Raw genomic sequence first — 144,179 nt, forward strand, 5'->3', positions numbered from 1 at the left:
TCTGGGTGTTTATCCCCTCACGCTCCCTCCCTCCGGGCGTTTATCCCCTCACGCTCACTCCCTCCGGGCGTTTAATCCCTCACGCTCCCTCCCTCCGGGCGTTTATCCCCTCACGCTCCCTCCCTCCGGGCGTTTATCCGCTCACGCTCCCTCCCTCCGGGCGTTTATCCCCTCACGCTCCCTCCCTCCGGGCGTTTATCCCCTCACGCTCCCTCCCTCCGGGCGTTTATCCCCTCACGCTCCCTCCCTCCGGGCGTTTATCCCCTCACGCTCCCTCCCTCCGGGCGTTTATCCCCTCACGCTCCCTCCCTCCGGGTGTTTATCACCTCACGCTCACTCCCTCCGGGTGTTTATTCCCTCACCCTCCCTCTGGGCGTTTATTCCCTCACGCTCCCGCCTCCGGGCGTTTATCCCCTCACGCTCCCTCCCTCCGGATGTTTATTCCCTCACGCTCACTCCCTCCGTGTGTTTATTCCCTCACGCTCCCTTCCTCCGGGTGTTTACTCCCTCACACTCCCTCCCTCCGGACGTTTATTCCCTCACGCTCACTCCCTCCGGGCGTTTACTCCCTCACGCTCCCTCCCTCCGGGCGTTTATTCCCTCACCCTCCCTCCAGGTGTTTATCCCCTCACGCTCACTCCCTCCGGGTGTTTATCCCCTCACGCTCACTCCCTCCGGGTGTTTATTCCCTCACGCTCACTCCCTCTGGGCGTTTATCCCCTCACGCTCCCTCCCTCTGGGCGTTTATCCCCTCACGCTCCCTCCCTCCGGGCGTTTATCCCCTAATGCTCACTCCCTCCGGGCGTTTATTCCCTCACGCTCCCTCCCTCCGGGTGTTTATTCCCTCACCCTCCCTCCCTCCGGGTGTTTATCCCCTCACGCTCCCTCCCTCCGGGCGTTTATTCCCTCACACTCCCTCCCTCCGGGTGTTTATCCCCTCACGCTCACTCCCTCCGGGTGTTTACTCCCTCACACTCCCTCCCGCCGGGTGTTTATTCCCTCACACTCCCTCCCTCCGGGTGTTTACTCCCTCAGACTCCCTCCCTCCGGGTGTTTACTCACTCACTCTCCCTCCCTCCGGGTGTTGACTCACTCACTCTCCCTACCTCCGGGTGTTTAATCCCTTACCCTCCCTCCCTCCGGGTGTTTACTCCCTCACGCTCCCTCCCTCCGGGTGTTTATCCCCTCACACTCCCTCCCTCCGGGTGTTTACTCCCTCACACTCCCTCCCTCCGGGTGTTTACTCCCTCACACTCACTCCCTCCGGGTGTTTATCCCCTCACCCTCCCTCCCTCCGGGTGTTTATTCCCTCACCCTCCCTCCCTCCGGGTGTTTACTCCTTCACACTCCCTCCCTCCGGGTGTTTACTCCCTCACACTCACTCCCTCCGGGTGTTTACTCCCTCACACTCCCTCCCTCCGGGTGTTTACTCCATCACACTCCCTCCCTCCGGGTGTTTATTCCCTCACGCTCCATCCCTCCGGGTGTTTACTCCCTCACACTCCCTCCCTCCGGGTGTTTACTCCATCACACTCACTCCCTCCGGGTGTTTATTCCCTCACGCTCCATCCCTCCGGGTGTTTACTCCCTCACCCTCCCTCCCTCCGGGTGTTTACTCCCTCACACTCCCTCCCTCCGGGTGTTTACTCCCTCACCCTCCCTCCCTCCGGGTGTTTACTCCCTCACACTCCCTCCCTCCCTCCGGGTGTTAACTCCCTCACACTCCCTCCCTCCCTCCGGGTGTTAACTCCCTCACACTCCCTCCCTCCGGGTGTTTACTCCCTCACCCTCCCTCCCTCCGGGTGTTTACTCCCTCACACTCCCTCCCTCCCTCCGGGTGTTTACTCCCTCACACTCCCTCCCTCCGGGTGTTTACTCCCTCACGCTCCCTCCCTCCGGGTGTTTACTCCCTCACGCTCCCTCCCTCCGGGTGTTTACTCCCTCACGCTCCCTCCCTCCGGGTGTTTACTCCCTCACGCTCCCTCCCTCCGGGTGTTTACTCCCTCACGCTCCCTCCCTCCGGGTGTTTACTCCCTCACGCTCCCTCCCTCCGGGTGTTTACTCCCTCACCCTCCCTCCCTCCGGGTGTTTACTCCCTCACACTCACTCCCTCCGGGTGTTTACTCCCTCACCCTCCCTCCCTCCGGGTGTTTACTCCCTCACCCTCCCTCCCTCCGGGTGTTTACTCCCTCACCCTCCCTCCCTCCGGGTGTTTACTCCCTCACACTCACTCCCTCCGGGTGTTTACTCCCTCACCCTCCCTCCCTCCGGGTGTTTACTCCATCACACTCCCTCCCTCACTCCACTCACCCGCTCCGGGCGGTTTGAATCTCGAACCTTCTCCTCTCGCCGCTCGAGCCTCTTCTTTCCGGATTGGCGCCCGACGACGTCACGCGCTGCTCCCGTGACGCTGCCACGCGCTCCGACCGGCCGCCGTGATTCGTCCGCACGGTGCCGCCGCCATCTTGGTGCAGGAGGAGCCTGCGGCAACCGCCGTCTGAGCAGCAGGAGGTGAGGCAAGCCCCGCCGCCATCTTAGTGCAGGAGGAGCCGGTCGCGACCGCCGCCTGAGCAGCGGGAGGTGAGGCCGGGTCCGCCGCCACCTTCATGCAGGAGCAGGGGCCGGGTCCGCCACCACCTTGGTGCAGGAGAAGCCTGTTGCAACCGTCGTCTCAGTAAAAGGAGAAGAAGGAGGCCCGCCGCCATCTTGGTGCAGGAAGAGCCTGTGAGAACCGCCGTCTCAGCTGCAGCAGGAGAGGCAAGGCCAGCCGCCATCTTGGTGCAGGAGTAGGGCCAGGGCCCGCCGCCATCTTGGTGCAGGAGAAGCCAGTTGCAAGTTTGTTGCAGGAGGAGAAGCAGGTCCAGGGAACATGGCTCACACTGTCACTCAGTAACCCCTCTCCCCCAGCGCCCTGTGTTACTGACTGTATCTCTACTGATGTTAATCCCTCTCCCTCACACTGTCACTCAGTAACCCCTCTCCCCCAGCGCCCTGTGTTACTGACTGTATCTCTACTGATGTTAATCCCTCTCCCTCACACTGTCACTCAGTAACCCCTCTCCCCCCAGCGCCCTGTGTTACTGACTGTATCTCCACTGATGTTAATCCCTCTCCCTCACACTGTCACTCAGTAACCCCTCTCCCCCCAGCGCCCTGTGTTACTGACTGTATCTCGACTGATGTTAATCCCTCTCCCTCACACTGTCACTCAGTAACCCCTCTCCCCCAGCGCCCTGTGTTACTGACTGTATCTCTACTGATGTTAATCCCTCTCCCTCACACTGTCACTCAGTAACCCCTCTCCCCCAGCGCCCTGTGTTACTGACTGTATCTCTACTGATGTTAATCCCTCTCCCTCACACTCTCACTCAGTAACCCCTCTCCCCCCAGCGCCCTGTTACTGACTGTATCTCTACTGATGTTAATCCCTCTCCCTCACACTGTCACTCAGTAACCCCTCTCCCCCAGCGCCCTGTGTTACTGACTGTATCTCGACTGATGTTAATCCCTCTCCCTCACACTGTCACTCAGTAACCCCTCTCCCCCCAGCGCCCTGTGTTACTGACTGTATCTCTACTGATGTTAATCCCTCTCCCTCACACTGTCACTCAGTAACCCCTCTCCCCCCAGCGCCCTGTGTTACTGACTGTATCTCTACTGATGTTAATCCCTCTCCCTCACACTGTCACTCAGTAACCCCTCTCCCCCAGCGCCCTGTGTTACTGACTGTATCTCTACTGATGTTAATCCCTCTCCCTCACACTGTCACTCAGTAACCCCTCTCCCCCAGCGCCCTGTGTTACTGACTGTATCTCTACTGATTTTAATCCCTCTCCCTCACACTGTCACTCAGTAACCCCTCTCCCCCCAGCGCCCTGTGTTACTGACTGTATCTCTACTGATGTTAATCCCTCTCCCTCACCCTGTCACTCAGTAACCCCTCTCCCCCCAGCGCCCTGTGTTACTGACTGTATCTCTACTGATTTTAATCCCTCTCCCTCACACTGTCACTCAGTAACCCCTCTCCCCCCAGCGCCCTGTGTTACTGACTGTATCTCGACTGATGTTAATCCCTCTCCCTCACACTGTCACTCAGTAACCCCTCTCCCCCCTGCGCCCTGTGTTACTGACTGTATCTCTACTGATGTTAATCCCTCTCCCTCACACTGTCACTCAGTAACCCCTCTCCCCCCAGTGCCCTGTGTTACTGACTGTATCTCTGCTGATGTTAATCCCTCTCCCTCACACTGTCACTCAGTAACCCCTCTCCTCCCAGCGCCCTGTGTTACTGACTGTATCTCAACTGATGTTAATCCCTCTCCCTCACACTGTCACTCAGTAACCCCTCTCCCCCCAGCGCCCTGTGTTACTGACTGTATCTCAACTGATGTTAATCCCTCTCCCTCACACTGTCACTCAGTAACCCCGCTCCCCCCAGCGCCCTGTTTTACTGACTGTATCTCCACTGATGTTAATCCCTCTCCCTCACACTGTCACTCAGTAACCCCTCTCCCCCCAGCGCCCTGTGTTACTGACTGTATCTCTACTGATGTTAATCCCTCTCCCTCACACTGTCACTCAGTAACCCCTCTCCCCCAGCGCCCTGTGTTACTGACTGTATCTCTACTGATGTTAATCCCTCTCCCTCACACTGTCACTCAGTAACCCCTCTCCCCCAGCGCCCTGTGTTACTGACTGTATCTCTACTGATGTTAATCCCTCTCCCTCACACTGTCACTCAGTAACCCCTCTCCCCCCAGCGCCCTGTGTTACTGACTGTATCTCTACTGATTTTAATCCCTCTCCCTCACACTGTCACTCAGTAACCCCTCTCCCCCCAGCGCCCTGTGTTACTGACTGTATCTCTACTGATGTTAATCCCTCTCCCTCACACTGTCACTCAGTAACCCCTCTCCCCCCAGCGCCCTGTGTTACTGACTGTATCTCTACTCATTTTAATCCCTCTCCCTCACACTCTCACTCAGTAACCCCTCTCCCCCCTGCGCCCTGTGTTACTGACTGTATCTCTACTGATGTTAATCCCTCTCCCTCACACTGTCACTCAGTAACCCCTCTCCCCCCAGCGCCCTGTGTTACTGACTGTATCTCTGCTGATGTTAATCCCTCTCCCTCACACTGTCACTCAGTAACCCCTCTCCCACCAGCGCCCTGTGTTACTGACTGTATCTCAACTGATGTTAATCCCTCTCCCTCACACTGTCACTCAGTAACCCCTCTCCCCCCAGCGCCCTGTTTTACTGACTGTATCTCCACTGATGTTAATCCCTCTCCCTCACACTGTCACTCAGTAACCCCTCTCCCCCCAGCGCCCTGTGTTACTGACTGTATCTCTACTGATTTTAATCCCTCTCCCTCACACTGTCACTCAGTAACCCCTCTCCCCCCAGCGCCCTGTGTTACTGACTGTATCTCGACTGATGTTAATCCCTCTCCCTCACACTGTCACTCAGTAACCCCTCTCCCCCCTGCGCCCTGTGTTACTGACTGTATCTCAACTGATGTTAATCCCTCTCCCTCACACTGTCACTCAGTAACCCCTCTCCCCCCAGTGCCCTGTGTTACTGACTGTATCTCTGCTGATGTTAATCCCTCTCCCTCACACTGTGACTCAGTAACCCCTCTCCTCCCAGCGCCCTGTGTTACTGACTGTATCTCAACTGATGTTAATCCCTCTCCCTCACACTGTCACTCAGTAACCCCTCTCCCCCCAGCGCCCTGTGTTACTGACTGTATCTCAACTGATGTTAATCCCTCTCCCTCACACTGTCACTCAGTAACCCCGCTCCCCCCAGCGCCCTGTTTTACTGACTGTATCTCCACTGATGTTAATCCCTCTCCCTCACACTGTCACTCAGTAACCCCTCTCCCCCCAGCGCCCTGTGTTACTGACTGTATCTCTACTGATGTTAATCCATCTCCCTCACACTGTCACTCAGTAACCCCTCTCCCCCCAGCGCCCTGTGTTACTGACTGTATCTCTGCTGATGTTAATCCCTCTCCCTCACACTGTCACTCAGTAACCCCTCTCCCACCAGCGCCCTGTGTTACTGACTGTATCTCAACTGATGTTAATCCCTCTCCCTCACACTGTCACTCAGTAACCCCTCTCCCCCCAGCGCCCTGTTTTACTGACTGTATCTCCACTGATGTTAATCCCTCTCCCTCACACTGTCACTCAGTAACCCCTCTCCCCCCAGCGCCCTGTGTTACTGACTGTATCTCTACTGATTTTAATCCCTCTCCCTCACACTGTCACTCAGTAACCCCTCTCCCCCCAGCGCCCTGTGTTACTGACTGTATCTCGACTGATGTTAATCCCTCTCCCTCACACTGTCACTCAGTAACCCCTCTCCCCCCTGCGCCCTGTGTTACTGACTGTATCTCAACTGATGTTAATCCCTCTCCCTCACACTGTCACTCAGTAACCCCTCTCCCCCCAGTGCCCTGTGTTACTGACTGTATCTCTGCTGATGTTAATCCCTCTCCCTCACACTGTGACTCAGTAACCCCTCTCCTCCCAGCGCCCTGTGTTACTGACTGTATCTCAACTGATGTTAATCCCTCTCCCTCACACTGTCACTCAGTAACCCCTCTCCCCCCAGCGCCCTGTGTTACTGACTGTATCTCAACTGATGTTAATCCCTCTCCCTCACACTGTCACTCAGTAACCCCGCTCCCCCCAGCGCCCTGTTTTACTGACTGTATCTCCACTGATGTTAATCCCTCTCCCTCACACTGTCACTCAGTAACCCCTCTCCCCCCAGCGCCCTGTGTTACTGACTGTATCTCTACTGATGTTAATCCATCTCCCTCACACTGTCACTCAGTAACCCCTCTCCCCCAGCGCCCTGTGTTACTGACTGTATCTCTACTGATGTTAATCCCTCTCCCTCACACTGTCACTCAGTAACCCCTCTCCCCCCAGCGCCCTGTGTTACTGACTGTATCTCTACTGATTTTAATCCCTCTCCCTCACACTGTCACTCAGTAACCCCTCTCCCCCCAGCGCCCTGTGTTACTGACTGTATCTCTACTGATGTTAATCCCTCTCCCTCACACTGTCACTCGGTAACCCCTCTCCCCCCAGCGCCCTGTGTTACTGACTGTATCTCTACTGATTTTAATCTCTCTCCCTCACACTGTCACTCAGTAACCCCTCTCCCCCCAGCGCCCTGTGTTACTGACTGTATCTCTGCTGATGTTAATCCCTCTCCCTCACACTGTCACTCAGTAACCCCTCTCCCCCCAGTGCCCTGTGTTACTGACTGTATCTCTGCTGATGTTAATCCCTCTCCCTCACACTGTCACTCAGTAACCCCTCTCCTCCCAGCGCCCTGTGTTACTGACTGTATCTCTGCTGATGTTAATCCCTCTCCCTCACACTGTCACTCAGTAACCCCTCTCCCCCCAGCGCCCTGTTTTACTGACTGTATCTCCACTGATGTTAATCCCTCTCCCTCACACTGTCACTCAGTAACCCCTCTCCCCCCAGCGCCCTGTGTTACTGACTGTATCTCTACTGATGTTAATCCATCTCCCTCACACTGTCACTCAGTAACCCCTCTCCCCCAGCGCCCTGTGTTAGTGACTGTATCTCTACTGATGTTAATCCCTCTCCCTCACACTGTCACTCAGTAACCCCTCTCCCCCCAGTGCCCTGTGTTACTGACTGTATCTCTACTGATGTTAATCCCTCTCCCTCACACTGTCACTCAGTAACCCCTCTCCCCCCAGTGCCCTGTGTTACTGACTGTATCTCTACTGATGTTAATCCCTCTCCCTCACACTGTCACTCAGTAACCCCTCTCCCCCAGCGCCCTGTGTTACTGACTGTATCTCTACTGATGTTAATCCCTCTCCCTCACACTGTCACTCAGTAACCCCTCTCCCCCAGCACCCTGTGTTACTGACTGTATCTCTACTGATGTTAATCCCTCTCCCTCACACTGTCATTCAGTAACCCCTCTCCACCCAGCGCCCTGTGTTACTGACTGTATCTCTACTGATGTTAATCCCTCTCCCTCACACTGTCACTCAGTAACCCCTCTCCCCCCAGTGCCCTGTGTTACTGACTGTATCTCTACTGATGTTAATCCCTCTCCCTCACACTGTCACTCAGTAACCCCTCTCCCCCAGCACCCTGTGTTACTGACTGTATCTCTACTGATGTTAATCCCTCTCCCTCACACTGTCATTCAGTAACCCCTCTCCACCCAGCGCCCTGTGTTACTGACTGTATCTCTCCTGATGTTAATCCCTCTCCCTCACACTGTGACTCAGTCACCCCTCTCCACCCAGCGCCCTGTGTTACTGACTGTATCTCTACTGATGTTAATCCCTCTCCCTCACACTGTCACTCAGTAACCCCTCTCCCCCCAGTGCCCTGTGTTACTGACTGTATCTCTGCTGATGTTAATCCCTCTCCCTCACACTGTCACTCAGTAACCCCTCTCCTCCCAGCGCCCTGTGTTACTGACTGTATCTCAACTGATGTTAATCCCTCTCCCTCACACTGTCACTCAGTAACCCCTCTCCCCCCAGCGCCCTGTGTTACTGACTGTATCTCAACTGATGTTAATCCCTCTCCCTCACACTGTCACTCAGTAACCCCGCTCCCCCCAGCGCCCTGTTTTACTGACTGTATCTCCACTGATGTTAATCCCTCTCCCTCACACTGTCACTCAGTAACCCCTCTCCCCCCAGCGCCCTGTGTTACTGACTGTATCTCTACTGATGTTAATCCCTCTCCCTCACACTGTCACTCAGTAACCCCTCTCCCCCCAGCGCCCTGTGTTACTGACTGTATCTCTACTGATTTTAATCCCTCTCCCTCACACTGTCACTCAGTAACCCCTCTCCCCCCAGCGCCCTGTGTTACTGACTGTATCTCTACTGATGTTAATCCCTCTCCCTCACACTGTCACTCAGTAACCCCTCTCCCCCCAGCGCCCTGTGTTACTGACTGTATCTCTACTGATTTTAATCCCTCTCCCTCACACTGTCACTCAGTAACCCCTCTCCCCCCAGCGCCCTGTGTTACTGACTGTATCTCTACTGATGTTAATCCCTCTCCCTCACACTGTCACTCAGTAACCCCTCTCCCCCCTGCGCCCTGTGTTACTGACTGTATCTCTACTGATGTTAATCCCTCTCCCTCACACTGTCACTCAGTAACCCCTCTCCCCCCAGCGCCCTGTGTTACTGACTGTATCTCTGCTGATGTTAATCCCTCTCCCTCACACTGTCACTCAGTAACCCCTCTCCCCCCAGCGCCCTGTGTTAATGACTGTATCTCAACTGATGTTAATCCCTCTCCCTCACACTGTCACTCAGTAACCCCTCTCCCCCCAGCGCCCTGTTTTACTGACTGTATCTCCACTGATGTTAATCCCTCTCCCTCACACTGTCACTCAGTAACCCCTCTCCCCCCAGCGCCCTGTGTTACTGACTGTATCTCTACTGATTTTAATCCCTCTCCCTCACACTGTCACTCAGTAACCCCTCTCCCCCCAGCGCCCTGTGTTACTGACTGTATCTCGACTGATGTTAATCCCTCTCCCTCACACTGTCACTCAGTCACCCCTCTCCCCCCTGCGCCCTGTGTTACTGACTGTATCTCAACTGATGTTAATCCCTCTCCCTCACACTGTCACTCAGTAACCCCTCTCCCCCCAGTGCCCTGTGTTACTGACTGTATCTCTGCTGATGTTAATCCCTCTCCCTCACACTGTCACTCAGTAACCCCTCTCCTACCAGCGCCCTGTGTTACTGACTGTATCTCAACTGATGTTAATCCCTCTCCCTCACACTGTCACTCAGTAACCCCTCTCCCCCCAGCGCCCTGAGTTACTGACTGTATCTCAACTGATGTTAATCCCTCTCCCTCACACTGTCACTCAGTAACCCCGCTCCCCCCAGCGCCCTGTTTTACTGACTGTATCTTTACTGATGTTAATCCCTCTCCCTCACACTGTCACTCAGTAACCCCTCTCCCCCAGCGCCCTGTGTTACTGACTGTATCTCTACTGATGTTAATCCCTCTCCCTCACACTGTCACTCAGTAACCCCTCTCCCCCCAGCGCCCTGTGTTACTGACTGTATCTCTACTGATGTTAATCCATCTCCCTCACACTGTCACTCAGTAACCCCTCTCCCCCAGCGCCCTGTGTTACTGACTGTATCTCTACTGATGTTAATCCCTCTCCCTCACACTGTCACTCAGTAACCCCTCTCCCCCCAGCGCCCTGTGTTACTGACTGTATCTCTACTGATTTTAATCCCTCTCCCTCACACTGTCACTCAGTAACCCCTCTCCCCCCAGCGCCCTGTGTTACTGACTGTATCGCTACTGATGTTAATCCCTCTCCCTCACACTGTCACTCAGTAACCCCTCTCCCCCCAGCGCCCTGTGTTACTGACTGTATCTCTACTGATGTTAATCCCTCTCCCTCACACTGTCACTCAGTAACCCCTTTCCCCCAGCGCCCTGTGTTACTGACTGTATCTCTACTGATGTTAATCCCTCTCCCTCACACTGTCACTCAGTAACCCCTCTCCCCCAGCGCCCTGTGTTACTGACTGTATCTCTACTGATGTTAATCCCTCTCCCTCACACTGTCACTCAGTAACCCCTCTCCCCCCAGCGCCCTGTGTTACTGACTGTATCTCTACTGATGTTAATCCCTCTCCCTCACACTGTCACTCAGTAACCCCTCTCCCCCCTGCGCCCTGTGTTACTGACTGTATCTCTACTGATGTTAATCCCTCTCCCTCACACTGTCACTCAGTAACCCCTCTCCCCCCAGCGCCCTGTGTTACTGACTGTATCTCTGCTGATGTTAATCCCTCTCCCTCACACTGTCACTCAGTAACCCCTCTCCCCCCAGCGCCCTGTGTTACTGACTGTATCTCAACTGATGTTAATCCCTCTCCCTCACACTGTCACTCAGTAACCCCTCTCCCCCCAGCGCCCTGTTTTACTGACTGTATCTCCACTGATGTTAATCCCTCTCCCTCACACTGTCACTCAGTAACCCCTCTCCCCCCAGCGCCCTGTGTTACTGACTGTATCTCTACTGATTTTAATCCCTCTCCCTCACACTGTCACTCAGTAACCCCTCTCCCCCCAGCGCCCTGTGTTACTGACTGTATCTCGACTGATGTTAATCCCTCTCCCTCACACTGTCACTCAGTAACCCCTCTCCCCCCTGCGCCCTGTGTTACTGACTGTAACTCAACTGATGTTAATCCCTCTCCCTCACACTGTCACTCAGTAACCCCTCTCCCCCCAGTGCCCTGTGTTACTGACTGTATCTCTGCTGATGTTAATCCCTCTCCCTCACACTGTCACTCAGTAACCCCTCTCCTCCCAGCGCCCTGTGTTACTGACTGTATCTCAACTGATGTTAATCCCTCTCCCTCACACTGTCACTCAGTAACCCCTCTCCCCCCAGCGCCCTGTGTTACTGACTGTATCTCAACTGATGTTAATCCCTCTCCCTCACACTGTCACTCAGTAACCCCTCTCCCCCCAGCGCCCTGTGTTACTGACTGTATCTCTACTGATGTTAATCCCTCTCCCTCACACTGTCACTCAGTAACCCCTCTCCCCCAGCGCCCTGTGTTACTGACTGTATCTCTACTGATGTTAATCCCTCTCCCTCACACTGTCACTCAGTAACCCCTCTCCCCCAGCGCCCTGTGTTACTGACTGTATCTCTACTGATGTTAATCCCTCTCCCTCACACTGTCACTCAGTAACCCCTCTCCCCCCAGCGCCCTGTGTTACTGACTGTATCTCTACTGCTTTTAATCCCTCTCCCTCACACTGTCACTCAGTAACCCCTCTCCCCCCAGCGCCCTGTGTTACTGACTGTATCTCTACTGATGTTAATCCCTCTCCCTCACACTGTCACTCAGTAACCCCTCTCCCCCCAGCGCCCTGTGTTACTGACTGTATCTCTACTGATTTTAATCCCTCTCCCTCACACTGTCACTCAGTAACCCCTCTCCCCCCAGCGCCCTGTGTTACTGACTGTATCTCTACTGATGTTAATCCCTCTCCCTCACACTGTCACTCAGTAACCCCTCTCCCCCCAGCGCCCTGTTTTACTGACTGTATCTCTACTGATGTTATTCCCTCTCCCTCACACTGTCACTCAGTAACCCCTCTCCCCCCAGCGCCCTGTGTTACTGACTGTATCTCTACTGATTTTAATCCCTCTCCCTCACACTGTCACTCAGTAACCCCTCTCCCCCCAGCGCCCTGTGTTACTGACTGTATCTCGACTGATGTTAATCCCTCTCCCTCACACTGTCACTCAGTAACCCCTCTCCCCCCTGTGCCCTGTGTTACTGACTGTATCTCAACTGATGTTAATCCCTCTCCCTCACACTGTCACTCAGTAACCCCGCTCCCCCCAGCGCCCTGTTTTACTGACTGTATCTCCACTGATGTTAATCCCTCTCCCTCACACTGTCACTCAGTAACCCCTCTCCCCCCAGCGCCCTGTGTTACTGACTGTATCTCTACTGATGTTAATCCATCTCCCTCACACTGTCACTCAGTAACCCCTCTCCCCCAGCGCCCTGTGTTACTGACTGTATCTCTACTGATGTTAATCCCTCTCCCTCACACTGTCACTCAGTAACCCCTCTCCCCCCAGCGCCCTGTGTTACTGACTGTATCTCTACTGATTTTAATCCCTCTCCCTCACACTGTCACTCAGTAACCCCTCTCCCCCCAGCGCCCTGTGTTACTGACTGTATCTCTACTGATGTTAATCCCTCTCCCTCACACTGTCACTTGGTAACCCCTCTCCCCCCAGCGCCCTGTGTTACTGACTGTATCTCTACTGATTTTAATCTCTCTCCCTCACACTGTCACTCAGTAACCCCTCTCCCCCCAGCGCCCTGTGTTACTGACTGTATCTCTGCTGATGTTAATCCCTCTCCCTCACACTGTCACTCAGTAACCCCTCTCCCCCCAGTGCCCTGTGTTACTGACTGTATCTCTGCTGATGTTAATCCCTCTCCCTCACACTGTCACTCAGTAACCCCTCTCCTCCCAGCGCCCTGTGTTACTGACTGTATCTCTACTGATGTTAATCCCTCTCCCTCACACTGTCACTCAGTAACCCCTCTCCCCCCAGCGCCCTGTTTTACTGACTGTATCTCCACTGATGTTAATCCCTCTCCCTCACACTGTCACTCAGTAACCCCTCTCCCCCCAGCGCCCTGTGTTACTGACTGTATCTCTACTGATGTTAATCCATCTCCCTCACACTGTCACTCAGTAACCCCTCTCCCCCAGCGCCCTGTGTTAGTGACTGTATCTCTACTGATGTTAATCCCTCTCCCTCACACTGTCACTCAGTAACCCCTCTCCCCCCAGTGCCCTGTGTTACTGACTGTATCTCTACTGATGTTAATCCCTCTCCCTCACACTGTCACTCAGTAACCCCTCTCCCCCAGCACCCTGTGTTACTGACTGTATCTCTACTGATGTTAATCCCTCTCCCTCACACTGTCATTCAGTAACCCCTCTCCACCCAGCGCCCTGTGTTACTGACTGTATCTCTACTGATGTTAATCCCTCTCCCTCACACTGTCACTCAGTAACCCCTCTCCCCCCAGTGCCCTGTGTTACTGACTGTATCTCTACTGATGTTAATCCCTCTCCCTCACACTGTCACTCAGTAACCCCTCTCCCCCAGCACCCTGTGTTACTGACTGTATCTCTACTGATGTTAATCCCTCTCCCTCACACTGTCATTCAGTAACCCCTCTCCACCCAGCGCCCTGTGTTACTGACTGTATCTCTCCTGATGTTAATCCCTCTCCCTCACACTGTGACTCAGTCACCCCTCTCCACCCAGCGCCCTGTGTTACTGACTGTATCTCTACTGATGTTAATCCCTCTCCCTCACACTGTCACTCAGTAACCCCTCTCCCCCCAGTGCCCTGTGTTACTGACTGTATCTCTGCTGATGTTAATCCCTCTCCCTCACACTGTCACTCAGTAACCCCTCTCCTCCCAGCGCCCTGTGTTACTGACTGTATCTCAACTGATGTTAATCCCTCTCCCTCACACTGTCACTCAGTAACCCCTCTCCCCCCAGCGCCCTGTGTTACTGACTGTATCTCAACTGATGTTAATCCCTCTCCCTCACACTGTCACTCAGTAACCCCGCTCCCCCCAGCGCCCTGTTTTACTGACTGTATCTCCACTGATGTTAATCCCTCTCCCTCACACTGTCACTCAGTAACCCCTCTCCCCCCAGCGCCCTGTGTTACTGACTGTATCTCTACTGATGTTAATCCCTCTCCCTCACACTGTCACTCAGTAACCCCTCTCCCCCAGCGCCCTGTGTTACTGACTGTATCTCTACTGATGTTAATCCCTCTCCCTCACACTGTCACTCAGTAACCCCTCTCCCCCAGCGCCCTGTGTTACTGACTGTATCTCTACTGATGTTAATCCCTCTCCCTCACACTGTCACTCAGTAACCCCTCTCCCCCCAGCGCCCTGTGTTACTGACTGTATCTCTACTGATTTTAATCCCTCTCCCTCACACTGTCACTCAGTAACCCCTCTCCCCCCAGCGCCCTGTGTTACTGACTGTATCTCTACTGATGTTAATCCCTCTCCCTCACACTGTCACTCAGTAACCCCTCTCCCCCCAGCGCCCTGTGTTACTGACTGTATCTCTACTGATTTTAATCCCTCTCCCTCACACTGTCACTCAGTAACCCCTCTCCCCCCAGCGCCCTGTGTTACTGACTGTATCTCTACTGATGTTAATCCCTCTCCCTCACACTGTCACTCAGTAACCCCTCTCCCCCCTGCGCCCTGTGTTACTGACTGTATCTCTACTGATGTTAATCCCTCTCCCTCACACTGTCACTCAGTAACCCCTCTCCCCCCTGTGCCCTGTGTTACTGACTGTATCTCTGCTGATGTTAATCCCTCTCCCTCACACTGTCACTCAGTAACCCCTCTCCCCCCAGCGCCCTGTGTTACTGACTGTATCTCAACTGATGTTAATCCCTCTCCCTCACACTGTCACTCAGTAACCCCTCTCCCCCCAGCGCCCTGTTTTACTGACTGTATCCCCACTGATGTTAATCCCTCTCCCTCACACTGTCACTCAGTAACCCCTCTCCCCCCAGCGCCCTGTGTTACTGACTGTATCTCTACTGATTTTAATCCCTCTCCCTCACACTGTCACTCAGTAACCCCTCTCCCCCCAGCGCCCTGTGTTACTGACTGTATCTCGACTGATGTTAATCCCTCTCCCTCACACTGTCACTCAGTAACCCCTCTCCCCCCTGCGCCCTGTGTTACTGACTGTATCTCAACTGATGTTAATCCCTCTCCCTCACACTGTCACTCAGTAACCCCTCTCCCCCCAGTGCCCTGTGTTACTGACTGTATCTCTGCTGATGTTAATCCCTCTCCCTCACACTGTCACTCAGTAACCCCTCTCCTCCCAGCGCCCTGTGTTACTGACTGTATCTCAACTGATGTTAATCCCTCTCCCTCACACTGTCACTCAGTAACCCCTCTCCCCCCAGCGCCCTGAGTTACTGACTGTATCTCAACTGATGTTAATCCCTCTCCCTCACACTGTCACTCAGTAACCCCGCTCCCCCCAGCGCCCTGTTTTACTGACTGTATCTCCACTGATGTTAATCCCTCTCCCTCACACTGTCACTCAGGAACCCCTCTCCCCCCAGCGCCCTGTGTTACTGACTGTATCTTTACTGATGTTAATCCCTCTCCCTCACACTGTCACTCAGTAACCCCTCTCCCCCAGCGCCCTGTGTTACTGACTGTATCTCTACTGATGTTAATCCCTCTCCCTCACACTGTCACTCAGTAACCCCTCTCCCCCCAGCGCCCTGTGTTACTGACTGTATCTCTACTGATGTTAATCCATCTCCCTCACACTGTCACTCAGTAACCCCTCTCCCCCAGCGCCCTGTGTTACTGACTGTATCTCTACTGATGTTAATCCCTCTCCCTCACACTGTCACTCAGTAACCCCTCTCCCCCCAGCGCCCTGTGTTACTGACTGTATCTCTGCTGATGTTAATCCCTCTCCCTCACACTGTCACTCAGTAACCCCTCTCCCCCCAGCGCCCTGTGTTACTGACTGTATCTCAACTGATGTTAATCCCTCTCCCTCACACTGTCACTCAGTAACCCCTCTCCCCCCAGCGCCCTGTTTTACTGACTGTATCTCCACTGATGTTATTCCCTCTCCCTCACACTGTCACTCAGTAACCCCTCTCCCCCCAGCGCCCTGTGTTACTGACTGTATCTCTACTGATTTTAATCCCTCTCCCTCACACTGTCACTCAGTAACCCCTCTCCCCCCAGCGCCCTGTGTTACTGACTGTATCTCGACTGATGTTAATCCCTCTCCCTCACACTGTCACTCAGTAACCCCTCTCCCCCCTGTGCCCTGTGTTACTGACTGTATCTCAACTGATGTTAATCCCTCTCCCTCACACTGTCACTCAGTAACCCCTCTCCCCCCAGTGCCCTGTGTTACTGACTGTATCTCTGCTGATGTTAATCCCTCTCCCTCACACTGTCACTCAGTAACCCCTCTCCTCCCAGCGCCCTGTGTTACTGACTGTATCTCAACTGATGTTAATCCCTCTCCCTCACACTGTCACTCAGTAACCCCTCTCCCCCCAGCGCCCTGAGTTACTGACTGTATCTCAACTGATGTTAATCCCTGTCCCTCACACTGTCACTCAGTAACCCCGCTCCCCCCAGCGCCCTGTTTTACTGACTGTATCTCCACTGATGTTAATCCCTCTCCCTCACACTGTCACTCAGGAACCCCTCTCCCCCCAGCGCCCTGTGTTACTGACTGTATCTCTACTGATGTTATTCCCTCTCCCTCACACTGTCACTCAGTAACCCCTCTCCCCCAGCGCCCTGTGTTACTGACTGTATCTCTACTGATGTTAATCCCTCTCCCTCACACTGTCACTCAGTAACCCCTCTCCCCCCAGCGCCCTGTGTTACTGACTGTATCTCTACTGATGTTAATCCATCTCCCTCACACTGTCACTCAGTAACCCCTCTCCCCCAGCGCCCTGTGTTACTGACTGTATCTCTGCTGATGTTAATCCCTCTCCCTCACACTGTCACTCAGTAACCCCTCTCCCCCCAGCGCCCTGTGTTACTGACTGTATCTCTACTGATTTTAATCCCTCTCCCTCACACTGTCACTCAGTAACCCCTCTCCCCCCAGCGCCCTGTGTTACTGACTGTATCTCTACTGATGTTAATCCCTCTCCCTCACACTGTCACTCAGTAACCCCTCTCCCCCCAGCGCCCTGTGTTACTGACTGTATCTCTACTGATGTTAATCCCTCTCCCTCACACTGTCACTCAGTAACCCCTCTCCCCCAGCGCCCTGTGTTACTGACTGTATCTCTACTGATGTTAATCCCTCTCCCTCACACTGTCACTCAGTAACCCCTCTCCCCCAGCGCCCTGTGTTACTGACTGTATCTCTACTGATGTTAATCCCTCTCCCTCACACTGTCACTCAGTAACCCCTCTCCCCCCAGCGCCCTGTGTTACTGACTGTATCTCTACTGATGTTAATCCCTCTCCCTCACACTGTCACTCAGTAACCCCTCTCCCCCCTGCGCCCTGTGTTACTGACTGTATCTCTACTGATGTTAATCCCTCTCCCTCACACTGTCACTCAGTAACCCCTCTCCCCCCAGCGCCCTGTGTTACTGACTGTATCTCTGCTGATGTTAATCCCTCTCCCTCACACTGTCACTCAGTAACCCCTCTCCCCCCAGCGCCCTGTGTTACTGACTGTATCTCAACTGATGTTAATCCCTCTCCCTCACACTGTCACTCAGTAACCCCTCTCCCCCCAGCGCCCTGTTTTACTGACTGTATCTCCACTGATGTTAATCCCTCTCCCTCACACTGTCACTCAGTAACCCCTCTCCCCCCAGCGCCCTGTGTTACTGACTGTATCTCTACTGATTTTAATCCCTCTCCCTCACACTGTCACTCAGTAACCCCTCTCCCCCCAGCGCCCTGTGTTACTGACTGTATCTCGACTGATGTTAATCCCTCTCCCTCACACTGTCACTCAGTAACCCCTCTCCCCCCTGCGCCCTGTGTTACTGACTGTATCTCAACTGATGTTAATCCCTCTCCCTCACACTGTCACTCAGTAACCCCTCTCCCCCCAGTGCCCTGTGTTACTGACTGTATCTCTGCTGATGTTAATCCCTCTCCCTCACACTGTCACTCAGTAACCCCTCTCCTCCCAGCGCCCTGTGTTACTGACTGTATCTCAACTGATGTTAATCCCTCTCCCTCACACTGTCACTCAGTAACCCCTCTCCCCCCAGCGCCCTGTGTTACTGACTGTATCTCAACTGATGTTAATCCCTCTCCCTCACACTGTCACTCAGTAACCCCGCTCCCCCCAGCGCCCTGTTTTACTGACTGTATCTCCACTGATGTTAATCCCTCTCCCTCACACTGTCACTCAGTAACCCCTCACCCCCCAGCGCCCTGTGTTACTGACTGTATCTCTACTGATGTTAATCCATCTCCCTCACACTGTCACTCAGTAACCCCTCTCCCCCAGCGCCCTGTGTTACTGACTGTATCTCTACTGATGTTAATCCCTCTCCCTCACACTGTCACTCAGTAACCCCTCTCCCCCCAGCGCCCTGTGTTACTGACTGTATCTCTACTGATTTTAATCCCTCTCCCTCACACTGTCACTCAGTAACCCCTCTCCCCCCAGCGCCCTGTGTTACTGACTGTATCTCTACTGATGTTAATCCCTCTCCCTCACACTGTCACTCGGTAACCCCTCTCCCCCCAGCGCCCTGTGTTACTGACTGTATCTCTACTGATTTTAATCTCTCTCCCTCACACTGTCACTCAGTAACCCCTCTCCCCCCAGCGCCCTGTGTTACTGACTGTATCTCTGCTGATGTTAATCCCTCTCCCTCACACTGTCACTCAGTAACCCCTCTCCCCCCAGTGCCCTGTGTTACTGACTGTATCTCTACTGATGTTAATCCCTCTCCCTCACACTGTCACTCAGTAACCCCTCTCCCCCAGCACCCTGTGTTACTGACTGTATCTCTACTGATGTTAATCCCTCTCCCTCACACTGTCATTCAGTAACCCCTCTCCCCCCAGCGCCCTGTGTTACTGACTGTATCTCTACTGATTTTAATCCCTCTCCCTCACACTGTCACTCAGTAACCCCTCTCCCCCCAGCGCCCTGTGTTACTGACTGTATCTCGACTGATGTTAATCCCTCTCCCTCACACTGTCACTCAGTAACCCCTCTCCCCCCTGCGCCCTGTGTTACTGACTGTATCTCAACTGATGTTAATCCCTCTCCCTCACACTGTCACTCAGTAACCCCTCTCCCCCCAGTGCCCTGTGTTACTGACTGTATCTCTGCTGATGTTAATCCCTCTCCCTCACACTGTCACTCAGTAACCCCTCTCCTCCCAGCGCCCTGTGTTACTGACTGTATCTCAACTGATGTTAATCCCTCTCCCTCACACTGTCACTCAGTAACCCCTCTCCCCCCAGCGCCCTGTGTTACTGACTGTATCTCAACTGATGTTAATCCCTCTCCCTCACACTGTCACTCAGTAACCCCGCTCCCCCCAGCGCCCTGTTTTACTGACTGTATCTCCACTGATGTTAATCCCTCTCCCTCACACTGTCACTCAGTAACCCCTCTCCCCCCAGCGCCCTGTGTTACTGACTGTATCTCTACTGATGTTAATCCATCTCCCTCACACTGTCACTCAGTAACCCCTCTCCCCCAGCGCCCTGTGTTACTGACTGTATCTCTACTGATGTTAATCCCTCTCCCTCACACTGTCACTCAGTAACCCCTCTCCCCCAGCGCCCTGTGTTACTGACTGTATCTCGACTGATGTTAATCCCTCTCCCTCACACTGTCACTCAGTAACCCCTCTCCCCCCAGCGCCCTGTGTTACTGACTGTATCTCTACTGATGTTAATCCCTCTCCCTCACACTGTCACTCAGTAACCCCTCTCCCCCAGCGCCCTGTGTTACTGACTGTATCTCTACTGATGTTAATCCATCTCCCTCACACTGTCACTCAGTAACCCCTCTCCCCCAGCGCCCTGTGTTACTGACTGTATCTCTACTGATTTTAATCCCTCTCCCTCACACTGTCACTCAGTAACCCCTCTCCCCCCAGCGCCCTGTGTTACTGACTGTATCTCTACTGATGTTAATCCCTCTCCCTCACACTGTCGCTCGGTAACCCCTCTCCCCCCAGCGCCCTGTGTTACTGACTGTATCTCTACTGATTTTAATCTCTCTCCCTCACACTGTCACTCAGTAACCCCTCTCCCCCCAGCGCCCTGTGTTACTGACTGTATCTCTGCTGATGTTAATCCCTCTCCCTCACACTGTCACTCAGTAACCCCTCTCCCCCCAGTGCCCTGTGTTACTGACTGTATCTCTGCTGATGTTAATCCCTCTCCCTCACACTGTCACTCAGTAACCCCTCTCCTCCCAGCGCCCTGTGTTACTGACTGTATCTCTACTGATGTTAATCCCTCTCCCTCACACTGTCACTCAGTAACCCCTCTCCCCCCAGCGCCCTGTTTTACTGACTGTATCTCCACTGATGTTAATCCCTCTCCCTCACACTGTCACTCAGTAACCCCTCTCCCCCCAGCGCCCTGTGTTACTGACTGTATCTCTACTGATGTTAATCCATCTCCCTCACACTGTCACTCAGTAACCCCTCTCCCCCAGCGCCCTGTGTTAGTGACTGTATCTCTACTGATGTTAATCCCTCTCCCTCACACTGTCACTCAGTAACCCCTCTCCCCCCAGTGCCCTGTGTTACTGACTGTATCTCTACTGATGTTAATCCCTCTCCCTCACACTGTCACTCAGTAACCCCTCTCCCCCAGCACCCTGTGTTACTGACTGTATCTCTACTGATGTTAATCCCTCTCCCTCACACTGTCATTCAGTAACCCCTCTCCACCCAGCGCCCTGTGTTACTGACTGTATCTCTACTGATGTTAATCCCTCTCCCTCACACTGTCACTCAGTAACCCCTCTCCCCCCAGTGCCCTGTGTTACTGACTGTATCTCTACTGATGTTAATCCCTCTCCCTCACACTGTCACTCAGTAACCCCTCTCCCCCAGCACCCTGTGTTACTGACTGTATCTCTACTGATGTTAATCCCTCTCCCTCACACTGTCATTCAGTAACCCCTCTCCACCCAGCGCCCTGTGTTACTGACTGTATCTCTCCTGATGTTAATCCCTCTCCCTCACACTGTGACTCAGTCACCCCTCTCCACCCAGCGCCCTGTGTTACTGACTGTATCTCTACTGATGTTAATCCCTCTCCCTCACACTGTCACTCAGTAACCCCTCTCCCCCCAGTGCCCTGTGTTACTGACTGTATCTCTGCTGATGTTAATCCCTCTCCCTCACACTGTCACTCAGTAACCCCTCTCCCCCCAGCGCCCTGTGTTACTGACTGTATCTCTCCTGATGTTAATCCCTCTCCCTCACACTGTCACTCAGTAACCCCTCTCCTCCCAGCGCCCTGTGTTACTGACTGTATCTCAACTGATGTTAATCCCTCTCCCTCACACTGTCACTCAGTAACCCCTCTCCCCCCAGCGCCCTGTGTTACTGACTGTATCTCAACTGATGTTAATCCCTCTCCCTCACACTGTCACTCAGTAACCCCGCTCCCCCCAGCGCCCTGTTTTACTGACTGTATCTCCACTGATGTTAATCCCTCTCCCTCACACTGTCACTCAGTAACCCCTCTCCCCCCAGCGCCCTGTGTTACTGACTGTATCTCTACTGATGTTAATCCCTCTCCCTCACACTGTCACTCAGTAACCCCTCTCCCCCAGCGCCCTGTGTTACTGACTGTATCTCTACTGATGTTAATCCCTCTCCCTCACACTGTCACTCAGTAACCCCTCTCCCCCAGCGCCCTGTGTTACTGACTGTATCTCTACTGATGTTAATCCCTCTCCCTCACACTGTCACTCAGTAACCCCTCTCCCCCCAGCGCCCTGTGTTACTGACTGTATCTCTACTGATTTTAATCCCTCTCCCTCACACTGTCACTCAGTAACCCCTCTCCCCCCAGCGCCCTGTGTTACTGACTGTATCTCTACTGATGTTAATCCCTCTCCCTCACACTGTCACTCAGTAACCCCTCTCCCCCCAGCGCCCTGTGTTACTGACTGTATCTCTACTGATTTTAATCCCTCTCCCTCACACTGTCACTCAGTAACCGCTCTCCCCCCAGCGCCCTGTGTTACTGACTGTATCTCTACTGATGTTAATCCCTCTCCCTCACACTGTCACTCAGTAACCCCTCTCCCCCCTGCGCCCTGTGTTACTGACTGTATCTCTACTGATGTTAATCCCTCTCCCTCACACTGTCACTCAGTAACCCCTCTCCCCCCAGCGCCCTGTGTTACTGACTGTATCTCTGCTGATGTTAATCCCTCTCCCTCACACTGTCACTCAGTAACCCCTCTCCCCCCAGCGCCCTGTGTTACTGACTGTATCTCAACTGATGTTAATCCCTCTCCCTCACACTGTCACTCAGTAACCCCTCTCCCCCCAGCGCCCTGTTTTACTGACTGTATCTCCACTGATGTTAATCCCTCTCCCTCACACTGTCACTCAGTCACCCGTCTCCCCCCAGCGCCCTGTGTTACTGACTGTATCTCCACTGATTTTAATCCCTCTCCCTCACACTGTCACTCAGTAACCCCTCTCCCCCCAGCGCCCTGTGTTACTGACTGTATCTCGACTGATGTTAATCCCTCTCCCTCACACTGTCACTCAGTAACCCCTCTCCCCCCTGCGCCCTGTGTTACTGACTGTATCTCAACTGATGTTAATCCCTCTCCCTCACACTGTCACTCAGTAACCCCTCTCCCCCCAGTGCCCTGTGTTACTGACTGTATCTCTGCTGATGTTAATCCCTCTCCCTCACACTGTCACTCAGTAACCCCTCTCCTCCCAGCGCCCTGTGTTACTGACTGTATCTCAACTGATGTTAATCCCTCTCCCTCACACTGTCACTCAGTAACCCCTCTCCCCCCAGCGCCCTGTGTTACTGACTGTATCTCAACTGATGTTAATCCCTCTCCCTCACACTGTCATTCAGTAACCCCGCTCCCCCCAGCGCCCTGTTTTACTGACTGTATCTCCACTGATGTTAATCCCTCTCCCTCACACTGTCACTCAGTAACCCCTCTCCCCCCAGCGCCCTGTGTTACTGACTGTATCTCTACTGATGTTAATCCATCTCCCTCACACTGTCACTCAGTAACCCCTCTCCCCCAGCGCCCTGTGTTACTGACTGTATCTCTACTGATGTTAATCCCTCTCCCTCACACTGTCACTCAGTAACCCCTCTCCCCCCAGCGCCCTGTGTTACTGACTGTATCTCTACTGATTTTAATCCCTCTCCCTCATACTGTCACTCAGTAACCCCTCTCCCCCCAGCGCCCTGTGTTACTGACTGTATCTCTACTGATGTTAATACCTCTCCCTCACACTGTCACTCGGTAACCCCTCTCCCCCCAGCGCCCTGTGTTACTGACTGTATCTCTACTGATTTTAATCTCTCTCCCTCACACTGTCACTCAGTAACCCCTCTCCCCCCAGCGCCCTGTGTTACTGACTGTATCTCTACTGATGTTAATCCCTCTCCCTCACACTGTCACTCAATAACCCCTCTCCCCCCAGCGCCCTGTGTTACTGACTGTATCTCTGCTGATGTTAATCCCTCTCCCTCACACTGTCACTCAGTAACCCCTCTCCCCCCAGTGCCCTGTGTTACTGACTGTATCTCTGCTGATGTTAATCCCTCTCCCTCACACTGTCACTCAGTAACCCCTCTCCTCCCAGCGCCCTGTGTTACTGACTGTATCTCTACTGATGTTAATCCCTCTCCCTCACACTGTCACTCAGTAACCCCTCTCCCCCCAGCGCCCTGTTTTACTGACTGTATCTCCACTGATGTTAATCCCTCTCCCTCACACTGTCACTCAGTAACCCCTCTCCCCCCAGCGCCCTGTGTTACTGACTGTATCTCTACTGATGTTAATCCATCTCCCTCACACTGTCACTCAGTAACCCCTCTCCCCCAGCGCCCTGTGTTAGTGACTGTATCTCTACTGATGTTAATCCCTCTCCCTCACACTGTCACTCAGTAACCCCTCTCCCCCCAGTGCCCTGTGTTACTGACTGTATCTCTACTGATGTTAATCCCTCTCCCTCACACTGTCACTCAGTAACCCCTCTCCCCCAGCACCCTGTGTTACTGACTGTATCTCTACTGATGTTAATCCCTCTCCCTCACACTGTCACTCAGTTACCCCTCTCCCCCCAGCGCCCTGTGTTACTCACTGTATCTCTACTGATGTTAATCCCTATCCCTCACACTGTCACTCAGTAACCCCTCTCCTCCCAGCGCCCTGTGTTACTGACTGTATCTCAACTGATGTTAATCCCTCTCCCTCACACTGTCACTCAGTAACCCCTCTCCCCCCAGCGCCCTGTGTTACTGACTGTATCTCTACTGATGTTAATCCCTCTCCCTCACACTGTGACTCAGTCACCCCTCTCCACCCAGTGCCCTGTGTTACTGACTGTATCTCTCCTGATGTTAATCCCTCTCCCTCACACTGTGACTCAGTCACCCCTCTCCACCCAGCGCCCTGTGTTACTGACTGTATCTCTCCTGATGTTAATCCCTCTCCCTCACACTGTGACTCAGTCACCCCTCTCCACCCAGCGCCCTGTGTTACTGACTGTATCTCTACTGATGTTAATCCCTCTCCCTCACACTGTCACTCAGTAACCCCTCTCCCCCCAGTGCCCTGTGTTACTGACTGTATCTCTCCTGATGTTAATCCCTCTCCCTCACACTGTCACTCAGTGACCCCTCTCCCCCAGCGCCCTGTGTTACTGACTGTATCTCTACTGATGTTAATCCCTCTCCCTCACACTGTCACTCAGTAACCCCTCTCCCCCCAGTGCCCTATGTTACTGACGGTATCTCTACTGATGTTAATCCCTCTCCCTCACACTGTCACTCAGTAACCCCTCTCCCCCCAGCGCCCTGTTTTACTGACTGTATCTCCACTGATGTTAATCCCTCTCCCTCACACTGTCACTCAGTAACCCCTCTCCCCCAGCGCCCTGTGTTACTGACTGTATCTCTCCTGATGTTAATCCCTCTACCTCACACTGTCACTCAGTAACCCCTCTCCCCCCAGCGCCCTGTGTTACTGACTGTATCTCTACTGATGTTAATCCCTCTCCCTCACACTGTCACTCAGTAACCCCTCTTCCCCAGCGCCCTGTTTTACTGACTGTATCTCCACTGATGTTAATCCCTCTCCCTCACACTGTCACTCAGTAACCCCTCTCCCCCCAGCGCTCTCTGTTCCTGACTGTATCTCTACTGATGTTAATCCCTCTCCCTCACACTGTCACTCGGTAACCCCTCTCCTCCCAGCGCCCTGTGTTACTGACTGTATCTCTCCTGATGTTAATCCCTCTCCCTCACACTGTCACTCAGTAACCCCTCTCCCCCAGCGCCCTGTGTTACTGACTGTATCTCTACTGATGTTAATCCCTCTCCCTCACACTGTCACTCAGTAACCCCTCTCCCCCAGCGCCCTGTGTTACTGACTGTATCTCTACTGATGTTAATCCCTCTCCCTCACACTGTGACTCAGTAACCCCTCTCCCCCCAGCGCTCTCTGTTCCTGACTGTATCTCTACTGATGTTAATCCCTCTCCCTCACACTGTCACTCGGTAACCCCTCTCCCCCAGCGCCCTGTGTTGCTGACTGTATCTCTACTGATGTTAATCCCTCTCCCTCACACTGTCACTCAGTAACCCCTCTCCCCCAGCGCCCTGTGTTACTGACTGTATCTCTACTGATGTTAATCCCTCTCCCTCACACTGTCACTCAGTAACCCCTCTCCCCCCAGCACCCTGTGTTACTGACTGTATCTCTACTGATGTTAATCCCTCTCCCTCACACTCACTCAGTAACCCCTCTCCCCCCAGCGCCCTGTGTTACTGACTGTATCTCGACTGATGTTAATCCCTCTCCCTCACACTGTCACTCAGTAACCCCTCTCCCCCAGCGCCCTGTGTTACTGACTGTATCTCTACTGATGTTAATCCCTCTCCCTCACACTGTCACTCAGTAACCCCTCTCCCCCAGCGCCCTGTGTTACTGACTGTATCTCTACTGATGTTAATCCCTCTCCCTCACACTGTCACTCAGTAACCCCTCTCCCCCAGCGCCCTGTGTTACTGACTGTATCTCTACTGATGTTAATCCCTCTCCCTCACACTGTAACTCAGTAACCTCTCTCCCCCCAGCGCCCTGTGTTACTGACTGTATCTCCACTGATGTTAATCCCTCTCCCTCACACTGTCTCTCAGTAACCCCTCTCCCCCCAGCGCCCTGTGTTACTGACGGTATCTCGACTGATTTTAATCCCTCTCCCTCACACTATCACTCAGTAACCCCTCTCCCCCCAGCGCCCTGTGTTACTGACTGTATCTCCACTGATGTTAATCCCTCTCCCTCACACTGTCACTCAGTAACCCCTCTCCCCCAGCGCCCTGTGTTACTGACAGTATCTCTACTGTTGTTAATCCCTCTCCCTCACACTGTCACTCAGTAACCCCTCTCCCCCAGCGCCCTGTTTTACTGACTGTATCTCTACTGATGTTAATCCCTCTCCCTCACACTGTCACTCAGTGACCCCTCTCCCCCAGCACCCTGTGTTACTGACTGTATCTCTACTGATGTTAATCCCTCTCCCTCACACTGTCTCTCAGGAACCCCTCTCCCCCCAGCGCCCTGTGTTACTGACGGTATCTCTACTGATGTTAATCCCTCTCCCTCACACAGTCACTCAGTAACCCCTCTCCCCCAGCACCCTGTGTTACTGACTGTATCTCTACTGATGTTAATCCCTCTCCCTCACACTGTCACTCAGTAACCCCTCTCCCCCAGCGCCCTGTGTTACTGACTGTATCTCTCCTGATGTTAATCCCTCTCCCTCACACTGTCACTCAGTAACCCCTCTCCCCCAGCGCCCTGTGTTACTGACTGTATCTCCACTGATGTTAATCCCTCTCCCTCACACTGTCACTCAGTAACCCCTCTCCCCCCAGCGCCCTGTGTTACTGACTGTATCTCTACTGTTGTTAATCCCTCTCCCTCACACTGTCACTCAGTAACCCCTCTCCCCCCAGCGCCCTGTGTTACTGACTGTATCTCTACTGATGTTAATCCCTCTCCCTCACACTGTCACTCAGTAACCCCTCTCCCCCAGCGCCCTGTGTCACTGACTGTATCTCCACTAATGTTAATCCCTCTCCCTCACACTGTCATTCAGTAACCCCTCTCCACCCAGCGCCCTGTGTTACTGACTGTATCTCTACTGATGTTAATCCCTCTCCCTCACACTGTCACTCAGTAACCCCTCTCCCCCAGCGCCCTGTGTCACTGACTGTATCTCCACTGATGTTAATCCCTCTCCCTCACACTGTCACTCAGTAACCCCTCTCCCCCCAGCGCCCTGTGTTACTGACTGTATCTCTACTGATGTTAATCCCTCTCCCTCACACTGTCACTCAGTAACCCCTCTCCCCCCAGTGCCCTGTGTTACTGACTGTATCTCTGCTGATGTTAATCCCTCTCCCTCACACTGTCACTCAGTAACCCCTCTCCCCCCAGCGCCCTGTGTTACTGACTGTATCTCAACTGATGTTGATCCCTCTCCCTCACACTGTCACTCAGTAACCCCTCTCCCCCAGCACCCTGTGTTACTGACTGTATCTCTACTGATGTTAATCCCTCTCCCTCACACTGTCACTCAGTAACCCCTCTCCCCCCAGCGCCCTGTGTTACTGACTGTATCTCGACTGATGTTAATCCCTCTCCCTCACACTGTCACTCAGTAACCCCTCTCCCCCCAGCGCCCTGTGTTACTGACTGTATCTCTACTGATGTTAATCCCTCTCCCTCACACTGTCACTCAGTAACCCCTCTCCCCCCAGCGCCCTGTGTTACTGACTGTATCTCTACTGATGTTAATCCCTCTCCCTCACACTGTCACTCAGTGACCCCTCTCCCCCAGCACCCTGTGTTACTGACTGTACCTCTCCTGATGTTAATCTCTCTCCCTCACACTGTCACTCAGTAATCCCTCTCCCCCAGCGCCCTGTGTTACTGATTGTATCTCTACTGATGTTAATCCCTCTCCCTCACACTGTCACTCAGTAACCCCTCTCCCCCAGCGCCCTGTGTTACTGACTGTATCTCTACTGATGTTAATCCCTCTCCCTCACACTGTCACTCAGTAACCCCTCTCCCCCAGCGCCCTGTGTTACTGACTGTATCTCTACTGATGTTAATCCCTCTCCCTCACACTGTAACTCAGTAACCCCTCTCCCCCCAGCGCCCTGTGTTACTGACTGTATCTCCACTGATGTTAATCCCTCTCCCTCACACTGTCTCTCAGTAACCCCTCTCCCCCCAGCGCCCTGTGTTACTGACGGTATCTCGACTGATTTTAATCCCTCTCCCTCACACTATCACTCAGTAACCCCTCTCCCCCCAGCGCCCTGTGTTACTGACTGTATCTCCACTGATGTTAATCCCTCTCCCTCACACTGTCTCTCAGTAACCCCTCTCCCCCCAGCGCCCTGTGTTACTGACGGTATCTCTACTGATGTTAATCCCTCTCCCTCACACTGTCACTCAGTAACCCCTCTCCCCCCAGCGCCCTGTGTTACTGACGGTATCTCGACTGATTTTAATCCCTCTCCCTCACACTGTCACTCAGTAACCCCTCTCCCCCCAGCGCCCTGTGTTACTGACTGTATCTCCACTGATGTTAATCCCTCTCCCTCACACTGTCACTCAGTAACCCCTCTCCCCCCAGCGCCTTGTGTTACTGACTGTATCTCCACTGATGTTAATCCCTCTCCCTCACACAGTCACTCAGTAACCCCTCTCCCCCCAGCACCCTGTGTTACTGACTGTATCTCCACTGATGTTAATCCCTCTCCCTCACACTGTCACTCAGTAACCCCTCTCCCCCCAGCGCCCTGTGTTACTGACTGTATCTCTACTGTTGTTAATCCCTCTCCCTCACACTGTCACTCAGTAACCCCTCTCCCCCAGCGCCCTGTGTTACTGACTGTATCTCTACTGATGTTAATCCCTCTCCCTCACACTGTCACTCAGTAACCCCTCTCCCCCAGCGCCCTGTGTCACTGACTGTATCTCCACTGATGTTAATCCCTCTCCCTCACACTGTCACTCAGTAACCCCTCTCCCCCCAGTGCCCTGTGTTACTGACTGTATCTCTGCTGATGTTAATCCCTCTCCCTCACACTGTCACTCAGTAACCCCTCTCCCCCCAGCGCCCTGTGTTACTGACTGTATCTCAACTGATGTTAATCCCTCTCCCTCACACTGTCACTCAGTAACCCCTCTCCCCCAGCACCCTGTGTTACTGACTGTATCTATACTGATGTTAATCCCTCTCCCTCACACTGTCACTCAGTAACCCCTCTCCCCCCAGCGCCCTGTGTTACTGACTGTATCTCGACTGATGTTAATCCCTCTCCCTCACACTGTCACTCAGTAACCCCTCTCCCCCCAGCGCCCTGTGTTACTGACTGTATCTCTACTGATGTTAATCCCTCTCCCTCACACTGTCACTCAGTAACCCCTCTCCCCCCAGCGCCCTGTGTTACTGACTGTATCTCTACTGATGTTAATCCCTCTCCCTCACACTGTCACTCAGTGACCCCTCTCCCCCAGCACCCTGTGTTACTGACTGTACCTCTACTGATGTTAATCTCTCTCCCTCACACTGTCACTCAGTAATCCCTCTCCCCCAGCGCCCTGTGTTACTGATTGTATCTCTACTGATGTTAATCCCTCTCCCTCACACTGTCACTCAGTAACCCCTCTCCCCCAGCGCCCTGTGTTACTGACTGTATCTCTACTGATGTTAACCCCTCTCCCCCCAGCGCCCTGTGTTACTGACTGTATCTCTACTAATTTTGATCCCTCTCCCTCACACTGTCACTCAGTAACCCCTCTCCCCCAGCACACTGTGTTACTGACTGTATCTCTACTGATGTTAATCCCTCTCCCTCACACTGTCACTCAGTAACCCCTCTCCTCCCAGCGCCCTGTGTTACTGACTGTATCTCAACTGATGTTAATCCCTCTCCCTCACACTGTCACTCAGTAACCCTGCTCCCCCCAGCGCCCTGTTTTACTGACTGTATCTCCACTGATGTTCATCCCTCTCCCTCACACTGTCACTCAGTAACCCCTCTCCCCCCAGCGCCCTGTGTTACTGACTGTATCTCTACTAATTTTGATCCCTCTCCCTCACACTGTCACTCAGTGACCCCTCTCCCCCAGCACCCTGTGTTACTGACTGTATCTCTACTGATGTTAATCCCTCTCCCTCACACTGTCACTCAGTAACCCCTCTCCTCCCAGCGCCCTGTGTTACTGACTGTATCTCAACTGATGTTAATCCCTCTCCCTCACACTGTCACTCAGTAACCCTGCTCCCCCCAGCGCCCTGTTTTACTGACTGTATCTCCACTGATGTTCATCCCTCTCCCTCACACTGTCACTCAGTAACCCCTCTCCCCCCAGCGCCCTGTGTTTCTGACTGTATCTCCACTGATGTTAATCCCTCTCCCTCACACTGTCACTCAGTAACCCCTCTCCCCCAGCGCCCTGTGTTACTGACTGTATCTCTGCTGATGTTAATCCCTCTCCCTCACACTGTCACTCAGTAACCCCTCTCCCCCAGCGCCCTGTGTTACTGACTGTATCTCTACTGATGTTAATCCCTCTCCCTCACACTGTCACTCAGTAACCCCTCTCCCCCCAGCGCCCTGTGTTACTGACTGTATCTCTACTGATGTTAATCCCTCTCCCTCACACTGTCACTCAGTAACCCCTCTCCCCCCAGCGCCCTGTTACTGACTGTATCTCTACTGATGTTAATCCCTCTCCCTCACACTGTCACTCAGTAACCCCTCTCCCCCCAGCGCCCTGTGTTACTGACTGTATCTCTACTGATGTTAATCCCTCTCCCTCACACTGTCACTCAGTAACCCCTCTCCCCCCAGCGCCCTGTGTTACTGTCTGTATCTCTACTGATGTTAATCCCTCTCCCTCACACTGTCACTCAGTAACCCCTCTCCCCCAGCGCCCTGTGTTACTGACTGTATCTCTACTGATGTTAACCCCTCTCCCCCCAGCGCCCTGTGTTACTGACTGTATCTCTACTGATTTTAATCCCTCTCCCTCACACTGTCACTCAGTGACCCCTCTCCCCCAGCACCCTGTGTTACTGACTGTATCTCTACTGATGTTAATCCCTCTCCCTCACACTGTCACTCAGTAACCCCTCTCCCCCAGCGCCCTGTGTTACTGACTGTATCTCTACTGATGTTAATCCCTCTCCCTCACACTGTCACTCAGTAACCCCTCTCCCCCCAGCGCCCTGTGTTACTGACTGTATCTCTACTGATGTTAATCCCTCTCCCTCACACTGTCACTCAGTAACCCCTCTCCCCCAGCGCCCTGTGTCACTGACTGTATCTCTACTGATGTTAATCCCTCTCCCTCACACTGTCACTCAGTAACCCCTCTCCCCCAGCGCCCTGTGTTACTGACTGTATCTCTACTGATGTTAATCCCTCTCCCTCACACTGTCACTCAGTAACCCCTCTCCTCCCAGCGCCCTGTGTTACTGATTGTATCTCTGCTGATGTTCATATCCCTCTCCCTCACACTGTCACTCAGTAACCCCTCTCCCCCAGCGCCCTGTGTTACTGACTGTATCTCTGCTGATGTTAATATCCCTCTCCCTCACACTGTCACTCAGTAACCCCTCTCCCCCAGCGCCCTGTGTTACTGACTGTATCTCTGCTGATGTTAATATCCCTCTCCCTCACACTGTCACTCAGTAACCCCTCTCCCCCCAGTGCCCTGTGTTACTGACTGTATCTCTGCTGATGTTAATCCCTTTCCCTCACACTGTCACTCAGTAACCCCTCTCCTCCCAGCGCCCTGTGTTACTGACTGTATCTCTCCTGATGTTAATCCCTCTCCCTCACACTGTCACTCAGTAACCCCTCTCCCCCAGCGCCCTGTGTTACTGACTGTATCTCTCCTGATGTTAATCCCTCTCCCTCACACTGTCACTCAGTAACCCCTCTCCCCCCAGCGCCCTGTGTTACTGACTGTATCTCTACTGATGTTAATCCCTCTCCCTCACATTGTCACTCAGTAACCCCTCTCCCCCCAGCGCCCTGTGTTACTGACTGTATCTCTACTGATGTTAATCCCTCTCCCTCACACTGTCACTCAGTAACCCCTCTCCCCCAGTGCCCTGTGTTACTGACTGTATCTCTACTGATGTTAATCCCTCTCCCTCACACTGTCACTCAGTAACCCCTCTCCCCCAGCGCCCTGTGTTACTGACTGTATCTCTCCTGATGATAATGTATTGCAGTAAAAGGAAGAGATACAAACAAGCAGCAGAATATAATTTAATCACAATCCTTGCATGTCATAGACGGCCCCTCGATGCTCATGTCCATCTTCGAAAGGGTCCTGAGGATCAGACTCTGCTCTACATTCGACTGTACAGGCATCGTTCTACTTAATTATATCGATAGATCTGTTACATTATTTTTACTCTTTTGTGCTTAATACAAAGTTAAAAGCAAACGTTATGCATTTCAGCACAATTCAGCATCACTTTGTCGCTGACAGACTTTTTTCCCCAGGAGACTCCTGTGGATTAATGTCTAATTTTGCTCTCTCAGTAACTCTCCTTATCTCTCCCACACAACACCCCACTTTCTTCACTTTGTCCGACAGAGAAAATCCATCTCTCGGATGGGACGTTAAACCGAGACCCCCATGGGCCCTCTCGGTGAACGATCCCACTATTTCCCACATTACTGCAGTGACTGCACCTCAAACGTACTTCATTGGCCGTGAAACGCTTTGGGACGTCCCGAGGTGGTGAAAGGTGCTGTAGAAATGCGAGTTCCTTCTGTATTTTAAGTTGAACGTCTATCCCTCAATGTATGACCACCAGAAAGTATGAAACGGTAAAACAGAAACAGCCCTGTGCGCTGCTGCTCGTGAGATTTCTTTCCCCCGGTTCCCCGTGCGTCTGAAGGTGGTTCAGCACTCGCAGCCAGCGGGCTGGGGGGCGGGGAGGAGCTGAAGCCACGCGGACCGAAGATATCTCTCCCTCCGCCCACCCCCGCCGGGTCGATCTCCCATCCAGACGAAGGGAGCTGATATCGGCCCTCGGCTCCCTTGCTTATTAAATATCGGGTAGATCACCAAAGATTCCTGCCCCCTGGTGACCCCGCCCCCCCAACCCATTGGAAAGTGGATACAACAGGAGCTGGCTGTGATTCCCCTCACAGTCGAATAACCCGGTGACAGTCACCACCTGAGGAACGGCCATTTTGGGCGAGAAGGCTGTGGGACCATTAATTTTTAAAAAAATTCGTTCTCGGAATATGGGCGAGGCCGGCATTTATTGCCCATCCCTAATTGCCCCTTGAGAAGGTGGTGGTGAGCCGCCTTCTTGAACCGCTGCAGTCCATGTGGTGACGGTTCTCCCACAGTGCTGTTAGGGAGGGAGTTCCAGGATTTTGACCCAGCGACGATGAAGGAACGGCGATATATTTCCAAGTCGGGATGGTGTGTGACTTGGAGGGGAACATGCAGGTGGTGTTGTTCCCATGTGCCTGCTGCTCTTGTCCTTCTAGGTGGTAGAGGTCGCGGGTTTGGGAGGTGCTGTCGAAGAAGCCTTGGCGAGTTGCTGCAGTGCATCCTGTGGATGGTCCACACTGCAGCCACGGTGCGCCGGTGGTGAAGGGAGTGAATGTTTAGGGTGGTGGATGGGGTGCCAATCAAGCGGGCTGCTTTTCCGCCATTAAACTAGATCATGGCTGATCTGTATCTTAACTCCATCTTACCCGCCTTGGTTCCGTAAGCTTCAATACCCTTGCCGAAGAAAAATCTAGCAATCTCAGTTTTGAAATTTCCAACTGACCCCCAGCCTCGATAAGGTTTTTGAGGGAAGAGAATTCCAGATTCCCACTCCCCTTTGTGTGAGGAAGTGCTTCCTGACATCACCCCTGAACGGCCTGGCTCTAATTTTAAGGTTCTGCCCCCTTGTTCTGGACTCCCCCCACCAGAGGAAATAGCCTCTCTCTCTCGACCCGATCAAATCCTTTAATCATCTTAAACCCCTCGATTAGATCACCCCTTAATCTTCTATATTCACGTTCTGGGGATCATTAATCCTGTGACATAACCATTAGGCTACCGTATCCTGTTAACAAATACCGAATGACAGACAGTGAGATCGATCGATGATCCCAGTTTGTCTGACTGATAAGCCTGTAAGGGAAATGATAACAAATATTAACACCGCAACTAAACCCCAGGAAGAGTTTTCTCCAGGAAGGAAAACTCACAACAGCCCCCTTGAATTCAGTAATTTTTGCATGAAAAATGCAAATCAAGCACTGGGGTTCATTTCTAGAGGGTTAGAATTGAAAAGCAGAGAAGTTATGATAAATTTGTCCAGAACCTTGGTTAGACCACACTTGGACAGTTCTGGTCTCCATATCACACTTGGAGCACTGGGCACAGTTCTGGTCTCCATATTATAAAAAGGATATAGAGGCACTGGAGAAGGTGCAAAAAAGATTTACAAGGATGATCCCAGAACTGAGAGGTTATAAATATCAGGAAAGGCTGAACAGACTGGGGCTCTTTTCTCTAGAGAAGAGAAGACTGAGGGGTGACCTGATAGAGATCTTTAAAATGATGAAGGGGTTTCGATAGGGTGGACGTAGAAAAGATGTCTCCACTTGTGGGGGAGACCAGAACGAGGGGGCCATCAATATAAGAGAGTCACTAATAAATCCAATCGGGAATTCAGGAGAAACTTCTTTACCCAGAGAGCGGTGAGAATGTGGAACTCGCTCCCACAGGGAGTGGTCGAGGGGAATAGAATCGATGGATTTAAGGGGAAGCTCGATAAACACATGAGGGAGAGAGGAATAGAAGGAGATGGTGATAGGGTGAGATGGAGTAGGGAGGGAGGAGGCTCGTGTGGAGCATAAACACCGGGATAGACCGGTTGGGCCGAATAGCCTGTTTCTCAGCTGTAGCTTCGATGTAATCGATACTTGGCGAGGGAGCCATTTTGGCGACATGGCAGCAGGATTAAAATGGCGTCAAAGACATCCGGAAAAGCCGCGAAAGAAACAAGTAACCGGCAGTACTCGTCACCCCTCCGCGGCCGCCATTTTGGATGCCGCCCGGGCGGGAGTTTCCGATTTAGCAGCGCGTTTCGAGAATGAGGCCACACCGCCTCGCCCCGCCCTGGGGCGAGCGAGAAGCAACAGGCCGGATTGCACGGCTCAGGCGCCCAGCGGCCGCGGCGGCACGACGTAGTCCACGTAGGTGCCGTCAATTAAGCGCTCGACGTCCTCCCGGCGCACCAGCCAGCACAGCGCTGCGTGTGCGGCCGCGGACGAGTCCTTCAGGGTTTTGGTCGCGAGGCTGACCCCGACCTTTTGACCTTTGCACCTCAGCTCCGCCAGATTGGGCCCCTGTCCCGTTTTGCCGATCCGGCACTCCTCCCGTCTCCGGATGTGAATATCGGCGTGCTGAAATTGACCTGAAACAACGGCGGGAGTCAATTCCACGATACCCGGGGAGTGAGTTACAGACTGGAATCTAATCGAGGGGTTCGGGGGGTTTATATATAGAATAACAGATACCCGGGAGTGAGTTACAGACTGGAATCTAATCGAGGGGTTCGGGGGGTTTATATATAGAATAACAGATACCCGGGAGTGAGTTACAGACTGGAATCTAATCGAGGGGTTCGGGGGGTTTATATATAGAATAACAGATACCCGGGAGTGAGTTACAGGCTGGAATCTAATCGAGGGGTTCGGGGGGTTTATATACAGAATAACAGATACCCGGGAGTGAGTTACAGACTGGAATCTAATCGAGGGGTTCGGGGAGTTTATATATAGAATAACAGATACCCGGGAGTGAGTTACAGACTGGAATCTAATCGAGGGGTTCGGGGGGTTTATATATAGAATTACAGATACCCGAGAGTGAGTTACAGACTGGAATCTAATCGAGGGGTTCGGGGGGTTTATATATAGAATAACAGATACCCGGGAGTGAGTTACAGACTGGAATCTAATCGAGGGGTTTGGGGGGTTTATATATAGAATAACAGATACCCGGGAGTGAGTTACAGACTGGAATCTAATCGAGGGGTTCGGGGGGTTTATATATAGACTAACAGATACCCGGGAGTGAGTTGCAGACTGGAATCTAATCGAGGGGTTCGGGGGGTTTATATATAGAATAACAGATACCCGGGAGTGAGTTACAGACTGGAATCTAATCGAGGGGTTCGGGGGGTTTATATATAGAATAACAGATACCCGGGAGTGAGTTACAGACTGGAATCTAATCGAGGGGTTCGGGGGGTTTATATATAGAATAACAGATACCCGGGAGTGAGTTACAGACTGGAATCTAATCGAGGGGTTCGGGGGGTTTATATATAGAATAACAGATACCCGGGAGTGAGTTACAGACTGGAATCTAATCGAGGGGTTCGGGGGGTTTATATATAGAATAACAGATACCCGGGAGTGAGTTACAGACTGGAATCTAATCGAGGGGTTCGGGGGGTTTATATATAGAATAACAGATACCCGGGAGTGAGTTACAGACTGGAATCTAATCGAGGGGTTCGGGGAGTTTATATATAGAATAACAGATACCCGGGAGTGAGTTACAGACTGGAATCTAATCGAGGGGTTCGGGGGGTTTATATATAGAATTACAGATACCCGAGAGTGAGTTACAGACTGGAATCTAATCGAGGGGTTCGGGGGGTTTATATATAGAATAACAGATACCCGGGAGTGAGTTACAGACTGGAATCTAATCGAGGGGTTTGGGGGGTTTATATATAGAATAACAGATACCCGGGAGTGAGTTACAGACTGGAATCTAATCGAGGGGTTCGGGGGGTTTATATATAAAATAACAGATACCCGGGAGTGAGTTACAGACTGGAATCTAATCGAGGGGTTCGGGGGGTTTATATATAAAATAACAGATACCCGGGAGTGAGTGACAGACTGGAATCTAATCGAGGGGTTCGGGGGGTTTATATATAGAATAACAGATACCCGGGAGTGAGTTACAGACTGGAATCTAATCGAGGGGTTCGGGGGGTTTATATATAAAATAACAGATACCCGGGAGTGAGTTACAGGCTGGAATCTAATCGAGGGGTTCGGGGGGTTTATATATAGAATAACGGATACCCGGGAGTGAGTTACAGGCTGGAATCTAATCGAGGGGTTCGGGGTGTTTATATATAGAATAACAGATACCCGGGAGTGAGTTACAGGCTGGAATCTAATCGAGGGGTTCGGGGGGTTTACATATAGAATAACAGATACCCGGGAGTGAGTTACAGGCTGGAATCTAATCGACGGGTTCGGGGGGTTTATATATAGAATAACAGATACCCGGGAGTGAGTTACAGGCTGGAATCCAATCGAGGGGTTCGGGGGGGTTTATATATAGAATAACAGATACCCGGGAGTGAGTTACAGACTGGAATCTAATCGAGGGGTTCGGGGGTTTATATATAGAATAACAGATACCCGGGAGTGAGTTACAGGCTGGAATCTAAGCGAGGGGTTCGGCGGGGTTTATATACAGAATAACAGATACCCGGGAGTGAGTTACAGACTGGAATCTAATCGAGGGGTTCGGGGGGTTTATATATAGAATAACAGATACCCGGGAGTGAGTTACAGACTGGAATCTAATCGAGGAGTTCGGGGGTTTATTTATAGAATAACAGATACACGGGAGTGAGTTACAGACTGGAATCTAATCGAGGGGTTCGGGGGTTTATATATAGAATAACAGATACCCGGGAGTGAGTTACAGGCTGGAATCTAAGCGAGGGGTTCGGGGGGGTTTATATATAGAATAACAGATACCCGGGAGTGAGTTACAGGCTGGAATCTAATCGAGGGGTTCGGGCGGGTTTATATATAGAATAACAGATACCCGGGAGTGAGTTACAGACTGGAATCTAATCGAGGGGTTCGGGGGGTTTAAATATAGAATAACAGATACCCGGGAGTGAGTTACAGACTGGAATCTAATCGAGGGGTTCGGGGGGTTTATATATAGAATAACAGATACCCGGGAGTGAGTTACAGGCTGGAATCTAATCGAGGGGTACGGGTGGTTTATATATAGAATAACAGATACCTGGGAGTGAGTTACAGACTGGAATCTAATCGAGGGGATCGGGGGGTTTATATACAGAATAACAGATACCCGGGAGTGAGTTACAGACTGGAATCTAATCGAGGGGTTCGGTGGGGCATTAGATATAGAATAACAGATACCCAGGAATGAGTTACAGGCTGGAATCTGATCGAGGGGTTCGGGGGGTTCATATATAGAATAACAGATACCCGGGAGTGAGTTACAGACTGGAATCTAATCGAGGGGTTCGGGGGGTTTATATATAGAATAACAGATACCCGGGAGTGAGTTACAGGCTGGAATCTAATCGAGGGGTTCGGGGGGGTTTATCTATAGAATAACAGATACCCGGGAGTGAGTTACAGACTGGAATCTAATCGAGGGGTTCGGGGGGTTTATATGTAGAATAACAGATACCCGGGAGTGAGTTACAGGCTGGAATCTAATCGAGGGGTTCGGGGGGTTTATATATAGAATAACAGATACCCGGGAGTGAGTTACAGGCTGGAATCTAATCGAGGGGTTCGGGGGGTTTATATATAGAATAACAGATACCCGGGAGTGAGTTACAGACTGGAATCTAATCGAGGGGTTTGGGGGTTTATATATAGAATAACAGATACCTGGGAGTGAGTTACAGACTGGAATCTAATCGAGGGGTTCGGGGGGGTTTATATATAGTATAACAGATACCCGGGAGTGAGTTACAGACTGGAATCTAATCGAAGGGTTCGGGGGGTTTATATATAGAATAACAGATACCCGGGAGTGAGTTACAGACTGGAATCTAATCGAGGGGTTCGGGGGGTTTATATATCGAATAACAGATACCCGGGAGTGAGTTACAGACTGGAATCTAATCGAGGGGTTCGGGGGGTTTATATATAGAATAACAGATACCCGGGAGTGAGTTACAGACTGGAATCTAATCGAAGGGTTCGGGGGGTTTATATATAGAATAACAGATACCCGGGAGTGAGTTACAGACTGGAATCTAATCGAGGGGTTCGGGGGGTTTATATATCGAATAACAGATACCCGGGAGTGAGTTACAGACTGGAATCTAATCGAGGGGTTCGGGGGGTTTATATATAGAATAACAGATACCCGGGAGTGAGTTGCAGGCTGGAATCTAATCGAGGGGTTCGGGGGGTTTATATATAGAATAACAGATATCCGGGAGTGAGTTACAGGCTGGAATCTAATCGAGGGGTTCGGGGGGTTTATATATAGAATAACAGATATCCGGGAGTGAGTTACAGACTGGAATCTAATCGAGGGGTTCGGGGGGTTTATATATAGAATAACAGATATCCGGGAGTGAGTTACAGACTGGAATCTAATCGAGGGGTTCGGGGGATTTATATATAGAATAACAGATACCCGGGAGTGAGTTACAGGCTGGAATCTAATCGAGGGGTTCAGGGGGTTTATATATAGAATAACAGATATCCGGGAGTGAGTTACAGACTGGAATCTAATCGAGGGGTTCGGGGGGTTTATATATAGAATAACAGATACCCGGGAGTGAGTTACAGACTGGAATCTAATCGAGGGGTTCGGGGGGTTTATATATAGAATAACAGATACCCGGGAGTGAGTTACAGACTGGAATCTAATCGAGGGGTTCGGGGGGGTTTATATATAGAATAACAGATACCTGGGAGTGAGTTACAGACTGGAATCTAATCGAGGGGTTCGGGGGGGTTTATATATAGAATAACAGATACCCGGGAGTGAGTTACAGACTGGAATCTAATCGAGGGGTTCGGGGGGTTTATATATAGAATAACAGATACCCGGGAGTGAGTTACAGACTGGAATCTAATCGAGGGGTTCGGGGGGTTTATATATAGAATAACAGATACCCGGGAGTGAGTTACAGACTGGAATCTAATCGAGGGGTTCGGGGGGTTTATATATAGAATAACAGATACCCGGGAGTGAGTTACAGACTGGAATCTAATCGAGGGGTTCGGGGGGTTTATATATAGAATAACAGATACCCGGGAGTGAGTTACAGACTGGAATCTAATCGAGGGGTTCGGGGGGTCTATATATAGAATAACAGATACCCGGGAGTGAGTTACAGACTGGAATCTAATCGAGGGGTTCGGGGGGTCTATATATAGAATAACAGATACCCGGGAGTGAGTTACAGACTGGAATCTAATCGAGGGGTTCGGGGGGTTTATATATAGAATAACAGATACCTGGGAGTGAGTTACAGACTGGAATCTAATCGAGGGGTTCGGGCGGGTTTATATATAGAATAACAGATACCCGGGAGTGAGTTACAGGCTGGAATCTAATCGAGGGGTTCGGGGGGGGTTTATATATAGAATAACAGATACCCGGGAGTGAGTTACAGGCTGGAATCTAATCGAGGGGTTCGGGGGGGTTTATATATAGAATAACAGATACCCGGGAGTGAGTTACAGGCTGGAATCTAATCGAGGGGTTCGGGGGGTTTATATATAGAATAACAGATACCCGGGAGTGAGTTACAGACTGGAATCTAATCGAGGGGTTCGGGGGGGTTTATATATAGAATAACAGATACCCGGGAGTGAGTTACAGGCTGGAATCTAATCGAGGGGTTCGGGGGGTTTATATATAGAATAACAGATACCCGGGAGTGAGTTACAGACTGGAATCTAATCGAGGGGTTCGGGGGGGGTTTATATATAGAATAACAGATACCCGGGAGTGAGTTACAGACTGGAATCTAATCGAGGGGTTCGGGGGGGTTTATATATAGAATAACAGATACCCGGGAGTGAGTTACAGACTGGAAACTAATCGAGGGGTTCGGGGGGTCTATATACAGAATAACAGATACCCGGGAGTGAGTTACAGACTGGAATCTAATCGAGGGGTTCGGGGGGTCTATATATAGAATAACAGATACCCGGGAGTGAGTTACAGACTGGAATCTAATCGAGGGGTTCGGGGGGTTTATATATAGAATAACAGATACCTGGGAGTGAGTTACAGACTGGAATCTAATCGAGGGGTTCGGGGGGGTTTATATATAGAATAACAGATACCCGGGAGTGAGTAACAGACTGGAATCTAATCGAGGGGTTCGGGGGGGGTTTATATATAAAATAACAGATACCCGGGAGTGAGTTACAGACTGGAATCTAATCGAGGGGTTCGGGGGGTTTCTATATAGAATAACAGATACCTGGGAGTGAGTTACAGACTGGAATCTAATCGAGGGGTTCGGGGGGGTTTATATATAGAATAACAGATACCCGGGAGTGAGTTACAGGCTGGAATCTAATCGAGGGGTTCGGGGGGTTTATATATAGAATAACAGATACCTGGGAGTGAGTTACAGACTGGAATCTAATCGAGGGGTTCGGGGGGGTTTATATATAGAATAACAGATACCTGGGAGTGAGTTACAGACTGGAATCTAATCGAGGGGTTCGGGGGGTTTATATATAGAATAACAGATACCCGGGAGTGAGTTACAGGCTGGAATCTAATCGAGGGGTTCGGGGGGTTTATATATAGAATAACAGATACCCGGGAGTGAGTTACAGACTGGAATCTAATCGAGGGGTTCGGGGGGTCTATATATAGAATAACAGATACCCGGGAGTGAGTTACAGACTGGAATCTAATCGAGGGGTTCGGGGGGTCTATATATAGAATAACAGATACCCGGGAGTGAGTTACAGACTGGAATCTCATCGAGGGGTTCGGGGGGTTTCTATATAGAATAACAGATACCCGGGAGTGAGTTACAGGCTGGAATCTAATCGAGGGGTTCGGGGGGTTTATATATAGAATAACAGATACCCGGGAGTGAGTTACAGACTGGAATCTAATCGAGGGGTTCGGGGGGTTTATATATAGAATAACAGATACCCGGGAGTGAGTTACAGACTGGAATCTAATCGAGGGGTTCGGGGGGTTTTTTTTTTAGAATAACAGATACCCGGGAGTGAGTTACAGACTGGAATCTAATCGAGGGGTTCGGGGGGTTTATATATAGAATAACAGATACCCGGGAGTGAGTTACAGGCTGGAATCTAATCGAGGGGTTCGGGGGGTCTAGATATAGAATAACAGATCCCCGGGAGTGAGTTCCAGACTGGAATCTAATCGAGGGGTTGGGGGGTCTATATATAGAATAACAGATACCCGGGAGTGAGTTACAGACTGGAATCTAATCGAGGGGTTCGGGGGGTTTATATATAGAATAACAGATACCCGGGAGTGAGTTACAGGCTGGAATCTAATCGAGGGGTTCGGGGGGTTTATATATAGAATAACAGATATCCGGGAGTGAGTTACAGACTGGAATCTAATCGAGGGGTTCGGGGGGGTTTATATATAGAATAACAGATACCCGGGAGTGAGTTACAGACTGGAATCTAATCGAGGGGTTCGGGGGGTTTATATATAGAATAACAGATACCCGGGAGTGAGTTACAGACTGGAATCTAATCGAGGGGTTCGGGAGGGTTTATATATAGAATAACAGATACCCGGGAGTGAGTTACAGACTGGAATCTAATCGAGGGGTTCGGGGGGTTTATATGTAGAATAACAGATACCCGGGAGTGAGTTACAGACTGGAATCTAATCGAGGGGTTCGGGAGGGTTTATATATAGAATAACAGATACCCGGGAGTGAGTTACAGACTGGAATCTCATCGAGGGGTTCGGGGGGTTTATATGTAGAATAACAGATACCCGGGAGTGAGTTACAGACTGGAATCTAATCGAGGGGTTCGGGAGGGTTTATATATAGAATAACAGATACCCGGGAGTGAGTTACAGACTGGAATCTAATCGAGGGGTTCGGGGGGTTTATATGTAGAATAACAGATACCCGGGAGTGAGTTACAGACTGGAATCTAATCGAGGGGTTCGGGGGGTTTATATATAGAATAACAGATACCCGGGAGTGAGTTACAGACTGGAATCTAATCGAGGGGTTCGGGGGGTTTATATATAGAATAACAGATACCCGGGAGTGAGTTACAGACTGGAATCTAATCGAGGGGTTCGGGGGGTTTATATATAGAATAACAGATACCCGGGAGTGAGTTACAGACTGGAATCTAATCGAGGGGTTCGGGGGGTTTATATATAGAATAACAGATACCCGGGAGTGAGTTACAGACTGGAATCTAATCGAGGGGTTCGGGGGGTTTATATACAGAATAACAGATACCCTGGAGTGAGTTACAGACTGGAATCTAATCGAGGGGTTCGGGGGGGTTTATATATAGAATAACAGATACCCGGGAGTGAGTTACAGACTGGAATCTGATCGAGGGGAGGGATAAACCACACAGTTCAGTTGCAGTATTAATTACTCACCCAGTAACCCGCGAGCTTGCCGCGAGAGCCCTTCGCCCCTCACTACGTAGAAGCCCAGGTGTTCGAGCTGAAGGGGGGTGGGGTGGGCGTAGCGGTGGAGCAGGACGAGGAGGCGGATGTCCGCGCCGATCGAAACGGAGACGCCCGCCGACCGCGAGACCGAGAGCCGCAGCCCGGGCCTGCTGGTGACCGAGGGGGGGTCCCACGGGATGCTCAGGTGGTGCTCCCCTTCCAGGGTAACGTTCTCCCGGCTCACCCTGACCGTGTAACCTCCCCCCCGCGTCTCCGGCCTCCTCACCCGCACCGAGATCAGATCCAAGAATGTCCGCGAACGCTCCTGGTGTTCGGGGTTGGCCGGGGCTCCCATCAAATGGCCGTCGACCGTGACCCCTGGGGGAGAAGGAGAATGAGCAGCTCAGAAATCTATGCGGCGTTAACCCCCCCATCTCCCATCATCGTCACCTCTCTCTCGTCTCTCGGTCTGAATTCAGCTCATGCTACAATGGGCCAAAGTCTCCAAGTGGGAAGATGGTCACTGATAAATCCAATCGGGGAACTCGGGAGAAACTTCTTTACCCAGAGAGCGGTGAGAATGTGGAACTCGCTCCCACAGGGAGTGGTCGAGGGGAATAGAATCGATGGATTTAAGGGGAAGCTCGATAAACACATGAGGGAGAGAGGAATAGAAGGAGAGGGTGATAGGGTGAGATGGAGTCGGGAGGGAGGAGGCTCGTGTGGAGCATAAACACCGGGATAGACCGGTTGGGCCGAATGGCCTCTTTCTGTACACTCGATGTCATTCCATGAATAAAGATTGTGCTCTTCTTCCCAAACTCCAAAATCCTGACCCCGACAAGTGAAAGTGCGAAAACTTTAAATCGGAAATCTCAGAAAACTTGAAATGGATTCTGATGACAAGAACAGTGAGAGATGAGATGAGGCCCGTTAGACTTTGTCCCTCTGGTATCCTAAACTCTCCCAGGGCAGGAGTCAGCTGCATCATGAAGTAAAGGAAACCTTTGGGTATCGAAGTTCTTTCTAAGGTGTGTTCTAAGTTTGCTGTCACTAATTTGAAATTAATTCCCCGCGTCCCACTGCTCGGACTGACTGAGGTATAATATTCTGGGTTCCCCGTACCTGGGTTTGAGTTCAGTATTTTCAATACCACAGTGAGGTGCCCTCTCTGATCACACACTCAATTACTCATGTACACGTACACCCTGTCACACATCGACACACACACACGTACATAGACACACACTCGTGTACATACACACTAACACACGTACACACACACATACACATACACACATACACATACACACACACATACACACACACGTACATATACACACACTCGTGTACATACACACTAACACACGTACACACACACACACACACACGTACATGGACACACACTCGTGTACATACACACTAACACACGTACACACACACATACGCACACACACACGTACATAGACACACACTCGTGTACATACACACTAACACACGTACACACACACATACACATACACACATACACATACACACACACACACACGTACATATACACACACTTGTGTACATACACACTAACACACGTACACACACACACACACACACGTACATCGACACACACTCGTGTACATACACACTAACACACGTACACACACACATACACACATACACATACACACACACATACACACACACGTACATATACACACACTTGTGTACATACACACTAACACACGTACACACACACACACACACACGTACATCGACACACACTCGTGTACATACACACTAACACACGTACACACACACACACACACACACACGTACATAGACACACACTCGTGTACATACACACTAACACACGTACACACACACATACACACACACACACGTACATAGACACACACTCGTGTACATACACACTAACACACGTACACACACACATACACATACACACATACACATACACACACACATACACACACACGTACATATACACACACTCGTGTACATACACACTAACACACGTACACACACACACACACACGTACATAGACACACACTCGTGTACATACACACTAACACACGTACACACACACATACACACACACACACGTACATAGACACACACTCGTGTACATACACACTAACACACGTACACACACATACACACACACACACGTACATACACACCCATGTATATACACACCCACACGTACATACACACCCATGTATATACACCCTAACACACGCACCCGTGTACACACACACCCATGTACATACACACCCATGTACATACACACCCACACGTACATACACACCCATGTATATACACCCTAACACACGCACCCGTGTACACACACACCCATGTACATACACACACACACATACATACACACTAACACACACCCGTGTACACACACACACGCACATACACACCCGTGTACACACACACCCATGTACATACACACTGACACACACACCCGTGTACATACACACCCGTTGACATACATACACACACACACGTGTACATACACACTCCTGTGTATACACACACTCACACACATCCCGTGTATATACACACATTCACACATACACCCGTGTACATACACACCGACACACACCCGTGTACATACACACCCGTTGACGTATATACTCACACACACACACACACACGCGTGTACATACACACTCCTGTGTACATACACACTCACACACACACACACGTGTACATACACACTCCTGTGTACATACACACTCACACACCCCCCCGTGTACATACACATACTCACACACACACCCGTGTACATACACACACTCACACACACGTGCACTTACACACACTCACTCTCCCCACAAACCCCCACACGCCCTCCCACACTCCCATTCACCCCTCTCAGCCACTCGTGCACCCCGACAGGTGAACACCCTTTACCTGAGACAGGGTCAGCGACCAGCCGCAGGGTGTCCTCTGCTCGGCCGTCGATGGTGAAGCAAATCGTCTCGTTCGAGTCCGGGACCTTGACGACAAAGTGAGGATCTCCGTCCACTGCACGGGAGAGAAACGTTGCATGAGCCTAGGGTGGGAATGCCCAGCGTCACGTTTCACAGCCGAACGTCAAGAGCCCGCCCCTCCCCCCTCAGGCGCCCGCCCCTCCCCCCTCAGGCGCCCGCCCCTCCCCCCTCAGGCGCCCGACCTGAGCCTCCCAGGCTCCCAGGAACATGGGAATTGCTGGACATAAAGAGGCCAGGGCCCGTCCAGTTGGCCTTCGACCATCCTGGTAGTTGCTTGATGCAACAGCAACGGAGCTGTTGACCATCACGGACCATGGAGTGTCAGCCGTGGAGGGCTCAGTGGGGCCTCACTCTCTCCCCTCGGAGTCAGAAGGTCGAGGGTCCGAGCCCCCACTCCAGAGACTCGAGCCCCGTAACCCCCACACTCCCCCTCCCCGGGTGCCGGTACCGAGGGAGCGCCGCCCTGTCGGAGGGGCCGTCTTTCGGGATGAGACGTTAAACCGAGGCCCCCCACCCCCCCACGTCTGCCCCTCTCAAATGGGACGTAAAAGATGCCACGGCCACTACTGGGAGGGGTTCCCCCCCGGTGTCCTGGGGGCCGACATTTATCCCTCAAACAACACCGCCAAAAAACAGATCGTTTATCACGTCGCTGTTTGGGGGATCTTGCTGTGCGCAAATTGGCTGCTGCGTTTCCTACGTTACAACAGTGGCCACACTTCAGGAAAAGAAAAGTACTTTGTTGCCCGTGTAGCTTTGGGAGGTGCTGAGGTTGGTGAAAGGGGCTGTAGAAATGCCGGGCGGTTTGTGGCACAACACGGCGGCCATTAAATGGGCTCTGGGGGAGATTTTCGATGACCTTCCCTCTGGGGTCGGTAACCCTCCGACCCCCCCAGCCCCGCTCCGACCCCAAGCTCAGTGTGTGAGCAAGCACATCGCCCACCCTCCCCAGAACCGGCCGGGTTACAGCAAAGTTGGGGGGGGTGGGGTGCCTGCAGCACCTCATCAGGAAGGTAAACCAAGCCTGGGCCTACAAAATGGCTCTTTCCGTCACCCCGGCGACAACTGGAGTTGCCAACCCCTCCAGGACCGCCCTGGAGTCTCCAGGAATTAAAGTCCGGGCGGCTTGGCTGCGCGGGGGAAAAAATCACGGAAATTGTGCGTGTTTTGTTTTTCTCGTTTCCTTTTGGTTATAGAAATGAGAGGGGGGGGGGAGGGAGGCTGTTCAACTGGGCGGGGCAGTTGGAGGCATGAGCCCATGTGGTGAAACCTCCAGGAATACGTCCAACCAGAGTTGGCAACCCAATGACGATGGGCAGCGGGGGGAGGGAGCGGTCGGTGTCTCCCCGTCCGGTGCTGAACCCGTTCCTTTGCCTGGAGTTAAAATCGGCCTCTGCGTGCCAAGGGCATGGTGACGTCATAGAACGTCCGTAGGTTCTGGGCTCTTGAGCGCCCCCCCCGGCCTCTCTCAATTCAATCGAATTGATTCTTACCAGAGAATACATAGGGCAACGCAGTGTCTCCGAGTCCCACTCCTTGCAGCCCGGAATCAAAGAAATCTATCAAATTAAGAAGAATGTCCCGTCAAACACTCCCAGGGCAGGTACAGGGTTAGATACAGAGTAAAGCTCCCTCTACACTGTCCCATCAAACACTCCCAGGGCAGGTACAGGGTTAGATACAGAGTAAAGCTCCCTCTACACTGTCCCATCAAACACTCCCAGGGCAGGTACAGGGTTAGATACAGAGTAAAGCTCCCTCTACACTGTCCCATCAAACACTCCCAGGGCAGGTACAGGGTTAGATACAGAGTAAAGCTCCCTCTACACTGTCCCATCAAACACTCCCAGGGCAGGTACAGGGTTAGATACAGAGTAAAGCTCCCTCTACACTGTCCCATCAAACACTCCCAGGGCAGGTACAGGGTTAGATACAGAGTAAAGCTCCCTCTACAATGTCCCATCAAATACTCCCAGGGCAGGTACAGGGTTAGATACAGAGTAAAGCTCCCTCTACACTGTCCCATCAAACACTCCCAGGGCAGGTACAGGGTTAGATACAGAGTAAAGCTCCCTCTACACTGTCCCATCAAACACTCCCAGGGCAGGTACAGGGTTAGATACAGAGTAAAGCTCCCTCTACACTGTCCCATCAAACACTCCCAGGGCAGGTACAGGGTTAGATACAGAGTAAAGCTCCCTCTACACTGTCCCCATCAAACACTCCCAGGGCAGGTACAGGGTTAGATACAGAGTAAAGCTCCCTCTACACTGTCCCATCAAACACTCCCAGGGCAGGTACAGGGTGAGATACAGAGTAAAGCTCCCTCTACACTGTCCCATCAAACACTCCCAGGGCAGGTACAGGGTTAGATACAGAGTAAAGCTCCCTCTACACCGTCCCCATCAAACACTCCCAGGGCAGGTACAGGGTTAGATACAGAGTAAAGCTCCCTCTACACTGTCCCATCAAACACTCCCAGGGCAGGTACAGGGTTAGATACAGAGTAAAGCTCCGTCTACACTGTCCCATCAAACACTCCCAGGGCAGGTACAGGGTTAGATACAGAGTAAAGCTCCCTCTACACTGTCCCGTCAAACACTCCCAGGGCAGGTACAGGGTTAGATACAGAGTAAAGCTCCCTCTGCACTGTCCCATCAAACACTCCCAGGGCAGGTACAGGGTTAGATACAGAGTAAAGCTCCCTCTACACTGTCCCATCAAACACTCCCAGGGCAGGTACAGGGTTAGATACAGAGTAAAGCTCCCTCTACACTGTCCCGTCAAACACTCCCAGGGCAGGTACAGGGTTAGATACAGAGTAAAGCTCCCTCTACACTGTCCCATCAAACACTCCCAGGGCAGGTACAGGGTTAGATACAGAGTAAAGCTCCCTCTACACTGTCCCATCAAACACTCCCAGGGCAGGTACAGGGTTAGATACAGAGTAAAGCTCCCTCGACACTGTCCCATCAAACACTCCCAGGGCAGGTACAGGGTTAGATACAGAGTAAAGCTCCCTCTACACTGTCCCATCAAACACTCCCAGGGCAGGTACAGGGTTAGATACAGAGTAAAGCTCCCTCTACACTGTCCCATCAAACACTCCCAGGGCAGGTACAGGGTTAGATACAGAGTAAAGCTCCCTCTACACTGTCCCGTCAAACACTCCCAGGGCAGGTACAGGGTTAGATACAGAGTAAAGCTCCCTCTACACTGTCCCATCAAACACTCCCAGGGCAGGTACAGGGTGAGATACAGAGTAAAGCTCCCTCTACACTGTCCCATCAAACACTCCCAGGGCAGGTACAGGGTTAGATACAGAGTAAAGCTCCCTCTACACTGTCCCATCAAACACTCCCAGGGCAGGTACAGGGTTAGATACAGAGTAAAGCTCCCTCTACACTGTCCCATCAAACACTCCCAGGGCAGGTACAGGGTTAGATACAGAGTAAAGCTCCCTCTACACTGTCCCATCAAACACTCCCAGGGCAGGTACAGGGTTAGATACAGAGTAAAGCTCCCTCTACACTGTCCCGTCAAACACTCCCGGGGCAGGTACAGGGTTAGATACAGAGTAAAGCTCCCTCTACACTGTCCCATCAAACACTCCCAGGGCAGGTACAGGGTTAGATACAGAGTAAAGCTCCCTCTACACCGTCCCCATCAAACACTCCCAGGGCAGGTACAGGGTTAGATACAGAGTAAAGCTCCCTCTACACTGTCCCATCAAACACTCCCAGGGCAGGTACAGGGTTAGATACAGAGTAAAGCTCCGTCTACACTGTCCCATCAAACACTCCCAGGGCAGGTACAGGGTTAGATACAGAGTAAAGCTCCCTCTACACTGTCCCGTCAAACACTCCCAGGGCAGGTACAGGGTTAGATACAGAGTAAAGCTCCCTCTGCACTGTCCCATCAAACACTCCCAGGGCAGGTACAGGGTTAGATACAGAGTAAAGCTCCCTCTACACTGTCCCATCAAACACTCCCAGGGCAGGTACAGGGTTAGATACAGAGTAAAGCTCCCTCTACACTGTCCCGTCAAACACTCCCAGGGCAGGTACAGGGTTAGATACAGAGTAAAGCTCCCTCTACACTGTCCCATCAAACACTCCCAGGGCAGGTACAGGGTTAGATACAGAGTAAAGCTCCCTCTACACTGTCCCATCAAACACTCCCAGGGCAGGTACAGGGTTAGATACAGAGTAAAGCTCCCTCTACACTGTCCCGTCAAACACTCCCAGGGCAGGTACAGGGTTAGATACAGAGTAAAGCTCCCTCTGCACTGTCCCATCAAATACTCCCAGGGCAGGTACAGGGTTAGATACAGAGTAAAGCTCCCTCTACACTGTCCCGTCAAACACTCCCAGGGCAGGTACAGGGTTAGATACAGAGTAAAGCTCCCTCCACACTGTCCCCATCAAACACTCCCAGGGCAGGTACAGGGTTAGATACAGAGTAAAGCTCCCTCTACACTGTCCCATCAAACACTCCCAGGGCAGGTACAGGGTTAGATACAGAGTAAAGCTCCCTCTACACTGTCCCATCAAGCACTCCCATGCAGGTACAGGGTTCGATACAGAGTAAAGCTCCCTCTACACTGTCCCATCAAACACTCCCAGGGCAGGTACAGGGTTAGATACAGAGTAAAGCTCCCTCTACACTGTCCCATCAAACACTCCCAGGGCAGGTACAGGGTTAGATACAGAGTAAAGCTCCCTCGACACTGTCCCGTCAAACACTCCCAGGGCAGGTACAGGGTTAGATACAGAGTAAAGCTCCCTCTACACTGTCCCATCAAACACTCCCAGGGCAGGTACAGGGTTAGATACAGAGTAAAGCTCCCTCTACACTGTCCCATCAAACACTCCCAGGGCAGGTACAGGGTTAGATACAGAGTAAAGCTCCCTCTACACTGTCCCATCAAACACTCCCAGGGCAGGTACAGGGTTAGATACAGAGTAAAGCTCCCTCTACACTGTCCCATCAAACACTCCCAGGGCAGGTACAGGGTTAGATACAGAGTAAAGCTCCCTCTACACTGTCCCATCAAACACTCCCAGGGCAGGTACAGGGTTAGATACAGAGTAAAGCTCCCTCTACACTGTCCCCATCAAACACTCCCAGGGCAGGTACAGGGTTAGATACAGAGTAAAGCTCCCTCTACACTGTCCCATCAAACACTCCCAGGGCAGGTACAGGGTTAGATACAGAGTAAAGCTCCCTCTACACTGTCCCATCAAACACTCCCAGGGCAGGTACAGGGTTAGATACAGAGTAAAGCTCCCTCTACACTGTCCCATCAAACACTCCCAGGGCAGGTACAGGGTTAGATACAGAGTAAAGCTCCCTCTACACTGTCCCATCAAACACTCCCAGGGCAGGTACAGGGTTAGATACAGAGTAAAGCTCCCTCTACACTGTCCCCATCAAACACTCCCAGGGCAGGTACAGGGTTAGATACAGAGTAAAGCTCCCTCTACACTGTCCCATCAAACACTCCCAGGGCAGGTACAGGGTTAGATACAGAGTAAAGCTCCCTCTACACTGTCCCATCAAACACTCCCAGGGCAGGTACAGGGTTAGATACAGAGTAAAGCTCCCTCTATACTGTCCCATCAAACACTCCCAGGGCAGGTACAGGGTTAGATACAGAGTAAAGCTCCCTCTACACTGTCCCATCAAACACTCCCAGGGCAGGTACAGGGTTAGATACAGAGTAAAGCTCCCTCGACACTGTCTCCATCAAACACTCCCAGGGCAGGTACAGGGTTAGATACAGAGTAAAGCTCCCTCTACACTGTCCCATCAAACACTCCCAGGGCAGGTACAGGGTTAGATACAGAGTAAAGCTCCCTCTACACTGTCCCATCAAACACTCCCAGGGCAGGTACAGGGTTAGATACAGAGTAAAGCTCCCTCTACACTGTCCCATCAAACACTCCCAGGGCAGGTACAGGGTTAGATACAGAGTAAAGCTCCCTCTACACTGTCCCATCAAACACTCCCAGGGCAGGTACAGGGTTAGATACAGAGTAAAGCTCCCTCTACACTGTCCCGTCAAACACTCCCAGGGCACGTACAGGGTTAGATACAGAGTAAAGCTCCCTCTACACTGTCCCATCAAACACTCCCAGGGCAGGTACAGGGTTAGATACAGAGTAAAGCTCCCTCTACACTGTCCCATCAAACACTCCCAGGGCAGGTACAGGGTTAGATACAGAGTAAAGCTCCCTCTACACTGTCCCATCAAACACTCCCAGAGCAGGTACAGGGTTAGATACAGAGTGAAGCTCCCTCTACACTGTCCCATCAAACACTCCCAGGGCAGGTACAGGGTTAGATACAGAGTAAAGCTCCCTCTACACTGTCCCATCAAACACTCCCAGGGCAGGTACAGGGTTAGATACAGAGTAAAGCTCCCTCTACACTGTCCCCATCAAACACTCCCAGGGCAGGTACAGGGTTAGATACAGAGTAAAGCTCCCTCTACACTGTCCCATCAAACACTCCCAGGGCAGGTACAGGGTTAGATACAGAGTAAAGCTCCCTCTACACTGTCCCATCAAACACTCCCAGGGCAGGTACAGGGTTAGATACAGAGTAAAGCTCCCTCTACACTGTCCCATCAAACACTCCCAGGGCAGGTACAGGGTTAGATACAGAGTAAAGCTCCCTCTACACTGTCCCATCAAACACTCCCAGGGCAGGTACAGGGTTAGATACAGAGTAAAGCTCCCTCTACACTGTCTCCATCAAACACTCCCAGGGCAGGTACAGGGTTAGATACAGAGTAAAGCTCCCTCTACACTGTCCCATCAAACACTCCCAGGGCAGGTACAGGGTTAGATACAGAGTAAAGCTCCCTCTACACTGTCCCATCAAACACTCCCAGGACAGGTACAGGGTTAGATACAGAGTAAAGCTCCCTCTACACTGTCCCATCAAACACTCCCAGGGCAGGTACAGGGTTAGATACAGAGTAAAGCTCCCTCTACACTGTCCCATCAAACACTCCCAGGGCAGGTACAGGGTTAGATACAGAGTAAAGCTCCCTCTACACCGTCCCATCAAACACTCCCAGGGCAGGTACAGGGTTAGATACAGAGTAAAGCTCCCTCTACACTGTCCCATCAAACACTCCCAGGGCAGGTACAGGGTTAGATACAGAGTAAAGCTCCCTCTACACTGTCCCGTCAAACACTCCCAGGGCAGGTACAGGGTTAGATACAGAGTAAAGCTCCCTCTACACTGTCTCCATCAAACACTCCCAGGGCAGGTACAGGGTTAGATACAGAGTAAAGCTCCCTCTACACTGTCCCATCAAACACTCCCAGGGCAGGTACAGGGTTAGATACAGAGTAAAGCTCCCTCTACACTGTCCCATCAAACACTCCCAGCGCAGGTACAGGGTTAGATACAGAGTAAAGCTCCCTCTGCACTGTCCCATCAAATACTCCCAGGGCAGGTACAGGGTTAGATACAGAGTAAAGCTCCCTCTACACTGTCCCGTCAAACACTCCCAGGGCAGGTACAGGGTTAGATACAGAGTAAAGCTCCCTCCACACTGTCCCCATCAAACACTCCCAGGGCAGGTACAGGGTTAGATACAGAGTAAAGCTCCCTCTACACTGTCCCATCAAACACTCCCAGGGCAGGTACAGGGTTAGATACAGAGTAAAGCTCCCTCTACACTGTCCCATCAAACACCCCAGGGCAGGTACAGGGTTAGATACAGAGTAAAGCTCCCTCTACACTGTCCCATCAAACACTCCCAGGGCAGGTACAGGGTTAGATACAGAGTAAAGCTCCCTCTACACTGTCCCATCAAACACTCCCAGGGCAGGTACAGGGTTAGATACAGAGTAAAGCTCCCTCTACACTGTCCCCATCAAACACTCCCAGGGCAGGTACAGGGTGAGATACAGAGTAAAGCTCCCTCTACACTGTCCGATCAAACACTCCCAGGGCAGGTACAGGGTTAGATACAGAGTAAAGCTCCCTCTACACTGTCCCATCAAACACTCCCAGGGCAGGTACAGGGTTAGATACAGAGTAAAGCTCCCTCTACACTGTCCCATCAAACACTCCCAGGGCAGGTACAGGGTTAGATACAGAGTAAAGCTCCCTCTACACTGTCCCATCAAACACTCCCAGGGCAGGTACAGGGTTAGATACAGAGTAAAGCTCCCTCTACACTGTCCCCATCAAACACTCCCAGGGCAGGTACAGGGTTAGATACAGAGTAAAGCTCCCTCTACACTGTCCCATCAAACACTCCCAGGGCAGGTACAGGGTTAGATACAGAGTAAAGCTCCCTCTACACTGTCCCATCAAACACTCCCAGGGCAGGTACAGGGTTAGATACAGAGTAAAGCTCCCTCTACACTGTCCCATCAAACACTCCCAGGGCAGGTACAGGGTTAGATACAGAGTAAAGCTCCCTCTACACTGTCCCATCAAACACTCCCAGGGCAGGTACAGGGTTAGATACAGAGTAAAGCTCCCTCTACACTGTCTCCATCAAACACTCCCAGGGCAGGTACAGGGTTAGATACAGAGTAAAGCTCCCTCTACACTGTCCCATCAAACACTCCCAGGGCAGGTACAGGGTTAGATACAGAGTAAAGCTCCCTCTACACTGTCCCATCAAACACTCCCAGGGCAGGTACAGGGTTAGATACAGAGTAAAGCTCCCTCTACACTGTCCCATCAAACACTCCCAGGGCAGGTACAGGGTTAGATACAGAGTAAAGCTCCCTCTACACTGTCCCATCAAACACTCCCAGGGCAGGTACAGGGTTAGATACAGAGTAAAGCTCCCTCTACACTGTCCCGTCAAACACTCCCAGGGCACGTACAGGGTTAGATACAGAGTAAAGCTCCCTCTACACTGTCCCATCAAACACTCCCAGGGCAGGTACAGGGTTAGATACAGAGTAAAGCTCCCTCTACACTGTCCCATCAAACACTCCCAGGGCAGGTACAGGGTTAGATACAGAGTAAAGCTCCCTCTACACTGTCCCATCAAACACTCCCAGAGCAGGTACAGGGTTAGATACAGAGTGAAGCTCCCTCTACACTGTCCCATCAAACACTCCCAGGGCAGGTACAGGGTTAGATACAGAGTAAAGCTCCCTCTACACTGTCCCATCAAACACTCCCAGGGCAGGTACAGGGTTAGATACAGAGTAAAGCTCCCTCTACACTGTCCCCATCAAACACTCCCAGGGCAGGTACAGGGTTAGATACAGAGTAAAGCTCCCTCTACACTGTCCCATCAAACACTCCCAGGGCAGGTACAGGGTTAGATACAGAGTAAAGCTCCCTCTACACTGTCCCATCAAACACTCCCAGGGCAGGTACAGGGTTAGATACAGAGTAAAGCTCCCTCTACACTGTCCCATCAAACACTCCCAGAGCAGGTATAGGGTTAGATACAGAGTGAAGCTCCCTCTACACTGTCCCATCAAACACTCCCAGGGCAGGTGCAGGGTTAGATACAGAGTAAAGCTCCCTCTACACTGTCCCATCAAACACTCCCAGGGCAGCTACAGGGTTAGATACAGAGTAAAGCTCCCTCTACACTGTCCCCATCAAACACTCCCAGGGCAGGTACAGGGTTAGATACAGAGTAAAGCTCCCTCTACACTGTCCCATCAAACACTCCCAGGGCAGGTACAGGGTTAGATACAGAGTAAAGCTCCCTCTACACTGTCCCATCAAACACTCCCAGGGCAGGTACAGGGTTAGATACAGAGTAAAGCTCCCTCTACACTGTCCCATCAAACACTCCCAGGGCAGGTACAGGGTTAGATACAGAGTAAAGCTCCCTCTACACTGTCCCATCAAACACTCCCAGGGCAGGTACAGGGTTAGATACAGAGTAAAGCTCCCTCTACACTGTCTCCATCAAACACTCCCAGGGCAGGTACAGGGTTAGATACAGAGTAAAGCTCCCTCTACACTGTCCCATCAAACACTCCCAGGGCAGGTACAGGGTTAGATACAGAGTAAAGCTCCCTCTACACTGTCCCATCAAACACTCCCAGGGCAGGTACAGGGTTAGATACAGAGTAAAGCTCCCTCTACACTGTCCCATCAAACACTCCCAGGGCAGGTACAGGGTTCGATATAGAGTAAAGCTCCCTCTACACTGTCCCGTCAAACACTCCCAGGGCAGGTGCAGGGTTAGATACAGAGTAAAGCTCCATCTACACTGTCCCATCAAACACTCCCAGGGCAGGTACAGGGTTAGATACAGAGTAAAGCTCCCTCTACACTGTCCCATCAAACACTCCCAGCGCAGGTACAGGGTTAGATACAGAGTAAAGCTCCCTCTGCACTGTCCCATCAAACACTCCCAGGGCAGGTACAGGGTTAGATACAGAGTAAAGCTCCCTCTACACTGTCCCATCAAACACTCCCAGGGCAGGTACAGGGTTAGATACAGAGTAAAGCTCCCTCTACACTGTCCCATCAAACACTCCCAGGGCAGGTACAGGGTTAGATACAGAGTAAAGCTCCCTCTACACTGTCCCATCAAACACTCCCAGGGCAGGTACAGGGTTAGATACAGAGTAAAGCTCCCTCTACACTGTCCCATCAAACACTCCCAGGGCAGGTACAGGGTTAGATACAGAGTAAAGCTCCCTCTACACTGTCCCATCAAACACTCCCAGGGCAGGTACAGGGTTAGATACAGAGTAAAGCTCCCTCTACACTGTCCCATCAAACACTCCCAGGGCAGGTACAGGGTTAGATACAGAGTAAAGCTCCCTCTACACTGTCCCATCAAACACTCCCAGGGCAGGTACAGGGTTAGATACAGAGTAAAGCTCCCTCTACACTGTCCCGTCAAACACTCCCAGGGCACGTACAGGGTTAGATACAGAGTAAAGCTCCCTCTACACTGTCCCATCAAACACTCCCAGGGCAGGTACAGGGTTAGATACAGAGTAAAGCTCCCTCTACACTGTCCCATCAAACACTCCCAGAGCAGGTACAGGGTTAGATACAGAGTGAAGCTCCCTCTACACTGTCCCATCAAACACTCCCAGGGCAGGTACAGGGTTAGATACAGAGTAAAGCTCCCTCTACACTGTCCCATCAAACAATCCCAGGGCAGGTACAGGGTTAGATACAGAGTAAAGCTCCCTCTACACTGTCCCCATCAAACACTCCCAGGGCAGGTACAGGGTTAGATACAGAGTAAAGCTCCCTCTACACTGTCCCATCAAACACTCCCAGGGCAGGTACAGGGTTAGATACAGAGTAAAGCTCCCTCTACACTGTCCCATCAAACACTCCCAGGGCAGGTACAGGGTTAGATACAGAGTAAAGCTCCCTCTACACTGTCCCATCAAACACTCCCAGGGCAGGTACAGGGTTAGATACAGAGTAAAGCTCCCTCTACACTGTCCCATCAAACACTCCCAGGGCAGGTACAGGGTTAGATACAGAGTAAAGCTCCCTCTACACTGTCTCCATCAAACACTCCCAGGGCAGGTACAGGGTTAGATACAGAGTAAAGCTCCCTCTACACTGTCCCATCAAACACTCCCAGGGCAGGTACAGGGTTAGATACAGAGTAAAGTTCCCTCTACACTGTCCCATCAAACACTCCCAGGGCAGGTACAGGGTTAGATACAGAGTAAAGCTCCCTCTACACTGTCCCATCAAACACTCCCAGGGCAGGTACAGGGTTAGATACAGAGTAAAGCTCCCTCTACACTGTCCCGTCAAACACTCCCAGGGCAGGTACAGGGTTAGATACAGAGTAAAGCTCCCTCTACACTGTCCCATCAAACACTCCCAGGGCAGGTACAGGGTTAGATACAGAGTAAAGCTCCCTCTACACTGTCCCATCAAACACTCCCAGGGCAGGTACAGGGTTAGATACAGAGTAAAGCTCCCTCTACACTGTCCCATCAAACACTCCCAGGGCAGGTACAGGGTTAGATACAGAGTAAAGCTCCCTCTACACTGTCCCATCAAACACTCCCAGCGCAGGTACAGGGTTAGATACAGAGTAAAGCTCCCTCTGCACTGTCCCATCAAATACTCCCAGGGCAGGTACAGGGTTAGATACAGAGTAAAGCTCCCTCTACACTGTCCCGTCAAACACTCCCAGGGCAGGTACAGGGTTAGATACAGAGTAAAGCTCCCTCCACACTGTCCCCATCAAACACTCCCAGGGCAGGTACAGGGTTAGATACAGAGTAAAGCTCCCTCTACACTGTCCCATCAAACACTCCCAGGGCAGGTACAGGGTTAGATACAGAGTAAAGCTCCCTCTACACTGTCCCATCAAGCACTCCCATGCAGGTACAGGGTTCGATACAGAGTAAAGCTCCCTCTACACTGTCCCATCAAACACTCCCAGGGCAGGTACAGGGTTAGATACAGAGTAAAGCTCCCTCTACACTGTCCCATCAAACACTCCCAGGGCAGGTACAGGGTTAGATACAGAGTAAAGCTCCCTCGACACTGTCCCGTCAAACACTCCCAGGGCAGGTACAGGGTTAGATACAGAGTAAAGCTCCCTCTACACTGTCCCATCAAACACTCCCAGGGCAGGTACAGGGTTAGACACAGAGTAAAGCTCCCTCTACACTGTCCCATCAAACACTCCCAGGGCAGGTACAGGGTTAGATACAGAGTAAAGCTCCCTCTACACTGTCCCATCAAACACTCCCAGGGCAGGTACAGGGTTAGATACAGAGTAAAGCTCCCTCTACACTGTCCCCATCAAACACTCCCAGGGCAGGTACAGGGTTAGATACAGAGTAAAGCTCCCTCTACACTGTCCCATCAAACACTCCCAGGGCAGGTACAGGGTTAGATACAGAGTAAAGCTCCCTCTACACTGTCCCATCAAACACTCCCAGGGCAGGTACAGGGTTAGATACAGAGTAAAGCTCCCTCTACACTGTCCCATCAAACACTCCCAGGGCAGGTACAGGGTTAGATACAGAGTAAAGCTCCCTCTACACTGTCCCATCAAACACTCCCAGGGCAGGTACAGGGTTAGATACAGAGTAAAGCTCCCTCTACACTGTCCCCATCAAACACTCCCAGGGCAGGTACAGGGTTAGATACAGAGTAAAGCTCCCTCTACACTGTCCCATCAAACACTCCCAGGGCAGGTACAGGGTTAGATACAGAGTAAAGCTCCCTCTACACTGTCCCATCAAACACTCCCAGGGCAGGTACAGGGTTAGATACAGAGTAAAGCTCCCTCTACACTGTCCCATCAAACACTCCCAGGGCAGGTACAGGGTTAGATACAGAGTAAAGCTCCCTCTACACTGTCCCATCAAACACTCCCAGGGCAGGTACAGGGTTAGATACAGAGTAAAGCTCCCTCTACACTGTCTCCATCAAACACTCCCAGGGCAGGTACAGGGTTAGATACAGAGTAAAGCTCCCTCTACACTGTCCCATCAAACACTCCCAGGGCAGGTACAGGGTTAGATACAGAGTAAAGCTCCCTCTACACTGTCCCATCAAACACTCCCAGGGCAGGTACAGGGTTAGATACAGAGTAAAGCTCCCTCTACACTGTCCCATCAAACACTCCCAGGGCAGGTACAGGGTTAGATACAGAGTAAAGCTCCCTCTACACTGTCCCATCAAACACTCCCAGGGCAGGTACAGGGTTAGATACAGAGTAAAGCTCCCTCTACACTGTCCCGTCAAACACTCCCAGGGCACGTACAGGGTTAGATACAGAGTAAAGCTCCCTCTACACTGTCCCATCAAACACTCCCAGGGCAGGTACAGGGTTAGATACAGAGTAAAGCTCCCTCTACACTGTCCCATCAAACACTCCCAGGGCAGGTACAGGGTTAGATACAGAGTAAAGCTCCCTCTACACTGTCCCATCAAACACTCCCAGAGCAGGTACAGGGTTAGATACAGAGTGAAGCTCCCTCTACACTGTCCCATCAAACACTCCCAGGGCAGGTACAGGGTTAGATACAGAGTAAAGCTCCCTCTACACTGTCCCATCAAACACTCCCAGGGCAGGTACAGGGTTAGATACAGAGTAAAGCTCCCTCTACACTGTCCCCATCAAACACTCCCAGGGCAGGTACAGGGTTAGATACAGAGTAAAGCTCCCTCTACACTGTCCCATCAAACACTCCCAGGGCAGGTACAGGGTTAGATACAGAGTAAAGCTCCCTCTACACTGTCCCATCAAACACTCCCAGGGCAGGTACAGGGTTAGATACAGAGTAAAGCTCCCTCTACACTGTCCCATCAAACACTCCCAGGGCAGGTACAGGGTTAGATACAGAGTAAAGCTCCCTCTACACTGTCCCATCAAACACTCCCAGGGCAGGTACAGGGTTAGATACAGAGTAAAGCTCCCTCTACACTGTCCCCATCAAACACTCCCAGGGCAGGTACAGGGTTAGATACAGAGTAAAGCTCCCTCTACACTGTCCCATCAAACACTCCCAGGGCAGGTACAGGGTTAGATACAGAGTAAAGCTCCCTCTACACTGTCCCATCAAACACTCCCAGGGCAGGTACAGGGTTAGATACAGAGTAAAGCTCCCTCTACACTGTCCCATCAAACACTCCCAGGGCAGGTACAGGGTTAGATACAGAGTAAAGCTCCCTCTACACTGTCCCATCAAACACTCCCAGGGCAGGTACAGGGTTAGATACAGAGTAAAGCTCCCTCTACACTGTCTCCATCAAACACTCCCAGGGCAGGTACAGGGTTAGATACAGAGTAAAGCTCCCTCTACACTGTCCCATCAAACACTCCCAGGGCAGGTACAGGGTTAGATACAGAGTAAAGCTCCCTCTACACTGTCCCATCAAACACTCCCAGGGCAGGTACAGGGTTAGATACAGAGTAAAGCTCCCTCTACACTGTCCCATCAAACACTCCCAGGGCAGGTACAGGGTTAGATACAGAGTAAAGCTCCCTCTACACTGTCCCATCAAACACTCCCAGGGCAGGTACAGGGTTAGATACAGAGTAAAGCTCCCTCTACACTGTCCCGTCAAACACTCCCAGGGCACGTACAGGGTTAGATACAGAGTAAAGCTCCCTCTACACTGTCCCATCAAACACTCCCAGGGCAGGTACAGGGTTAGATACAGAGTAAAGCTCCCTCTACACTGTCCCATCAAACACTCCCAGGGCAGGTACAGGGTTAGATACAGAGTAAAGCTCCCTCTACACTGTCCCATCAAACACTCCCAGAGCAGGTACAGGGTTAGATACAGAGTGAAGCTCCCTCTACACTGTCCCATCAAACACTCCCAGGGCAGGTACAGGGTTAGATACAGAGTAAAGCTCCCTCTACACTGTCCCATCAAACACTCCCAGGGCAGGTACAGGGTTAGATACAGAGTAAAGCTCCCTCTACACTGTCCCCATCAAACACTCCCAGGGCAGGTACAGGGTTAGATACAGAGTAAAGCTCCCTCTACACTGTCCCATCAAACACTCCCAGGGCAGGTACAGGGTTAGATACAGAGTAAAGCTCCCTCTACACTGTCCCATCAAACACTCCCAGGGCAGGTACAGGGTTAGATACAGAGTAAAGCTCCCTCTACACTGTCCCATCAAACACTCCCAGGGCAGGTACAGGGTTAGATACAGAGTAAAGCTCCCTCTACACTGTCCCATCAAACACTCCCAGGGCAGGTACAGGGTTAGATACAGAGTAAAGCTCCCTCTACACTGTCTCCATCAAACACTCCCAGGGCAGGTACAGGGTTAGATACAGAGTAAAGCTCCCTCTACACTGTCCCATCAAACACTCCCAGGGCAGGTACAGGCTAAATACAGAGTAAAGCTCCCTCTACACTGTCCCATCAAACACTCCCAGGGCAGGTACAGGGTTAGATACAGAGTAAAGCTCCCTCTACACTGTCCCATCAAACACTCCCAGGGCAGGTACAGGGTTAGATACAGAGTAAAGCTCCCTCTACACTGTCTCCATCAAACACTCCCAGGGCAGGTACAGGGTTAGATACAGAGTAAAGCTCCCTCTACACTGTCCCATCAAACACTCCCAGGGCAGGTACAGGGTTAGATACAGAGTAAAGCTCCCTCTACACTGTCCCATCAAACACTCCCAGGGCAGGTACAGGGTTAGATACAGAGTAAAGCTCCCTCTACACTGTCTCCATCAAACACTCCCAGGGCAGGTACAGGGTTAGATACAGAGTAAAGCTCCCTCTACACTGTCCCATCAAACACTCCCAGGGCAGGTACAGGGTTAGATACAGAGTAAAGCTCCCTCTACACTGTCCCATCAAACACTCCCAGGGCAGGTACAGGGTTAGATACAGAGTAAAGCTCCCTCTACACTGTCCCATCAAACACTCCCAGGGGCAGGTACAGGGTTAGATACAGAGTAAAGCTCCCTCTACACTGTCCCATCAAACACTCCCAGGGCAGGTACAGGGTTAGATACAGAGTAAAGCTCCCTCTACACTGTCCCATCAAACACTCCCAGGGCAGGTACAGGGTTAGATACAGAGTAAAGCTCCCTCGACACTGTCCCATCAAACACTCCCAGGGCAGGTACAGGGTTAGATACAGAGTAAAGCTCCCTCTACACTGTCCCATCAAACACTCCCAGGGCAGGTACAGGGTTAGATACAGAGTAAAGCTCCCTCTACACTGTCCCATCAAACACTCCCAGGGCAGGTACAGGGTTAGATACAGAGTAAAGCTCCCTCTACACTGTCCCATCAAACACTCCCAGGGCAGGTACAGGGTTAGATACAGAGTAAAGCTCCCTCTACACTGTCCCATCAAACACTCCCAGGGCAGGTACAGGGTTAGATACAGAGTAAAGCTCCCTCTACACTGTCCCATCAAACACTCCCAGGGCAGGTACAGGGTTAGATACAGAGTAAAGCTCCCTCTACACTGTCCCATCAAACACTCCCAGGGCAGGTACAGGGTTAGATACAAAGTAAAGCTCCCTCTACACTGTCCCATCAAACACTCCCAGGGCAGGTACAGGGTTAGATACAGAGTAAAGCTCCCTCTACACTGTCCCATCAAACACTCCCAGGGCAGGTACAGGGTTAGATACAGAGTAAAGCTCCCTCTACACTGTCCCATCAAACACTCCCGGGGCAGGTACAGGGTTAGATACAGAGTAAAGCTCCCTCTACACTGTCCCATCAAACACTCCCAGGGCAGGTACAGGGTTAGATACAGAGTAAAGCTCCCTCTACACTGTCCCATCAAACACTCCCAGGGCAGGTACAGGGTTAGATACAAAGTAAAGCTCCCTCTACACTGTCCCATCAAACACTCCCAGGGCAGGTACAGGGTTAGATACAGAGTAAAGCTCCCTCTACACTGTCCCATCAAACACTCCCAGGGCAGGTACAGGGTTAGATACAGAGTAAAGCTCCCTCTACACTGTCCCATCAAACACTCCCGGGGCAGGTACAGGGTTAGATACAGAGTAAAGCTCCCTCTACACTGTCCCATCAAACACTCCCAGGGCAGGTACAGGGTTAGATACAGAGTAAAGCTCCCTCTACACTGTCCCATCAAACACTCCCAGGGCAGGTACAGGGTTAGATACAGAGTAAAGCTCCCTCTACACTGTCCCATCAAACACTCCCAGGGCAGGTACAGGGTTAGATACAGAGTAAAGCTCCCTCTACACTGTCCCATCAAACACTCCCAGGGCAGGTACAGGGTTAGATACAGAGTAAAGCTCCCTCTACACTGTCCCATCAAACACTCCCAGGGCAGGTACAGCACGGGTTAGATACAGAGTAAAGCTCCCTCTACACTGTCCCCATCAAACACTCCCAGGGCAGGTACAGGGTTAGATACAGAGTAAAGCTCCCTCTACACTGTCCCATCAAACACTCCCAGGGCAGGTACAGGGTTAGATACAGAGTAAAGCTCCCTCTACACTGTCCCATCAAACACTCCCAGGGCAGGTACAGGGTTAGATACAGAGTAAAGCTCCCTCTACACCGTCCCATCAAACACTCCCAGGGCAGGTACAGGGTTAGATACAGAGTAAAGCTCCCTCTACACTGTCCCCATCAATCACTCCCAGGGCAGGTACAGGGTTAGATACAGAGTAAAGCTCCCTCTACACCGTCCCATCAAACACTCCCAGGGCAGGTACAGGGTTAGATACAGAGTAAAGCTCCCTCTACACTGTCCCATCAAACACTCCCAGGGCAGGTACAGGGTTAGATACAGAGTAAAGCTCCCTCTACACTGTCCCATCAAACACTCCCAGGGCAGGTACAGGGTTAGATACAGAGTAAAGCTCCCTCTACACTGTCCCATCAAACACTCCCAGGGCAGGTACAGGGTTAGATACAGAGTAAAGCTCCCTCTACACTGTCCCATCAAACACTCCCAGGGCAGGTACAGCACGGGTTAGATACAGAGTAAAGCTCCCTCTACACTGTCCCCATCAAACACTCCCAGGGCAGGTACAGGGTTAGATACAGAGTAAAGCTCCCTCTACACTGTCCCATCAAACACTCCCAGGGCAGGTACAGGGTTAGATACAGAGTAAAGCTCCCTCTACACTGTCCCATCAAACACTCCCAGGGCAGGTACAGGGTTAGATACAGAGTAAAGCTCCCTCTACACCGTCCCATCAAACACTCCCAGGGCAGGTACAGGGTTAGATACAGAGTAAAGCTCCCTCTACACTGTCCCCATCAATCACTCCCAGGGCAGGTACAGGGTTAGATACAGAGTAAAGCTCCCTCTACACCGTCCCATCAAACACTCCCAGGGCAGGTACAGGGTTAGATACAGAGTAAAGCTCCCTCTACACTGTCCCATCAAACACTCCCAGGGCAGGTACAGGGTTAGATACAGAGTAAAGCTCCCTCTACACTGTCCCATCAAACACTCCCAGGGCAGGTACAGGGTTAGATACAGAGTAAAGCTCCCTCTACACCGTCCCATCAATGTGTTTTAATCATAACTTAAGATGAGACCACCTTTACTGCACCAGTTCCACCCTACGCTCTATCCTGATGGCCTAAAGTGACAAGTTCTTGCTTATTTGGTACAAAAATGGCGAGTTTCTGCTGCAAACCTCTTCCCACGAGCACCATAGGAACACAGGAACAGGAGGAGGCCATTCAGCCCCTCGAGCCTGCTCCACCATTTGAGAAGATCATGGCTGATCTGTGATCTAACTCCATCTACCTGCCTTTGGCCCGTATCCCTTAATACCTTTGGTTGCCAAAAAGCTATCTATCTCAGATTTAAATTTAGCAATTGAGCTCGCATCAATTGCCGTCTGCGGAAGAGAATTCCAAACTTCTACCACCCTTTGTGTGTAGAAATGTTTTCTAATCTCGCTCCTGAAAGGTCTGGCTCTAATTTTTAGACTGTGCCCCCTACTCCGAGAATCCCCAACCAGCGGAAATAGTTTCTCTCTATCCACCCTATCCGTTCCCCTTAATATCTTATGAACTTCGATCAGATCACCCCTTAACCTTCGAAACTCCAGAGAATACAACCCCAATTTGTGTAATCTCTCCTCGTAACTTAACCCTTGGAGTCCGGGTATCATTCTAGTAAACCTACGCTGCACTCCCTCCAAGGCCAATATGTCCTTCCGAAGGTGCGGTGCCCAGAACTGCTCACAGTACTCCAGGTGCGGTCTAACCAGGGTTTTGTATAGCTGCAGCATAACTTCTGCCCCCTTGTACTCCAGTCCTCTAGATATAAAGGCCAGCGTTCCATTAGCCTTGTTGATTATTTTCTGCACCTGTTCATGACACTTCAATGATCGATGGACCTGAACCCCGAAGTCCCTTTGGACATCCACTGTTTTTAACTTTTTACCATTTAGAAAGTACCCTGTTCTGTCCTTTTTTGATCCAAAGTGGATGACCTCACATTTGCCTACATTGAATTCCATTTGCCACAGTTTTGCCCATTCACCTAATCGATCAATATCGCTTTGTAATTTTATGTTTTCATCTACACGGCTTACAATGCCGCCAATCTTTGTGTCATCGGCAAACTTAGATGTGAGACTTTCTATGCCTTCATCGAAGTCGTTAATAAATATTGTGAATAATTGAGGCCCCAAGACAGATCCCTGCGGGACTCCACTAGTCACATCCTGCCAATGTGAGTACCTACCCATTATCCCGACTCTCTGTCGCCTTTCGCTCAGCCAACTTCCTAACCAAGTCCGTACTTTTCCCTCGATTCCATGGTCTTCTATGTTAGCTAACAGGCTCTTATGTGGGACCTTATCAAATGCCTTCTGGAAGTCCATATAAATAACATCCATTGACATTCCCCTGTCCACTACTTTAGTCACCTCTTCAAAAAATTCAATCAGGTTTGTCAGGCACGACCTCCCTTTCACAAATCCATGCTGGCTCTGTCTGATTAACTGAAAATTCTCGAGATGTTCAGTCACCCTGTCCTTAATTATAGACTCCAGCATTTTCCCCACAACAGATGTTAGGCTAACTGGTCTATAATTCCCTGGTTTCCCTCTCTCTCCTTTCTTAAAAACCACATTGAGACGGTCCTGTACGAATTCCACCTCCTCCCTTTGCCCCCCGCTGGAGTCAGGAACTTTCATCACCCAACTCCTCCCAACCCATCTGGCTTGGATTCAAATCCGGGTCACACAGGTGAAAGGTCAATACGCCAACTTTCCGGGTCGCCCACAAACTAATAAATGAACCGATGAATCTGTTCTCACCCAAATCGGCAACCTCATCCTCATAGTCAGTGTCGATGTCCATTATAGTCTCTGAGAAAAGGCAAAACAAATCAAAATATTAATTATGATTCAGCCTTGGCTCACTGGGTCTCACTCTCGCCTCTGAGTCAGAAGGTCGTGGTTTTGAACTCGAGAGACATTGTTTTTATCCGTTCATGGGATGTGGGCGTCGCTGGCGAGGCCGGCATTTATTGCCCATCCCTAATTGCCCTTTGAGAAGGTGGCGGTGAGCCGCCTTCTTGAGCAGGATTGTACAACTGGCATTACCATCGCCGAATCCCCCACCATCAACATCCTGGGGGTCACCACTGACCAGAAACTTAACTGGACCAGCCACATAAATACTGTGGCTACAAGAGCAGGTCAGAGGCTGGGTATTCTGCGGCGAGTGACTCACCTCCTGACTCCCCAGAGTCTTTCCACCATCTACAAGGCACAAGTCAGGAGTGTGATGGAATACTCTCCACTTGCCTGGATGAGTGCAGCTCCAACAACACTCAAGAAGCTCGACACCATCCAGGACAAAGCAGCCCATTTGATTGGCACCCCATCCACCACCCTAAACATTCACTCCCTTCACCACCGGCGCACCGTGGCTGCAGTGTGTACCATCCACAGGATGCACTGCAGCAACTCGCCAAGGCTTCTTCGACAGCACCTCCCAAACCCGCGACCTCTACCACCTAGAAGGACAAGAGCAGCAGGTACATGGGAACAACACCACCTGCACGTTCCCCTCCGAGTCACACACCATCCCGTCTTGGAAATATATCGGCCGTTCCTTCATCGTCGCTGGGTCAAAATCCTGGAACTCCCTCCCTAACAGCACTGTGGGAGAACCGTCACCACACGGACTGCAGCGGTTCAAGAAGGCGGCTCACCACCACCTTCTCAAGGGGCAATTAGGGATGGGCAATAAATGCCGGCCTCGCCAGCGATGCCCACATCCCATGAATTAATATTTAAAAAATGAGTGGCTTTATCGGCCATTTCAGATGGCAGTTAAGAATCAACCACATTGCTGTGGGCCTGGAGTCACATGTAGGCCCAGACCAGGTAAGGACGGCAGGTTTCCTTCACCTGAAGGATATTGGTGAACCAGATGGGTTTTTACGACAATCCAGTAGTTTCATGGCCACCATTACTGATACGAGCTTTTTATCCCAGATTTTTTAACTGAATTTAAATTCCCCAGCTACCACGATGGGATTTGATATCACTACAGATAATTAATTCAGGCCTCTGGATTACTAGTCCAGTAACATAACCACTATGCTACCGTAGCCGTGCAGTTGGATAGATATAGCTGCCTTTCTTCAGAGTTATATTAAATATCCCATCAAACACTCCCAGGGCAGGTACAGCGTTAGATACAGAGTAAAGCTCCCTCTACACTGTCCCGTCAAACACTCCCAGGGCAGGTACAGGGTTAGATACAGAGTAAAGCTCCCTCTACACTGTCCCATCAAACACTCCCAGGGCAGGTACAGGGTTAGATACAGAGTAAAGCTCCCTCTGCACTGTCCCGTCAAACACTCCCAGGGCAGGTACAGGGTTAGATACAGAGTAAAGCTCCCTCTACACTGTGAAATGATTCCACATTCTCTGACGTTTCCTGTCGCCTGCAGGAAGGTAATAGCCTGTGTGTTCGGGCCTTCTGCACAGTGAGACAGCTGAGAGTGGTACTGCAGAGCAGCGCTCACTCAGCAATGGTACAGTTTACTCACGCTTACTTACCGAAATTATCGGACACCAGCATTTCTTGCAGGAGAAGCTCTGTTGGGGAAGAAAAACAATGAACGTCAGAACGTACAGACACAGATGACAAAGTCGTTTGAAAAAAATAATCAAAGAGGAAGATGAAAGTGTCAGTCATGTCGAACGAACTTTGTTGAATTTTTTGAGGAGGCAATTAATGTGGTAGATAAGGGACTGTCTATGGATGTTATTTATATGGACATCCAGAAGGTATTCGACATGGTTCCACATTAGAGACTGTTATCAAGAATGAGTCTGCATGGAATTAGATATGGGTGGGGAATTGGTTAGGAGGTAGGAGACAGAGAGTAGAGATAATTGGAATGTACTCCAATTGGCAGGATGTGACTCGGGATTTCCCCCAGGAATCTGTACTGGGGCCTCAGCTTTTGACGGTATCGATCAAAGATTTGGACCAAGGAACGGAGAGCCATATCTCCAGAGTTTGCTGACAGTTAGATGGCACCGTAAACAGTGTAGACGGGAGCAGAAAGTTGCAAAGGGACATTGGGAGATGAAGTGAGTGGGCAAAACCGAGTGGCAGGTGGAGTTCGAAGTCTGAGGTCATCCGCCTTGGACCTCAGAAAGATAGTTCCGAGAATTTTCCAAATGGCGAGAAGCTAGGAACTGCGGAGGAGCAGAGGGATTGGGGGGTCCGTGTCCAGGAATCACTAAAAGCTAGAGGCCAGGTCCAAAAAATAATTCAAAAGGCTAAACGTTGGCCTTTATCTCAAGAGGGCTGGAATACAAAGGGGAGGAAGTTATGTTACAGCTGTAGAGAGCCCTGGTTAGTCTCCATTTAGAGTAATATGGCCATCAAGGGCATGGGCACGGTGCCCACTAGGGTCAAGGGCATGGGCACGGCGCCCACTAGGGTCAAGGGTTTGGACACGGCGCCCACTAGGGTCAAGGGCTTGGGCACGGCGCCCACTAGGGTCAAGGGCTTGGGCACGGCACCCACTAGGGTCAAGGGTTTGGACACGGCGCCCACTAGGGTCAAGGGTTTGGACACGGCGCCCACTAGGGTCAAGGGCTTGGGCACGGCACCCACTAGGGTCAAGGGCATGGGCACGGCACCCACTAGGGTCAATGCTTGGGCACGGCGCCCACTAGGGTCAAGGGCTTGGGCACGGCGCCCACTAGGGTCAAGGGCTTGGGCACGGCACCCACTAGGGTCAAGGGCATGGGCACGGCGCCCACTAGGGTCAAGGGTTTGGACACGGCGCCCACTAGGGTCAAGGGCATGGGCACGGTGCCCACTAGGGTCAAGGGCATGGGCACGGCGCCCACTAGGGTCAAGGGTTTGGACACGGCGCCCACTAGGGTCAAGGGCTTGGGCACGGCGCCCACTAGGGTCAAGGGTTTGGGCATGGCGCCCACTGGGGTCAAGGGTTTGGGCATGGCGCCCACTAGGGTCCAACTTTGGCGATCACCGTGGTCGCTCACACTCTGAAGGCCGGGCATCTCTCTCATTTGCGACTCACCGCCAGAATGCAGCATGGGCCCATGAGTTGCGGAAATCCCTCGGACAAACGTCATGGCGGTCCCGGGCGCCGCCGCGCCCCCCTTGCCGTCCCTGGGCCCCGTGGTGGGTCGACCAGGTGCCGCCGGGACGCCGGTGCCCGCCCGGAGTCTCGGCCCGGCCGCGGGCGGGGAGGCCCCCTCGCCGGGCGGCCTTTCGGAAGGCAGGGCGGGGCTTTTGGCCGACGGGGATGGGACGCCGGGGGTCGACAGCGAACGGCCGGTTGCGGCGGGGGCGGTGGGACTGGCGACGGCGGCCGGATTTGTCCCTCCGTCTTCAGGGGGCTTGACGACGACCATGGAGGTCAGCGGGGTCACGAAGTTGTACTTCAGCGCCAGGGCGGTGGCCTTCTCCGTCAGAAGGCGCCGGGCGTCCTCCTCGTCCATCTTCAGGCGGGCCTGCAGCAGCTCTTTGATGGTGTGGTAAGCCCACAGCCTCTGGACGAAGCCTCCCACCCCTCCGAGCTCCCGGGGGCAGCCGAGGGCGGGCTCGGTCCGGTTGAGGAGGATCTCGTTTTCCAGCTCGAGGGCCCGGCCCGAGCCCCTGGCCTCCAGCCGCACCCGGAGGGCCTGGCCCTCCCCGGCCGTCAGCCGGCCGGCCACGATCAGCTCGGAGCCGTTGAAGAAGGCGGGGAAGAGGCTCCTGGTGACGGCCTCCACTCGGTTGTCCAGGTAGCTGAGCTCGACGTCGAAGAGCAGCGGGCTGGCCACCTCGTCGTAGAAGCCCTTGAGCTGGAGGCTGGCGTCGGCGTCCTCGTAGATTCGTCGCGCCACGCCGCGGTTGTCCAGCGAGAGCCGCCGGAGCAGAGGGAAGTCCACGTCGTCCCCGAACCCGAGGCAGAAGAGGAACAAGGACTCCTGCATGGCCTCCTTGGCGTTGCTGATGATGGCGCTGGAGGAGGTGACGCCAGAGGTCGGCTCCCCGTCGGTCAGGAATATGACCAGCGGCACCTTGCTCGTCCCTCCCGCACCGTGCCCGCCGGAGGGGGCGTCGCCACTCAGGACCTTGGCCGCCGCCAACAGAGCTGCGTTGATGTCGGTCCCTGCAAGAAGAAGGAGCGGGCACCGATCAGAGATAATCCCATGAGGGGAGATGGGGATAAGGAAGGAAAAGGGTTTCCTATTGGTCCCAGGACACCAGGGAGAACTTCCCCCCTCCCCCCTCCCCCCTCCCCCCTCGGCCGTGGGACAGTTTGACGTCTCATCCAAAAGACGGCCCCTCCGACAGTGCGGCCCCAGCTCGGCACTGGCACCGGGGGAGTGTCGGGCCAGGATTATGGGGTGGTCGATTCGCTGGAGTGTGGGCTCGAGCCCACAACTGTCTCACCAGTAGCTACGATAGTCAAGAGTGTAGGGTTCCTGCATCTGACTGTCCGCCGATGAGCCTTTCCAAGAAACACACACAACTGGATGTTGGGCAGGAGATGGATTGGCTTCCGCGTCACACTCTGCTGACATTCACCATCCAGAGTCAGGACCCATGGACCTGTACCCTGGTCGGAATCAGTGCCCATGGATCTGTACCCTGGTCGGAATCAGTGCCCATTGATCTGTACCATGGTAGGAATCAGTGCCCATTGATCTGTACCATGGTAGGAATCAGTGCCCATGGACCTGTACCCTGGTAGGATCAGTGCCCATTGATTTGTACCCTGGTAGGAATGAGTGCCCATGGACCTGTACCCTGGTAGGAATCAATGCCCATGGACCTGTACCCTGGTAGGAATCAGTGCCCATGGACCTGTACCCTAGTCAGAATCAGTGCCCATGGACCTGTACCCTAGTAGGAATCAGTGCCCATGGACCTGTACCCTGGTAGGAATCAGTGCCCATGGACCTGTACCCTGGTCGGAATCAGTGCCCATGGACCTGTACCCTGGTAGGAAACAGTGCCCATGGACCTGTACCCTGGTAGGAATCAGTGCCCATGGATCTGTACCCTGGTCGGAATCAGTGCCCATGGACCTGTACCCTGGTAGGAATCAGTGCCCATGGATCTGTACCCTGGTAGGAATCAGTGCCCATGGACCTGTACCCTGGTAGGAATCAGTGCCCATGGACCTGTACCCTAGTTGGAATCAGTGCCCATGGACCTGTACCCTAGTTGGAATCAGTGCCCATGGACCTGTACCCTGGTAGGAATCAGTGCCCATGGATCTGTACCCTGGTAGGAATCAGTGCCCATGGACCTGTACCCTGGTAGGAATCAGTGCCCATGGACCTGTACCCTAGTAGGAATCAGTGCCCATGGAACTGTACCCTGGTAGGAATCAGTGCCCATGGACCTGTACCCTAGTAGGAATCAGTGCCCATTGACCTGTACCCTAGTAGGAATCAGTGCCCATGGACCTGTACCCTGGTAGGAATCAGTGCCCATGGACCTGTACCCTGGTAGGAATCAGTGCCCATGGACCTGTACCCTGGTAGGAATCGGTGCCCATGGACCTGTACCCTAGTCGGAATCAGTGCCCATGGACCTGTACCCTGGTAGGAATCAGTGCCCATGGACCTGTACCCTGGTAGGAATCAGTGCCCATGGACCTGTACCCTAGTAGGAATCAGTGCCCATGGACCTGTACCCTGGTAGGAATCAGTGCCCATGGACCTGTACCCTAGTCGGAATCAGTGCCCATGGACCTGTACCCTGGTAGGAATCAGTGCCCATGGACCTGTACCCTGGTCGGAATCAGTGCCCATGGACCTGTACCCTGGTCAGAATCAGTGCCCATGGACCTGTACCCTGGTAGGAATCAGTGCCCATGGACCTGTACCCTGGTCAGAATCAGTGCCCATGGACCTGTACCCTGGTAGGAATCAGTGCCAATGGACCTGTACCCTGGTCGGAATCAGTGCCCATGGACCTGTACCCTGGTAGGAATCAGTGCCCATGGACCTGTACCCTGGTAGGAATCAGTGCCCATGGACCTGTACCCTGGTAGGAATCAGTGCCCATGGACCTGTACCCTGGTCGGAATCAGTGCCCATGGACCTGTACCCTGGTCAGAATCAGTGCCCATTGACCTGTACCCTGGTCGGAATCAGTGCCCATGGACCTGTACCCTGGTCAGAATCAGTGCCCATTGACCTGTACCCTGGTCGGAATCAGTGCCCATGGACCTGTACCCTGGTAGGAATCAGTGCCCATGGACCTGTACCCTGGTAGGAATCAGTGCCCATTGATCTGTACCCTAGTCAGAATCAGTGCCCATGGACCTGTACCCTGGTCGGAATCAGTGCCCATGGACCTGTACCCTGGTCGGAATCAGTGCCCATGAACCTGTACCCTGGCAGGAATCAGTGCCCATGGACCTGTGCCCTGGCAGGAATCAGTGCCCATGGACCTGTACCCTAGTAGGAATCAGTGCCCATGGACCTGTACCCTGGTCGGAATCAGTGCCCATGGACCTGTACCCCAGTAGGAATCAGTGCCCATGGACCTGTACCCTGATAGGAATCAGTGCCCATGGACCTGTACCCTAGTTGGAATCAGTGCCCATGGACCTGTACCCTGGTAGGAATCAGTGCCCATGGACCTGTACCCTGGTAGGAATCAGTGCCCATGGACCTGTACCATAGTCGGAATCAGTGCCCATGGACCTGTACCCTGGTAGGAATCAGTGCCCATGGACCTCTACCCTGGTAGGAATCAGTGCCCATGGACCTGTACCCTAGTCGGAATCAGTGCCCATGGAACTGTACCCTAGTCGGAATCAGTGCCCATGGACCTGTACCCTAGTCGGAATCAGTGCCCATGGACCTGTACCCTAGTCGGAATCAGTGCCCATGGACCTGTACCCTGGTAGGAATCAGCGCCCATGGACCTGTAGCCTGGTAGGAATCAGTGTCCATATACCTGTATCCTAGTCGGAATCAGTGCCCATGGACCTGTACCCTGGTAGGAATCAGCGCCCATGGACCTGTACCCTGGTAGGAATCAGTGCCCATGGACCTGTACCCTGGTCGGAATCAGTGCCCATGGACCTGTACCCTGGTAGGAATCAGTGCCCATAGACCTGTACCCTGGTAGGAATCAGTGCCCATGGACCTGTACCCCAGTAGGAATCAGTGCCCATGGACCTGTACCCTGGTAGGAATCAGTGCCCATGGACCTGTACCCGAGTCGGAATCAGTGCCCATGGACCTGTACCCTGGTAGGAATCAGTGCCCATGGACCTGTACCCTGGTAGGAATCAGTGCCCATGGACCTGTACCCTAGTTGGAATCAGTGCCCATGGACCTGTACCCTGGTAGGAATCAGTGCCCATGGACCTGTACCCTGGTAGGAATCAGTGCCCATGGACCTGTACCCTAGTCGGAATCAGTGCCCATGGACCTGTACCCTAGTCGGAATCAGTGCCCATGGACCTGTACCCTGGTAGGAATCAGTGCCCATGGACCTGTACCCTGGTAGGAATCAGTGCCCATGGACCTGTACCCTAGTAGGAATCAGTGCCCATGGACCTGTACCCTGGTAGGAATCAGTGCCCATGGACCTGTACCCTAGTAGAAATCAGTGCCCATGGACCTGTACCCTGGTAGGAATCAGTGCCCATGGACCTGTACCCTGGTAGGAATCAGTGCCCATGGACCTGTACCCTGGTAGGAATCAGTGCCCATGGACCTGTACCCTGGTAGGAATCAGTGCCCACGGACCTGTACCCTGGTAGGAATCAGTGCCCATGGACCTGTACCCTGGTACGAATCAGTGCCCATGGACCTGTACCCTGGTAGGAATCAGTGCCCATGGACCTGTACCCTGGTAGGAATCAGTGCCCATGGACCTGTACCCTGGTAGGAATCAGTGCCCATTGACCTGTACCCTGGTAGGAATCAGTGCCCATTGACCTGTACCCTGGTCGGAATCAGTGCCCATTGACCTGTACCCTGGTAGGAATCAGTGCCCATGGACCTGAACCATAGTCGGAATCAGTGCCCATGGACCTGTACACTAGTTGGAATCAGCTCCCATGGACCTGTACCCTGGTAGGAATCAGTGCCCATGGACATGTACCCTAGTTGGAATCAGCGCCCATGGACCTGTACCCTAGTAGGAATCAGTGCCCATGGACCTGTACCCTAGTTGGAATCAGTGCCCATTGACCTGTACCCTGGTAGGAATCAGTGCCCATGGACCTGTACCCTTGTAGGAATCAGTGCCCATGGACCTGTACCCTGGTAGGAATCAGTGCCCATTGACCTGTACCCTAGTAGGAATCAGTACCCATGGACCTGTACCCTGGTAGGAATCAGTGCCCATGGACCTGTACCCTGGTTGGAATCAGTGCCCATGGACCTGTACCCTGGTAGGAATCAGTGCCCATGGACCTGTACCCTAGTTGGAATCAGCGCCCATGGACCTGTACCCTGGTAGGAATCAGTGCCCATGGACCTGTACCCAAGTTGGAATCAGTGCCCATGGAACTGTACCCTGGTAGGAATCATTGCCCATGGACCTGTACCCTAGTTGGAATCAGCGCCCATGGACCTGTACCCTGGTAGGAATCAGTGCCGATGGGCTGTACCCTGGTAGGAATCAGTGCCCATGGACCTGTACCCTGGTAGGAATCAGTGCCCATTGACCTGTACCCTGGTAGGAATCAGTGCCCATGGACCTGTACCCTAGTAGGAATCAGTGCCCATGGACCTGTACCCTAGTTGGAATCAGTGCCCATAGACCTGTACCCCAGTTGGAATCAGTGCCCATGGACCTGTACCCTAGTTGGAATCAGTGCCCATGGACCTGTACCCTAGTTGGAATCAGTGCCCATGGACCTGTACCCTGGTAGGAATCAGTGCCCATGGACCTGTACCCTGGTAGGAATCAGTGCCCATGGACCTGTACCCTGGTACGAATCAGTGCCCATGGACCTGTACCCTGGTAGGAATCAGTGCCCATGGACCTGTACCCTGGTAGGAATCAGTGCCCATGGACCTGTACCCTGGTAGGAATCAGTGCCCATTGACCTGTACCCTGGTAGGAATCAGTGCCCATTGACCTGTACCCTGGTCGGAATCAGTGCCCATTGACCTGTACCCTGGTAGGAATCAGTGCCCATGGACCTGTACCCTGGTAGGAATCAGTGCCCATGGACCTGAACCATAGTCGGAATCAGTGCCCATGGACCTGTACACTAGTTGGAATCAGCTCCCATGGACCTGTACCCTGGTAGGAATCAGTGCCCATGGACATGTACCCTAGTTGGAATCAGCGCCCATGGACCTTTACCCTAGTAGGAATCAGTGCCCATGGACCTGTACCCTAGTTGGAATCAGTGCCCATTGACCTGTACCCTGGTAGGAATCAGTGCCCATGGACCTGTACCCTGGTAGGAATCAGTGCCCATGGACCTGTACCCTGGTAGGAATCAGTGCCCATTGACCTGTAGCCTAGTAGGAATCAGTACCCATGGACCTGTACCCTGGTAGGAATCAGTGCCCATGGACCTGTAACCTGGTTGGAATCAGTGCCCATGGACCTGTACCCTGGTAGGAATCAGTGCCCATGGACCTGTACCCTAGTTGGAATCAGCGCCCATGGACCTGTACCCTGGTAGGAATCAGTGCCCATGGACCTGTACCCAAGTTGGAATTAGTGCCCATGGAACTGTACCCTGGTAGGAATCATTGCCCATGGACCTGTACCCTAGTTGGAATCAGCGCCCATGGACCTGTACCCTGGTAGGAATCAGTGCCGATGGGCCTGTACCCTGGTAGGAATCAGTGCCCATGGACCTGTACCCTGGTAGGAATCAGTGCCCATTGACCTGTACCCTGGTAGGAATCAGTGCCCATGGACCTGTACCCTAGTAGGAATCAGTGCCCATGGACCTGTACCCTAGTTGGAATCAGTGCCCATAGACCTGTACCCCAGTTGGAATCAGTGCCCATGGACCTGTACCCTAGTTGGAATCAGTGCCCATGGACCTGTACCCTAGTTGGAATCAGTACCCATGGACCTGTACACTGGTAGGAATCAGTGCCCATCGACCTGTACCCTGGTAGGAATCAGTGCCCATGGACCTGTACCCTGGTTGGAAACAGTGCCCATTGACCTGTACCCTGGTAGGAATCAGTGCCCATTGACCTGTACCCTGGTAGGAATCAGTGCCCATGGACCTGTACCCTAGTCGGAAACAGTGCACATGGACCTGTACCCTGGTAGGAATCAGTGCCCCTGGACCTGTACCCTGGTAGGAATCAGTGCCCATGGACCTGTACCCTAGTCGGAATCAGTGCCCATGGACCTGTACCCTGGTAGGAATCAGTGCCCATGGACCTGTACCCTGGTAGGAATCAGTGCCCATGGACCTGTACCCTAGTCGGAATCAGTGGCCATGGACCTGTACCCTAGTCGGAATCAGTGCCCATGGACCTGTACCCTAGTCGGAATCAGTGCCCATGGACCTGTACCCTAGTCGGAATCAGTGCCCATGGACCTGTACCCTGGTAGGAATAAGCGCCCATGGACCTGTACCCTGGTAGGAATCAGTGCCCATGGACCTGTAACCTAGTCGGAATCAGTGCCCATGGACCTGTACCCTGGTAGGAATCAGTGCCCATGGACCTGTACCCGAGTCGGAATCAGTGCCCATGGATCTGTACCCTGGTAGGAATCAGTGCCCATGGACCTGTACCCTGGTAGGAATCAGTGCCCATGGACCTGTACCCTAGTCGGAATCAGTGCCCATGGACCTGTACCATGGTAGGAATCAGTGCCCATGGACCTGTACCCTGGTAGGAATCAGTGCCCATGGACCTGTACCCTAGTCGGAATCAGTGCCCATGGACCTGTACCCTGGTAGGAATCAGTGCCCATGGACTTGTACCCTAGTAGGAATCAGTGCCCATGGACCTGTACCCTGGTAGGAATCAGTGCCCATGGACCTGTACCCTGGTAGGAATCAGTGCCCATGGACCTGTACCCTAGTAGGAATCAGTGCCCATTGACCTGTACCCTAGTCGGAATCAGTGCCCATGGACCTGTACCCTGGTAGGAATCAGCGCCCATGGACCTGTACCCTGGTAGGAATCAGTGCCCATGGACCTGTACCCTGGTAGGAATCAGTGCCCATTGACCTGTACCCTGGTAGGAATCAGTGCCCATGGACCTGTACCCTGGTAGGAATCAGTGCCCATGGACCTGTACCCTGGTAGGAATCAGTGCCCATGGACCTGTACCCTGGTAGGAATCAGTGCCCATGGACCTGTACCCTGGTAGGAATCAGTGCCCATGGACCTGTACCCTGGTAGGAATCAGTGCCCATTGACCTGTACCCTAGTAGGAATCAGTACCCATGGACCTGTACCCTGGTAGGAATCAGTGCCCATGGACCTGTACCCTGGTTGGAATCAGTGCCCATGGACCTGTACCCTGGTAGGAATCAGTGCCCATGGACCTGTACCCTAGTTGGAATCAGCGCCCATGGACCTGTACCCTGGTAGGAATCAGTGCCCATGGACCTGTACCCTAGTTGGAATCAGTGCCCATGGACCTGTACCCTGGTAGGAATCAGTGCCCATGGACCTGTACCCTAGTTGGAATCAGCGCCCATGGACCTGTACCCTGGTAGGAATCAGTGCCCATGGGCCTGTACCCTGGTAGGAATCAGTGCCCATGGACCTGTACCTGGTAGGAATCAGTGCCCATTGACCTGTACCCTGGTAGGAATCAGTGCCCATGGACCTGTACCCTGGTAGGAATCAGTGCCCATGGACCTGTACCCTAGTTGGAATCAGTGCCCATAGACCTGTACACTAGTTGGAATCAGTGCCCATGGACCTGTACCCTAGTTGGAATCAGTGCCCATGGACCTGTACCCTAGTTGGAATCAGTGCCCATGGACCTGTACCCTAGTTGGAATCAGTGCCCATGGACCTGTACCCTGGTAGGAATCAGTGCCCATGGACCTGTACCCTGGTAGGAATCAGTGCCCATGGACCTGTACCCTGGTTGGAATCAGTGCCCATTGACCTGTACCCTGGTCGGAATCAGTGCCCATTGACCTGTACCCTGGTAGGAATCACTGCCCATTGACCTGTACCCTAGTTGGAATCAGCGCCCATGGACCTGTACCCTGGTAGGAATCAGTGCCCATGGACATGTACCCTGGTTGGAATCAGTGCCCATGGACCTGTACCCTGGTTGGAATCAGTGCCATTGGAACTGTACCCTGGTTGGAATCAGTGCCCATTGACCTGTACCCTAGTTGGAATCAGCGCCCATGGACCTGTACCCTGGTTGGAATCAGTGCCCATGGACCTGTACCCTAGTTGGAATCAGTGCCCATTGACCTGTACCCTAGTTGGAATCAGCGCCCATGGACCTGTACCCTGGTAGGAATCAGTGCCCATGGACCTGTACCCTGGTTGGAATCAGTGCCCATGGACCTGTACCCGGGTAGGAATCAGTGCCCATGGACCTGTACCCTGGTTGGAATCAGTGCCCATTGACCTGTACCCTAGTTGGAATCAGCGCCCATGGACCTGTCCCCTGGTCGGAATCAGTGCCCATGGACCTGTACCCTGGTAGGAATCAGGGCCCATGGACCTGTACCCTGGTAGGAATCAGTGCCCATGGACCTGTACCCTAGTAGGAATCAGTGCCCATGCACCTGTACCCTGGTAGGAATCAGTGCCCATGGACCTGTACCCTAGTAGGAATCAGTGCCCATGGACCTGTACCCTGGTAGGAATCAGTGCCCATGGACCTGTACCCTAGTTGGAATCAGCGCCCATGGACCTGTACCCTGGTAGGAATCAGTGCCCATGGACCTGTACCCTGGTAGGAATCAGTGCCTATGGACCTGTACCCTAGTTGGAATCAGTGCCCATGGACCTGTACCGTGGTAGGAATCAGTGCCCATGGACCTGTACCCTGGTAGGAATCAGTGCCCATGGACCTGTACCCTGGTAGGAATCAGTGCCCATTGACCTGTACCCTAGTTGGAATCAGCGCCCATGGACCTGTACCCTGGTAGGAATCAGTGCCCATGGACCTGTACCCTGGTAGGAATCAGTGCCTATGGACCTGTACCCTAGTAGGAATCAGTGCCCATTGACCTGTACCCTAGTTGGAATCAGCGCCCATGGACCTGTACCCTGGTAGGAATCAGTGCCCATGGACCTGTACCCTAGTAGGAATCAGTGCCCATTGACCTGTACCCTAGTTGGAATCAGCGCCCATTGACCTGTACCCTAGTAGGAATCAGTGCCCATTGACCTGGACCCTAGTTGGAATCAGCGCCCATGGACCTGTACCCCGGTCGGAATCAGTGCCCATTGACCTGTACCCTAGTAGGAATCAGTGCCCATTGACCTGTACCCTAGTAGGAATCAGTGCCCATTGACCTGTACCCTAGTCGGAATCAGTGCCCATGGACCTGTACCCTAGTCGGAATCAGTGCCCATGGACCTGTACCCTGGTAGGAATCAGTGCCCATGGACCTGTACCCTGGTAGGAATCAGTGCCCATGGACCTGTACCCTAGTAGGAATCAGTGCCCATGGACCTGTACCCTGGTAGGAATCAGTGCCCATGGACCTGTACCCTAGTAGGAATCAGTGCCCATGGACCTGTACCCTGGTAGGAATCAGTGCCCATGGACCTGTACCCTGGTAGGAATCAGTGCCCATGGACCTGTACCCTGGTAGGAATCAGTGCCCATGGACCTGTACCCTGGTAGGAATCAGTGCCCATGGACCTGTACCCTGGTAGGAATCAGTGCCCATGGACCTGTACCCTGGTACGAATCAGTGCCCATGGATCTGTACCCTGGTAGGAATCAGTGCCCATGGACCTGTACCCTGGTAGGAATCAGTGCCCATGGACCTGTACCCTGGTAGGAATCAGTGCCCATTGACCTGTACCCTGGTAGGAATCAGTGCCCATTGACCTGTACCCTGGTCGGAATCAGTGCCCATTGACCTGTACCCTGGTAGGAATCAGTGCCCATGGACCTGTACCCTGGTAGGAATCAGTGCCCATGGACCTGAACCATAGTCGGAATCAGTGCCCATGGACCTGTACACTAGTTGGAATCAGCTCCCATGGACCTGTACCCTGGTAGGAATCAGTGCCCATGGACATGTACCCTAGTTGGAATCAGCGCCCATGGACCTGTACCCTAGTAGGAATCAGTGCCCATGGACCTGTACCCTAGTTGGAATCAGTGCCCATTGACCTGTACCCTGGTAGGAATCAGTGCCCATGGACCTGTACCCTGGTAGGAATCAGTGCCCATGGACCTGTACCCTGGTAGGAATCAGTGCCCATTGACCTGTACCCTAGTAGGAATCAGTACCCATGGACCTGTACCCTGGTAGGAATCAGTGCCCATGGACCTGTACTCTGGTTGGAATCAGTGCCCATGGACCTGTACCCTGGTAGGAATCAGTGCCCATGGACCTGTACCCTAGTTGGAATCAGCGCCCATGGACCTGTACCCTGGTAGGAATCAGTGCCCATGGACCTGTACCCAAGTTGGAATCAGTGCCCATGGAACTGTACCCTGGTAGGAATCATTGCCCATGGACCTGTACCCTAGTTGGAATCAGCGCCCATGGACCTGTACCCTGGTAGGAATCAGTGCCGATGGGCCTGTACCCTGGTAGGAATCAGTGCCCATGGACCTGTACCCTGGTAGGAATCAGTGCCCATTGACCTGTACCCTGGTAGGAATCAGTGCCCATGGACCTGTACCCTAGTAGGAATCAGTGCCCATGGACCTGTACCCTAGTTGGAATCAGTGCCCATAGACCTGTACCCCAGTTGGAATCAGTGCCCATGGACCTGTACCCTAGTTGGAATCAGTGCCCATGGACCTGTACCCTAGTTGGAATCAGTGCCCATGGACCTGTACCCTGGTAGGAATCAGTGCCCATGGACCTGTACCCTGGTAGGAATCAGTGCCCATGGACCTGTACCCTGGTACGAATCAGTGCCCATGGACCTGTACCCTGGTAGGAATCAGTGCCCATGGACCTGTACCCTGGTAGGAATCAGTGCCCATGGACCTGTACCCTGGTAGGAATCAGTGCCCATTGACCTGTACCCTGGTAGGAATCAGTGCCCATTGACCTGTACCCTGGTCGGAATCAGTGCCCATTGACCTGTACCCTGGTAGGAATCAGTGCCCATGGACCTGTACCCTGGTAGGAATCAGTGCCCATGGACCTGAACCATAGTCGGAATCAGTGCCCATGGACCTGTACACTAGTTGGAATCAGCTCCCATGGACCTGTACCCTGGTAGGAATCAGTGCCCATGGACATGTACCCGAGTTGGAATCAGCGCCCATGGACCTTTACCCTAGTAGGAATCAGTGCCCATGGACCTGTACCCTAGTTGGAATCAGTGCCCATTGACCTGTACCCTGGTAGGAATCAGTGCCCATGGACCTGTACCCTGGTAGGAATCAGTGCCCATGGACCTGTACCCTGGTAGGAATCAGTGCCCATTGACCTGTAGCCTAGTAGGAATCAGTACCCATGGACCTGTACCCTGGTAGGAATCAGTGCCCATGGACCTGTACCCTGGTTGGAATCAGTGCCCATGGACCTGTACCCTAGTAGGAATCAGTGCCCATGGACCTGTACCCTAGTTGGAATCAGCGCCCATGGACCTGTACCCTGGTAGGAATCAGTGCCCATGGACCTGTACCCAAGTTGGAATCAGTGCCCATGGAACTGTACCCTGGTAGGAATCATTGCCCATGGACCTGTACCCTAGTTGGAATCAGCGCCCATGGACCTGTACCCTGGTAGGAATCAGTGCCGATGGGCCTGTACCCTGGTAGGAATCAGTGCCCATGGACCTGTACCCTGGTAGGAATCAGTGCCCATTGACCTGTACCCTGGTAGGAATCAGTGCCCATGGACCTGTACCCTAGTAGGAATCAGTGCCCATGGACCTGTACCCTAGTTGGAATCAGTGCCCATAGACCTGTACCCCAGTTGGAATCAGTGCCCATGGACCTGTACCCTAGTTGGAATCAGTGCCCATGGACCTGTACCCTAGTTGGAATCAGTACCCATGGACCTGTACCCTGGTAGGAATCAGTGCCCATCGACCTGTACCCTGGTAGGAATCAGTGCCCATGGACCTGTACCCTGGTTGGAAACAGTGCCCATTGACCTGTACCCTGGTAGGAATCAGTGCCCATTGACCTGTACCCTGGTAGGAATCAGTGCCCATGGACCTGTACCCTAGTCGGAATCAGTGCACATGGACCTGTACCCTGGTAGGAATCAGTGCCCCTGGACCTGTACCCTGGTAGGAATCAGTGCCCATGGACCTGTACCCTAGTCGGAATCAGTGCCCATGGACCTGTACACTGGTAGGAATCAGTGCCCATGGACCTGTACCCTGGTAGGAATCAGTGCCCATGGACCTGTACCCTAGTCGGAATCAGTGGCCATGGACCTGTACCCTAGTCGGAATCAGTGCCCATGGACCTGTACCCTAGTCGGAATCAGTGCCCATGGACCTGTACCCTAGTCGGAATCAGTGCCCATGGACCTGTACCCTGGTAGGAATAAGCGCCCATGGACCTGTACCCTGGTAGGAATCAGTGCCCATGGACCTGTACCCTAGTCGGAATCAGTGCCCATGGACCTGTACCCTGGTAGGAATCAGTGCCCATGGACCTGTACCCGAGTCGGAATCAGTGCCTATGGACCTGTACCCTGGTAGGAATCAGTGCCCATGGACCTGTACCCTAGTCGGAATCAGTGCCCATGGACCTGTACCATGGTAGGAATCAGTGCCCATGGACCTGTACCCTGGTAGGAATCAGTGCCCATGGACCTGTACCCTAGTCGGAATCAGTGCCCATGGACCTGTACCCTGGTAGGAATCAGTGGCCATGGACCTGTACCCTCGTAGGAATCAGTGCCCATGGACCTGTACCCTAGTCGGAATCAGTGCCCATGGACCTGTACCCTGGTAGGAATCAGCGCCCATGGACCTGTACCCTGGTAGGAATCAGTGCCCATGGACCTGTACCCTGGTAGGGATCAGTGCCCATTGACCTGTACCCTGGTAGGAATCAGTGCCCATTGACCTGTACCCTGGTAGGAATCAGTGCCCATGGACCTGTACCCTGGTAGGAATCAGTGCCCATGGACCTGTACCCTGGTAGGAATCAGTGCCCATGGACCTGTACCCTGGTAGGAATCAGTGCCCATGGACCTGTACCCTGGTAGGAATCAGTGCCCATGGACCTGTACCCTGGTAGGAATCAGTGCCCATTGACCTGTACCCTAGTAGGAATCAGTACCCATGGACCTGTACCCTGGTAGGAATCAGTGCCCATGGACCTGTACCCTGGTTGGAATCAGTGCCCATGGACCTGTACCCTGGTAGGAATCAGTGCCCATGGACCTGTACCCTAGTTGGAATCAGCGCCCATGGACCTGTACCCTGGTAGGAATCAGTGCCCATGGACCTGTACCCTAGTTGGAATCAGTGCCCATGGACCTGTACCCTGGTAGGAATCAGTGCCCATGGACCTGTACCCTAGTTGGAATCAGCGCCCATGGACCTGTACCCTGGTAGGAATCAGTGCCCATGGGCCTGTACCCTGGTAGGAATCAGTGCCCATGGACCTGTACCCTGGTAGGAATCAGTGCCCATTGACCTGTACCCTGGTAGGAATCAGTGCCCATGGACCTGTACCCTGGTAGGAATCAGTGCCCATGGACCTGTACCCTAGTTGGAATCAGTGCCCATAGACCTGTACACTAGTTGGAATCAGTGCCCATGGACCTGTACCCTAGTTGGAATCAGTGCCCATGGATCTGTACCCTAGTTGGAATCAGTGCCCATGGACCTGTACCCTAGTTGGAATCAGTGCCCATGGACCTGTACCCTGGTAGGAATCAGTGCCCATGGACCTGTACCCTGGTAGGAATCAGTGCCCATGGACCTGTACCCTGGTTGGAATCAGTGCCCATTGACCTGTACCCTGGTCGGAATCAGTGCCCATTGACCTGTACCCTGGTAGGAATCACTGCCCATTGACCTGTACCCGAGTTGGAATCAGCGCCCATGGACCTGTACCCTGGTAGGAATCAGTGCCCATGGACATGTACCCTGGTTGGAATCAGTGCCCATGGACCTGTACCCTGGTTGGAATCAGTGCCCATGGACCTGTACCCTGGTAGGAATCAGTGCCATTGGACCTGTACCCTGGTTGGAATCAGTGCCCATTGACCTGTACCCTAGTTGGAATCAGCGCCCATGGACCTGTACCCTGGTTGGAATCAGTGCCCATGGACCTGTACCCTAGTTGGAATCAGTGCCCATTGACCTGTACCCTAGTTGGAATCAGCGCCCATGGACCTGTACCCTGGTAGGAATCAGTGCCCATGGACCTGTACCCTGGTTGGAATCAGTGCCCATGGACCTGTACCCGGGTAGGAATCAGTGCCCATGGACCTGTACCCTGGTTGGAATCAGTGCCCATTGACCTGTACCCTAGTTGGAATCAGCGCCCATGGACCTGTCCCCTGGTCGGAATCAGTGCCCATGGACCTGTACCCTGGTAGGAATCAGGGCCCATGGACCTGTACCCTGGTAGGAATCAGTGCCCATGGACCTGTACCCTAGTAGGAATCAGTGCCCATGCACCTGTACCCTGGTAGGAATCAGTGCCCATGGACCTGTACCCTAGTAGGAATCAGTGCCCATGGACCTGTACCCTGGTAGGAATCAGTGCCCATGGACCTGTACCCTAGTTGGAATCAGCGCCCATGGACCTGTACCCTGGTAGGAATCAGTGCCCATGGACCTGTACCCTGGTAGGAATCAGTGCCTATGGACCTGTACCCTAGTTGGAATCAGTGCCCATGGACCTGTACCCTGGTAGGAATCAGTGCCCATGGACCTGTACCCTGGTAGGAATCAGTGCCCATGGACCTGTACCCTGGTAGGAATCAGTGCCCATTGACCTGTACCCTAGTTAGAATCAGCGCCCATGGACCTGTACCCTGGTAGGAATCAGTGCCCATGGACCTGTACCCTGGTAGGAATCAGTGCCCATGGACCTGTACCCTAGTAGGAATCAGTGCCCATTGACCTGTACCCTAGTTGGAATCAGCGCCCATGGACCTGTACCCTGGTAGGAATCAGTGCCCATGGACCTGTACCCTAGTAGGAATCAGTGCCCATTGACCTGTACCCTAGTTGGAATCAGCGCCCATTGACCTGTACCCTAGTAGGAATCAGTGCCCATTGACCTGTACCCTAGTTGGAATCAGCGCCCATGGACCTGTACCCTGGTCGGAATCAGTGCCCATTGACCTGTACCCTAGTAGGAATCAGTGCCCATTGACCTGTACCCTAGTAGGAATCAGTGCCCATTGACCTGTACCCTAGTTGGAATCAGCGCCCATTGACCTGTACCCTAGTAGGAATCAGTGCCCATGGACCTGTACCCTGGTAGGAATCAGTGCCCATGGACCTGTACCCTAGTTGGAATCAGCGCCCATGGACCTGTACCCTGGTAGGAATCAGTGCCCATGGACCTGTACCCTGGTAGGAATCAGTGCCTATGGACCTGTACCCTAGTTGGAATCAGCGCCCATGGACCTGTACCCTGGTAGGAATCAGTGCCCATGCACCTGTACCCTGGTTGGAATCAGTGCCCATGCACCTGTACCCTGGTTGGAATCAGTGCCCATGGACCTGTACCCTGGTTGGAATCAGCGCCCATGCACCTGTACCCTGGTTGGAATCAGTGCCCATGGACCTGTACCCTGGTTGGAATCAGTGCCCATGGACCTGTACCCTGGTTGGAATCAGTGCTCATGGACCTGTACCCTGGTTGGAATCAGTGCCCATGGACCTGTACCCTAGTTGGAATCATCGCCCATGGACCTGTACCCTGGTAGGAATCAGTGCCCATGCACCTGTACCCTGGTTGGAATCAGTGCCCATGGACCTGTACCCTGGTAGGAATCAGTGCCCATGCACCTGTACCCTGGTTGGAATCAGTGCCCATGGACCTGTACCCTAGTAGGAATCAGTGCCCATGGACCTGTACCCTGGTAGGAATCAGTGCCCATTGACCTGTACCCTGGTAGGAATCAGTGCCCATGGACCTGTACCCTGGTAGGAATCAGTGCCCATGCACCTGTACCCTGGTTGGAATCAGTGCCCATGGACCTGTACCCTGGTAGGAATCAGTGCCCATGCACCTGTACCCTGGTTGGAATCAGTGCCCATGGACCTGTACCCTAGTTGGAATCAGCGCCCATGGACCTGTACCCTGGTAGGAATCAGTGCCCATGCACCTGTACCCTGGTTGGAATCAGTGCCCATGGACCTGTACCCTGGTAGGAATCAGTGCCCATGCACCTGTACCCTGGTTGGAATCAGTGCCCATGGACCTGTACCCTAGTAGGAATCAGCGCCCATGGACCTGTACCCTGGTAGGAATCAGTGCCCATGGACCTGTACCCTAGTAGGAATCAGTGCCCATGGACCTGTACCCTAGTAGGAATCAGTGCCCATGGACCTGTACCCTAGTAGGAATCAGTGCCCATGAACCTGTACCCTAGTAGGAATCAGTGCCCATGGACCTGTACCCTAGTAGGAATCAGTGCCCATGGACCTGTACCCTAGTAGGAATCAGTGCCCATGGACCTGTACCCTAGTAGGAATCAGTGCCCATGAACCTGTACCCTAGTAGGAATCAGTGCCCATGGACCTGTACCCTAGTAGGAATCAGTACCCATGGACCTTTAACCTCGAAGGCGAGGCCAAGCTTTTCACTTACATCCCTCAGCCACCATTTTGTTGACGTGATTCTTGGCTCTCTGCACGTTCTCTGGGGTGGCTTGTATCGATTGGTTGGGCTTCCAAACCTGGATCACATCCGAGAATGTGATAATGTTGAAGTGGTCGTCAGTGCGGAGGTCGTCCAGGATGGTGATCATGGCTTCCTTCGTCTGCGAAGAAAGTTTATTTGGAAGTTATGTGACCAAAAAAGTAGCTTCACTCTTTTTTTGTCCCATTCCTTCTGCCGGGTCTCGTGAGAACAGGAAAATGCCTTCAAGGCCAACATCCCGGCCTCTTCTCAATCGAAACGACCAGTGGACCAGACGGAACAATCACAAAATTGCCAAAACGTGACCTCGGTGGTCCCAGCCCTGGCCCGGTGGGTCTCACTCTCGGAGTCAGGAGGTCGTGGGTTCGACCCGCCACTCCAGAGACTGGAGCCCCCTCATCCAGACCCCGACACTCCCCGCCCACCCCCATGCCAGTGCTGCACTGTCGGAGGGGCCGTCTTTCGGGATGAGACGTTAAACCGAGGCCCCCGTCTGCCCTCTCGGGTGGAGGTTAACGATCCCACGGTCACTATTGGATGAAGAGCAGAGAGGGGGGGAGTTCTCCCCGGGGTCCTGGGGGCCGATATTTATCCCTCGACCAACATCACTAAAAACAGATGATCCGGGCATTTATCATGTCGCTGTTTGCGGGATCTTGCTGTGCGCAAATTGGCTGCCGCGGTTTCCGACGTTACAACAGCGACCCCACCTCTTCATTGGCTGTGAAGAGCTTTGGGACGTCCTGAGATGGTGAAAGGCGCTGGAGAAATGGGAGTCCTTTCTTTCTTTCAACGTTTGAGACAGGGGAGGGGAGCAAACCTCCTCGGGATCGGAAGGAGGTGAGACGGAGGCCCAGAGAAGGTGGTCCGTCTGCGGGCGGTCAGCTCGGATGGAGCTGGGGGAGGGGGCTCTCGGTTGAGAAGGACGTTTGACGGCTGGGGAGACAGTAACGGCACCGTTTGTTTCTCTTCAAGAGAACGGAAGGGGTCGGTTCTAACTTTGGCGGGCAGGAAGGAGTCCTCCACGTACCCCGACATCGTGGCGGGGAGTGGGGGGGTGGGGAGGGGTCTGCAATGAGATGGGAGGGAGAAGGAAGACCCGGGATCTGGGGGCTTGGGGGAGGCCCAAATCCTTCTCCTCCTGGCCCACCAGAAATCCTCACAAAGTCCACCTCCTCTGGCCGTCCTGCGGCCTTTCCAGATTAGACAGGTTTGCATTTCTCCGGCCCCTTTTCACGGCCTCAGGACGTCCCCAAAGCGTTTCACAGCCAATGGAGTACTTTTTTTTTTTGAAGTGTGCTCACTGTTGTAACGTCGGAAAACCCGGCAGCCAATCTGCGCACAGCAAGATCCCACAAACAGCAACGTGATAATGGCCAGATCAGCTGCTTTTGGTGGAGTTGATTAAGGGATTAAATATCGTCCAGGACGCCAGGGAGAACTCCCCCCCCCCGTGCTCTCCTTCGAAATAGCGGCCGTGGGATCTTTTACGTCCACCTGAGAGGGCAGACGGGAGCCTCGGTGAATCCCGAAAGACGGCCCCTCCGACAGTGTAACCACTCCCTCGGCACTGCGGGGGAGTGTCACCCTGGGTTTTGTGTTCGAGTCCCCAGAGTGATACTTGGACCCACAACCTTCTGCCTCAGAGGCAAGAATGCCCCCCCCCACCCAGCCACTGAGCCGTGGCTGACCCCTCTGGTTAGGGTCGCCAACTCTGGATGGACGTATTCCTGGAGGTTTCATCATGTGATCTCCCGCACACCGCGCGCCCCCCACGCTCTCCCGCCGATTGGTCCCCCCGACACATCCATCGTGGCGACGCCCCCACCTTCCCACGGCCAATCGGAAAGGGAACGGACTCTTCGTTACCCCGATTGGATGATTCTTGACCATCGGTCATTCGGACCTTTGTTCTATCCCGCCTACCGTGTCCGCTATGTTTATAACTCATTAAATAAAAAGCGTTCGTAGAAAATCCCTGGAGGCTCCAGGACAATCCTGGAGGGTCGGCAACCCTAGATCGTGGGTTCAAATATCGAGACGTACCTGTCTGATTTTCGTTCCGATCATGGAGGAACTGACGTCAATGACAAAGATGACATTCTTGGCGACAACAGGAAGGCTTCTCGGGGCAAAGTAATGGACGAAATAGCCATTGTAGGTCTGGAGAGGGAAGGAGAAGAGACGGGTGGAGTATCAGAGTGAGGAGGTCTCGCTACAGTTGTACAGGGCTTTGGTGAGACCTCACCTGGAGTACTGTGTACAGTTTTGGTCTCCTTATCTAAGGAAGGAGATACTTGCCTTAGAGGCGGTGCAACCAAGGTTCACTAGATTAATTCCTGGGATGAGAGGGTTGTCCTATGAGGAGAGATTGAGTAGAATGGGCCGATACTCTCTGGAGTTTAGAAGAATGAGAGGTGATCTCATTGAAACATCTAAGATTCTGAGGGGGCCTTGACAGGGTCGATGCTGAGAGGCTGTTTCCCCCCTGGCTGGAGAGTCTAGAACCAGGGGGCATAGTCTCAGGAGAAGGGGTCGGCCATTCAAGACTGAGATGAGGAGGAATTTCTTCACTCAGAGGGTGGTGAATCTTTGGAATTCTCTACCCCAGAGGGCTGTGGATGCTCAGTCGTTGAGTATATTCAAGGCTGAGATCGATAGATTTTTGGACTCTAGGAGAATCGAGGGATATGGGGATCGGGCGGGAAAGTGGAGTTGAGGTGGAAGATCGGCCATGATCTGATTGAACGGCGGAGCAGGCTCGAGGGGCCGAATGGCCGACTCCTATTTCTCATTCGCCGCCCGTTTTAAATATTGACCGGTTACAAAAATTGATTTTCGACTTTTTCACTTCCCGTTCTGCCCCAGCCCACCGCTGTCCCCACACCCGCCATGTACCTCGGAGAGGGTGTAGAGAAGATTGACCAGAACGGTGCCAGGGATGAGGGACTCCAGCTGTGTGGAGAGACTGGGATTGTTCTCCTCAGGGCAGAGAAGGTTAAGGGGAGATTTAATAGAGGTGTTCAAAATTAGACGGGGTTTTTGATAGAGGAGAAGGACAGAAATTTATGATCGCTATGCAATCTGTCCTCATAATTAAATCCTTTTAGCTCCGGTATCGTTCCAAGGAATCAGTGCTGCATCCCTCACCCTCCAAGGGCCGATATCTCCTTCCCGAGGTGCAGTGCCCAGGTTGGAACGCGCTATCTCCAGATGGTGTATGTATCTTTCTCTTTTAAAAGGCTTTCGTCATTCTCCCCCCTTCGAGGGCCGTCCGTTTGAAAGCCCCAGGATGGTTCGTACACCCGACACTTTGCCGTTAGACGTGGGAGGAGAGAGAGAGAGAGAGAGAGAGAGCGTCTGTGCGGGTAGGAAGAGACTCGGTAACAAAAGATGATTGTGTGATGGGGATGAAGTGTGACGGTACACAGCCAGCTCGCTGACAGACAGCGCCAGGCGTGAAGCCTGCCTGAGAGGGAGGGGGGATAGGGGCAGGTCCACTTTTATACGGAGCTCAAACATCCGGCCCCCTTGCCAAAGAAAACCTGCGAGAGCAGCAGCTTGCTCTGGGCCTAGTGTCCTCTTTCCAGCCACAATATGGTCTTTGATTCCAGTAGAGCAGATTGTGAGGAGAGAGGTGCCTCAGGAAACCTCGCTTCTCCCGTCTGCCAGCTCGCCCCCCTCCCTCCTCCCTCCCTCCCCTCCCGCCGGTGTTTGTGTCCTTCTTGCTCGCTTGCCTCTCGCACAACCGCCCGTTGTTCATTGGGCGAGGCTGGGCGGCGAGTGTGGGCCAGGCTGTTCAACCGTGGGGGGCGGGGGGGGTGCTGGCACAGCTGAGCCCAATCCTGAGCTAAGGGAACCTACAGACACAGAGATACACACACACACACACACACACACACCGACACACAAATAGACACACACACACACACACACACACACACAGATAGACAGACACATACAGATACACACACAGGCAGACATACAGTCACAGACATACAGACACAGACATACAGACACACACGGACATACAGAGACACACACACACAGACATACAGAGACACACACACAGACATACGGAGACACATACACAGAGACACAAAGACAGACACACACTCACAGACATACAGAGACACACACACACACACAGACATACAGAGACACATACACAGAGATACACACACACACACAGACATACAGAGACACATACACAGAGATACACACACACACACAGACATACAGAGACACATACACAGAGACACACACACACACACAGACATACAGAGACACATACACAGAGATACACACACACACACAGACATACAGAGACACATACACAGAGATACACACACACACACAGACATACAGAGACACATACACAGAGATACACACACACACACAGACATACAGAGACACATACACAGAGATACACACACACACAGACATACAGAGACACATACACAGAGATACACACACACACACACAGACATACAGAGACACATACACAGAGATACACACACACACACAGACATACAGAGACACATACACAGAGATACACACACACACACAGACATACAGAGACACATACACAGAGATACACACACACACAGACATACAGAGACACATACACAGAGATACACACACACACACAGACATACAGAGACACATACACAGAGATATACACACACACAGACATACAGAGACACATACACAGAGATACACACACACACACACAGACATACAGAGACACACACACACAGAGATACACACACACACACAGACATACAGAGACACACACACACAGAGATACACACACACACACAGACATACAGAGACACACACACGGAGATACACACACACACACAGACATACAGAGACACACACACACAGAGATACACACACAGACATACAAAGACAGACAGAGACACACACACGGAGATACACACACACAGAGACACACACACAGAGACACAAAAACCCACACAGACATAGAGACATACACACACACACAGAGATACACATACAGACACACACACACACACACACCCCCACCCACACAGACATAGGCACACAGACAAACACAAATACACAAACACATACACACAGGACCTGGTGTGCCCTGGTGCTGTTACAGCCCATTCACTGCAGGAATTGGGTTACAGTTTGGTTTGGAGGACCTGTCTCTTTGCCAATGGAAGGGGGCAGAGCGCCGTGTGTGAACGGCTTTGGCAGCGAGTCCGCGCTGTGACGAGCGACGCAATAGGACATCGGCTGGACCTCCGCAGAAAGGTGCAGGCCCCCCTCCCCCGCCCTCACCTGTACGTCCCCGATTAGATCAGTCAGCCGGACGTCATACTGGACCACAAAGTCGCCCAGAACCCCTTGGCTGGAGAACGAGGCCTGCTGTTCCGGCGTGGGGGAGAACTTGACCCGAGCGCAGGTCGGAGTTCGCTCGATGGCGGTGGACTCTGGGACGTCCTGGGGTCCTGCAGAAGCAGAAACACCGAATCATTGACCTCAGTGCCCCCTTACGGGGTGGGGAGCGGTTCCCGTCACCCCCCACCCCCCGCCCCCCCCGTTGCCCCCGGCGATGCGGGCGGCGCCATTTTGAAAGAGGCCTAGTGACGGGCGTCCACCGCGCCCGCCCGGTTTCAGGCGATAGGCCCGCTTTTAACACGGAAAACGGGCGTCCGGCACCGTAAACGGGGACCCCGGTCGCCATCGGAGGGCGGAAGCGGTCGGAACTGGTGCCGGGCAGGCTGCAACTGGATGCACGTGCGGCGGAAGAGAAGAGGCCCTGTAAAAGGTAAGTATTGGGCGATCTTTCTTTGGGGGGGGGGCCTCGGATATTAATCCGGGCCGTTCCGGCCTGCATTCCAGGCTTCAATCAGGCGGACGGACACAAGGCCGGAGCCACAAAATGGCGGAAGGGGGGCCATTTTGCCTTCAGGTTGGCCAACCAAAAGTCAAACTCTAACACCCTCCTCCGCCCCCCCCACCCCCCAACCCCGCCATTTCCCCCCTCACCTTTCAGTTTGTTGTTGAGCAGGTTGCTGGTCCTCAGAGGCAGCACCTTGACGTACTCGATGCCGGTCCGCTCCGAGATGGTCACCTCGACCGTCAGATTCCGGACGATCTGTTTGGGCCTGAGGCTGAGCGCCAGCTCGTACGTGCCCAACCGCCGCTGCAGCAGCTCCTCGTACGTCAGCGTGAAGGCGACGCGGCCCCGGGCTTCCACGTTCACCGCCACGCGGAATTTCTCCGTCTCGCGCCCCCTGCGACGCACGCAAGGTGTCAGTCCGACTTTCCGTCGCGTGCAACGAAACGAGAAAAATCAGCGCTCAGGGCGCCCGTGGTCAGCACAGCGGGTAAACCTTTCTTTTAATGGGCGTCGCTGGCAAGGCTTATATTTATTGCCTGTTCCCCTAGTTGCCCCTTGAGAAGGTTTTGACCAACGTCGAGAAGCTGTAGCTACAGCTAAACTTCAACCGTCCCTCTGTTACCTCCAGACTCTCGACCATTCCAATGCCCTCGCATCTCCCACCCTCCGTAAACCTCAGCTCATCCAAAACTCTGCTGCCACCCCCCCCACCTCCCCGTATCCTAACTCGCACCGAGTCCCGTTCACCCATCACCCCCCGCGCTCGCTGACCTACATGGGCTTCCGGTCCGCCAACGCCTCCATTTTAAAATTCTCACCCTTGTTTTCAAATCCCTCCTCGCTCCCCTCTCCCTATCTCTGTATCCTCCTCCAGCCTCTACGACCCTCCCTGATCTCTGCGATCTCCAATTCCGGCCTCTTGTCCATCCCCCCGATTCCCATCGCTCCACCATTGGCGGCCGTGCCTTCAGCCACCTGGGCCCTGAGCTCTGGAATTCCCTCCCTAAACCTCTCCGCCTCTCTCTCTCCTCCTTTAAGACGCTCCTTAAAACCTCCCTCTTTGACCGAGCTTTTGGTCACCTGTCCTAATATCTCCTTACGTGGCCAAATTTTGTCTGATTTACGCTCCTGGGAAGGGCCTTGGGGACGTTTTACTACGTAAAAGACGCTGGATAAATAGCAGGTTTCTGGTACTGGGGTGTATTAATAGAACCATTCAGTACAATTCAAAGGACACCATTCTATCATATTACAGGTCGCTGGTCAGACCGCATCTGGAGTACTGGGCCCAGTTTTGATCTCCTCACACGGTGGGTGGAGACAGTTCAGAGGAGAGCTACGAGACTGCTTCTCAGTTTAAAGACCCTCAGCGATTCAGGAAGGCTTAAAGAGGTGGGACTATTTACTTTAGAGCAGCGTCGACTTAGAGACGACCTGATAGAGCGTCCCTATTGAGAGATTATCCCAGTTAAGGTTGGGGAAGGGGCAGGGGACACGGGTTAAACTAGGAATCGACTGGGCGTTTGGCGGTTCTGCTATTCCCAGAGGGTATCTGGAGTGCGTTGCCGGCTGGCGTGGTTGGTGCTGACTCTCTGCCTTCGAGAGGAGAAGCTGGACTGGTTCCTGACTGGGGCACAGACTGCATCATATAGAAGGGAAGTGTCCACACAGATAACACACGGTCCGTACTCTGGAAAATACCTCTCCGATCCCCTCGGGCGATCGAAACCAGTGCAGGAGGTCACGTTGACCATGTGTTTGTTACCTGTTAATCCACTTACTTTCTATATGATGTATCGTGAGGCACGAGGCATTGCGGTTGTGTGGGACAGGCTCGATGGACCAGAGGGTCCTTTCTTGTCAGTCATCGTTCATAGCTACTCCAGAGACTCGAGCCCCGTAATCCAGGCCCCGACACTCCCCCACCGGTGCCGGTACTGAGGGAGCGCCGCACTGTCGGAGGGTCGGTACTGAGGGAGCGCCGCACTGTGGGAGGGTCGGTACTGAGGGAGTGCCGCACTGTCGGAGGGTCGGTACTGAGGGAGTGCCGCACTGTCGGAGGGTCGGTACTGAGGGAGCGCCGCACTGTCGGAGGGTCGGTACTGCGGGAGCGCCGCACTGTGGGAGGGGCGGTACTGAGGGAGCGCTGCACTGTCGGAGGGTCAGTGCCGAGGGAGCGCCGCACTGTCGGAGGGTCAGTGCCGAGGGAGTGCCGCACTGTCGGAGGGTCGGTACTGAGGGAGCGCCGCACTGTCGGAGGGTCAGTCCTGAGGGAGCACCGCACTGTCGGAGGGTCAGTGCCGAGGGAGTGCCGCACTGTCGGGGGGTCAGTGCCGAGGGAGTGCCGCACTGTCGGAGGGTCGGTACTGAGGGAGCGCCGCACTGTGGGAGGGTCGGTACTGAGGGAGCGCCGCACTGTCGGAGGGTCAGTACTGAGGGAGTGCCGCACTGTCGGAGGGTCAGTACTGAGGGAGCGCCGCACTGTCGGAGGGTCAGTACTGAGGGAGCGCCGCACTGTCGGAGGGTCGGTACTGAGGGAGCGCCGCACTGTCGGAGGGTCAGTACTGAGGGAGCGCCGCACTGTCGGAGGGTCAGTACTGAGGGAGTGCCGCACTGTCGGAGGGTCAGTACTGAGGGAGCGCCGCACTGTCGGAGGGTCGGTACTGAGGGAGCGCCGCACTGTCGGAGGGTCGGTACTGAGGGAGCGCCGCACTGTCGGAGGGTCGGTACTGAGGGAGCGCCGCACTGTCGGAGGGTCGGTACTGAGGGAGCGCCGCACTGTCGGAGGGTCAGTACTGAGGGAGCGCCGCACTGTCGGAGGGTCAGTACTGAGGGAGCGCCGCACTGTCGGAGGGTCGGTACTGAGGGAGCGCCGCACTGTCGGAGGGTCGGTACTGAGGGAGTGCCGCACTGTCGGAGGGTCAGTACTGAGGGAGCGCCGCACTGTCGGGGGGTCGGTACTGAGGGAGCGCCGCACTGTCGGAGGGTCGGTACTGAGGGAGCGCCACACTGTGGGAGGGGCCTTCTTTCGGATGAGACGTTAAATCAAAGCCCCCGTCTGCCCCTCTCGGGTGGGATGTAAAAGATCCCACGGCCGCTATTGGAAGAAGAGCTGGAGGTGGGGCCGATATTTATCCCTTAACCAACATCACCAAAAAAACATACGATCTGGTCATTTATCACATCGCTGTTTGTGGGATCTTGCTGTGCGCAAATTGGCTGCCGCGTTTTCTACATTACAACAGTGACCACACTTCAAAAAAAAAGTACTTCATTGGCCGTGAAACGCTTTGGGACGTCAAAGATGGTGAAAGGGGCCCTACTTTCTATCTTTCATCGGTTTCCATGATATCTCCCCCTGCCCCCTTTGGAGACCCTCCCACCTCCCTTCCTCCGGCCGATCCTCCTCCCCCACCGCCCCCGGCTTCCCCGTTACCTGGTGGCGACGTGCGCGGCAGTCTGTCCCCGCCTCCGCGCTGCGTCGTACACTCGCTCCGCCTTCTCCTTCTCCTTCACCTCCGCCGGGTAAACCTTCTCTTTGACTGTCCTGCCGTAGAAAGGGTCGGGAGAGGAGAGGAGAGGGAGGGAGGGAGGGGAGAGGGAAAAGACAAATTGAAGAGCACGGTGCAACGTGCGGAGCGCGGCCTGTGGGATCTTGCTGTGCGCAAATTGGCTGCCGCGTTTCCTACAGTGGCTACACTTCAAGGAAGTACTTTGTTGGCTGTGACGGGACTCGGGACGTCCTGAGGTGGTGAAAGGGGCTGTAGAATTGCGAGATCTTTCCTCTTTCTATATATGACAGACGACCCTGTTACTGGCAGTTGCCGCCTGCGGTACAGTACGGTAGTGTCGCAGCTGTAATACTAGGGTGGGCAGAGAGACGGACTCGGAACTCAGTCGGTGGGAGATCGCAACCCCATCGCGGTACGTTCCGAAATATCGAACTCAGTAAATCCGTCCAGCCGCTCAGTTGTCCAGACTCCTCGGCCCACCATTGGCGGCCGTGCCTTCAGCCGCCTGGGCCCCGCGCTCCGCAATTCCCTCCCTAAACCTTTCTGCTCTCTCGTCTCCTTTAAGATGTTCCTTAAAACCCTCTTCGACCGAGCTTTTTGGTCACCCTTGCTAATGTCTCCCTCGAGGCTCAGTGTCCATTTGTTTTTGATGACACCACTTTGAAGTCCTTTGGGACTTTTTCAATGTTAAAAGCACTATATAAATGCTTTGATGGTGCTCCTACTGTGTGTAATCATCTAATTATCATTAAATTCCACCAGCAGTTTTAGCCTGCACGAAGTGGGTTTGATATTTGATATTATCTGACTTCTGGATTGATAAGAGATACAGTGGTAATCCTACATAATTTCCAATGTGAAATATTACTGCTAAACAGGGCAACTGTTACTGACTGTATCTCTACTGATGTTAATCCAACTCCCTCACACTGTCACTCAGTAACCCCTCTCCCCCCAGCGCCCTGTGTTACTGATGGTATCTCTACTGATGTTAATCCAACTCCCTCACACTGTCACTCAGTAATCCCTCTCCCCCAGCGCCCTGTGTTACTGACTGTATCTCTACTGATGTTAATCCCTCTCCCTCACACTGTCACTCAGTAACCCCTCTCCCCCAGCGCCCTGTGTTACTGACTGTATCTCTACAGATGTCAATCCCTCTCCCTCACACTGTCACTCAGTAACCCCTCTCCCCCAGCGCCCTGTGTTACTGACTGTATCTCTACTGATGTTAATCCAACTCCCTCACACTGTCACTCAGTAATCCCTCTCCCCCAGCGCCCTGTGTTACTGACTGTATCTCTACTGATGTTAATCCCTCTCCCTCACACTGTCACTCAGTAACCCCTCTCCCCCAGTGCCCTGTGTTACTGACTGTATCTCTACTGATGTTAATCCCTCTCCCTCACACTGTCACTCAGTAACCCCTCTCCCCCCAGCGCCCTGTGTTACTGACTGTATCTCTACTGATGTTAATCCCTCTCCCTCACACTGTCACTCAGTAACCCCTCTCCCCCCAGCGCCGTGTGTTACTGACTGTATCTCTACTGATGTTAATCCCTCTCCCTCACACTGTCACTCAGTAACCCCTCTCCCCCCAGCGCCCTGTGTTACTGACTGTATCTCTACTGATGTTAACCCCTCTCCCTCACACTGTCACTCAGTAACCCCTCTCCCCCAGCGCCCTGTGTTACTGACTGTATCTCTACTGATGTTAATCCAGCTCCCTCACACTGTCACTCAGTAACCCCTCTCCCCCCAGCGCCCTGTGTTACTGACTGTATCTCTACTGATGTTAATCCCTCTCCCTCACACTGTCACTCAGTAACCCCATTCCCCCAGCGCCCTGTGTTACTGACTGTATCTCTACTGATGTTAATCCCTCTCCCTCACACTGTCACTCAGTAACCCCTCTCCCCCAGCGCCCTGTGTTACTGACTGTATCTCTACTGATGTTAATCCCTCTCCCTCACACTGTCACTCAGTAACCCCTCTCCCCCAGCGCCCTGTGTTACTGACTGTATCTCTACTGATGTTAATCCCTCTCCCTCACACTGTCACTCAGTAACCCCTCTCCCCCAGCGCCCTGTGTTACTGACTGTATCTCTACTGATGTTAATCCCTCTCCCTCACACTGTCACTCAGTAACCCCTCTCCCCCCAGCGCCCTGTGTTACTGACTGTATCTCTACTGATGTTAATCCCTCTCCCTCACACTATCACTCAGTAACCCCTCTCCCCCAGCGCCCTGGCCTTGTCCCTTCAGCGAAGTTGGCGAGCCAGACAGGAGGCCCCATCACTTACAAGGTGAAGTTGGAGATGAAGGCAGCTCCCGGCAGGTCCATGTTGAAGACTGCCTCCCGTGCCTCCGAGGCGGGGTTGTGGACCACACTGTGCACCGTGGTCAGGGCGTACCTGGAGACGACGGTGGAACGGATGAGGAGGTCGGTGATCACCAGCTGGGGGAGGAAAGAGGTGAATCAAGTTTGTATACATGGGGCCAAATCTTTCTGGAAAAATAACGGCCTGTTAGTGACGCACGTTGAGGGGATGAAGAGACACACCATTAATTGCGAATCGTCAGAACTCTCCGGTCGATTTACACCGTTCACTCCGCACGAACAGCACCTCTCCCTCAGCCTCCCCGTTATTTTTAAGAACTTTCTGGATTCGCACGGATTTAAAACAAATCGGCAAAAGGAGCAGAGGGGAAATTGAGGAGAAATTTTTTCACGCAGGGGGTTGTTGAGATCTGGAATGCACCTCCCGAGAGGGTGGGGGAAGCAAATCCCAGAGGAACTTTCAAAAGGCAACTGGACATGGACTTGTTTAGTCAGATTCCCCCCCCCCACACCCAAAAAAAAAAAGAGCCATTTAAACCTCTCTTAGCTGGTAGGAGATGGGGGCAAAAAAATCCCGCCCCTCGCCATTCGTAGTCAGAGCCGCCCCCCCCTGCACAGAGTAGGAAAGGCCCAGGCCTCAGCTCGGGCCTACGCCAAGATGGTTAATCTCAGTCTGGCCAAATTGGCCTTCTCTGCCCCTAGATTGGGAAGGCCAAGGGGGAGGGTTAATACAAATCTGCCAGGAGCTTTGGAAAGAGCTGGCTGAGAAAGGAGGCGTCCACGAGAGAGTGAGGTAACGCTGGACTGTGGCGACAAAGTGAGGTCGGCCTGATGGAATCTGACCACAGGCCCAATTTATAGTCCATTCAGGGTCCAAGCCCAGTGTTTATTGTTTAGTAACTGGAACATGCTGTGCAGGCTCGACTGTTCCAATGTTCTCCTGGCCGGCCTCCCATCTTTCACCAGCAGCTCATCCAAAGCTCTGCTGCCCCCCGCCCTGTATCCTAACTCGCACCGAGTCCCGTTCACCCATCACCCCCCCTCCAAGTGCTCGCTGACCCACATTGGCTCCCAGTCCGGGAACGCCTCGATTTTAAAATTCTCATCCTCGTGTTCAAATCCCCTCCATGGCCCTCGCTCCCCCTCCCTATCTCTGTAACCTCCCCCAGCCCCGACAACCCTCCCGGATCTCTGCCCTCCTCCGATTCCGGCCTCTTGCGCATCCCCCGATTCCCATCGCTCCGCCATTGGCGGCCGTGCCTTCAGCCGCCTCGGCCCCTAAGCTCTGGAATTCCCTCCCTAAACCTCTCCGCCTCTCTCTCCTCCTTTAAGAGGCTCCTTAAAACCTCCCTCTTTGACCAAGCTTTTGGTCACCTGTCCTAATGTTTCCTTATGTGGCTCGGTGTCAAATTTTGTCTGATTTACGCTCCTGGGAAGGGCCTTGGGGATGTTTTACTGTTAAAGGCGCTATATAAATGCAGATTGGCATTGTTGTAGTGAAAGTTTTGAAACAAGCTCGCTGTATTAGACCCTGTCGAGGATTCATTCCCCCACTAGTTACAGGACCTGTCCTTAAATGTTGAATGAGTTTGATATCCCCCAGTGCTGTGCTGCGGTCTTAACTCAGTGCGTCTCACTCTCTCCCCTCGGAGTGAGGTCATGGGTTCGAGCCCCCACTCCAGAGACTCGAGCCCCGTAATCCAGGCCCCGACACTCCCCCCGGTGCCGGTACTGAGGGAGCGCCGCACTGTCGGAGGGGCCGCCTTTCGGGATGAGACCCGAGGCCGCTGCCTGCCCCTCTCAGGTGGGACGTGAAAGGTCAATGGAGAGGGGTTTATATTGATCGAACTTAATCTTCCCGATCGCACTGTTGTTCTCCACTCTGAGAGAAGCAGCACGTGTGACTCAGTGTTAACTGGAAGTCAGGCCAGAGAATGATTTAATATCTGCAGGGAGTTGGATTTACAAGAGCCATTTCAAAACAAAGAGGGATGGAGACACACTCCAGACACACAGCGACCAGCCCACCGCCCCAGGGCAATGGGAGGCTGCTGTTTGTAGGGATTGAGGCCAGAGGCTTCAGTGACAGCAAATGGAACACATTCCCATTACTCACTGACAGCTCCCTCCACACTGTCCCATCAAACACTCCCAGGGCAGGTACAGGGTTAGATACAGAGTAAAGCTCCCTCTACACTGTCCCATCAAACACTCCCAGGGCAGGTACAGGGTTAGATACAGAGTAAAGCTCCCTCTACACTGTCCCATCAAACACTCCCAGGGCAGGTACAGGGTTAGATACAGAGTAAAGCTCCCTCGACACTGTCCCTTCAAACACTCCCAGGGCAGGTGCAGGGTTAGATACAGAGTAAAGCTCCCTCCACACTGTTCCATCAAACACTCCCAGGGCAGGTGCAGGGTTAGATACAGAGTAAAGCTCCCTCCACACTGTTCCATCAAACACTCCCAGGGCAGGTGCAGGGTTAGATACAGAGTAAAGCTCCCTCGACACTGTCCCATCAAACACTCCCAGGGTTAGATACAGAGTAAAGCTCCCTCTACACTGTCCCATCAAACACTCCCAGGGTTAGATACAGAGTAAAGCTCCCTCTGCACTGTCCTATCAAACATTCCCAGGGCAGGTACAGGGTTAGACACAGAGTAAAGCTCACTCTACACTGTCCCATCAAACACTCCCAGGGCAGGTACAGGGTTAGACACAGAGTAAAGCTCACTCTACACTGTCCCATCAAACACTCCCAGGGCAGGTACAGGGTTAGATACAGAGTAAAGCTCCCTCTACACTGTCCCATCAAACACTCCCAGGGCAGGTACAGGGTTAGATACAGAGTAAAGCTCCCTCTACACTGTCCCATCAAACACTCCCAGGGCAGGTACAGGGTTAGATACAGAGTAAAGCTCCCTCTACACTGTCCCATCAAACACTCCCAGGGCAGGTACAGGGTGAGATACAGAGTAAAGCTCCCTCTACACTGTCCCATCAAACACTCCCAGGGCAGGTACAGGGTTAGATGCAGAGTAAAGCTCCCTCTACACTGTCCCATCAAACACTCCCAGGCCAGGTACAGGGTTAGATACAGAGTAAAGCTCACTCTACACTGTCCCATCAAACACTCCCAGGGTTAGATACAGAGTAAAGCTCCCTCTGCACTGTCCCTTCAAACACTCCCAGGGCAGGTACAGGGTTAGATACAGAGTAAAGCTCCCTCTACACTGTTCCATCAAACACTCCCAGGGCAGGTACAGGGTTAGATACAGAGTAAAGCTCCCTCTACACTGTCCCATCAAACACTCCCAGGGCAGGTACAGGGTTAGATACAGAGTAAAGCTCCCTCGACACTGTCCCATCAAACACTCCCAGGGCAGGTGCAGGGTTAGATACAGAGTAAAGCTCCCTCTACACTGTCCCATCAAACACTCCCAGGGCAGGTACAGGGTTAGATACAGAGTAAAGCTCCCTCTACACTGTCCCATCAAACACTCCCAGGGCAGGTACAGGGTTAGATACAGAGTAAAGCTCCCTCGACACTGTCCCATCAAACACTCCCAGGGCAGGTACAGGGTTAGACACAGAGTAAAGCTCCCTCTACACTGTCCAATCAAATACTCCCAGGGCAGGTACAGGGTTAGACACAGAGTAAAGCTCACTCTGCACTGTCCCATCAAACACTCCCAGGGCAGGTACAGGGTTAGATACAGAGTAAAGCTCCCTCTACACTGTCCCATCAAACACTCCCAGGGTTAGATACAGAGTAAAGCTCCCTCTACACTGTCCCATCAAACACTCCCAGGGTTAGATACAGAGTAAAGCTCCCTCTGCACTGTCCCATCAAACACTGCCAGGGCAGGTACAGGGTTAGATACAGAGTAAAGCTCCCTCTACACTGTCCCATCAAACACTCCCAGGGCAGGTACAGGGTTAGATACAGAGTAAAGCTCCCTCTACACTGTCCCATCAAACACTCCCAGGGCAGGTACAGGGTTCGATACAGAGTAAAGCTCCCTCTACACTGTCCCATCAAACACTCCCAGGGCAGGTACAGGGTGAGATACAGAGTAAAGCTCCCTCTACACTGTCCCATCAAACACTCCCAGGGCAGGTACAGGGTTAGATGCAGAGTAAAGCTCCCTCTACACTGTTCCATCAAACACTCCCAGGGCAGGTATAGGGTTAGATACAGAGTAAAGCTCCCTCTACACTGTCCCATCAAACACTCCCAGGGTTAGATACAGAGTAAAGCTCCCTCTACACTGTCCCATCAAACACTCCCAGGGTTAGATACAGAGTAAAGCTCCCTCTGCACTGTCCCATCAAACATTCCCAGGGCAGGTACAGGGTTAGACACAGAGTAAAGCTCCCTCTACACTGTCCCATCAAACACTCCTAGGGCAGGTACAGGGTTAGACACAGAGTAAAGCTCCCTCCACACTGTCCCATCAAACACTCCCAGGGCAGGTACAGGGTTAGACACAGAGTAAAGCTCACTCTACACTGTCCCATCAAACACTCCCAGGGCAGGTACAGGGTTAGATACAGAGTAAAGCTCCCTCTACACTGTCCCATCAAACACTCCCAGGGGAGGTACAGGGTTAGATACAGAGTAAAGCTCCCTCTACACTGTCCCATCAAACACTCCCAGGGCAGGTACAGGGTTAGATACAGAGTAAAGCTCCCTCTACACTGTCCCATCAAACACTCCCAGGGCAGGTACAGGGTGAGATACAGAGTAAAGCTCCCTCTACACTGTCCCATCAAACACTCCCAGGGCAGGTACAGGGTTAGATGCAGAGTAAAGCTCCCTCTACACTGTCCCATCAAACACTCCCAGGCCAGGTACAGGGTGAGATACAGAGTGAAGCTCCCTCTACACTGTCCCATCAAACACTCCCAGGGTTAGATACAGAGTAAAGCTCCCTCTGCACTGTCCCATCAAACATTCCCAGGGCAGGTACAGGGTTAGATACAGAGTAAAGCTCCCTCTACACTGTCCCATCAAACACTCCCAGGGCAGGTACAGGGTTAGATACAGAGTAAAGCTCCCTCTACACTGTCCCATCAAACACTCCCAGGGCAGGTACAGGGTTAGACACAGAGTAAAGCTCCCTCTACACTGTCCCATCAAACACTCCCAGGGCAGGTACAGGGTTAGACACAGAGTAAAGCTCACTCTACACTGTCCCATCAAACACTCCCAGGGCAGGTACAGGGTTATATACAGAGTAAAGCTCCCTCTACATTGTCCCATCAAACACTCCCAGGGCAGGTACAGGGTTAGATACAGAGTAAAGCTCCCTCTACACTGTCCGATCAAACACTCCCAGGGCAGGTACAGGGTTAGATACAGAGTAAAGCTCCCTCTATACTGTCCCATCAAACACTCCCAGGGCAGGTACAGGGTTAGATACAGAGTAAAGCTCCCTCTACACTGTCCCATCAAACACTCCCAGGGCAGGTACAGGGTTAGACACAGAGTAAAGCTCCCTCTACACTGTCCCATCAAACACTCCCAGGGCAGGTACAGGGTTAGACACAGAGTAAAGCTCACTCTACACTGTCCCATCAAACACTCCCAGGGCAGGTACAGGGTTATATACAGAGTAAAGCTCCCTCTACATTGTCCCATCAAACACTCCCAGGGCAGGTACAGGGTTAGATACAGAGTAAAGCTCCCTCTACACTGTCCCATCAAACACTCCCAGGGCAGGTACAGGGTTAGATACAGAGTAAAGCTCCCTCTACACTGTCCCATCAAACACTCCCAGGGCAGGTACGGGTTAGATACAGAGTAAAGCTCCCTCTACACTGTCCCATCAAACACTCCCAGGGCAGGTACAGGGTTAGATACAGAGTAAAGCTCCCTCTACACTGACCCATCAAACACTCCCAGGGCAGGTACAGGGTCAGATACAGAGTAAAGCTCCCTCTACACTGTCCCATCAAACACTCCCAGGGGCAGGTACAGGGTTAGATACAGAGTAAAGCTCCCTCTACACTGTCCCATCAAACACTCCCAGGGCAGGTACAGGGTCAGATACAGAGTAAAGCTCCCTCTACACTGTCCCATCAAACACTCCCAGGGCAGGTACAGGGTTAGATACAGAGTAAAGCTCCCTCTACACCGTCCCATCAAACACTCCCAGGGCAGGTACAGGGTTAGATACAGAGTAAAGCTCCCTCTACACCGTCCCATCAAACACTCCCAGGGCAGGTACAGGGTTAGATACAGAGTAAAGCTCCCTCTACACTGTCCCATCAAACACTCCCAGGGCAGGTACAGGGTTAGATACAGAGTAAAGCTCCCTCTACACCGTCCCATCAAACACTCCCAGGGCAGGTACAGGGTTAGATACAGAGTAAAGCTCCCTCTGCACTGTCCCATCAAACACTCCCAGGGCAGGTACAGGGTTAGATACAGAGTAAAGCTCCCTCTACACTGTCCCATCAAACACTCCCAGGGCAGGTACAGGTTTAGATACAGAGTAAAGCTCCCTCTACACTGTCCCATCAAACACTCCCAGGGCAGGTACAGGGTTAGATACAGAGTAAAGCTCCCTCTACACTGTCCCATCAAACACTCCCAGGGGCAGGTACAGGGTTAGATACAGAGTAAAGCTCCCTCTACACCGTCCCATCAAACACTCCCAGGGCAGGTACAGGGTTAGATACAGAGTAAAGCTCCCTCTACACTGTCCCATCAAACACTCCCAGGGCAGGTACAGGGTTAGATACAGAGTAAAGCTCCCTCTACACTGTCCCATCAAACACTCCCAGGGCAGGTACAGGTTTAGATACAGATTATAGTCTCCAACATGTCTCAGCCCCCAACCTCAGAAGAGCACCCCTACTAACCCAGCATGGCCTTTCTCCATTTCCCACACCAGCCTGACCCTTTCCCTCCAGTTTCTCTCCCCTCCCTGTTCGGAAGGACTGGGCCCTAACTCCATCTGTTCCTGTGACTGAAGAGCTGAGATAGGGAACTCGGCAATCAGAGGTGCCTGGCTGTGCTCTGCCATTCCATCAGGTGGTGCTGCTGTGCTCTGTGTCACTACGTTGCCTCGTTCATTCTGCACCAGGAACCAACTTCTGTCCTGCGTTCCCCGCACTAAAACAGCGACCGCACTTCAAAAGGTATCTCATCGGCTCTGAGGGGCTTTGGGACATCCTGAGGTGGGGAATGGCGCTGTAGAAATGCAAGGCTTTCTTTCTTTCTTTCGCTTTTTCCCTCACTCTCTCTCTCTCTCACCCTCTTTCTCACTCTCACACTTTCTCTCTCCTTCCTCACTTTGTCTCTTTCTTTCTCTCACTTTCTCTTTTTCTCTCTCTCTCACTCCTCACTTTCTCTCCCCTCACTTTCTCTCTCTCTCTCCCCTCACTTTCTCTCTTTCTCTCTCCCCTCACTTTCTCTCTCCCCTCACTTTCTCTCTCGCTCTCCCCTCACTTTCTCTCTCTCTCTCCCCCCCTCTCACTTTCTCTCTCTCTCTCTCTCCTCACTTTCTCTCTCGCTCTCCCCTCACTTTCTCTCTCTCCCCTCACTTTCTCTCTCGCTCTCCCCCTCACTTTCTCTCTCTCACTCCTCACTTTCTCTCCCCTCACTTTCTCTCTCTCTCTCCCCTCACTTTCTCTCTCGCTCTCCCCTCACTTTCTCTCTCTCTCCCCTCACTTTCTCTCTCTCTCCCCTCACTTTCTCTCTCTCTCCCCTCACTTTCTCTCTCTCCCCTCACTTTCTCTCTCGCTCTCCCCTCACTTTCTCTCTCTCACTCCTCACTTTCTCTCCCTCACTTCTCTCTCTCTCTCTCCCCTCACTTTCTCTCTCGCTCTCTCCCTCACTTTCTCTCTCTCTCTCCCCTCACTTTCTCTCTCTCTCTCTCTCCCCTCACTTTCTCGCTCTCCCCTCACTTTCTCTCCCCTCACTTTCTCTCTCTCTCCCCTCACTTTCTCTCTCTCTCTCTCCCCCCCCTCTCTCTCTCTCCCCTCACTTTCTCTCTCTCTCTGCACCCCCTCACTTTCTCTCTCTCTCTCCCCCCTCACTTTCTCTCTCTCTCTCCCCCCTCACTTTCTCTCTCTCTCTCTCCCCTCACTTTCTCTCTCTCTCCCCTCACTTTCTCTCTCCCCTCACTTTCTCTCTCGCTCCCCTCACTTTCTCTCTCTCTCTCCCCTCACTTTCTCTCTCTCCCCCTCACTTTCTCTCTCTCTCCCCTCACTTTCTCTCTCTCTCCCCTCACTTTCTCTCTCTCTCCCCTCACTTTCTCTCTCTCGCTCCCCTCACTTTCTCTCTCTCGCTCCTCCCTCACTTCTCTCTCTCTCTCTCTCTCTCCCCTCACTTTCTCTCTCTCTCCCCTCACTTTCTCTCTCTCCCTCACTTTCTCTCTCTCTCTCCCCTCACTTTCTCTCTCTCTCCCCTCACTTTCTCTCTCTCTCCCCTCACTTCTCTCTCTCTCCCTCACTTTCTCTCTCGCTCTCCCCCTCACTTTCTCTCTCTCACTCCTCACTTTCTCTCCCCTCACTTTCTCTCTCTCTCTCTCCCCTCACTTTCTCTCTCGCTCTCCCCCTCACTTTCTCTCTCTCTCCCCTCACTTTCTCTCTCTCTCTCTCTCCCCTCACTTTCTCTCTCGCTCTCCCCTCACTTTCTCTCCCCTCACTTTCTCTCTCTCCCCTCACTTTCTCTCTCGCTCTCCCCCCCTCTCTCTCTCTCTCCCTCCTCTCTTCTCTCTCTCCTCTCTCACCCCCTCACTTTCTCTCTCTCTCTCTCCCCCTCACTTTCTCTCTCTCTCTCCCCCCTCACTTTCTCTCTCTCTCCCCTCACTTTCTCTCTCTCTCTCCCCTCACTTTCTCTCTCTCCCTCACTTCTCTCTCTCGCTCCCCTCACTTTCTCTCTCTCTCTCCCCTCACTTTCTCTCTCTCCCCTCACTTTCTCTCTCTCTCCCCTCACTTTCTCTCTCTCTCCCCTCACTTTCTCTCTCTCTCTCCCCTCACTTTCTCTCTCTCTCTCCCCTCACTTTCTCTCTCTCGCTCCCCTCACTTTCTCTCTCTCGCTCCCCTCACTTTCTCTCTCTCTCTCTCTCTCCCCTCACTTTCTCTCTCTCTCCCCTCACTTTCTCTCTCTCGCTCCCCTCACTTTCTCTCTCTCTCGCTCCCCTCACTTTCTCTCTCTCTCTCTCTCTCCCCTCACTTTCTCTCTCTCTCTCTCTCTCCCCTCACTTTCTCGCTCTCTTCCCCTCTCCCCTCACTTTCTCGCTCTCTCTCTCTCCCCTCACTTTCTCGCTCTCTCTCTCTCTCCCCCCTCACTTTCTCGCTCTCTCTCTCCCCTCACTTTCTCGTTCTCTCCCCTCTCCCCTCACTTTCTCGCTCTCTCCCCTCTCCCCTCACTTTCTCGCTCTCTCCCCTCACTTTCTCGCTCTCTCTCTCTCCCCTCACTTTCTCTCTCTCTCTCTCCCCTCACTTTCTCTCTCTCCCCTCACTTTCTCTCTCTCTCCCCTCACTTTCTCGCTCTCTCTCCCCTCACTTTCTCGCTCTCTCTCTTTCCCCTCACTTTCTCGCTCTCTCTCTCCCCTCACTTTCTCGCTCTCTCTCTCTCCCCTCACTTTCTCGCTCTCTCTCCCCTCACTTTCTCGCTCTCTCTCTCTCCCCTCACTTTCTCGCTCTCTCTCCCCTCACTTTCTCTCTCTCTCTCTCTCCCCTCACTTTCTCGCTCTCTCTCTCCCCTCACTTTCTCTCTTTCTCTCTCCCCTCACTTTCTCTCTCCCCTCACTTTCTCTCTCTCTCTCCCCCCTCACTTTCTCTCTCTCTCTCTCCCCCCTCACTTTCTCTCTCTCTCTCTCTCCCCTCACTTTCTCTCTCTCTCTCTCCCCCCTCACTTTCTCTCTCTCCCCCCTCACTTTCTCTCTCTCTCCCCTCACTTTCTCTCTCGCTCCCCTCACTTTCTCTCTCTCGCTCCCCTCACTTTCTCTCTCTCGCTCCCCTCACTTTCTCTCTCTCTCTCCCCTCACTTTCTCTCTCTCTCCCCCCTCACTTTCTCTCTCTCTCCCCTCACTTTCTCTCTCGCTCCCCTCACTTTCTCTCTCTCGCTCCCCTCACTTTCTCTCTCTCTCCCCTCACTTTCTCTCTCTCGCTCCCCTCACTTTCTCTCTCTCTCTCCCCTCACTTTCTCTCTCTCTCCCCTCACTTTCTCTCTCTCTCTCTCCCCTCACTTTCTCTCTCTCTCCCCTCACTTTCTCGCTCTCTCTCCCCTCACTTTCTCGCTCTCTCTCTTTCCCCTCACTTTCTCGCTCTCTCTCTCCCCTCACTTTCTCGCTCTCTCTCTCTCCCCTCACTTTCTCGCTCTCTCTCCCCTCACTTTCTCGCTCTCTCTCTCTCCCCTCACTTTCTCGCTCTCTCTCCCCTCACTTTCTCTCTCTCTCTCTCTCCCCTCACTTTCTCGCTCTCTCTCTCCCCTCACTTTCTCTCTTTCTCTCTCCCCTCACTTTCTCTCTCCCCTCACTTTCTCTCTCTCTCTCCCCCCTCACTTTCTCTCTCTCTCTCTCCCCCCTCACTTTCTCTCTCTCTCTCTCTCCCCTCACTTTCTCTCTCTCTCTCTCCCCCCTCACTTTCTCTCTCTCCCCCCTCACTTTCTCTCTCTCTCCCCTCACTTTCTCTCTCGCTCCCCTCACTTTCTCTCTCTCGCTCCCCTCACTTTCTCTCTCTCGCTCCCCTCACTTTCTCTCTCTCTCTCCCCTCACTTTCTCTCTCTCTCCCCCCTCACTTTCTCTCTCTCTCCCCTCACTTTCTCTCTCGCTCCCCTCACTTTCTCTCTCTCGCTCCCCTCACTTTCTCTCTCTCTCCCCTCACTTTCTCTCTCTCGCTCCCCTCACTTTCTCTCTCTCTCTCCCCTCACTTTCTCTCTCTCTCCCCTCACTTTCTCTCTCTCTCTCTCCCCTCACTTTCTCTCTCTCTCCCCTCACTTTCTCTCTCTCTCCCCTCACTTTCTCTCTTTCTTTCTCACTCTCTCTCTCTTCTCTCACTTTCTCTCTCACTTTCTCTCTCTCTCTCTTTCTTTCTAGTTTAAAGCCAGTTTGACACAGATGAGGCTGTCTCACAGCCCTTACCTCTCCAGCAGTTTCTGAATCACGTCCAAGTCTCTGTAAAATGAAAGACAGATAACGTAATGTGAACAGGGTCTGTTCAAGGGGACTGGATGTCACAGTGGGCTATCTCAGGGTACAGTAGTGTAGTGGTTATGTTACTGGACCAGTAATCCAGAAGCCTGGATTTAATAATCCAGCAGAACGCGAGTTCAAATCCTAACAGGGTAGTTTGAGAATTTAAATTCAGTTAAAAAAAAGAATCTGGAAATAAAAAGCTGGTCTCAGTAAAGTGACCGTGAGGCTGTCAGATTGTCGGAAAAACCCATCTGGTTCACTAATGTCCCTTTAGGGAAGGAAACCTGCCGTCCTTACCCGGTCTGGGCCTATACGTGACTCCAGCCCCATACCCAACGCGGTTAACTCTTAGCTGCCCTCGGTCGCACTCTCGCCTCGGAGTGAGACGATCGAGGGTTCGAGCCCCCACTCCTGAGACTCAAGCCCCGTAACCCAGGCCCCGACACTCCCCCCGGTGCCGGTACTGAGGGAGCGCCGCGCTGTCGGAGGGGCCGTCTTTCGGGACGAGATGTTAAACCGAGGCCGCCCCCCTCCCCGTCTGCCCCCCTCAGGTGGAGGCGAACGATCCCACTATCGCAAGAGGAGCAGGAACGACAGCGTGACGGCGAACTGGATCATCAGGTCCCCCCCGTTACAAAGCCACTGAGGTGGGGGGGACGCGCGCCAAGCCAAGGAGACAGCTTGCTCTGATCGGCGCGCGGCTGCTCTCGACCCCCCCCCCCCGGGAAAAGAACACGCTGGCAACTCGCACTCACCCGTCTTCCCAGCCGTCTCCGCGCCTCGCCAGTCGCGGCCTTGCCGGGCGGCGCCAAGACGGCGGCGCAGAGCGCCAGGGCGGTCGCCAAGCGGGCGAGTCCGGTCATGTTTTCCCGGCCTAGACGGGAGAGCACACACACAGAGAGAGAGAGTTCTGAACAGCTCGCTGCTCTGCAAATGAGTGAAATCCAGGTCAGGGAACGCCAAGCTTTTTAAACAATCAGATCTCACGGACGAGGGTGGTTTGAAAAGGTCTACTCGGCCTCCCAAAGGGTTCAATTGGAAGCCGAGCCTCTCTTCCCTTTGCTGTTTTTTTTTGCTACTGACTCGTTTAATGGCCACTCGCCAACACTTCTGTTGCCATTTCCCAAACCGCTCACTCACCCACCAACCCAACCTCCACCACCGCCTCCCATTGCTTCTTTGCCCTTCAGCACTCAAAACTGTCGGAGCCCTTCACAAAATAAGTTATTTTATGGTTCGCTAGAAAACAGTGAGGCCACTGTGATCTTGGCCATTCGCGTGTGGCGACGATGCCAGAAGATTTAAACAATTTCCTCTCCCCCCCCAACTCCTCCCCTCAGGTGTAAGTCTTCCCTTATGCTTCATCCGAAGGAGGTAATTGCTCCAAAACATGCGCCCGTCAGAAGTCACAAGATGCCCCCCCCCGGGGGCGGGGGTGACGAGTCGTCTCCTTGTTTACATAGTTATTATTGGTTCTGGGCCTTTGTTGCCCGTTCGCCCCAGGTCTGGCGCAATAGAACGGCTCGCCAGGCCTCCTCGGAGGGCAGCCAAAAGTTGGCGGGGCTGGAGTCACGTACGGGCCTTTTTTTTTTTCCGAACTGGACTGACCCCCCCCGCCGCCGACCCCCTTTCCACCACCTCAGGACGTCCCAAAGCGTTTCGCAGCCAACGAGGTACTTTTTTTTTTCGAAGCGCGGTCACTGTTGTAACGTGGGGGAACGCGGCGGCCATTGTGCGCACAGCAAGATCCCACAAACAGCCAATATGATAAATGACCAGGTCATCTGCTCTTTTTTTTTTATATATATATAAGCGATGTTGGTTTGAGGGATAAATATCGGCCCCAGGACACCGGGGAGAACTCCCAACCCCTCCCCTCAAACCCCCCCCAGCTCTTCTTCCAATAGCGGCCGTGGGGTCTTTCACGTTCCCGCCTGACCCCTAGTTTTGGACTCCCCCAAAAGTGGTGACATGGTCTACCCGATGGAAAGATAGAGTGGGGCTGCTCTCGCCTGGTTCTACCCAGCCAATCATAGTCAGAGCAGTACCAGCAATGGTTTCTCTTCCCTCTCCCGCACCCTTACCTCTGGAGACCCCCGAGGAGTCTCCTCCACATCGACATGCTGCCCCTTGGCGACACCATCGAAATACAAGGGGGTCACAAGACCCAGCTCGACCTCACCACCACCTCTCGCGACCCCTTCCGCTGTCTCTCATTTGTCGCACTGCTTGTCCGACGTCCAGTAACGGATGGGCAAAAAATTTCCTCCAACCAAACATTGGGAAGACCGAGGCCATCGTCTCAATTCCCTGGCGCAAACTCCATTCCCTCGCCACCGACTCCATCCCTCTCCCTGACCACCGTCCGAGGCTGAACCAGACCGTTTGCAACCTTGGCGTCCTATTTGACCCCGACATGAGTCTCCGCAGGGGAAGCTGGGGTGGGTGGACTCATTAAGATGGGCCGAATTGCCTTCCTGATGGCTGGGTGACAGATTCCGCAGGCACCGGCAGCCAGCCCGCGCCCCCCCACCCCGCCCAGCTCAAGCGGTCCTTCTGCGCGAACGCTCGCCAACTCTTTGGCCACGGGGGGCGTCGCCGGGAGCGCTCGCCGCCACACGCAACGCGCAGGATAGCATCCAGGAGCAGGAACAGAGGCTGACTGTGTTTTATCTCCGCCCTCTCGCCCGCTCTCCGCCTGGAGAGACTGCGTTCGGGTTCTGGGCACCGCGTCTCAGGAAGGAGATATTGGCCCTTGGAGGGAGTGCAGCGCAGGTTCACCAGAACGATACCGGGGCTGAATGGCCTGTTGCTACCTTCCCAGGGACACGAGTTACTTTCACAAGCCACCCCAGCTCAGCACAGGCTCCAGATTGAACCTGGGACAAGTGATAGACAGCCAAGTTAACCAATCAGGGAGCACACGAGCTGGGGTGGGAGGTTCACCTGTCCGAGAAAGACTCCTTTCTTCCATGACACAAGTTTTGACTGTTTTTGAATTCAAACTCGGAATGTCCCCTGGGCCTGATCTAATTGAGAGGCTGGAAAGATGCCTTTTAATTTCCTTTCACTCTTCTTGCCAGAACAGGAACAAAAACACAGCTGGGACAGTGTAGAGGGAGCTTTACTCTGTATCTAACCCTGTACCTGCCCTGGGAGTGTTTGATGGGACAGTGTAGAGGGAGCTTTACTCTGTATCTAACCCTGTACCTGCCCTGGGAGTGTTTGATGGGACAGTGCAGAGGGAGCTTTACTCTGTATCTAACCCTGTCCCTGCCCTGGGAGTGTTTGATGGGACAGTGTAGAGGGAGCTTTACTCTGTATCTAACCCTGTACCTGCCCTGGGAGTGTTTGATGGGACAGTGTAGAGGGAGCTTTACTCTGTATCTAACCCTGTACCTGCCCTGGGAGTGTTTGAAGGGACAGTGTAGAGGGAGCTTTACTCTGTATCTAACCCTGTACCTGCCCTGGGAGTGTTTGAAGGGACAGTGTAGAGGGAGCTTTACTCTGTATCTAACCCTGTACCTGCCCTGGGAGTGTTTGATGGGACAGTGTAGAGGGAGCTTTACTCTGTATCTAACCCTGTACCTGCCCTGGGAGTGTTTGATGGGACAGTGTAGAGGGAGCTTTACTCTGTATCTAACACTGTACCTGCCCTGGGAGTGTTTGATGGGACGGTGTTGGGGGAGCTTTACTCTGTATCTAACCCTGTACCTGCCCTGGGAGTGTTTGATGGGGACAGTGTAGAGGGAGCTTTACTCTGTATCTAACCCTGTACCTGCCCTGGGAGTGTTTGATGGGACAGTGTAGAGGGAGCTTTACTCTATATCTAACCCTGTACCTGCCCTGGGAGTGTTTGATGGGGACAGTGTAGAGGGAGCTTTACTCTGTATCTAACCCTGTACCTGCCCTGGGAGTGTTTGACGGGACAGTGTAGAGGGAGCTTTACTCTGCATCGAACCCTGTACCTGCCCTGGGAGTGTTTGATGGGACAGTGTAGAGGGAGCTTTACTCTGTATCTAACCCTGTACCTGCCCTGGGAGTGTTTGATGGGACAGTGTAGAGGGAGCTTTACTCTGTATCTAACCCTGTACCTGCCCTGGGAGTGTTTGATGGGACAGTGTAGAGGGAGCTTTACTCTGTATCTAACCGTGTACCTGCCCTGGGAGTGTTTGATGGGGACAGTGTAGAGGGAGCTTTACTCTGTATCAAACCCTGTACCTGCCCTGGGAGTGTTTGATGGGACAGTGCAGAGGGAGCTTTACTCTGTATCTAACCCTGTACCTGCCCTGGGAGTGTTTGATGGGGACAGTGTAGAGGGAGCTTTACTCTGTATCTAACCCTGTACCTGCCCTGGGAGTGTTTGATGGGACAGTGTAGAGGGAGCTTTACTCTGTATCTAACCCTGTACCTGCCCTGGGAGTGTTTGATGGGACAGTGTAGAGGGAGCTTTACTCTGTATCTAACCCTGTACCTGCCCTGGGAGTGTTTGATGGGACAGTGTAGAGGGAGCTTTACTCTGTATCTAACCCTGTACCTGCCCTGGGAGTGTTTGATGGGACAGTGTAGAGGGAGCTTTACTCTGTATCTAACCCTGTACCTGCCCTGGGAGTGTTTGATGGGACAGTGAAGAGGGAGCTTTACTCTGTATCTAACCCTGTACCTGTCCTGGGAGTGTTTGATGGGACAGTGTAGAGGGAGCTTTACTCTGTATCTAACCCTGTACCTGCCCTGGGAGTGTTTGATGGGACAGTGTAGAGGGAGCTTTACTCTGTATCTAACCCTGTACCTGTCCTGGGAGTGTTTGATGGGACAGTGTAGCGGGAGCTTTACTCTGTATCTAACCCTGTACCTGCCCTGGGAGTGTTTGATGGGACAGTGTAGAGGGAGCTTTACTCCGTATCTAACCCTGTACCTGCCCTGGGAGTGTTTGATGGGACAGTGTAGAGGGAGCTTTACTCCGTATCTAACCCTGTACCTGCCCTGGGAGTGTTTGATGGGACAGTGTAGAGGGAGCTTTACTCTGTATCTAACCCTGTACCTGCCCTGGGAGTGTTTGATGGGGACAGTGTAGAGGGAGCTTTACTCTGTATCTAACCCTGTACCTGCCCTGGGAGTGTTTGACGGGACGGTGTAGAGGGAGCTTTACTCTGTATCTAACCCTGTACCTGCCCTGGGAGTGTTTGATGGGGACAGTTTAGAGAGAGCTTTACTCTGTATCTAACCCTGTGCCTGCCCTGGGAGTGTTTGATGGGACAGTGTAGAGGGAGCTTTACTCTGTATCTAACCCTGTACCTGCCCTGGGAGTGTTTGATGGGACGGTGCAGAGGGAGCTTTACTCTGTATCTCACCCTGCACCTGCCCTGGGAGTGTTTGATGGGACAGTGTAGAGGGAGCTTTACTCTGTATCTAACCCTGTACCTGCCCTGGGAGTGTTTGACGGGACATTGTAGAGGGAGCTTTACTCTGCATCTAACCCTGTACCTGCCCTGGGAATGTTTGATGGGACAGTGCAGAGGGAGCTTTACTCTGTGTCTAACCCTGCACCTGCCCTGGGAGTGTTGGATGGGACAGTGCATAGGGAGCTTTACTCTGTATCTAACCCTGTACCTGCCCTGGGAGTGTTTGATGGGGACAGTGTTGAGGGAGCTTTACTCTGTATCTAACCCTGTACCTGCCCTGGGAGTGTTTGATGGGACAGTGTAGAGGGTGCTTTACTCTGTATCGAACCCTGCACCTGCCCTGGGAGTGTTTGATGGGACAGTGTAGGAGCTTTACTCTGTATCTAACCCTGTACCTGCCCTGGGAGTGTTTGACGGGACAGTGTGGAGGGAGCTTTACTCTGTATCTAACCCTGCACCTGCCCTGGGAGTGTTTGATGGGGACAGTGTAGAGGGAGCTTTACTCTGTATCTAACCCTGTACCTGCCCTGGGAGTATTTGATGGGACAGTGTGGAGGGAGCTTTACTCTATATCTAACCCTGTACCTGCCCTGGGAGTGTTTGATGGGACAGTGTAGAGGGAGCCTTACTCTGTGTCTAACTGTGTATCTGCCCTCGGAGTGTTTGATGGGACAGTGTAGAGGGAGCTTTTCTCTGCATCTCACCCTGTACCTGCCCTGGGAGTGTTTGATGGGACAGTGTAGAGGGAGCTTTACTCTGTATCTAACCCTGTACCTGCCCTGGGAGTGTTTGATGGGACAGTGTAGAGGGAGCTTTACTCTGTATCTAACCCTGTACCTTCCCCTTGGAGTGTTTGATGGGACAGTGTAGAGGGAGCTTTACTCTGTATCTAACCCTGTACCTGCCCTGGGAGTGTTTGATGGGACAGTGCAGAGGGAGCTTTACTCTGTATCTAACCCTGTCCCTGCCCTGGGAGTGTTTGACGGGACAGTGTAGAGGGAGCTTTACTCTGTATCTCACCCTGTACCTGCCCTGGGAGTGTTTGATGGGACAGTGTAGAGGGAGCTTTACTCTGTATCTAACCCTGTACCTGCCCTGGGAGTGTTTGAATGGACAGTGTAGAGGGAGCTTTACTCTGTATCTAACCCTGTACCTGCCCTGGGAGTGTTTGACGGGACGGTGTAGAGGGAGCTTTACTCTGTATCTAACCCTGTACCTGCCCTGGGAGTGTTTGATGGGGACAGTTTAGAGAGAGCTTTACTCTGTATCTAACCCTGTGCCTGCCCTGGGAGTGTTTGATGGGACAGTGTAGAGGGAGCTTTACTCTGTATCTAACCCTGTACCTGCCCTGGGAGTGTTTGATGGGACGGTGCAGAGGGAGCTTTACTCTGTATCTCACCCTGCACCTGCCCTGGGAGTGTTTGATGGGACAGTGTAGAGGGAGCTTTACTCTGTATCTAACCCTGTACCTGCCCTGGGAGTGTTTGACGGGACAGTGTAGAGGGAGCTTTACTCTGCATCTAACCCTGTACCTGCCCTGGGAATGTTTGATGGGACAGTGCAGAGGGAGCTTTACTCTGTGTCTAACCCTGCACCTGCCCTGGGAGTGTTGGATGGGACAGTGCATAGGGAGCTTTACTCTGTATCGAACCCTGTACCTGCCCTGGGAGTGTTTGATGGGGACAGTGTTGAGGGAGCTTTACTCTGTATCTAACCCTGTACCTGCCCTGGGAGTGTTTGATGGGACAGTGTAGAGGGTTCTTTACTCTGTATCGAACCCTGCACCTGCCCTGGGAGTGTTTGATGGGACAGTGTAGGAGCTTTACTCTGTATCTAACCCTGTACCTGCCCTGGGAGTGTTTGACGGGACAGTGCAGAGGGAGCTTTACTCTGTATCTAACCCTGTACCGGCCCTGGGAGTGTTTGATGGGACAGTGTAGAGGGAGCTTTACTCTGTATCTAACCCTGTACCTGCCCTGGGAGTGTTTGATGGGACAGTGTTGAGGGAGCTTTACTCTGTATCTAACCCTGTACCTGCCCCTGGGAGTGTTTGATGGGACGGTGCAGAGGGAGCTTTACTCTGCATCTAACCCTGTACCTGCCCTGGGAGTGTTTGATGGGACGGTGCAGAGGGAGCTTTACTCTGTATCTAACCCTGTACCTGCCCTGGGAGTGTTTGACGGGACAGTGTAGAGGGAGCTTTACTCTCTATCTCACCCTGTACCTGCCCTGGGAGTATTTGATGGGACAGTGCAGAGGGAGCTTTACTCTGTATCTAACCCTGTACCTGCCCTGGGAGTGTTTGATGGGGACAGTGCAGAGGGAGCTTTACTCTGTATCTAACCCTGTACCTGCCCTGGGAGTATTTGATGGGACAGTGTGGAGGGAGCTTTACTCTGTATCTAACCCTGTACCTGCCCTGGGAGTATTTGATGGGACAGTGTGGAGGGAGCTTTACTCTGTATCTAACCCTGCACCTGCCCTGGGAGTGTTTGATGGGGACAGTGTAGAGGGAGCTTTACTCTGTATCTAACCCTGTACCTGCCCTGGGAGTATTTGATGGGACAGTGTGGAGGGAGCTTTACTCTATATCTAACCCTGTACCTGCCCTGGGAGTGTTTGATGGGACAGTGTAGAGGGAGCCTTACTCTGTGTCTAACTGTGTATCTGCCCTCGGAGTGTTTGATGGGACAGTGTAGAGGGAGCTTTTTTCTGCATCTCACCCTGAACCTGCCCTGGGAGTGTTTGATGGGACAGTGTGGGGGGAGCTTTACTCTGTATCTAACCCTGTACCTTCCCCTTGGAGTGTTTGATGGGACAGTGTAGAGGGAGCTTTACTCTGTATCTAACCCTGTACCTGCCCTGGGAGTGTTTGATGGGACAGTGTAGAGGGAGCTTTACTCTGTATCTAACCCTGTCCCTGCCCTGGGAGTGTTTGACGGGACAGTGTAGAGGGAGCTTTACTCTGTATCTAACCCTGTACCTGCCCTATGAGTGTTTGATTGGACAGTGTAGAGGGAGCTTTACTCTGTATCTAACCCTGTACCTCCCCCTGGGAGTGTTTGATGGGACAGTGTAGAGGGAGCTTTACTCTATATCTAACCCTGTACCTTCCCCTTGGAGTGTTTGATGGGACAGTGTAGAGGGAGCTTTACTCTGTATCTAACCCTGTCCCTGCCCTGGGAGTGTTTGATGGGACAGTGTAGAGGGAGCTTTACTCTGTATCTCACCCTGTACCTGCCCTGGGAGTGTTTGATGGGACAGTGTAGTGGGAGCTTTACTCTGTATCTAACCCTGTACCTGCCCTGGGAGTGTTTGATGGGACAGTGTGGAGGGAGCTTTACTCTGTATCTCACCCTGTACCTGCCCTGGGAGTGTTTGATGGGACAGTGTAGAGGGAGCTTTACTCTGTATCTAACCCTGTACCTGCCCTGGGAGTGTTTGAAGGGACAGTGTAGAGGGAGCTTTACTCTGTATCTAACCCTGTGCTGTACCTGCCCTGGGAGTGTTTGATGGGACAGTGTAGAGGGAGCTTTACTCTGTATCTAACCCTGTACCTGCCCTATGAGTGTTTGACGGGACAGTGTAGAGGGAGCTTTACTCTGTATCTAACCCTGTACCTGCCCTATGAGTGTTTGATTGGGACTGGTCCACGCACAGTTAAATGCCTCAAACGGAAAGAGAAATTTCTGGAAAGTAAAAAGGGCGGATCAGAGTTGAGTGAAGAAAAACAAAACTTCCTGGGCTGTCGGCTGGAAATTCCTTCAGGTCCCACGTGAATGTTTGTTGTCTTAATATTTTGAGGGATCATTACCGGAACATTCTGAGTCTCTGTTCCAATAGAATTTGCGCAATTTACCAGCAATTACTCTAAGGTCACATCCTGCATCCAAAATATTTTCAATGACTGCCAGTGTACAGCTGGATACAATTAACTGAGGTATTTTAAAGAGCTCAGAATGCAGAAGAAGGAGCCTGTGGTTTCATGTCCGGTCTTGTACGGCCCGTGTGTGTCTCAGTGTCAGCTCCTGTACATGTACAGTGCACAGTGGGTAAAAGGGAACGATTCACTCCTGTCTGGGACTGTACGGCCCCGTGTGTGTCTCAGTGTCAGCTCCTGTACATGTACAGTGCACAGTGGGTAAAAGGGAACGATTCACTCCTGTCTGGGACTGTACGGCCCCGTGTGTGTCTCAGTGTCAGCTCCTGTACATGTACAGTACACAGTGGGTAAAAGGGAACGATTCACTCCTGTCTGGGACTGTACGGCCCATGTGTGTCTCAGTGTCAGCTCCTGTACATGGACAGTACACTGTGGGTAAAAGGGAACGATTCACTCCTGTCTGGGACTGTACGGCCCGTGTGTGTCTCAGTGTCAGCTCCTGTACATGTACAGTACACAGTGGGTAAAAGGGAACGATTCACTCCTGTCTGGGACTGTACGGCCCCGTGTGTGTCTCAGTGTCAGCTCCTGTACATGGACAGTACACAGTGGGTAAAAGGGAACGATTCACTCCTGTCTGGGACTGTACGGCCCGTGTGTGTCTCAGTGTCAGCTCCTGTACATGGACAGTACACAGTGGGTAAAAGGGAACGATTCACTCCTGTCTGGTACTGTACGGCCCCGTGTGTGTCTCAGTGTCAGCTTTTTTTTTTATTCGTTCACGGGATGTGGGCGTCGCTGGCGAGGCCGGCATTTATCGCCCATCCCTAGTTGCCCCTTGAGAAGGTGGTGATGAGCCGCCTTCTTGAACCGCTGCAGTCCGTGTGGTGACGGTTCTCCCACAGTGCTGTTAGGGAGGGAGTTCCAGGATTTTGACCCAGCGACGATGAAGGAACGGCCGATATATTTCCAAGTCGGGATGGTGTATGACTCGGAGGGGAACGTGCAGGTGGTGGTGTTCCCATGTGCCTGCTGCTCTTGTCCTTCTAGGTGGTAGAGGTCGCGGGTTTGGGAGGTGCTGTCGAAGAAGCCTTGGCGAGTTGCTGCAGTGCATCCTGTGGATGGTCCACACTGCAGCCACAGTGCGCCGGTGGTGAAGGGAGTGAATGTTTAGGGTGGTGGATGGGGTGCCAATCAAGCGGGCTGCTTTATCTTGGATGGTGTCGAGCTTCTTGAGTGTTGTTGGAGCTGCACTCATCCAGGCAAGTGGAGAATTTTCCATCACAATCCTGACTTGTGCCTTGTAGATGGTGGAAAGGCTTTGGGGAGTCAGGAGGTGAGTCACTCGCCGCAGAATACCCAGCCTCTGACCTGCTCTCGTAGCCACAGTATTTATATGGCTGGTCCAGATAAGTTTCTGGTCAATGGTGACCCCCAGGATGTTGATGGTGGGGGATTCAGCGATGGTAATGCCGTTGAATGTCAAGGGGAGGTGGTTCGACTCTCTCTTGTTGGAGATGGTCATTGCCTGGCACTTATCTGGCGCGAATGTTACTTGCCACTTATCAGCCCAAGCCTGGATGTTGTCCAGGTCTTGCTGCATGCGGGCTCGGACTGCTTCATTATCTGAGGGGTTGCGAATGGAACTGAACACTGTGCAGTCATCAGCGAACATCCCCATTTCTGACCTTATGATGGAGGGAAGGTCATTGATGAAGCAGCTGAAGATGGTTGGGCCTAGGACACTGCCCTGAGGAACTCCTGCATCAATGCCCTGAGGCTGAGATGATTGGCCTCCAACAACCACTACCATCTTCCTTTGTGCTAGGTATGACTCCAGCCACTGGAGAATTTTCCCCCTGATTCCCATTGACTTCAATTTTACTAGGGCTCCTTGGTGCCACACGGTCAAATGCTGCCTTGATGTCAAGGGCAGTCACTCTCACCTCACCTCTGGAATTCAGCTCTTTTGTCCATGTTTGGACTAAGGCTGTAATGAGGTCTGGAGCCGAGTGGTCCTGGCGGAACCCAAACTGAGTATCGGTGAGCAGGTTATTGGTGAGTCAGTGCCGCTTGATAGCACTGTCGACGACACCTTCCATCACTTTGCTGATGATTGAGAGTGGACTGATGGGGCGGTAATTGGCCGGTTTGGATTTGTCCTGCTTTTTGTGGAGAGGATGTGCCTGGGCAATTTTCCACATTGTCGGGTAGATGCCAGTGTTGTAGCTGTACTGGAACAGCTTGGCTAGAGGCGCAGCCAGTTCTGGAGCACAAGTCTTCAGCACTACAGCCGGGATGTTGTCGGGGCCCATAGCCTTTGCTGTATCCAGTGCACTCAGCCGTTTCTTGATATCACGTGGAGTGAATCGAATTGGCCGAAGACTGGCTTCCGTGATGGTGGGGATATCGGGAGGTGGCCGAGATGGATCATCAACTCGGCAATTCTGGCTGAAGATGGTTGCAAACGCTTCAGCCTTGTCTTTTGCACTCACGTTCTGGACTCCGCCATCATTGAGAATGGGGATGTTTGCAGAGCCTCCTCCTCCCGTTTGTTGTTTAATTGTCCACCACCATTCACGACTGGATGTGGCAGGACTGCAGAGCTTTGATCTGATCCGTTGGTTGTGGAATCGCTTAGCTCTGTCTATAGCATGTTGCTTCCGCTGTTTAGCATGCATGTAGTCCTGAGTTGTAGCTTCACCAGGTTGGCACCTCATTTTCAGGTACGCCTGGTGCTGCTCCTGGCATTGCTCTTCTACATTCCTCATTGAACCAAGGTTGATCCCCAGGCTTGTTGGTAATGGTAGAGTGAGGAATATGCCGGGCCATGAGGTTACAGATTGTGCTGGAATACAATTCTGCTGCTGCTGATGGCCCACAGCGCCTCATGGATGCCCAGTTTTGAGCTGCTAGATCCATTCTGAATCTATCCCATTTAGCACGGTGGTAGTGCCACACAACACGTTGGATGGTGTCCTCAGTGTGAAGACGGGACTTCATCTCCACAAGGACTGTGCGGTGGTCACTCCTACCAATACTGTCATGGACAGATGCATTTGCGACAGGTCGATTGGTGAGGACGAGGTCAAGTAAGTTTTTCCCTCGTGTTGGTTCGCTCACCACCTGTCGCAGGCCCAGTCTAGCAGCTATGTCCTTCAGGACTCGGCCAGCTGTGGTGCTACCGAGCCACTCTTGGTGATGGACCTTGAAGTCCCCCACCCAGAGTACATTTTATGCCCTTGCTACCCTCAGTGCTTCCTCCAAGTGGTGCTCAACATGGAGGAGGACTGATTCATCAGCTGAGGGAGGACGGTAGGTGGTAATCAGCAGGAGGTTTCCTTGCCCATGTTTGACCTGATGCCATGAGATTTCATGGGGTCCAGAGTCAATGCTGAGGACTCCCAGGGCCACTCCCTCCTGACTGTATATCATTGTACCACCACCTCTGGTGGGTCTGTCCTGCCGGTGGGACAGGACATACCCAGGGATGGTGATGGAAGAGTCTGGGACGTTGGCTGAAAGATATGATTCTGTGAGTATGGCTTTGTCAGGCTGTTGCTTGACTAGTCTGTGGGACAGCTCTCCCAATTTTGGCACAAGTCCCCAGATGTTAGTGAGGAGGACTTTGCAGGGTCGACTGGGCTTGGTGTTTTGCCGTTGTCGTGTCCGGTGCCTAGTGGTCTGATGCCGGGTGGTCCGTCCGGTTTTATTCTTATTGTGACTTTTCGTAGCGAGATTTTACAACTGAGTGGCTTGCTAGGCCATTTCAGAGGGCGATTAAGAATCAACCACATTGCTGTGGGTCTGGAGTCACATATAGGCCCAGACCGGGTAAGGACGGCAGGTTTCCTTCCCTAAAGGACATTAGTGAATCAGATGGGTTTTTACGACAATCCGGTAGTTTCATGGCCATCATTGCTGATACTAGTATTTTAATTGCAGATTTTATTTAATTAATTGAATTTAATTAATTGAATTTAAATTCGCCAGCTGCCGTGGTGGGATTTGAACTCATGACTCTGGATTATTAGTCCAGGCCTCTGGATTATTAGTCCAGTAACATAACCACTATGCTACCGTACCCCGCATGTACAGTACACAGTGGGTAAAAGGGAACGATTCATTCCTGTCTGGTACTGTACGGCCCGTGTGTGTCTCAGTGTCAGCTCCTGTACATGTACAGTACACAGTGGGTAAAAGGGAACGATTCACTCCTGTCTGGTACTGTACGGCCCCGTGTGTGTCTCAGTGTCAGCTCCTGTACATGGACAGTACACAGCGGGTAAAAGGGAACGATTCACTCCTGTCTGGTACTGTACGGCCCGTGTGTGTCTCAGTGTCAGCTCCTGTACATGTACAGTACACAGTGGGTAAAAGGGAACGATTCACTCCTGTCTGGGACTGTACGGCCCGTGTGTGTCTCAGTGTACTGTGGGAGTGAATGGGAAGGGGTCGGGTCCATTGGGATTCTGTACAATGGGAGTGAATGGGAAGGGGTTTGGTCCGTTTAGATTCTGTACAATGGGAATGAATGGGAAGGGGTTTGGTCCATTGGGATTCTATACAGTGGGAGTGAATGGGAAGGGGTTTGGTCCATTGGGATTCTGTACAATGGGAGTGAATGGGAAGGGGTTTGGTCCATTGGGATTCTGTACAATGGGAATGAATGGGAAGGGGTCGGGTCCATTGGGATTCTATACAGTGGGAGTGAATGGGAAGGGGTTTGGTCCATTGGGATTCTATACAGTGGGAGTGAATGGGAAGGGGTTTGGTCCATTGGGATTCTGTACAATGGGAATGAATGGGAAGGGGTCGGGTCCATTGGGATTCTGTACAGTGGGAGTGAATGGGAAGTGGTTTGGTCCATTGGGATTCTATACAGTGGGAGTGAATGGGAAGGGGTTTGGTCCATTGGGATTCTGTGCAATGGGAGTGAATGGGAAGGGGTTTGGGACCATTGGGATTCTGTACAATGGGAGTGAATGGGAAGGGGTTTGGTACCATTGGGATTGTGTACAATGGGAGTGAATGGGAAGGGGTTTGGGACCATTGGGATTCTGTACAATGGGAGTGAATGGGAAGGGGTCGGGTCCATTGGGATTCTGTACAATGGGAGTGAATGGGAAGGGGTTTGGTACCATTGGGATTGTGTACAACCGGGAGTGAATGGGAAGGGGTTTGGGACCATTGGGATTCTGTACAATGGGAGTGAATGGGAAGGGGTCGGGTCCATTGGGATTGTGTACAATGGGAGTGAATGGGAAGGGGTCGGGTCCATTGGGATTGTGTACAATGGGAGTGAATGGGAAGGGGTCGGGTCCATTGGGATTGTGTACAATGGGAGTGAATGGGAAGGGGTCGGGTCCATTGGGATTGTGTACAATGGGAGTGAATGGGAAGGGATTGGGTCCATTGGGATTCTGTACAATGGGAGTGAACGGGAAGGGGTCGGGTCCATTGGGATTGTGTACAATGGGAGTGAATGGGAAGGGGTCGGGTCCATTGGGATTGTGTACAATGGGAGTGAATGGGAAGGGGTCGGGTCCATTGGGATTGTGTACAATGGGAGTGAACGGGAAGGGGTTTGGGACCATTGGAGTCGCTGTGTGGTTTAACTGGGAGGCTGCTGTATTCTGATAAATGAAAACACACATCGCAGTGGTCAGAAGCTTTGATATACCCGGTTGAGGTCTGACTGTTAAGTGTTGGCCTGGGATTCGTCCACGAATGTGGTTGGAAGCTGTGGTTCGGTCGGGGTGACAGGTTTACATCTGAGGTTTGACATTGCAAACGTAACCCAATTGTCTTTCTGCTGGTTCGACCCTCTTTGTTTCTGCTGTTGTCGGCCGAGGGCCCCGGACGATGTCCAGGAGCAGAAATCCCCTCCCCCCTGGCTGGGTCTGCTTTCCTCACTTAGTCTCACGCACTCTTGCTCACAGATTAAGGGGTGATCTAATCGAGGGGTTTAAGATGATTAAAGGATTTGATAGGGTCGATAGAGAGAGAAATTATTTCCTCTGGTGGGGGGAGTCCAGAACAAGGGGGCAGAACCTTAAAATTAGAGCCAGGCCGTTCAGGGGTGATGTCAGGAAGCACTTCCTCACACAAAGGGGAGGGGGAAATCTGGAACTCTCTCCCCCACAAAAAGCCATCGAGGCTGGGGGTCAATTGGAAATTTCAAAACTGAGATCGATAGATTTTATGTTGGGTGAGGGTATTGAGGGATATGGAACTAAGGCGGGTAATTGGAGTTGAGGTACAGGTCAGCCATGATCTAATTGCATGGGGGAACAGGCTCGAGGGGATGAATGGTCTCCTCCTGTTCCTATGTAACAGGCTCGAGGGGCTGAATGGTCTCCTCCTGTTCCTATGTAACAGGCTCGAGGGGGCTGAATGGTCTCCTCCTGTTCCCAAGTAACAGGCTCGAGGGGGCTGAATGGTCTCCTCCTGTTCCCAAGTAACAGGCTCGAGGGGGCTGAATGGTCTCCTCCTGTTCCCAAGTAACAGGCTCGAGGGGGCTGAATGGTCTCCTCCTGTTCCCAAGTAACAGGCTCGAGGGGGCTGAATGGCCTCCTCCTGTTCCCAAGTAACAGGCTCGAGGGGGCTGAATGGCCTCCTCCTGTTCCCAAGTAACAGGCTCGAGGGGGCTGAATGACCTCCTCCTGTTCCCAAGTAACAGGCTCGAGGGGGCTGAATGGCCTCCTCCTGTTCCCAAGTAACAGGCTCGAGGGGCTGTTTTCCCCATCAAATCAAAGGCTGGCTGTTCTCCAAACACCTGGGATATTGGGAATTCCAGCCCAGGATCGGAGAGGGAGAACAGGGGGCCTGTGTGCAGATTCCTTCTCAATGCATCTCTGTTCTGCGTCAATCAATGGGCCTACACACCAGGCCTGACTAGGCCCAGTCCGCTTGCATTGGTCTCTCTCTCTCTCTCTCTCTCTGTGGGGGCTTTGTGCCGTGTGCCAGGTGGGGGGGATCTAGCAGGATAATAAAAGCCTGCCTTTCTTCAGAGAGCTGAGACACCGGGAATAGTACCGCCATGCCAGTGAGAGGCTCAGCTGCTGCCAATCGGATTCTGGGCGGGTTGCTCGATGTCACGGTTCAAAGGCTTTCCAAAGCTCACACTGAGGGCCCTTTCACATCACTTCCCTGCCAATCACCCTCTCACCAGTCCTCAACTTTCACTCACCTCCAGAACCTACAACCCCCCCGAGATCTCTGCGCTCCTCCAACTCCGCCCTCTTGTCCATCCCCCGATTCCCATCGCTCCGCCATTGGCGGCCGTGCCTTCAGCCGCCTCGGCCCTGAGCTCTGGAATCCCCTCCCTAAACCTCTCCGCCTCTCTCTCTCCTCCTTTAAGACGCTCCTTAAAACCTACCTCTTTGACCAAGCTTTTGGTCGCCTGTCCTAATATCACCTTACGTGGCTCGGTGTCAAATTTTGTCTGATTTACGCTCCTGGGCAGGGCCTTGGGGAGGTTTTACTACGTTAAAGTCACTATTTAAATGCGGTTTGGTGTTGTTGCGGTCTCCTCTCTGACCTTCCGCGTTGCTGAGACTGTTCGACCACAGAGAAGCAACAGAGACGAGTCTAATTCTGTTCCAATCCCCTACGTCCGCCTCATCGCTCTTGGTCACTCTGGTCTTCACTTTGACTTATTGAACAGGAGGAGGCCGTTCAGCCCCTCGAGCCTGCTCCGCCATCCAATCAGATCGCGGCTGATCTGCATCTCAAATTCATTTTCCCGCCTTTGCTCCATGCCCCTCGACGCCCAACGAGAGTCTCACGGGTATGGATACGTGAAAGAAAGATTTGCATTTCTACAGTGCCATGCACGACATCCCAGAGCAATGAAGTACGGTCTCTGTTGTGATGTAGGAAACGTGGCAGCCAATTTGCGCACAGCAAGATCCCACAAACAGCAACGTGACAATGACGGTTGTTAAGTGACGATGGTTGAGGGATAAATATTGGCCCCAGGACACCAAAGAGAACTCCCCCCCCGCCTGCTCTTCGTCCAATAGCGGCCGTGGGATCTTTTACGTCCCACCTGAGAGAGCAGACGGGGTCCTCGGTTTATCATCTCATCCGAGAGACAGCACCTCCGACAGCGCAGCACTCCCTCGGTGCTGCATTAGGAGAATCAGACGAGATTATGGGGCTCAGGTCTCTGGAGTGGGACTTGAACCCACTACCTTCTGACTCAGAAGACAAGAGTACTACCCACTGAGCCAAGGCTGACACCTTAAGGCTGTAAGATGAAATGTAAGAGATTTAGAACAGAGGAGAAACTTCAAGAGTTAGTGGTCAAGGCAGAAGCTATGTCAACAACAATTTTTTTGAGGAGGTAACAAGGAGGGTCGATGAGGGTAGCACGTTTGATGTAGTCTACGTGGATTTTAGCAAGGCTTTTGACGAGGTCCCACATGGCAGACTGGTCAAAAAAGTACAAGCCCATGGGATCCAAGGGAAAGTGGCAAGTTGGATCCAAAATTGGCTCAGTGGCAGGAAGCAAAGGGTAATGGTCGACGGGTGTTTTTGTGACTGGAAGGCTGTTTCCAGTGGGCTCCCGCAAGGCTCAGTCCTAGGTCCCTTGCTTTTTGTGGTATATATTAATGATTTGGACTTAAATGTAGGGGGCATGATTGAGAAGTTTGCAGATGATACAAAAATTGGCCCTGTGGTTGATAGTGAGGAGGAAAGCTGTAGACTGCAGGAAGATATCAATAGACTGGTCAGGTGGGCAGAAAAGTGGCAAATGGAATTCAATCCGGAGAAGTGTGAGGTAATGCATTTGGGGAGAGCAAACAAGGCAAGGGAGTACACAACAAATGGGAGGATACTGAGAGGTGTAGAGGGAGTGAGGGACCTTGGAGTGCATGTCCACAGATCCCTGAAGGTAGCAGGACAGGTAGATAAGGTGGTTAAGAAGGCATACGGGATACTTTCCTTTATTAGCCGAGGCACAGAATATAGACACCATCCTACAACTCATCCGCTTCATCCTGGATCACAATGTCTTCACCTTCGATAACCAGTTCTTTACCCAAACACACGGAACAGCCACGGGGACCAAATTCGCACCCCAATACGCCAACATTTTCATGCACAAGTTCGAGCAGGACTTCTTCACTGCACAAGACCTCCAACCAACGCTATACACCAGATACATCGACGACATTTTCTCTCTATGGACCCACGGCGAAGAATCACTAAAAAGACTACACGATAACATCAACAAGTTCCATCCCACCATCAAGCTCACCATGGACTACTCCTCAGAATCAGTTTCTTTCTTGGACACACGAATCTCCATCAAAGACGGGCACCTCAGCACCTCACTCTACCGCAAGCCCACGGACAACCTCACGATGCTCCACTTTTCCAGCTTCCACCCTAACCACGTCAAAGAGGCCATCCCCTATGGACAGGCCCTGCGAATACACAGGGTCTGCTCAGACGAGGAGGAACGCGATGGACACCTACAGACGCTGAAAGACGCCCTCGTAAGAACGGGATATGACGCTCGACTCATCGATCGACAGTTCCGACGGGCCACAGCGAAAAATCGCATAGACCTCCTCAGGAGACTAACACGGGACGCAACCAACAGAGTACTCTTCGTCGTCCAGTACTTCCCCGGAGCGGAGAAACTACACCATGTTCTCCGCAGCCTTCAACATGTCATCGATGACGATGAACACCTCGCTATGGCCATCCCCACACCTCCACTACTCGCCTTTAAACAGCCACCCAACCTCAAACAGACCATCGTTCGCAGCAAATTACCCAGCTTTCAGGAGAACAGCGTCCACGACACCACACAACCCTGCCACGGCAACCTCTGCAAGACATGCCAGATCATCGACACAGATACCACCATCACACGAGAGGACACCACCCACCAGGTGCATGGTTTATACTCCTGTGACTCGGCCAACGTTGTCTACCTCATACGTTGCAGGAAAGGATGCCCCAGAGCATGGTACATTGGCGAGACCATGCAGACACTGCGACAACGGATGAACGGACACCGCGCATCAATCGCCAAACAGGAGGGTTCCCTCCCAGTCGGGGAACACTTCAGCAGTCAAGGACATTCAGCCACCGACCTTCGGGTAAGCATACTCCAAGGCGGCCTTCGAGACACATGACAACGCAAAATCGTCGAGCAGAAATTGATAGCCAAGTTCCGCACCCATGAGGACGGCCTCAACCGGGATCTTGGGTTCATGTCGCGCTGCACGTAACCCCACCAGCGAACAAATGTTATCTGTTTTTAATATAACGGGTAATTTGCTGTCTTTTCGATGTTTCTGCCTCTCTCTCTTTTTTTTTGGTGATTTGTATATTCGGGGGATCTGTAGGTAACACCTCTCTGTCTGCACACTGATTGCCTTGGCAACGGGCAGTTGCAAAGACTCTCTGTAATCACCAAGCATTGTTCTGTGATTTATAAATGCGAAGAGGTTTGAGGATTTCATTTCCACATTCACCTGAGGAAGGAGGAAGCCTCCGAAAGCTTGTGAATTTCAAATAAAATTGCTGGACTATAACTTGGTGTTGTAAAATTGTTTACAATTGTCAACCCCAGTCCATCACCGGCATCTCCACATCACAGAATATAAGAGCAGGGAGGTTATGCTAGAACTGTATAAAACATTGGTTAGGCCACAGCTTGAGTCCTGCGTACAGTTCTGGTCACCACATTACAGGAAGGATGTGATTGCAGTAGAGAGGGTGCAGAGGAGATTTACGAGGATGTTGCCAGGACTGGAGAATTTTAGCTATGAGGGAAGATCGGATAGAGTGGGGTTGTTTTCTTTGGAACAGAGGAGGCTGAGGGGAGATTTAATTGAGGTGTATAAAATTATGAGGGGCCGAGATAGAGTGGATAGGAAGGACCTATTTCCCTTAGCAGAGAGGTCAATAACCAGGGGGCATAGATTTAAAGTGATTGGTAGAAGGATTAGAGGGGAGCTGAGGAGAAATCTTTTCACCCAGAGGGTGGTGGGGGTCTGGAACTCACTGCCTGAGAGGGTGGGAGAGGCAGAAACCCTCAACTCATTTAAAAAGTACCTGGATGTGCACCTGAAGAACCGTGAGCTACAGGGCTACGGACCAAGTGCTGGAAAGTGGGATTAGGCTGGGTGGCTCATTTTTGGCCAGCACGGACACAATGGGCCGAATGGCCTCCCTCTGTGCTGTAAATTTTCTATGAATCCTATTTATCCAGTGCCTTTAACATAGTAAATTGTCCCAAGGCGCTTCACTTGGAGCGTAAATCAGACAAAATTTGACACTGAGCCACATAAGGAGATATTAGGACAGGTGACCAAAAGCTTGGTCAAAGAGGGAGTGAAAAGCTGAGGTGCTAGTACAGATCCCTAGGGGACACCCCTAGTCACATCCTGCCAATTGGAGTGCATACCCATCATCCCAACTCTCCGTCTCCTAACTCCTAACCAATTCCCTACCCATGTCAATAGTTTGCCTCCAATTCCATGTGCTTTCATTTTTCTCTTGGGTGGAACCTTCTCAATTAGCTTCTGGAAGTCCATGGAAGGAACAACCACAGTCACTCCCTTATAAATTCAACCAGGTTTGTTAGAAATGACTTACCTTTTACAAATCCACGCTCGCTCGCTCTGATAAGCTCATATTTGTCCAAATGCTCAGTCACTCTGTCCCTGATAATAGATTCTCGTAACGTCCCCACAACTGACATTAGACTAATAGGCCTGGAATTTCTTAGTTGGTCTCTCCTACCCTTCTTAAATAATGGAGTGACATTTCCAATCCAAGGGGACAATTCTTGAACCGAGAGTGTTTTGGAAGATTCTTTAGACTCATTCTCCCACGTCAAGAAGTTATTTAGCATAGAGGGGGCCATCAATACAAGAGAGTCACCAATAAATCCAATCGGGGAATTCAGGAGAAACCTCTTTACCCAGGGAGCGGTGAGAATGTGGAACTCGCTCCCACATGGAGTGGTCGAGGGGAATAGAATCGATGGATTTAAGGGGAAGCCGGATAAACACATGAGGGGAGAAAGGAATATGGTGATAGGGTGAGATGGAGTAGAGATGGGAGGAGGCTCGGGCGGAGCATAAACACTGGGATAGACTAGATGGGCCGAATGGTTGGATTTAAGGGGGAAGCTCGATGAGGGAGAAAGGAATAGAAGGATAGGGTGATAGGGCGAGATAAAGTGGGGAGGGAGGAGGCTCGGGCGGAGCATGGACGCCGGGATAGCCCAGACGGGCCGAACGGCCTGTTTCGGTGCTGTAAATTCGCTGTAATTCGATATAATTCTTTGTAAGTCTGCCATTTGCTGATTTCCAATTGCGGTATCGCCTGCGTCTGTATTTAAGGGGCCCTCGTTGCCCATAGCAACCATCTTTCTCTGAATAGATTTGTAAAATCCTTTCAGCGTCGTCCCATCGTATCCCTGGCAAGCTTTTACTCCTCTTCCCCTTCTTCCAGCTCTATTTATTTTCTTTCCATCTCTCCCAGATCCTCTCTCTCTTAATTTAATTCGATCACTCCCTTCTCTTGTTGACCACAGCTCCTCCATTAAACAAGTGGGACTTTCCCTCAGAGCTTGCAGGATCTGCAGGATTTTAGCTGCTGGAAAGCCTGTGATTGACGTCCCCTCAGCCAATCGCAAGCCGCCTCCTCTCGCAGAGCGGACCAATCGCGAGAAGGACAGGAGGCGGGCTCGTCAAGGTCGCCGCGCACGTGTGATTGACGTCCGTTCAGCCAATCCGAAGCCTCCCGTTCTCGCAGCGCTGACCAATCAGGAGCTGGAAAGGAGGCGGGCCTGCAGGCTAGTGTGATGGACATCTCTTCAGCAAATCCGAAGCTGGCCCCTCTCGCAGAGCGGACCAATCAGGACATGGGAAGGGGCGGGCTTGAATGCTCGTGTAATTGACGTCTCTGCAGCCAATCCAAGCTCTAGCACGCTAGCAGCATTGACCAATCAGGCGACGGCGAGGGGGCGGGTTTCAGTCGAATGTGATTGACATCTCTTGAGCCAATCAGATGCGGCTGCTGGCGCAGAACGGCCCAATCAGGAGATGGAAAGGGGGCGGGCTGGTCAGGGGGGCAGACAATCCCAAAGCTCCACCACCCTCGCAGCACTGACCAATCGGGAGACGGAGAGGGAGCGGGCTGGCCGTCGGGAGTGATTGACAACTATTCAGCCAATCGGGAGCGTCCCCACGCCCACACTGCGGCCAATCGGGAGACGGGGAGGGGGCGGGCTGCCCGACTGGTGTGATTGACGTCTCTTCAGCCAATCCGGAGCGTCCCAACGCCCACATTACGGCCAATCAGGAGACGGAGGCGGGCTCTCAATCCCATCTGATTGACGCTTCTTGAGCCAATCCGAAGCGGCTACTCGCGCAGAGCAGGCCAATCGGGAGAAGGGAAGGGGGAGGGCCCATCGCCCCGTGTGATTGACGTCTCTTCAGCCAATCGGAAGCGATCACGCTCCCACTCGGCGGCCAATGGGGAGACGGGGAGGGGGCGGGCCGGCCGTCCCGTGTGATTGACGTCTCTTGAACCAATCGGGTGCTGCGCAGCTCCGACGCGGCGGCCAATCGGGAGACGGGAAGGGGGCGGGAAGTTTGAAATCGCCGCTGGAAGTAAGTCCGGTCCGAGGGGGGCAGCGATGAGCCCGAGTCCGAGGCTTGGTCCGGCCTTGCTGGGGCTCCTGCTCTTCCTGGGCTCGGCCCGAGGAGAGTCCCGCCGGCGGAGCCCCGCACTCGGCCTGGGGTCCGCCCGGGGGCCCGGGCTCTTGGAGGAAGGCCGGCAGCAGCTGTCGATGGTGAGGGAGTTGGCCGAGCAGGACGGGTACGGCTGGTGCTGGAAGGAGGCCCTGGGCAGGGTGGACCGCGGCTGCCGGCAGCTGGACGAGGAGCAGCAGAGCAGGATCGCGCTGGCGTTCGCTCACTGTCACTTACAGAGGTGAGGAGGAGGGAGGGAGGAGGAGGAGGAGGAGGGGAGGGAGGAGGAGGAGGAGGAGGGGAGGGAGGAGGAGGAGGGGAGGGAGGGAGGAGGAGGAGGAGGAGGGGAGGGAGGAGGAGGGGGTGGGGAGGTGCAGAGGGGGGGAGGAGGGAGGAGGAGGGGGTGGGGAGGTGCAGAGGGGGGGAGGGGATTGAGAGGCGGAGGTGCAGAGGGAGGGAGGGGGTTGAGAGGGGGAGGGGGTTGAGAGGGGGAGGGGGTTGAGAGGGGGAGGGGGTTGAGAGGCGGAGGGGGGGAGGGGGTTGAGAGGCGGAGGGAGAGAGGGGGTTGAGAGGCGGAGGGGGGGAGGGGGCGGAGGGAGAGAGGGGGTTGAGAGGCGGAGGGAGAGAGAGGGGGGGGAGGGGGCGGAGGGAGAGAGGGGGGGGAGGGGGCGGAGGGAGAGAGGGGGGGGGGGGAGGGGGCGGAGGGAGAGAGGGGGGGGAGGGGGAGGGGGCGGAGGGAGAGAGGGGGAGGGGGAGGGGGCGGAGGGAGAGAGGGGGGGAGGGAGAGAGGGGGGGAGGGGGCGGAGGGAGGGAGGGGGCGGAGGGAGAGAGGGGGCGGAGGGAGAGAGGGGGGGAGGGAGAGAGGGGGGGAGGGGGCGGGGGCGGAGGGGGTTGAGAGGCGGAGGGAGAGAGGGCGGGGGAGAGGAGGGGGGCGGAGGGAGAGAGGGCGGGGGAGAGGAGGGGGGTGGAGGGAGAGGGGGTGGAGGGAGGAGGGTTGAGAGGCGGAGGGAGGGGGAGAGAGAGTAAAGGGAGGGAAGGGGAGAGAGAGTAAAGGGAGGATAAAGAGTGGTGGGGGAGAGGACGAAGAGGGGGATGGGGGGAGAGAGAGGGAGGGCGGGGGGATAGAGACGGGTGGGAGAGACAGATAAGGATGGAGCGAGAAGCAAACAGAAGGGGAGGGAGATAAGGAAGGACAAACAAGAAGGGAGGGAGAGACAGAAACAGTGGCAAAATCTCACTAACTGAGAGACAGATCGACAAACACAACAAGACAGACTGAAATCAGGGTGGTAATTGAAAGTGATACCATTTAATTCCCCCCCACCCCCTCCTCATGCCAGGATATGGGCACTGGTCGTCATCTCAAACCTCATTCAAACACCCGCTCCTGGTGCACGAGTCTGGACGATGAGCAGCAACGGGCTATTCGACCGCGTGGGGCGTTGAGGCTGAGCTCAGTCCTGACACCAGCCCAGATTTTTTTTCTTTTCAGTGGGCGGGATTCCTGCTCTGGATCGCTGTACCTGCCCTGGGAGTGTTTGATGGGACGGTGTAGAGGGAGCTTTACTCTGTATCTAACCCTGTACCTGCCCTGGGAGTGTTTGATGGGACGGTGTAGAGGGAGCTTTACTCTGTATCTAACCCTGTACCTGCCCTGGGAGTGTTTGATGGGACAGTGTAGAGGGAGCTTTACTCTGTATCTAACCCTGTACCTGCCCTGGGAGTGTTTGATGGGACAGTGTAGAGGGAGCTTTACTCTGTATCTAACCCGTGCTGTACCTGCCCTGGGAGTGTTTGATGGGACAGTGCAGAGGGAGCTTTACTCTGTATCTAACCCTGTACCTGCCCTGGGAGTGTTTGATGGGACAGTGTGGAGGGAGCTTTACTCTGTATCTTAAAAATAAAGTTAAGCAAATAGTGTACAAACAGGATGGAGACGCCATAACAGGATGTGAGTTTGACTGATATTTAATCTATTTATGTCTGCGGTTGTGTGCAGCCTGTACCTACCGATTCACAACCTGGTATTTGATGTCAAAACCTTTTCCTTTCTAAATTCTGCAGGGCTGTGACTGGCCTTTTATTTAGGCGTACTGGTGGGCAGAGAGCAAGGGAAGGAATTTCATCTCTGTCGAACCCCTCGAGATGTCCCAAAGTGCAGCCGCTGCTGCGTAGGGCAATCGGGGCAGCCGTTTTGCGCACAGCAAGATCCGACAAGTTGCGAATGAGACGGAAGACCCGTTTAACCCACTACAACTCCCACTCCAGACTGACAGAATCCACGCCCTGACACTCCCCGCCCCGGTGCCGGTACTGAGGGAGCGCCGCGCTGTCGGAGGGGCCGTCTTTCGGGATGAGACGTTAAACCGAGGCCCCCCCCTGTCTGCCCTCTCGGGTGGGACGTAAAAGATCCCACGGCCGCTATTGGAAGAAGAGCAGGGAGGGGGGGGATAGGGGGGTTCTCCTCGGTGTCCTGGGGCCGATATTTACCCCTCAACCAACACCTTATTTAAAAAAAAAACCCCAGACGCTCTGGTCATTTATCACGTCGCTGTTTGTGGGATCTTGCTGTGCGCAAATCGCCTGCCGCGTTTCCCACATTGCAACAGTGACCGCACTTGAAAGAAAAAAGGTCTTTGTTGGCTGTGAGGGGATTTGGGACGTCCTCCGGTCGTGATCTAGTAGGAGAGGGGGGGTGGGGTGGATTTTACCGTTGCGACCTGTATGGCTGGGTTTCCTGCTAGTCTAAGCTCGCACATGACCACCCAGCCCATGGCCTCCCGGTAGAACCGGGCCCAGCACGAGTTGGTACCTTCAGGTGAGGGCAAACACCCATTTCTCCCCCCCCCGCCCCCCCCTCCAAGGGACAAGTTACCCGCTGCCCTGTGACGAGGGAAAATCTCGTGCGTTACGGATCAGGCGCCCAGTCGCTGCGGTAACTTTCTAACCTCTCGATTTGGGCTCCTTCTCTGCCTCGCAACCAGGTCCGGGAAGAGCTTCCCGCCGTGCGGTGAGTCCAGCACCGTTCTGGCCTGCACCCAGGACATGGACTCGGTGGCGTTCGGAGCCTACACTGAGTTCTTCACCCACGCCCACAGTATCTGCTACTACCTGCAGAATGAGATTTGGCAGCAAGAGGCCGAGGAGACTATTGAGAGGTAAGGGCCTCCCCGCTGGTCAGGGAGGGAGCGGGAGGCTGGCTGGCTGTTTGTGTTTGGTGGGGCGGGGGTGTATCTCACTGGGAAGGCTTGAACTGTGGCTCGGTGGGGAGGGGTCTCGCTCTCTGAATCAGAAGGTCGAGGGTTCGAGCCCCCTCTCCAGAGACTCGAGCCCCGTAATCCAGGCCCCGACACTCCCCCCGCCGGTACTGAGGGAGCGCCGCAGTGTCGGGAGGGGCCGTCTTTCAGGTGAGACGTTAAACCGAGGCCTCGTCTGTCCCCTCTCGGGTGGACGTGAACGATCCCAAGGCCGCTATTTGAATAGGGGCAGAGGGGGGGAGTTCACCCCGGGGTCCTGGGGCCGATATTTATCCCTCGATCAGCGGCACCAGATGTCGCACTCACACCTGCAACACATTCCCATCATACTTAGAATCATAGAATGGTTACAGCACAGAAGGGGGGCCATTCGGCCCGTCATGCCCGTGCTGGCTCTTTGTCAGAGCAATCCAGTTCGTCCCTTTCCCCGTAGCCCTGCATGTTTTTTCCCTTCAAGTACTTATCCAGTTCCCCTTTTGAAGGCCATGATTGAATCTGCCTCCACCAGCCCCTCAGGCAGTGCATTCCAGATCCTAACCACTCGCTGTGTAAAAAAGTTTTTCCTCATGTCGCCTTTGGTTCTTTTGCCAATCACCTTAAACCCGTATCCTCTGGTTCCCGACCCTTCCGCCAATGGGAACGGTTTCTCTTAATTATCTTTAATTAACTTTATCCGAACCCTAAAACTTTAATACTCCTCTTCGGCAAATGATTTCAGGTTGACCGTGAATTCGGAGAGCGTCGCGAGGCAACTGGAAACGACCAATCAGATGGCCAAGGAGATGATCGACGCCCAGAACGCAACTCTGAGGACACAAGGTGAGATCCTGCAGAACGGAGACGCACTGAAGGTCACACTCCAGCAATCAACACAAGGTGGGTCCGGGCAAGTGTTCGAGATCTAATCGGGGGGTTTAGAAATAGAATAACAGATACCCGGGAGTGAGTTACAGGCTGGAATCTAATCGAGGGGTTCGGGGGGGTTTATATATAGAATAACAGATACCCGGGAGTGAGTTACAGACTGGAATCTAATCGAGGAGTTCGGGGGGTTTATATATAGAATAACAGATACCCGGGAGTGAGCTACAGACTGGAATCTAATAGAGGCGTTCGGGGGGTTTATATATAGAATAACAGATACCCGGGAGTGAGTTACAGGCTGGAATCTAATCGAGGGGTTCGGGGGGGTTTATGTATAGAATAACAGATACCCGGGAGTGAGTTACAGACTGGAATCTAATCGAGGAGTTCGGGGGGTTTATATATAGAATAACAGATACCCGGGAGTGAGCTACAGACTGGAATCGAATAGAGGGGTTCGGGAGGGTTTATATATAGAATAACAGATACCCGGGAGTGAGTTACAGGCTGGAATCTAATCGAGGGGTTCGGGGGGGTTTATGTATAGAATAACAGATACCCGGGAGTGAGTTACAGACTGGAATCTAATCGAGGAGTTCGGGAGGGTTTATATATAGAATAACAGATACCCGGGAGTGAGTTACAGACTGGAATCTAATCGAGGGGTTCGGGGGATTTATATATAGAATAACAGATACCTGGGAGTGAGTTACAGGCTGGAATCTAATCGAGGGGTTCGGGGGGGTTTATGTATAGAATAACAGATACCCGGGAGTGAGTTACAGACTGGAATCTAATCGAGGGGTTCGGGGGGGTTTATATATAGAATAACAGATACCCGGGAGTGAGTTACAGACTGGAATCTAATCGAGGGGTTCGGGGGGGTTTATATATAGAATAACAGATACCCGGGAGTGAGTTACAGGCTGGAATCTAATCGAGGGGTTCGGGGGGGTTTATATATAGAATAACAGATACCCGGGAGTGAGTTACAGACTGGAATCTAATCGAGGGGTTCGGTGGGGTTTATATATAGAATAACAGATACCCGGGAGTGAGTTACAGACTGGAATCTAATCGAGGGGTTCGGGGGGGTTTATATATAGAATAACAGATACCCGGGAGTGAGTTACAGGCTGGAATCTAATCGAGGGGTTCGGGGTGGGTTTATATATAGAATAACAGATACCCGGGAGTGAGTTACAGGCTGGAATCTAATCGAGGGGTTTGGGGGGGTTTATATATAGAATAACAGATACCCGGGAGTGAGTTACAGGCTGGAATCTAATCGAGGGGTTCGGGGGGGGTTTATATATAGAATAACAGATACCCGGGAGTGAGTTACAGACTGGAATCTAATCGAGGGGTTCGGGGGGGTTTATATATAAAATAACAGATACCCGGGAGTGAGTTACAGGCTGGAATCTAATCGAGGGGTTCGGGGGGGTTTATATATATAGAATAACAGATACCCGGGAGTGAGTTACAGGCTGGAATCTAATCGAGGGGTTCGGGGGGTTTATATCGAATAACAGATACCCGGGAGTGAGTTACAGACTGGAATCTAATCGAGGGGTTCGGGGGGGGTTCTATGTAGAATAACAGATACCCGGGAGTGAGTTACAGACTGGAATCTAATCGAGGGGTTCAGGGGGTTGATATATAGAATAACAGATACCCGGGAGTGAGTTACAGGCTGGAATCTAATCGAGGGGTTCGGGGGGTTTATATATAGAATAACAGATACCCGGGAGTGAGTTACAGACTGGAATCTAATCGAGGGGTTCGGGGGGTTTATATATAGAATAACAGATACCCGGGAGTGAGTTACAGGCTGGAATCTAATCGAGGGGTTCGGGGGGTTTATATATAGAATAACAGATACCCGGGAGTGAGTTACAGACTGGAATCTAATCGAGGGGTTCGGGGGGTTTATATATAGAATAACAGATACCCGGGAGTGAGTTACAGGCTGGAATCTAATCGAGGGGTTCGGGGGGTTTATATATAGAATAACAGATACCCGGGAGTGAGTTACAGACTGGAATCTAATCGAGGGGTTCGGGGGGGTTTATATATAGAATAACAGATATCCGGGAGTGAGTTACAGGCTGGAATCTAATCGAGGGGTTCGGGGGGTTTATATATAGAATAACAGATACCCGGGAGTGAGTTACAGACTGGAATCTAATCGAAGGGGTTCGGGGGGTTTATATATAGAATAACAGATACCCGGGAGTGAGTTACAGACTGGAATCTAATCGAGGGGTTCGGGGGGGTTTATATATAGAATAACAGATACCCGGGAGTGAGTTACAGGCTGGAATCTAATCGAGGGGTTCGGGGGGGTTTATACATAGAATAACAGATACCCAGGAGTGAGTTACAGGCTGGAATCTAATCGAGGGGTTCGGGGGGTTTATATATAGAATAACAGATACCCAGGAGTGAGTTACAGGCTGGAATCTAATCGAGGGGTTCGGGGGGTTTATATATAGAATAACAGATACCCGGGAGTGAGTTACAGGCTGGAATCTAATCGAGGGGTTCGGGGGGTTTATATATAGAATAACAGATACCCAGGAGTGAGTTACAGACTGGAATCTAATCGAGGGGTTCGGGGGGGTTTATATATAGAATAACAGATACCCGGGAGTGAGTTACAGACTGGAATCTAATCGAGGGGTTCGGGGGGGGGTTTATATATAGAATAACAGATACTCTACTAAGGCCGCCTACTTCAACCTCTGTAACATCGCCCGTCTCCGCCCCTGCCTCTGCCCATCTGCTGCTGAAACCCTCATCCCTGCCTTTTGTCACCACCAGACTCGACTATCCCAATGCTCTCCCGGCCGGACTCCCGTCTTCCATCCTCTGTAAACCTCAGCACGTCCAAAACTCTGCTCCCCACCCCGTATCCTAACTCGCACCAACATTCACCCATCGCCCCCTGTGCTCTCTGACCCACATTGGCTCCCAGTCCGGCAATGCCTCAATTTTCAAATTCTCAACCTTGTTTTCAAATCCCTCCACGGCCCTCGACCCCCCCCCCCTCCCCCTCCCTATCTCTGTAACCTCCTCCAACCCTCCCACATCTCTGCGCTCCTCCAATTCCGGCCTCTTGTCCATCCCCCGATTCCCATCGCTCCGCCATTGGCGGCCGTGCCTTCAGCCGCCTGGGCCCTGAGCTCTGGAATTCCCTCCCTAAACCTCTCCGCCTCTCTCTCTCTCTCCTTTAAGACGCTCCTTAAAACCTACCTCTTTGACCGAGCTTTTGGTCACCTGTCCTAATATCTCCTTATGTGACTCGGAGTCTGATATTAATGCACCTGCGAATCTCCTTGGGATGTTAAAGGCGCTATGTAAATGCAAGCTTTCGTTGTCGTTTCCAGGTGTGCGCCAGGTGTTCCGGGAGATGCAGGAGTCGACGACCGAGCAGCGCCTGATCTTTGCTGAGATCTTCCAGCGCCTCTCCTACCTGCACCAGTTCGTCATGGTGGAGTCCACGGCCTTCTACTCCATCCTCTACAACCTGCTGGCCTTCGCCGTGGCCGTTCTGCTCACCTCCACCCCACGCACCGCCGGAGCAAGGTCCTGAGGCTCACTGGGGTTGGGTGTAAGAGAGAGGAGCCCCTGTGAGACCCCCACATTCCCATGCTGTACCTGCCCTGGGAGTGTTTGATGGGACAGTGTAGAGGGAGCTTTACTCTGTATCTAACCCTGTACCTGCCCTGGGAGTGTTCGATGGGACAGTGTAGAGGGAGCTTTACTCTGTATCTAACCCTGTACCTGCCCTGGGAGTGTTTGATGGGACAGTGTAGAGGGAGCTTTACTCTGTATCTAACCCTGTACCTGCCCTGGGAGTGTTTGATGGGACAGTGTAGAGGGAGCTTTACTCTGTATCTAACCCTGTACCTGCCCTGGGAGTGTTTGACGGGACAGTGTAGAGGGAGCTTTACTCTGTATCTAACCCTGTACCTGCCCTGGGAGTGTTTGATGGGACAGTGTAGAGGGAGCTTTACTCTGTATCTAACCCTGTACCTGCCCTGGGAGTGTTTGATGGGACAGTGTAGAGGGAGCTTTACTCTGCATCTAACCCTGTACCTGCCCTGGGAGTGTTTGATGGGACAGTGTCGAGGGAGCTTTACTCTGTATCTAACCCTGTACCTGCCCTGGGAGTGTTTGATGGGACAGTGTAGAGGGAGCTTTACTCTGTATCTAACCCTCTACCTGCCCTGGGAGTGTTTGATGGGACAGTGTAGAGGGAGCTTTACTCTGTATCTAACCCTGTACCTGCCCTGGGAGTGTTTGATGGGACAGTATAGAGGGAGCTTTACTCTGTATCTAACCCTGTACCTGCCCTGGGAGTGTTTGATGGGACAGTATAGAGGGAGCTTTACTCTGTATCTAACCCTGTACCTGCCCTGGGAGTGTTTGATGGGACAGTGTAGAGGGAGCTTTACTCTGTATCTAACCCTGTACCTGCCCTGGGAGTGTTTGATGGGACAGTGCAGAGGGAGCTTTACTCTGTATCTCACCCTGTACCTGCCCTGGGAGTGTTTGATGGGACAGTGTCGAGGGAGCTTTACTCTGTATCTAACCCTGTACCTGCCCTGGGAGTGTTTGATGGGACAGTGTGGAGGGAGCTTTACTCTGTATCTAACCCGTGCGGTACCTGCCCTGGGAGTGTTTGATGGGGAGGGAGTTTTACTCTGTATAAAAGCTAATTCTGAGACTGGAGTAGAGCTCCTGTTTGATTTCAGTCTGATTCACCTTTCCCTGCTTTTCCCTAGGCTGATACTATTCATGCTGATTTGCTTCACTGTGTACCTGGAGAGACTTGTTTATTCATCACAAATGGGGCCCTCTGATTCCAGCTTCGAGTACACGGTTAGTGGAAGGCATTCATCGGAGATAATGAGAGATCTGACACACACACAGTGGGGAAAAGGGAACGATTCATTCCTGTCTGGTACTGTACGGCCCGTGTGTGTCTCAGTGTCAGCTCCTGTACATGTACAGTACACAGTGGGTAAAAGGGAACGATTCACTCCTGTCTGGGACTGTACGGCCCCGTGTGTGTCTCAGTGTCAGCTCCTGTACATGTACAGTACACAGTGGGTAAAAGGGAACGATTCACTCCTGTCTGGGACTGTACGGCCCCGTGTGTGTCTCAGTGTCAGCTCCTGTACATTGTACAGTACACAGTGGGTAAAAGGGAACGATTCACTCCTGTCTGGTACTGTACGGCCTCGTGTGTGTCTCAGTGTCAGCTCCTGTACATGTACAGTACACAGTGGGTAAAAGGGAACGATTCACTCCTGTCTGGGACTGTACGGCCCCGTGTGTGTCTCAGTGT

General features: G+C 52.8%; 3 protein-coding genes across 8 annotated transcripts in view; 1 reads left to right on the top strand and 2 right to left on the bottom strand.

The window, feature by feature from the left end:
* The window catches only part of ndnl2 (necdin-like 2), a 19,512-nt gene extending 17,083 nt beyond the window's left edge, over positions 1-2,429 (bottom strand). For both annotated transcript variants that reach the window (XM_067977795.1, XM_067977794.1), the window contains exon 1: positions 2,311-2,429. The gene's annotated coding sequence lies outside the window, so the exon portion shown is untranslated. The remainder of the gene's footprint in view (positions 1-2,310) is intronic.
* Positions 2,430-32,720: 30,291 nt separating this feature from the next.
* On the bottom strand, positions 32,721-112,733 carry LOC137309703 (inter-alpha-trypsin inhibitor heavy chain H6-like). Its single transcript, XM_067977777.1, has 15 exons — positions 112,437-112,733; positions 111,628-111,660; positions 100,487-100,641; positions 98,108-98,218; positions 94,818-95,065; positions 94,107-94,276; positions 90,837-90,953; positions 88,740-88,911; positions 70,927-72,006; positions 69,422-69,460; positions 67,664-67,714; positions 48,437-48,502; positions 46,864-46,977; positions 43,911-44,300; positions 32,721-35,907 (listed from the first exon to the last, which is right to left on the bottom strand). Exons 1-15 carry the CDS (start codon positions 112,542-112,544, stop codon positions 35,648-35,650), a joined length of 3,114 nt encoding a protein of 1,037 aa, XP_067833878.1. The 5' UTR covers positions 112,545-112,733; the 3' UTR covers positions 32,721-35,647.
* Positions 112,734-134,582: 21,849 nt separating this feature from the next.
* The window catches only part of LOC137309710 (uncharacterized), a 15,394-nt gene continuing 5,797 nt past the window's right edge, over positions 134,583-144,179 (top strand). For 2 of the 5 annotated variants that reach the window (XM_067977789.1, XM_067977792.1), the window contains exons 1-5: positions 134,583-134,940; positions 137,684-137,857; positions 138,675-138,832; positions 142,213-142,411; positions 143,614-143,710. In XM_067977789.1, the coding sequence (XP_067833890.1) occupies positions 134,645-134,940; positions 137,684-137,857; positions 138,675-138,832; positions 142,213-142,411; positions 143,614-143,710 (924 nt within the window). In that variant the 5' untranslated portion in view covers positions 134,583-134,644. Of the gene's footprint in view, positions 134,941-136,566; positions 136,651-137,683; positions 137,858-138,674; positions 138,833-142,212; positions 142,412-143,613; positions 143,711-144,179 lie in introns of those variants that run through there. The other 3 variants (XM_067977790.1, XM_067977793.1, XM_067977791.1) reach the window with 3 other exon arrangements.

This window comes from Heptranchias perlo, unplaced genomic scaffold (assembly GCF_035084215.1).
Source record: "Heptranchias perlo isolate sHepPer1 unplaced genomic scaffold, sHepPer1.hap1 HAP1_SCAFFOLD_178, whole genome shotgun sequence".
Classification (NCBI taxonomy): Eukaryota; Metazoa; Chordata; class Chondrichthyes; order Hexanchiformes; family Hexanchidae; genus Heptranchias; species Heptranchias perlo.

Excerpts from the sequence above, each read along its gene's own strand:
- LOC137309703 (XM_067977777.1), bottom strand. The coding sequence starts at position 112,544 with ATGACCGGACTCGCCCGCTTGGCGACCGCCCTGGCGCTCTGCGCCGCC. Across the intron at positions 98,219-100,486 it reads TTCATCTCCAACTTCACCTT|GACAGTCAAAGAGAAGGTTT; the intron begins GTAAGTGATGGG and ends TTTCTACGGCAG. Across the intron at positions 48,503-67,663 it reads GGATGAGGTTGCCGATTTGG|ATTTCTTTGATTCCGGGCTG; the intron begins GTGAGAACAGAT and ends TTAATTTGATAG.